Genomic DNA, 144,179 nt, shown 5'->3' with positions numbered 1-144,179 from the left:
TTTAAAAAAGGAAAAAAAAATAATTCCTTGATAAGTTTACTTTATTTTTTTAAACTATTTTGTTCGCATTTTTTTCTGCAATACATCTTGAATTAAAAGATGATATTGTCTTTGCAAAATTTCAAATATAGTTAAAGAATAAAACTAGAAATAATTATTAAAACCATTAGATAAACTCATTCAAGGTTTAATCCCTTTTGTTTATGCAAAATAAAAATGCATATTTTTCTAGCGTAGTAAGCAACTATGTAAGCTCAATCGTATTTTTACTAAATAGATTGTAGACCGGTAAATTGTTCTTCTTAGAAATCTGAGAATGTAAATCGGAGCATCCACAGGCTCTTCGCTCCAGCACAAACACTTATCAGATCTTCATAAATATTTGAAGTATAGCAACATAAATTGATTCTTCTTTTAACGCTGAAAATTAAACTACGTAACAGTGTTTTTTTTTTCATTAAAGTCTAATAACTTATAACAGAATGCTTTCTCTCTTTGTGTTAATTACGTAACTACGTGACTACTACGCAGCCAACTACGTAAATTTTAAAATTTTCTCTATTTGAAGTCTAATTACGTAAATATGAATATCTTCTTTCATGGAAATATAATTTCGCATCTGGAATACCTTAAATTTGACAAAATTAACCGCGATTTCTCCTCTCTTAGAAATGTGACTACTTGGACTCCAGACTACGTAACCTGGACGATTTTTCTCTCAGAAATTTTACTTCGAAAACAGAAAAATCTTATATCGTCGAAGTAATAACTGCATGAAGAAAAGCTTCTCTTTCTTGAAGTATTAAAATGTAAACCTTTGATTCTGAAGTCTAATTACGTAATTCTGAACATCCTCGCTCTTTTTGCAATTCTTTAAATACGAATTCTAGAAAAAAAATAGTTGCTCAAACCTGGCTTTCAAGCATCGGAAGAGTAGATTGCTTTCGATAAATGGAGCAGAATAAGGTTTTTTGGGGGGGCGGGAGGGCATGGATTACGAAACAAACTGTATTACATTCTTCTTCTTTAATATTTTTAATGAAACTTATCTGCAATGATTTTTTTTAAACTTATAGCTTTCTAAGTAGGCATTTTAGTTTTTGTTTCCAGCAGAATTTTATAGTATCCATTTTATAGAGGTACATGAGTGTCGGATTCCAAAAACTACCCAGATATTTCTTTAGAAATTTTCATATTACATTACAAAAAGTTCAAACATTTTCTTCAGTTTCAAAAGCATAAATAATGGTAAAAGAGTGATATGAAAGCTTTTTCAATGTTTTACATGATTCACTAATTTTGAAAAGTGTAGAATTTTTTTTTTTTTTTTAATTTAATTAAAATCAACATTTGTCTCAAACAGGAACTTAAATTCAATAATTTATTTCTGGGTCATTTTGCTTATCGATTATTATCGTAACATATATTCGTTATCATTAAACGAGCACTTCAAAAAATAGTTTTTACCCATAAGATTTATTTGAAATCAATATCATCGATTTCAAATATATCATAATTTGTTATGCCTAAATATATAACTATAGATATAGTAACTTTGTCGCTTAGTTAGTTTGTGATGTAAGAGGTTTGTTGTGATTATGTAAGTTAGAATCCCTACCTAAATTTTTGCTCATCTTCAACAATCTGAAAATGGCTGTTTGGTACAATCAAGATTGCAGTTGGTACTACCACGTAGCAATGGAAATATTGTCTTAAATTTAATGAGATAAGGTATTCTAATAAAAGTCAAAGTAATGTTTAAAAAATGTTATTAATCGGAATGGTTGATTTTTTTTATTTTAAAGGAAACGAGTAACTTTATAATTCTTTTAGCGATCATTCAAAATTTGATTTCTGAATTTAAAGAATGGTATCTTATGATGTATGAATGGTATCTTTTTTTTATATTGTGATAGTAAAAAAATATTAGAAATATGAACTTTGAATAAATGTATGTTTTAATAAATATTTCTTTTCTTAGAAAATGGAAAACCAAAGCAACTGATAAGATTTTCAGATTTTTGATCAAGACTGCATTTTACAGAAAAGTTTAATTTTTATAAGCATTTCAATTTAAAAAATGTCTTACTTTTTACTTATAAAATAAGCTTCCTTTTAACTCTGAATAGAGCTTTCTAAAAACATGAAAGCTATAAATATTTTTATTTCAATAAATTTATTAATTTAATTTCTTCGATTTCAATTAAGTCCATGAAAACTATTGATATAAATTATCACCAAGCCTATTACCAGAAATATCCTTAAATCACGAAACAAATATTTTAAAAATAAATTTCTGTTTTCATGGTTGTATGCCATTGTCATTGAGCTGTTTATTTGCTAAGAAAAATGGATTCCTAAATGTAATTTGTTTATATAAGCTTTATTTCTTAACTTTTTATTGATTTTTCATATATTTTATAAGGTTCTTTTTTCTCTTTCTTTTTCTTGCAGCACGTAAACAAGTTTACCGACAAAAATTTTCTTTTTCTTGTCGTTTATTTTCTTGTCGAATTTTATATAACATGTTGTGTACATATTTCAACCAAAGCAAATATTTGTCAGCAACTTATTAAAAAATATCCTAAGTATGATGATACAAATAAAATGTGTTTACAGATTTCTAGTTTTTTACGATTAGTTTTCAGAAAATTTTAAAAAGATTTCTTAAATAAGTAAGAAAGTAATCTTGAGATTAGCTTACTTTCATAAGTCAACATCTGTTCTTTAAATGGGAAATAAAATGTATTTTTAATATAAAAAATAATAATTTAACTTTCACAAAAAAATATTAAAAATAATTTTGACTAGAAATTAGTATCCATTGTTATTAAATTCAAACTTGACTTATGACCACATTAAAATATATAGGAAATGAAGAATAGTTTTCAGAGCCAAATTAAATTAAAATTACAAGGCAATCAACTTATAACTATTTCGATTTAAAAAAGAAAAAGGGATTCAAATCTTTTCACAATTTGCAATATTAATAAGAATAACAGTTTATTATGCACTGTAAAAAATACCGGATCAATTTATGGTAAAATGTATTGCCCATCAGGAAACTTACCGGAATATATTACGGAAAAAAAATCAGATGCACCATAATTTTTACCGTAAAGTCTCTCAACAATTAAATAAATATTACTGTAAAAACTACTGTATAATATTTTACGGGAAAATGGATTTCAGGGTGATATGGATTTTACTGGTCCTAAAAGGGTAGCATATTTTTTACCTTAATTTGATCCGGAACTTTTTACAGTGATGACCTTAAAATTTCCTGATAAAAATTAGCTTATATTGAAAATTATGAGAGTAATTCGTCGTTATGAAATTAAATTACATTAAAAGCAATGGTTTAAAACCACAAATAAAGAAAAATTTCGAAGTCGCATTGATTCACCTTCGTTACTAGGATAAAAGACAGGAATTTTTAAAACAGAAAGGATTAATAACCGACAGCGACTTTGTCGTCATGTGCAAATTGATAAATATTTCGTTAAAAGAAATAAATACGTAACGAAAAGAGCCACACAATAAAATAATAAAAATATTTCTTGTCCAAATATTACACAAAAATGGTACTGCAGTAAGGTTATTCACCAAAGAATTTTTGATGATGTAGTATCTCCCCCGAAAATACGGGTCAACTACAATCTATGAACGATAAAAGGTAAAGAAAAACCGAACCTATGGTTTTCTGTTCAGCAATGTATAACATACATACGTCCCGAAAACTCCAACATTTTTGGTCAACTGCGTGACAATAGTAGATTGTTTACAATCAAACACAAATTGGCCTTAGTTAATATCTTACAGGGTTTTATGCTTATTAAGAAACCAAAATCTGTTGTTGCAAAATGTATGCATGTTTTAGTTGTGCAATAATTTAAATTTATTTTTATTTGTCAATTGTATGCAAAAAAAAGTTTAAAGATAATAAATTGCATAATTAAATTAAATGATTAAAATTCCTCGCAATGTATTTACTCTCTACTCTGTAAAACTTTTCAGTGTACACTATTAGAAATTTTATTCTAAAATTATTGTAAAATAACTGGTAGCAGTCTGTCAGTATGATCAATCCTAAATATTGCAGTGAAAAATATTTTTTACTTTTGCGGGTTTGAAACCATTTACAGCTAGCATGGTTTTAAAACCATGAATACAAAAGTATATGATTTTCTTAACCATTTACATCAAGCATAGTTCCAAAGTCATAAAATGAGAAATTTAATTATACATAGGAGCTACTCTTAAGTGCGGTACACAAATTGGGGAGTGCAGTACGCTGGAAACTCTTCACGAGTTGAAGATAATGGAGGAAATATTGTGGCGTCAACGCTGATATTCAAACACCAGTTCTGTCGGTCAGGTGACGGACAGAATTTCTCTCTCGGCTACAATATGCTTCAATTACAAGGAAGGTTTATTTGCTTATCAATTGACAACATATATTTTGATGAGTATAAGAATACATTTATAGCTTCATTGCAAAAACATTTCGTTGAAAAAATAAGCACATTTTAGTTTTAAATTCGCAGTAATTCTTTCAAACAACTGAAATTGTTAATTTATCAATTTCATATTTTTTTTTGTACGATAGCTAAAGTTCTCTAATTGAAATATGTTTAGTTTAAGACAACATCAAAAATAGTGGCAACCCTACACCAATTTTTTTTAAAAATTAAGTGGGGAGATATTTAATTTGAAAACAAATTTTACTTTAATAACTAGCTCCTAAAATTAATTGTTCTTTATTAAAATTGTATCGTCAAAGTACTCTTACATATATCATACACTCACTGATATTATATATATTTTAGTGTTACTAAACACCAAAGATAGTTACAACTATCTTACAAAGAAAAAGGACATTCCTTGTGTTCCACTACATCAAGAACTATCCTTTGTATCCAATTACATCAAGATTCATAGCTTTTGTTTCTCTATAACACCATACATAACACGATAGTGTTACCCTTTGTGACGCTCACTAATATTAAAATTTTCATGGAGTAGAAACTCTTGGACAGGGCTCAAAAAGCAGCCCGTCCGCCCGTCCTCGACGGTCAAAAATTCTCCGCGGACAACGAATTTCTCGAATCCGACGTCCGCGCGGACGGCCATTTTCCCGTTAATGTTCGTGATACATTTTCAATTTTTGTTATCTTACAAGAGTCTTGTAAGTTACAAGGCCGCAAAATGACCCACAATACAGCAACATACTGCACATATATTGATGTTTTCTCTGTCTGGGAGTACTGCAGCGGTTGAAAGGGTCTTTGCAGCAATAAACTTACAAAAAAACACAATACGTACTGGTCTTAAACAAGAAGCTTTAAAAGCAATTATGAACATCTACCTAAATGGAAAACTCCTTTCAGATTTCTGTTCAGAAACCTCTGTAAATCATTGGCTTGATTGTGGAACTGGCAAACGTCATATTTGATTCATTTAAAAAACGCAGTAACCTCGGATAACTTGACATTCCAGATAACTTGACCCTTGTCATTTAAATTATTTCATAAAAGAAATAGTAGGTTACTACTAGTAACCTAGTATTTCATTTGTTACTGTATAATGTAATCCTAGTTACGAATAATTCATTGTGCATCTTATGTAACTGTTTGTAATAAATAGGAGAAAATTATATTTTTATTTATTTAAAAGCGACGGGTTAGTTTCAACGGAGGACGGGTGCATTGTTAGACAAGCCGTCCTCGGGGACGGGTAAAATTTCTGAGTTTTTTCGGGCCTTGCTCTTGGATGAAAAATATAGGCTTGAAACAGGGGTTTGCTTATAGAGTTATTGTTTTTAAATTCACAGTGCAGTTTTAAACAAAAATTGCTAACTCCAATCTAATTTAAAAATATTTCATATAAAATTTTATGAACTGTCTTCATCTAATTATGATTAGATCAAGAAAATTCATGCATCAAAATTTGTCAACAATTAAGAAATCAAGATAAACAATGATTTTAAATATTTAGATCGCAACGCTACCATGCAATTTTATATAAAACAACTGTTTTTTTAATATAAAGTAACTGATCCGGAGAATAGTTTAAAAAAATGCTTTGAAAATATTTTTCCTATTTAAGCAAGTTTCGATAAGCTTACAGATGCAAATTTTGTCAAAACTTATAACAATAGTTCTTCATGCTTCAATTACTACATTTAAAAAAAGTTGTTCATCTCATTGATTAATTTTTTCTTAAAAAAATAAAAATTTATTTAATATGAAATAAACATATAAAAATTTATTTAATATGATATATCACATGATCTTGATAAAATGTGATTTATTTTTTGAAGCTATTATTTTTTTAATATTTGTCAGCAGATTAAATAATCGTAAATTTATATAAAAAATTCTTGTTTTTAAACTTTCTCTGAGTGGGACTAAACACATTTATTATTTTCTATAAAGATATAATCATTATTTTGCATAAAGTTTAAAATCTATCAGAAGGATTTGCAAGTAATTTAACAAGATGGATAATGGAAGCTTATATTGGAGAACGTAAGCGATTTCGTAAACATTAAACTGATAATAAGCATTTCATGCATATTTATCAGTCTAATGCACAACTTAAGTCAATCGACATTCAACTTAAACACTATCAAATAACTACTGTATAATTTTGTGTCAAGATAATTCTAAACTTTGAAATAGCTTTATAAATGGAAGTGTAAGCTTATGAAATAAAATAGAGATTATATGAACTTTTATTTTTATATGTTTTATTAATTGTATTTAATGTTTATTCATTTCTATAGGGCTAAATTTTGAAAAAAAATTGGAAATGGAAAAAATTCTACCAAAAATTTAAGAAATGAAATTTCAATTACTTAAAATAATTTGACACTGTGAAAAAGTATGGTCAAAACTGTCAGAATATAACATTTACCGTATTTCGGGCTCTATGAGATCGTAAAAAAGTACGCTAATTTTTACCGAAGTGCTTTGACAATAATTTGAGAAAAATGGTTCAATAATATGTAAAATTTTGGCAAAATTTGTTTGGTTGATTTGGTAAAATTTGTAATTTTAGTATGATTCATATGATTCATTAATTTTTTCACGGCTACGGAACCCTAAATGATTGAACCCTAAGCAACCCTAAGCATATAACCCTAAGCGTGGAACCCTTAGCATATAAATAAAATTTGTTAGCAGCCGTGAACATATTTGAACTGTACTATCAAACGTGAACTATCAAAAATTTTTGTTATGTTTTATGTGAAGAAGGAATTTTTTTTTAAAAAAAATCGTTTTATCAATAAAGCATTTGAAGTAATTGGCTTTATGTCAATTAGGTGAATTCGCAGGCCTAGAATGGTATAGCCTAGCCCAGAACATTTTTTTGTCCACCCATTAGCATAAAAATAATAAATTACGCTGAATTATGATTTCCGAAAAATAACTCCCATGAACGTTGAGAATAGTTATCAGAGAAACAGAATTCGTTATTCTTAAATTCGGTCCTTTCATTTTGAATAGAAAATTTCGACAAGAAATATTGGTTCAATTATTTCATAAATTCATGCAAATATCTAAACTATCAAATAAATTATTGTTTATGATTTTGATATAAGCATAATTAAAAGTTCTAAAAATTATTACTAATTTAAAAAACTCTTGGAAACCCACGTGACCCTTCCACTAAAGTAAAACCGTGTGGGAACCACAGCCTTAGAGCATTACAGAAATGCCTCGTATTAATTAATTTCTCAGTTTTGTATTTTTGTCTAAATGTGTAGTAATTAGAGCTAGAATTTTGAAAAACAGAATTTCTGGCAAACTTATCATATTAAAGGAAAAATCCTCAAATAAACGAATACATAGAAAATATCTGATAAATAACATGTATTTTAGTTTTATAACTTGAATTACGGTTTCTTTAATCAGGTTATCCATATCATGCAGTAATTTCACCAGAATTTTTTTATGTCCATGTAATTCTCATCAGCATACATTTTTAAGAATCGTTATGAAATAAAAATAAAAAATCACATTATGAATAGACAATAAATATTCAAGCGATAAAAGAAACAGAATGTTATAAAAATCTATCAAATGTGGGATAAAAAAATAAAAACCAGTTTGATTATTTGAATATCGAGTTATTTCTAAATCATCGACTTTCAGCGTTTTGTTTGCTGTTTTTATAATTTTAAAATTTATCATATTATTTTTATTAAAACTGAAAATAAAGATATCAAATTACAAGTATTTCATTTTTCATTACTTATTTTTAGATTAAAAATAAATAATGAAAAATGAAATACTTGTAATTTGATATCTTTATATTTGAAAATAAGTTTTTAATATTTCTAATAGTTTTCAAAACAAATTTCAAATCTGTCAAAACACATTATTTACGTAATTTAATCAAGAGCCTTGAAGTAAAGTAAATACTTTCATAATATTTCATAAACAATCTGACAGTAACTTTTTGATAAATTAAAATATTCATATTGTTTTATTTTTTATCCTACTACTTAAAAAAAAACTAGTGTTTTTCTTTGTAGCTTGCAATGGTTAAATACTTAATGCAAAATGCAAATACTTGCAAAAACAAATATTTATTTATTGTTCCAGTGAAATTGAAAAGATACAGCTGGGAATTCAAAAACAAAACAAACATAAAAATTTGTGTTGTGAATTTTCTCTAATCCACTTTGAGGAAGACTTAAGTTTAAAATCTATCCCTGTTTTGCATATGTAAATTCTACCTCAGATTTAGCCTCTTTCGACTTTTTTTTCCTTGCATAGAGTCACTTTGTCTTTCTCTTTGAAGAAATCTAAACCAGTACAAACATCGGTATGGCTTTTAGTTAAATTTAAATATGAAATATATTTTAGAAAATAAACCAGATGTAAAATAAGGAAAGTATTTCTTTTTTACCCAAATAGAAATGTAAACTTTTGTGCAAAGCAGCGTTTATACATAATATATTACTAGCATTTTTGTAAACTACTTTACTCTTTTTACGCGGAGAAAATAATTCTGGCAAAATTAACGTGCTTTATGGTAATTGCGTTAATAGAAGGAAACATAATTTTGTTATTAAAAACCAAACTATACGATATTTAAACAATTAACTTGGTTATTTTTCCATTCATATGGTAATAGCCTACAGGGAATTCTGATTTTTAAATTGTAGTTCTTATTACCACATATTAAAAATACAAAACTGAAAACCATCCGAGTGTATAATTTTTATGCCATGAAGGTATCATGATAAAATTACCAAATTTTAACACAATTACCAGATATTATCACATATTATTAAACCATATTTTATTGGTAATTTTATTTATTAAAATAGCATTGAGGTAAAAATTTCAGAGGTTTCTGGTTTTCCCATAAAGCCAGAAAAGACAGAAATTTTATCGTATTCCGTTAGTTTTGTGCATACTTCTTTAGGAAAAATTACCATGTGAATATGTCCTATAATTTTTTTAATATTGCAAACAATTGCAAACAGTTAGTGAATATATTGAAATTTACATAGCATTTATGGGTAGTACGTTACTGGGAAACAATATAGATCCTTATTTTCCAATTAACTTTATAAATTATATGTAACAGACTCAAATGTGTGTACAGTATTACAATGGTAGATTGATATTTCAACGACATGGAAAAATTATGTTCTGAAAAAGTAGGTCAAGTAAAGTGAATACCAAACTTATATTTACTATTTGTAACATTGGTAAATAGTTGCATCAAAGTAAGCATCTGAATTTAAAATTAAAAAAAAGGATGCAACAGAAATTTGCTGACAAGAACATCACTCAGCAATTGGTTGTTGAATCGAAGTTCAGAGACTTTTTTAGGTTAGAAAAATATCGGAATTTTATCTTGGTGTTCCACAGCTTGCAAATTAGGAACTGGATTCTGTATTAATTTAGAGAAGTTACTAAAGTCAATAAAAGTTAGTTTTTTTTTAACATGTCTTTGTCTGGGTAGAAAAATTTCTATAGACAAGACTACAATAATTTGAAGCCCTAGATTTATTTGATCACACCAAAAACTAACGCATGAGTTTTATAAGAAAAGCACAATGCTTCATGTGCATGTATACGAAAAAAATGAATTAAGGAGAAAAAACTAAGAGTTTGACCAATACGTAAAAACATCACAAATTTGTAAATTTTTTTAAAATTTAAATGTGTATTATAATCTTGCAGATCTTATAGTGGAAGATTTTCTTGTTTTTCTTCTTCTAGTAACACAAATGAAAATTTGTTTCAAATAGGAAATAGTTATCCGTGGATATGAGTTTGGTAAATTTGTAAGGCACAAATTATTTCTAGTATGGATTGTTTACCGACTTTTATTGTGTAAAATAATTATAGTATTTTTTCAAGGAAAATCAATTTATTTTGTGATAAGAAAAGGGAATGGTGAGAAAAGCGAGCAGCGAGTTATTATAAAGCGAGCTACAGAAAAAGAAAACAAGATGAATTCTTTTCTGGTCAAACCATGGAACCTTTGGTGTAATCAACATACTAGGTTCAAGTACTAAAGTTAGTGATCTGCGAACCTGTAAACTTCTATGTATATTCAATGTATTCTCAGTAATTTTCTTCCTGTAGTATAACGAACTGAACTGATTTCAAGTGGATGAAATGTATATAAACCATAGTAACATTTTGTTCTCTCTCTCGGGGCCTCCCTGGCAGAGTGGTGTCGCCCGCCAAACTCTCTGTTAAGCGTTGAGGTGGCGGGTTCGATCCCGCCGTAACCCTGGATGTATTCTTCGTGATGTTCTTCTCTGTGTCGTGCTATCTGTCCTTCTGCTTGACAATGGCTTATAAGCCTTAATTGAGCACACAAGCCTGTAAATGTATGTTGTACCAGTAAACTAAACTTTCTTTCTCTCTTTCTGTGCAATAGTTTACAGTTTTTAATGTTCTACGTCTTTGATTATAATCTTGACGCTTTGAATTTAGTTGTTAAAACGTCATTAAATTAATGTTTAATTTTCGCATTTCTCGTTTATTATCTTTGACGATTGATCTATTTAAAATTCAGAATTTAATACACGCAACGTATTTCGCTAAAAAATAACAAAGTTTCTTTCAGTAATAGTTGCTTAAAATAAACATTTGCGTTGTCGTTAGGGCGATTTTGAGGGGTTTTCGCGGTCTTCCTCTCTACGTTATTAGTTTAAATGGTTGTATTATCGTTGGGAAATACTATTGTAAAACGAGTTTGTTTCTTTGTAAATACTTGTATGTTTCAAAATTGAATTGAAAATACTCAAATTAAGGAATTGCAATAAAAAATACGTAAATTGAAATAATTTAGTTTTTGAATCAAATTCTTACTCTACAAGAGAAACAAAAACAGTAGCAAAACAATCCTGAACACTGGGAGGAGACCTGTTTTGTAAAAGAAAAATAAATGGAAAAAATTTAAATAGTCATTTTTTTAAAATCTTGTTATAAAATTTAAAAAATTTATTATTTGTACATAATCAGTATTTTTTTCCTTCGTAAAAGATTTCTTACGTATTATTACTCAAGACACAGTTTATTGAAAATGAAAAATAGAGTATATTTAAATCATAGACAATTACAGAAAAATTTTATTTTGTCTTTCAGAAACTGCATAAATCACCAGCTCATATAAAAAGCATTATCTATAATGACAAAGATAATCAAATTGTCATTTTCTTAATATTAGGATCACACAATTTGTGATTGTTTTTCTTTTCTTTTCATTTCTTCAATTGTGAACACGTAATCTCAAAGGTTCTTTTACAGAAAGGCTCCAAGATATTCCAGTTAATGACAGTAAAAATGGAACTCTATATTACAGAATGCATCATAATTTATTTATTTGATTTGCGCAAAATTTTTATGACACAAAAAAGCTTCCTTTTATTCTTTCCCCTCAAATATTATACTAATTTCAAAAAAATTTATTTAGAATTTCTTTGATAGCTACATAATTCTTATCACTATTGATTTAATTTAGCATTTATAGTTTACGAAAGATGTGATTTTGTAGAATGATTTATTATGACTATGTTTTAGTAGAACACCTTATAATAAATATATTACAGTGCAATTACGTATTTAGTTTTCGTTCTTGTAAAGCAAATGACATTTTTAAAAATATTTTCAATAGAATAAATTATTAAGATTTAATAAAAAAAATTTGCGTACATTTTAGAAAAATAACTTATTAACATTTTAGAAAAATAACTTATAACATATTTAGAAAAATAACTAGAAAAATAACGTTGATTAGAAAGCTTATTTAAAGCGAAAAATATGAATTGTCAATTATATATAGGTTTTCATGTATTTTCTATCATAATTTAATGTATAAAATTCAACAATGACAAAGGTTCAGATTGATTTGAGCTAAAATATTAATATATATATCATAAGTCATAACATTTACAAAATTTACAAACAAAACAAAATTAACAAAATTTACATAAGGTATCTTTACATTTTGTTCTGCTTTCTAACAATCTGATATTTTTGTTCTCTATAATAGATACGCCATCATTATTCTTATTGCAGGAAACGAAAAAAAAATAATTTCAAACATAATTCGTTAGTTTGGGCAGAGTTATACTTCCATTGTCCAAACTATTCATAGTATAACTGTTCATACAGTATTTATAGTATAACTATTAATTTTATCTTCAATTATTTAATATTCTGACTAATTTACATATTATTTATTTTTTCATTTTATATATTAGCTGAATAACCGTTTTTTCTCGGGGTTAAAAAATAAACCATCCTTAAATCAGTATTTAATTCTTCTGCCCAACCATATGACTTTACATTATTAGACTAAGCAGAATATTTTTAGTATTTCCTCCCATAAAATTAAACATGTATTGGATTATTTCGCATGTTATTGTTTTTGGATGTGAATTGCTCATATTATTTCAAATGTTGTGCATGGGAGAGTCGGTAATACAACATATAACTGCGAAATATTACAGAAAAGGCGGTTTTTTTTACGGTTCTTCCGGACAAATTAGTTATATTTTCTCAATTAATTTACTTTTTTAGTACATTGTTAATTTTTTTACTTCAATAAATACCTATTTTTAAAATAAATTAAACATCATTGGTGCCAATAATATTATGGGGAACTTTAACGATTCTCTTAAACGAATAAGTTTTTTTTTTCCCTGTTAATTTTACTTTTTTTTATTTCAATTACTATTTTTTAAAATTATTTAGTTCTACAAAAACATGTTTAAGAAGCATAACTATAAGTAAAATATTATATTAAATTGGCGTCAATAATATGGCGATTTTTGATTTCATCCGAAAATAATAAGTACTTTTTTTCCATTATTTTTTTAGTATGTAATTTTTTTTTATGTCTCAATGGATAGAGTGTTCACCTTCCAATGAAATGAACCGGGTTTGAATCCTCTGTGGTGGCAGGTCGAAATGAATCCGCATCCAGCTTGGACCAACCACAGTGCTGACGTTAAGTATTCTCAGTGGTAGACGGATCCTGGGTAAGAGTTCTTTTGCCGTCAGGCTGACAGTGAGAAGTTCTCGTGGTCTTCCTCTCCATGTAACGCAAATGCGGGTTAATTCATCAAAAAGTCCTCCACGAAGGCAAATTTCTCCTAATACTTGATCCAGAAGTTCCCTTGTCTCCTGGATTGGGTTCAAAAATACAAGGCTACGGAGTTGAGCATTAGTTGTCGTAAACCCAAAAAATTGAGTCGACTGTTCAATAAAGGTTATAAAAGAAAAAAAAATATAATACTGTTGAATTTAAATTATTTAGTTTTAGGGTAAACTGATAAATATAAATATCAACTATACTGTTAACTGTAGAACCTTAGCATGTAACCCTTTAAGTGACAACTGTTTCTTAGAGTTCTTTTTACTCGTAAAGAACTCTAATGATCTTAAATTTATAAAATGATTTATATGTAATTTTATTACCTGTGAACCATTGTTGCGTTTAGTATTTGTTGAAAAATGAAGAACAAAGAATGCGTACCAGGAAAAGGAATGCCCAATTTTGCCAAAAGTCTTAAAGTTTAGATGCTTGAAAATGTTGAAAGCAAAATATTGAATTTACGCTCAGAATTTTGGAGAGACATTATTATTACCTAAACGTACAAAAAAAAAAAAGAAATAGTAAGAATACTTTTCTCATGCAGTATGCATTCATCAGTGATTTTACAATTTCTTCAACGAGCATCTTTTTTAAATCCATTCCCAATATAAAACTCTAACAATTCCAAAATCTAAGCATTTATCTAAGCATTTGCCTTAATCTTTATTGCCTCACGAACAAGTACTTTCAGTCGTACTAATCTTCGAAAGGCAGGATAAGGGTATTCGTTAACAATACTTATCCTCACATCATTGGACTGAAATGTAAAGCTATTTTGTCTTTGTTTGAGCTCATAAGAAAAGAGATTTAGGAATAAGTTGTTAGACAGCATTTACTATAGAACGTGTATAATCAGTGTCAGAGTAATCTATTTATTTTTTTTAAATACATTGTCTCCTTAGTATATTTATCTTATATCTTAGTATTAAAATCAGATTTTGGGAGTTCTGCTTAGTTCCCTTATATATATATATATATATATATATATATATATATATATATATATATATATATATATATATAGATAGATAGATAGATAGATAGATAGATAGATATAGATATATATATATATATATTCTTCTAATCTGTGGCAATTGCCCGATACATTTCGTTAAATTCAAGAACTTGCAAGAGCGCTAAATTATTTTTTTTTCAAATTATGCTAAAGGCATTGCAATACTTTTAAGTAAATCTACATTAAACTTTACTTTGTGTTTTTATAAACACCAGAAGGTGAGTTTAGTAATAAATTAATAGACATAATTAATTGAAGCTATGCTTCTTATTTTTCAAAATTAAAAAAAAAGAAAAAACTATTATTAACAGTATTTTTCGAAGCTCTGTCACCAACGAAAGGAAAGGCACAATTTACAGGGCTTAGAATTGAAGCAAAACTACAATTTGAAACTATCTATACCATCTTGCCGTGAAGAATGACATTGGGGAACAAATTCTAAAATGATTTTATAGAAATATTTGATCTTATTTACATCAGGTGTGGGTGTTTCAAATCAGAAATTAGTTTTGCCCTTAAAGTTGAAGATTTTATTAAAGGATGTTTCAGTTTATTTTTTTGCCGAAATTGTACAAGTTTAAAAACGTTGCATTTAAAAATGGGTCGCAAAGATGTTTCGACAAACTACGAGGGGTATTAAAGCACATGATCAGGAATAACACTTCATAGGAACCTATAACCGGAATTGTCATTGTACGCGGCTATGGGCGCTTCCTTATTATGACCTGATAATTACGCGAAGAAACAGTTTATATTAAAGAAGCGTATGATGACATTTCCTTGCAGAATTTCATGTGCAATTTTCATCTGATGATGTCCTTAATTGCCCTGGAAGTTTGTTGCAACATTTTTGCGACCTCCTTGTTATATATAACTTTTTTAAACTTATACATTTCAATAAAAATAGACTAAAAATGACATTTAAAAATAAATGAATAAAAATTTCTCCTCGAAAAATCATAAGTTTTCGAAATTTTTTGAGTTAAGATTTCGTAACGTATAAAAGCAACTATTTAAATTTTAGCAAATTTGTTCATACAAATTTCCATAAAACTGTGGCCATTTTTCATACTTCATTCATTTTCAGAATTATCACAGATGCCACTGGTGAAAGGTGTCAAAAATTGACCTAAAAATCTCAAATAACTGGAACAGTATTTATATAAATGGCATATCATTCAACAAGAAGAGTTTTTACAAGTGATGATAGAGCTTTAAAAAATTAACTATGCGGATGCTTCTTGCGTTGAAAAGTTTTTTTGGATATGAAAATCCGGTTCTACAAATCTTTGCATTTCCACTTTTATATTAAAAAATGCAATAATAATAGAATCTGTTCTGATGCTTACCAAAATAAAAAGGCGTTACCATAATAACGTGCTTATTTAAGTTCAGTCATTGTATGTGCAATAACATTTTCACAAGAATTTATTTTCACGTGACATCACCATGCAGGGTTTCAGTAAATGTGCGAACAAATCTAAAAATTCCAACATCGGAATATTAGAATAAAATAGCAGAAATTTTTTTACTAAGAATTTTATTGAAAATTTTTGATCTATAAAAAGATAAAATTATCAATATAATATAACGAAATCTTTCTAATTATCTTGCACTTTAGGATTCCAAATATGGTCTCAGAAACTTAGTTGCAATTTCGAGAAACGTTTGAATAGTTTATCTTATAATCACTAGTAATAGTGAGTTTTTGCAAAACAATATAATTTTTTCTCTTTTTTTCATTTAATACTAGCTGAATACCATTCTTCGATTCGGTTAAATAATCAGTAAAACGGTATTGATTATCCTTACGAGATCTTGCACCAAATTAAAAGACATGTATGGGCATAATTAATTTAGCTAAAATATTTATTTCATTTTTATTTATTATAGTGTGCTCCTCTTATTGGTATTAAATTAAGTAAAACACGTTATTTGAAATTCATCCCATCAAAATAAAATTAACTATATTCAGTATCATTTGGCATAATGCCATTACTCGATGTCAACCATAGTCCATAGTCAAAAAGTGCCATAATTAACAACTTCCTCGGGTAATATCTATCATTGCATCGTGAAAGCCTATATCTACAGTACCTATTGTAGGCATTTCTGTATCAACATAAGTATATTTAGTACAAATTAAGAAACATAAATTTACATCATAAAAGTTATACCTGTTCACAAAATTGATTGGATATCATAGGCATCAAAAACAGTATGGCAATCTTTTTCGGTTCTCATATGTATCTTTTTGCATTAATTTAGCTTTTTAGCACATCCTTAATTTTTTTAAATTTTAATTTGTACCTAGAGCCAAAATTAATGCATTGTAATTCTCGAAAATAATTAGCAAAGACACTAATATCTTTATAATATTTTTTAGGAGAACTAATATTGATACTTATTTCAAATGCTTTAAGAAATTGCCGAACTATTATTACCTCCAGTAATGATTAACTAAATGTGATATTAAATAATACTGGTATTGCCGTTATAGGTGCAGTAGTGATGTTACCGTATTATATAAATATAGGTACTGCGAGCCGTGGTAGCTCAGGGGATAGAGCGCTCGTCTCCAAATGAGGTGTTCCGAGTTCGAATCCCAGCGATAGCTGGTTGATACAAATTCCACCCCCGGCTCGCACTGATCGTGGTTTTGAAGTAAAAAATCTTCATCGGTAGGTGAATGATGGGTTAAAATATCCTTGCGTCAGGCTAACCGAGGGATATTTATCTGGTTTTCGTTTCCTTGTAGCGCCAAGTTCCATCAAAAGTCCTCCATGAAGCCAATTTTTTCCCAATACTTGATCAATGAGTTTCTTTGTCTTCTGAATAGGGCTCAAAATTACAAGGCTACGGAGTTGAGTATTAGTAGTAGTAAATTCAAGATTTTGTTTTCTGTTCAAAGAAGGTTATTGATATTGCTTGTTGGGATAAATGAACATAGATAAAATATAAGGGAAGCATGTGTGTTTACACATGATGTATCCAAGATACAAGAAACAAGCTGGGATTAACTCGAGAGAGTTAATAATTAAGTGATAAATAAATCACTATATTATAAATTACATATCTTACTTTCTTACCTAAATCAAGCAGGTAACTGAAAAGAAATAATTCAATCAAGAAAAAATGAATTAAGCTATAAAATAATTACTGCCGGCACAGTTATGAAACCTTCAGGTGTAACAGTTATGAAATATAAAATAAATTTTAGGTATTGGAGTATTAGGTTTCTTACTGTCCTCCACAACGGATAAGTAACCTAACGTCACCCAAATACACACACATACAGGGGATTGGAAATGCTTCCATACTAACTAATTTTTTCATATTTCTCAAGAAATACTTAGAGTATTGAGTATTGTAACAAAAATGTTTACATCATGCGATTTCTCATACATATTAATGAAGTTAAAAGATTACAGAAATTTGAAAGACAGGTAATAAATTACGAACGGAAAATAGTGTTTCTGTACACTCCTTTTAAGAAAACTATAGTAACGGGCTTATAACTTCTACAAATTACTTTGGTATATACTTATATGCAATAATATGCTTATAACTTATAACTTCTACAAATAACTATAACTTATAACTTCTTATATGCTTATAACTTCTACAAATTACTTTGGTATATACTTATATGCAATAATTTAAAAAATTACGTAAGTCTAGCTTTACTTATGGAAACATGAACATTTTTATAAAATAAAGTAAATTTTTAGCCTAACGTTAAGACAGGTAATAAATTACGAACGGAAAATAGTGTTTCTGTACACTCCTTGAAAGAAAACTATAGTAACGGGCTTATAACTTCTACAAATTACTTTGGTATATACTTATATGCAATAATATGCTTATAACTTATAACTTCTGCAAATAACTATAACTTATAACTTCTTATATGCTTATAACTTCTACAAATTACTTTGGTATATACTTATATGCAATAATTTAAAAAATTACGTAAGTCTAGCTTTACTTATGGAAACATGAACATTTTTATAAAATAAAGTAAATTTTTAGCCTAACGTTAAGACAGGTAATAAATTACGAACGGAAAATAGTGTTTCTGTACACTCCTTGAAAGAAAACTATAGTAACGGGCTTATAACTTCTACAAATTACTTTGGTATATACTTATATGCAATAATATGCTTATAACTTATAACTTCTGCAAATAACTATAACTTATAACTTCTTATATGCTTATAACTTCTACAAATTACTTTGGTATATACTTATATGCAATAATTTAAAAAATTACGTAAGTCTAGCTTTACTTATGGAAACATGAACATTTTTATAAAATAAAGTAAATTTTTAGCCTAACGTTTCTTTACTATAACCGCAGAAATATTCATAAAGATTAAACGAAATTTTATAATATTTTTCAATTAATAACAAAATTATCATTTTGAAACTTGAAAAAAAAATTACAAATTTTGCTTGATATAAGTATTTAAAGCACCTAATCATTTCATAATGTTAATGCGTAGAAAATAGAAATAAACATTTCATACTGTTTAATACTGTTAATTTCATTTTGTATTATACAACAAAATTTAAAAATAAATGATGATATGCTGCAAGGATGACCCAGACAACAAAATGTGACAGTATAAGGAATGAAAACATGCAAAATAAAACATAGTGGATGATTCCGCATAAGGTTGATGTCATTTTTAAAAAAAATTGTTTTATGCTACAAAGTTACATTTGAGGAAAACTCCTTACTATTTAAAGCTTTCTTTCTAAACTTACAAAAACTACTTGCAAAGTTGGAACTTGGGAAACGGAAACTTATCAGAAGCTTTTTAATTTTTTGAGATATTTGAAACGGATTTTTTTATATGGTACCAAATACGATTCAGAACAAAAACATGAATTAAAAATAAAATGCTTCCCTAACATGTGCAGTAAGATAGAGTTGATAGAGTAAAAATGATAATTTATTGCGCAATTTTTTACGATTTTTTTTCAAACTTTAAAATGATACTTTTGTTATTAACTAAGAATTAGTCTGAAAATTTTGTTTAATTTAATTAAATATTTTTGCAGTTATAATAAGAAATAACATTACGAAAAAACATTTTTTTATAAAAATGTCCATGAACTTTCAAACTATGTTTACGAAATTTTGAAAACAATTACTGAATATAAAATTATTGCAATTCGGTTACCAGTTACAATATTTTAAATAATTTATCAAAATAATTGTTACAAGTTGCAAGCTTATTGCTATATATTCTTTGGCATAGGGTAGTCAAAAACACGCTTTCTCCATTGTAATTTATTGTCTGTCCCTCAAATATCTAAAAGATCTAATTTCATTGACATGTAAGAGAAATCACATAACTTAAACACTTCTAAAATTATAAAATAACACTCTATGTATTTCATAAGAAATATAAAGAAAAATTAATTAGCATAGAAGTGTTTCCATTTTTTATAGATAATCTATATATTTTTTGTTATTTATTGAATAGTTCGCTGCGGCTTCGTACTATTAGGTTTACTATAACGTAAGTTAGAAATTCCTCTCACAAAAAGAAAAAAAAACTCTGATTAGTTATCATTTGCCTTAGTTTAAATAAGTGCAAATTTGCTTTATTAGTTCCTGTTGAGTTTATTTTCTACTAAAGTTCAAAGAAACACACTTCAAGCGGAAGCGTATTAATACAAGAAACACATGGTTCCATATATGATTTAAAATACGAATTCGGTGACGTCATCACTATACTTCGTGAAATTATTAACGTTGATTTTACTTGTGGTAACTTAAAAGAAATCGAAAATTTTATAATTCTTTAAAATATGCGAACTTTTTTTATTCATTAGATCTGCAAGATTTATTTAATTTTATTTAATTTTATTTTATTACCGTCGTTGAACAGCCAACTAAATTTTCAGTTTACGACAACTAATGTTCAACTCCATATCCATGTAATTTTAAACCCTATCCAGAAGACAAGGGAACTTCTGGATTAAGTATTGTGAGAAATTTGCCTTCGTTGAGGACCTTTTGATGGAACTAGCTCACATTTGCGTTACTCAGAGAGGAAAAACACGAAAACCTCCCACGGTTAGCCTGATGTCAAGGGGACTCTAACCCGTGATCCGTCCACTCCTGAGGATATTATGCATCAGGACCGTGGTCGGTCCGACACAGGTGCTGAATTTGAACCAACCTGCCATTCCCGGGATTCGAACATGGTTCACCTCATTGGGATGCGAGCGCTCTATCCTTTGAGCCACCACGGATCTATATTAAAATATTTTTCATATCCATGAAAAACTCTTTCTTCGGGAAATTGCGCGTGAACTGGTGTTTGGATGTTAAAGCAGATAGTTAGGTCCGAAGTGTATTCGAACGTCTGTGCACCAAATCAAGTATGGATCGGTTCAAAATTATGGATTTGTATATAGTACATACATATACACATAAACATTCTGCTTAATTTATTTAGATTTTTTTAGCTAGACATATTTTTAAAACAAAATAAAACTTTTTACTCATGGGATAATTAGAAATATTACAACATTGTGAAATATGTAGTAAGACAATTGACGCCCGGAGGCTGAGCGGTAACGCTTCGCGATCCCGTGCCACAGGTCCTGGGTTCGATCCTCGGGCCGGGCAAGGTGGACTGAGTCTTTCATTCCTTCAGTTGGTTGATAAATGAGTACCAAGCATGTTTGGGAACTAAAAGCTGGAGGTTCCGCGTTCGGCTCACCACCTGACAGGAATATCTGCTCCTGCACCCAGGAATCAAAGGTGAAGAAAAATGAGATGGACACAGTAGGCCTTGGCCCTCTATGGGTTGTCGCTCCACTGAGTTTAGTTTAGTAAGACAATTACATTTAATTGGGTTTAAGTGTTTTAACGTAGATTCGATTCAATGCGAAAGATCAGCACAAATATTTACTGAATAGCATTTTTAAAATTAATAGTAATTAATAGATAATTAAGTAACCTGAAACAATTTAAAAAAAACTACTTTGCAACTAAAGCAATAGTTCAAAATTACTTTTATTCCAATTACGTTTTACAATTTTTTCAAATAATATATTTGAAAAAAAAAGCAAGAAACATTTGTCTCCAATTATGAAATTTTAGGCTCGAATACAACAACAACAGGGATTTATTACTTACATTTACAAAGTCTTTAATATCCCTTGATAAATGAAATTAAAATCAATTAAATTAGTTTTATTTTTAGTACAGACAATTTGGAGTACTGTTTTAATGAAAAATTTCTCCGAAAATTTGAAGAGTTTCGCTCTAGAAAATAGATATTCATATTTATAAATGCGATGCACTGAAAAATTAAATCAACGATGCATATGTTTATCGTTGTTGGTCCCATAAATGAATAAACTTATAGAACAACACTAATGAAGATTGAACAATTGTTTGCTTAAAAAAAGAATAAATAAAGATTTAAATTGATGCTCAGATAAAAATTAATAAATGCGAAATGAACAACTCCGGAAAATTTATGAAAGCTTAGTTGATGAGATTTTAATTAAATGTCTAAAATTTATGAGAGACGCTTTCTAAAATGATTTTTTATTTATTTTTTATAATTGATGAATGTAAACTGTTTGCGTGGTGCTGAAAATTGTTTTTAAACATCCCATTTTTTATTTTTTTATTGTTTTTTACTCATATAAAGAGAAGTATGTTTCTTTCAGATTGAAAATGATTTTATTCAGTTTCGGTAAAAATATTTTAAATCTATTTAATTTTATAGCACACGATGTGAACTTCTTTGTATTGATAAAATCTAAAAACTACCGTAATATTTTTTAATCTCTTTCGCTAGTAACGTTTTCTTATAGAATAAAAATGGATGTCTTCTTTATATTTCTCATATATTTAACTGGTTCAAAAAAGAAAAACAATAGGTTTTTAGACAACAAACGAACTATAATTTAAAAAGTTTATTGATTTTTTTAAACTAAAACTAAAAATTCCTTTGTAATATATTTTGCATCAATGAGTATTTCACGTAAATTACAATGTTTCACACAAATTACTTTCTCTATTTTTCATCATTTGAAATTGGAACCATTTTTAGAATATTTCTAACAAAAGAAAATATTAACTACTTCGGAATTTTTACTGATAGTTTAAACTCAAAAACTATATATGGATAATATTTTGTGTATTTAAAATTATACATGTTCTAAAATATCTAACAATAATTAAAAGTCGTTTAAAATTCAAATTTTTAAAGTAACTTAAACATAATTATTTTTACTGTATTTGTTATCGAACAATATATGAAAAACTTCTATGATAGTTTAAAAGATTTAGTTTGCCAATGAGTTTGGTTAGTTTTAAACTGAAACGAAATGTTAAGCTTGACTTTAAAGCAATTCTGTGTTCACCTTTCCTGTTATAGTACTCGAATAATCAGTCAAGTAATTAGTCAAAATAAAATAAATCATGTCTTATTAATGTTATTTGTATTTAGAGCTGAAATCTTAACTATTAAAAATTAAGTCACTTAATCTCAACTTAGTAAGAAAACTAAACTGCAACTAATGCATTGATTTAAGTATATGGAATATGTTACTTTGTGATTGACTTTCACGCGTCTCTTTTGATTTCCTGCAACACAAAACTGGTATTTTTTGCTGAATAAAACTTAGCAATTTACTTTACTTTATTAAAAAATACTTTGAACCATCAAATGAAATTTCGTATTTATTAAAATTATACGAGTTATCATTAAGAAAGTAGTGTCAAAATCATTATCAAATTAATATTACCAAAAATGAACATCATTGATGTCTGTAATGATAAGGCGACTTCTCACGGTCCACTAATATGAGTTAGTGCATTTTCTCTATTAATTTTACCTTTTAGTACATAGCTTATATTTATTTCAATTAGTACCTATTACCAAAATTAGTTAAGCATCACTGACGTCAATGATAGTTTGACGACTTTTTACGCTCTCTTAAGTAAATTACCATTACCAAATTACCAATTTCACCATTAATTTAGCCTTTTTGTAAATAGAATATTATTCTACTCTATTAGTAACTATTACCAAAATTATCATTGGCGTCAATAATAATATCAACGAATTAGTATTCACTTTTCAGTACAGGATTTATTATTTTTTTTTTTATAAAAATTAACGGGCATAGAAATTATCGTTTTATAGTAACGTGTTTTAAAAACATAACTATAAGCGAAATAATCACGTGGTTTCAGATAACTTGACAAATGCTTCGTTGTTGTACTATTCAAAAAACCTGACACGATGAATAAAAACTAATTAAGTATTACAGAACACGTGTTAATCAAATTTTTTTATTAGAGCTATAAGCTAGCAAGCATTAATTATGTTATCTTTGAAATATTTGACAAAGCTGAATCGACTTTAATTTAATTCAAAACAATGGCTTCCTCTAAATCAATGAGAAAATTCATTTCTTTAATGTCTCTGAATTTAAAAATCTAATTAAAAATTAAAATTTATACTTCACATTTTTTACAATTGTACTCTATTAGCTTCAAGTTTAATTTCGAATTCTTATAGTTCACCATTTACCCACAAACCGGTATACAGGGACTCACACATTCTTCATTTTGATATATGTATAGATAGAAGATAGTAGATTTCTTAGTAAAATTTTATCACTTAGTGTCGCATCATCTCTTCTTCTATGAATTGTCCTTCAATATTTACTAGAGCTACATCAGGACATTTCTTACTCTTCTTCTTTACTTTCTTCAGCATCTGCATCCAATACTCTATCTAAAATTTCCTTACCTCTAAAATTTTCCATTCCCTGATCTTTTGCGTTCCAATTTAACCATTCTTCATCTACATTTTCTCCTCCCGAAACATTTTCTTACGAAATTTTCCATGACAAGAACAGGTCTTAATTCGTAAAGAAATTATTCCAAAGTGTTTTCCAAGCTAGGTGAAGTCCTTCTCCTGAATTTTGTTAACGTTAACTTTTTTAACTGCCTCCAAGGCAACGTTTATGTCCAGTTGAGAAGTGCATGATCTTTTCAGAAGCCCTTCGGATCATTTCTCTCTTCAATACCCTTTACTCTTTTGTTAATAAGTTAATTGGTACTTCTTTTTCTTCGACGCAATCACGCCTTGGTTTGAATTGGATTTGTGACATTTGCAGGTAAGCACTTTGGAAGAAAATTCCCATTTTCGGACAAACTGTTTTCCCTGGATGATGAGCAGGAGCGTTATCAATCAGCAGCATAGCTTTTTGGGAGAAGTATTTGACGTTTGAAACCTTCTCTAACTTGAGAGGTGAACTTTTTTGTCAAACCTTCCTTTAAAAATTTGTTTAACCATCCAGCCCTTATTTTGATAAACTAAGTGCACTGGGAGGTTGTCCACTTGAATGATCTCGCTTTCTTATCTCCCTATCACCTCCAGTTGCAGTGTTTAAGATCCTGCAACATTGATGTATGTCAGTATTGCTAACCTATCTTTACGGGACTTATACCCTGGAGTTTGACATCCGTTTTAAAATTTCAATGTCCATGTTGCCAAATATTTCCGAAACAGTCCAGATTCATCGTTGTCGTAAACTTGTTCACATAAAAGTCCTTCTGATTCCTGAAACTTTTCAAATTACATTTTAAAACTTTCCGCATCTTGAGCTTAGTTTCTCACCATGAATGCCGTAGCGATTTTTAAATCGTGTCAACCATCTTGACTAAGTATCGAATGTTCTTTCTGGACCTACAATTTCGAAAAACTGTTTTACATTCTGCAGACACGACTGGATCAGAAAAAGGAATTCCTTCTATTCTAGCTTGCATAAGAGAGAAGTATCTAGTTGTTCACATGTGCAAGTTTTCAGAGTCTGTTTTCATCGATGAAGAAATATCTGACATTGATGCAAATTGCTCCAATTTATCTTTTTGCTTGAGTATGTCTCGAAGAAAAGTTTCTCTCATTCCGCATTGATTGTATGATTATATGTGTTTTTGTGGTACCATCTTCAAATTGTTTAATCAACTGTAACTCATCTTGAATCAATAAAACCGTTTTTTTTCCGTCATTTTGTAAAATAAAGGCCGGAAGCGAAAATAAAACGAACACAAACTGACTTTTAATTCGGGAATTCATCGATTGAGGAAAGAAAGCACAAAATGATGTTCGAAGCACGTGAATTAGTTCTTAAAAAGATTTACTGTGCATATACGATTTTTAGAAACTCTTCTCAATTACAAAACTAAAAGTAAGCAACTGACAACAATTCTAAAATCAAGCTTATAGCCCATAAATTATTCAAAGCCCTGCTTCATTCTTTTTCCTTCATGGGTATCAGTGTTGAGTGGGGGCTACTCTCATTTGTTAGTTATCAATTTCATTAGCGATAAGATTTCCAAAAATGTGTTTCATGTTGACTAAATAAAAGACAAAAGATAATTCACTCCAATTTATTATATGATGGCAGAAAAAACTAAATTGCTTTACTTGTTATTGATATCATTGGTTTGAATAGTAATACTACAATCCAGGAGAAGAAACTGGAAAGAAATGGATGCCGCATTCATCAAAGGCACCCATCTTGCCGTGAAGGCTTTGTAAACAGCTGTGAGACAGAGCTCACGTTGTCTTGCTCTTTATGAATGCCCTTTGAATTCTTTATGAATGCCTTTATGAATGGACTCGATTCTCACCCTTTCAATGCTCGTATTTATTTAAGTCTGTTGTTGTTTCAAAAACTCTAGAAAAGCTGAAATATACATATATATGTACTCCAAAAAACAAGTGGAACTATGCCCTTTCAAAATTCCCCACCAGATCAGCAAGTTCAACTGCCTCACATAAAGCCACATTTTAAGACTATCATTATTGAAACGAGAGAAATTTATTTTATTTTTCTCGATTAAATATTTTCAAAATATTTAGTTGTCTTACGCTGAGTGTTATATTTGCAATGCTTAATGAACTTTATTTATGAAAGCGGAGTTCCTCTATAAGAAGGTTTATTATTTAGGGCTCCATAACCGAAAAAGTTTTAAGACATTGGTCAAGGACAAAAAAAAGTAATGTAATATGGTTTTAAGTGACAGAAAATAAGCACAAGTCGGACGTTATTGTCAAATGTTTTCTGTATAAGCCGGAATGAATGGAGCAAGGATGGATATTGAAATCAAATTTGTTATGACTCAGGCTAAGCAAATACGTGAACTCTTATGAATACATCGCTGCTGTTGATGAAATGTAGAAATCAAACTACAACTAGTTACATATGTGCAGTACTCAATCAAATTTAATGGACGTATCGATTACCTATTTCAGCTTAAAGTCACACTTTTTCTCGTTTTTATTTTTTAGACAAAACCAAACTTACAATGACTTTACTTTAACCTTAAATATTCTCACGTAAACTAGTCAATCAATTTTACGTAATCCGTGATTTGCTTCGTCTTATTCCTTTAGCCTGAATGGTAGCACTACTATCACTAATGTATATCTCTAACACTATCATTTAAGTTTGGTAAACCGTATGTAAACAGTTTTTAAAAACCTTTTGACTGATTTTTAACAGAACTTCAAATTTAACAGTTTTCTGCGGTAGATGTTATTTAAACTTAATTTTGCTTTTATTGTGAATGCAATTTTCATGCACTTTTTTATTTTAATTTTTTATTACTTCAATAGTTCTCTCATTAATCTAGTAATTAAACAAAATAAGGTAAAAACATGCAGCTATCTTTTTTAATTAGATTGCATAAAACACTTACTATTTGTTTTTAGTTTCAACATTAAAATTTTTTAACTAAAAACACATTCATTTATTTGAATCGAAATTTATTTGTCTGTCTCTAAATAGTATTATTTTCTGAATCATGATCTTTATGGATAAAAACCTGTCATACTTTTTATGCTACTTACTTTTGCAGTTTTTTTTCTCCATTCGAGCTCATTATTTGTCATCCTGTTCTCCAGCATCATTTTCACTAAAGGAAGAACCACTACAGATAACGAAGAGCGGCACTCCTTACGAGGGAGAACAGTTTACCCTTGCTTGTCTACTCTCTTCTCGAGGCGATGCTCCTACGCTTCTTTTCATCCCTGACAGATTATTTTTTTTTCTGATGTTTGAGCATCCTTTCTTATGTAGTTTACTTTGTCACACACTGCCACTTCTTATCTTTTACTTTATTTACTCAGGGAATTATATTTCATAGAATATGATTTTTTTTCATTATTTTATCAAATTATATTTGAAAAATTTATGAAGAGGCACAATCAGAATAATCTTATTACACAGGGTTAATGCAAATGTAAAATTGGATTTTAAATATTTCTATTTTTGAAATTATTACGCATATTAAGTTTCTTGCAGTATTTTTGACATCTTGAAGATCACAAACAGTGTGTTTCACGTAGTCTACACTGTAAAAAAATTTTTAAGTGTATATCAACGCCAAAAATGGAGGTAACTACTTTACACCAAAGTAGTGTAGAAAAATGTCATGAAAATTTATGTTTTATGGCACCATAAACACTTTTACGTTAATTGGTGTAAAGTAAAGCCCTGGATATTTAGATTAAAAGTAGCGACATGACAACATCTTAGTGACTGCAACTTTATTGTTACCGCCACTTTTAATGTATAAATACTGAGTTCCTATTATTAAATGCGACTTTTCATTGATACACACACACACATATATATATACATATACATATACATATATATATATATATATATATATATATAAGTTCAAAATGAAGAATAAAACAAAGAAAAATTATAGACATATGAAAAAAAAGGGGGGGGGGAAATAATAAGTAAAAAAACAACAAACAACATTTTATAAAAAAAAAAAAAAAAAAAAAGTGAAATGTTAATTAAAAAACCGGAAAAAAAGCCGGAAAAAAAAAGATATAATCTTTTCTTCAGCCCACACAATTATATCCGCTAAACAGAGTGCTTTCTGATATTGTATCAATAAAGCCAAAGCAAAATATATTAATACAATAGTGTGAGGAGCACTCAAAAAAATTTTTTTATAAAATAACTACATAAAAATAGATAATAAAAAGTAAATATAACATGTAAAAACAGATAATAAAATAAAATAAAAAGAAAAAATAAAATAAAAAGAAAAAACATTAAAAAGGGGGGACTATAAAGCGAGTAGCAAAATCATAACAACTTACATGGACAGTTATTTTTCAAGAATGATTTAAAAATGTTTTCGCAGAAAGATTGCCAGATTACAAAATATGAAAACAAAAGATGAAAACAAAAGCGCAAATTGAGTGTAACAAAAGGGTTCTAAAGTGTCATTCTTACTGCACTGCTGAAGTGATTTGTTATTCTGAGTTTTGATTTGTTAGTTACCAAGGATGGGCCCGAAATGGATGTGCACAAGGTAATATTATACTGGATAATTTTAAAAATTGATCATAAATAGTTTTAGAAGATAGATGTTTATTTAAGAAAAAATATAAAATAGAAAAGAGAAACATAAATTGCCTGCTTTGCAAATAATTTTAGCCGCGGATTTGCACGATATGGATTAGCACATAGAAAAATTATTTAAATTATCAAAGAAAAATTTTTTTTTTCAATAGATAATTTTTAACACGGATTTGCCCGAAATGGATTTGCACATGGAAAAATTAACAAAGAAAAAATTTTAGCAGATAATTTTAACCACGGATTTGCCCGAAATGGATTTGCACATGGAATTGTATAAATTAATAAAGAAATTTTTAGCAAACAAATTTATCCACGGATTTGCCCGAAATGGATTTGCTCATGGAAAAACTGTATAGATTAACAAGGGAAATTATTTAGCAAAGGAATTTTTCGTAAATAATTCTAACCACGGATTTGCCCGAAATGGATTTGCACATGGAAAGATTAACAAAGAAAAAATTTTAGTACATAATTATAGCCACGGATTTGCCCGAAATGGATTTGCACGGATTCCATGTGCAAATCCATTTCGGGCAAATCCGTGGTTAGAATTATTTACGAAAAATTCCTTTGCTAAATAATTTCCCTTGTTAATCTATACAGTTTTTCCATGAGCAAATCCATTTCGGGCAAATCCGTGGATAAATTTGTTTGCTAAAAATTTCTTTATTAATTCCCATGCAGCATGAAAGGGCAAATAAACGTTAAAAATCCGTTCGTCCGTTATAAGGTTTTGGGCTTACGTTAAAATTACGTTAATTTCACGTGATGATTTTCACCATTTCTTCATTCGTTAAAACGTATACGATAAAATTACGTTAATTTCACGTGATGATTTTCACCATTTCTTCATTCGTTAAAACGCATACGTTAAAATTACGTTAATTTCACGTAATGATTTTCACCATTTCTTCATTCGTTAAAACGTATACGTTAAAATTACGTCAATTTAACGTTATCAATTTTCCCTTTAAATAATTCGTTAAAAAACTTTAACGTCGTCGTACTTAAAATACGTTATTTTAACGTGTACATTTTATCCATTTTTTGACCGTTTTTTAAAAACGTGTTATTAACGAAAAATTGACGTTTTGTTGCATAGTTATATTTACGTAAATTGTTTGGGATTATAAACGTAAATTTAGTGGTAAAAATGTTTCAAGCAAAAAGGATGAACCTGTGAGAGCCCAAGAAAGATAATCTTTTACGTCTCACTTGAATTCGAATAAACTGAACATTGCAGATTTTCATTACAATTCATATTTAATTTTTAATACTTATAATTATTTTTGTTTTATTAAACTGGTTATAAATATTTGCTTGTTGATAATATTGAGTCGGCTCATTATCAGTAACTGACAAGGGAACTATGAGTTTTAATTCTTATATAACTAAACTATGATGAAAATTAAGAAATTTTCCAAAATACTGAATAAAGTAAAAATTTTCCACTACTTGACATGCAACGAACATAACGTAAAAACACATTATACTTAAATTTAAATTATCTCTATCCAGAACAAGAGTCGTGGTGTAGTGGTTACAGCGTTCGCCTCAAGGGTACGGCGTCCTAGGTTCGAGCCTACTCTAGAGTGGGATGTTAATATGCGAATACTAATAATTATTATTATTCAAAGATCTTAATTTAAAAAATTTATTTTTTGTTATTATGTAAAAATTGATTCACTATTTTTTTATATTGCAATTATCGCTCGCCATGCGAGTTTTTAAAAAATAATTTATAATATACAATATTCTAATTATTATTTTCTACTTCAATCAACATGAAATAGAAACGATTATTTTTGGTTAATTTTGTTAACATTTATTTATTAATTTCTTACTTTGCAATAATCGCTTACCGTATATAAGTTTTTTCAAAATAATTGCTAAGAAATGTGTCTACTTTTAAATTCCATGTTCTTACTGCATGAAAGAGACATTTACTTTATTTTAAAATACTGATTTAATTTTTTTTCCTTCCAAAAACTTCATAAATTGTAAAAATAGAATTAAAGTATTTTGAAAAATTTATCAATCTTGATTCTTTAATGTATATAATATTTATTAATGAAAAAAAAATACATATCAAATAACAGGTAAAAAGATAATTCTCATAATTAGTTTTCGTAATAAAATTTAGTGTGGGAAGTTTTAAAATATTGGTTGTTATTAAAAGACGTTTTTACACACAACAACGTTTTTACAAATTTATTAAATTTTGCTTTGAATCTTGAATTTTATAATCTGGAAATTGCTTAATTATAAAATCTTAATTGCAATAAGTAAATTATTTATGAAAATCATATATAGTAAAAAATAATATAAATTTATAAAATATAAAAAATAATATAAAATAGCATAAAATATAAATAATAATTGTAAGTTTTGTTGTAATGTCAGAAAAATAATTTTTTTTATAAGACCAAGTAATGATAATTCTTTATTTCTTTGCAAAATATTATTTATGAGTGAGTTTTTGTGTATGTGAAATTGAAGTACTTTTAAAAATAGTTAGAGCGTTAGTTCGGTTTATTTTTCCGAGCTGTCAGTTTTAGTCTTTCTTGCATTGAATAGTCTGTTTTTTTTTTTTTTTTTTATTTTTTTTTATCATATCGGGCAATAATGTTACATAACAGGGAATTTTAGTAAAATTTACCTAGGGACACAATGCTTGGAAGGTTTTAAATAGTTAATGAAGTTAAATAAATTGTTTTTAATTATTTAGATCATATAAATAAAAAAGAAAAGGAATTAAGTAAGGGAAAGAGAAAGTTCCTCAAAAATTGAAGTTAAGACCTAAATTTTGCAATGCTAATACATAGATCCTAAAAAAAAAAAAAAAAGAAAAGAAAAACCCACCTTTAAGAAGAAAAAAAGGTCCCGCAGTGGACTGATCGTTAAGACACGGTTCCCAACAGATCACCGAAGTCAAACATCACTGGCTGCGGTCAGTGTGTGGGTGCCACTTGGATCAGTCTGCGTAGGGACCGAGGGTGTGCGGTATTGGTCCTCGTTAAACTGTGCTACCGTAAAGTGCTCGACTTCGCGCGCACGTCGTCGGGCTACCGAAGCGGGGGTGCCATCCCCTCCGCAGAGGATCAAAATTGTGATGTCATGTCTTCGGATCATCCTCCGGGATGTTTCCCAGACCGTCGCCAATAGCCCATTGTGCAGCTCTAGTGCGACGTAAATTAACAACAACAGCAAGAAAAAAAAGAAGAGAGAAATTAAATATTTGTTTTTTTCATATTTTGACATCAGTGCGACAAATTTTTTTCTTTGTTTTTTGACCAAGATTTTTTCATTTAGGCTTAGTTCCCGGTTAATAGGGGTTTTAAGGGCCATTCTAGTCCTTGACGGGGGCGGTGCTCGATCCTCGACACCACCGAGTACATGCGATATATGTGCTATTAAAATCTGTGGAATCGAGAGGCCTGTGGTCCATCGCATTACTGTGCCAAATGTACAGGGATCTGGAGAAAATTTCCTACCCCTTCAGATTTAAGTCTAAATGGATGATAAGCCTAATGTACAGCTCTAGTGCGACGTAACTAAAACTCCTACCTTCATTAATTCGTTGACACATTATCTGTTTACACTGTGTTATCTGGGAATAAAATTTCAACAAAATCTTTTTAATGTATACATACATTGCTTTTAAAATGAAGACAAATATCAGCAAGCGAAAAAACAGATTCATAAGAATTTACTTTTTTTTTATTTTATCTAAATCACTGAAGAGGGAAACGGAACGTTTAACGAAAATGGATCCTTCCAGCTGAAATTAAATATAAAATATTTAATATATTATATGAAAATAACTTGATCCACTAGAAATGTTAACAACTTGACACCCTTTTTTACCCTTATTGTTATAATCAAGTTTTCAAATGCATGATATTACCTCTTTTTTTTTCTTTTCTCCAAATGAAATCGTGATTTAAAAGATGCTTTTTATATAAATGTGTATTTTTTTATGTAATAAATATTTTATGAATTTTTTCAAACTATTATTTTTAACACGGTCATCACCAACAACTAAAAATGATACCTAAATCGTGAGACCATGCCTTTATGCATGCCAATTAATGTATGTAAAATCTTCACCTACGCAGACGAGAAAAACAAAAAATAAGCACGAAATTTGAGAAATAACATGTAATCATGATATAATAATTAAAATTAACCAGAGATAAATAAATGTACATGTTGATCCCATATTATGTTAATCGATAAAACTTTTACATTGGTGGATGTAGTTAGATTAAATCTTTTTGATTTGATGGAAGACCTAACGTAGAATGTATTCTACAATATCTTTCTTACTCTCATTTCGGATTAAATGGAAATCCTACAATTTATGGTTCATTGATCAGCCTATATGATGTACAAAAAAATCAATGTATATTGTTAGTTTTACAGTTTTAAAATATAACATAATTAATGTCTCATTTAGTTAAATTACTATAGTACGATCCTCTAATTCCTAACGATTGGATATGAAGTTCCTGGTTAGAGGAAGCAAAAAAGTGTAAAGTTTTAAAATAAATAATCACGTATTTTAAATAATCTTGTATGTCTTACGAATCAGTGATCTTAATTTATAATATTTATCTTTTAATAATAAATTATTGTTATAATAATTTTACATTTCCAGAGCATAAAACAGCAATTTTTATGAATTCATGAAAATTATAAAAAGCATTAAAATCGAGTTTTTTTATGTACAAGCTATTCAAATAATATTATACTAGTAAAAATAAAATACTATTATATCTCTGTAATGAAAATAACATTACATAACAATATAATTCCATTTTTCTTTAAGTCATCAGGTAAAATAGTAATAATTTTTTAAAAAAAAGCTTGACAGTTTTATTTAACTTTTTTAAAAATATTATATGAAAGTTATTCTACAATGTAACATTTTATTCCAGGTTTAATTAGAATAATAATAAGAAAAATAAGAAGAAAAATCAAAAATAGAGAAAAAATTGATTAACAATATAGATTCAAAAGTACTCTCCATATTGCTTTCAGTTATTTGAGTTTTTGTTTTACAAGTGGATTAAACGATACTAAGTTTCAACTTTTCACTCCTTTTCCGTGGGAGCAAGTTCTACACAAGGATTGCTACCCCTACACTAGCTACCCCTACATTTATTTACATTGTTGCACGCGTGTGTTTACATACGCCGAATTCAATGGTAAGTTCTTTTATTCCTTACTTTAATTATTACTATTTTAGAATGTTAATTCATTATAATGCTTCACTGTCAAAAAAAGTAAATAATTATTGTAGTTAATTCTGCTTGAAATAAACACAAATATTCTAAGCCTATCATTTGCGAAGTTTAACAAACTATGACAAAACGTAACGATTTTGGAAGAAAGCAAGAGAATTTGTTGAATCTCATTTACTGTGCTTAATGTAAAGAGACGAAATACAGACCCGTTATATACGATTGTTATGCAGTTAAGATATTTTTAATAAAATCATGAATTTTTGGAAAGTTTTCTGATGGTACCTAAGCTTAATCAAGGAATATTAATCTGAAATACTGAGTTAAACTAGTTGCGATCTTATGTAAAAAAAAATTCTATTTTAAAGCTTTAATTATCAAAATTATTAAATTAATGCTGCATTATTTTATTCACCTGACAAATTTTGTTGCTATAATAAATAACAATTAACAAAAAGTAACAATTATAAGCATTATTCTGAAGATAATACTTAAATGTCATTAATCATGGTTGACTTTACACACCAAAATATGAGTAGAGGGGATATTTTCCTTCTGTGATTTGCTGCGCCTACTATTGTGGATTTCAAACTTGCATACATTTATAAAAGAAAACTTGTAGAGGTTTGCCAGGGGGTAGTGGCTACAAGATATACCCTGTTGAGTTTCTTCCCATGTTTTGTTTTCAGTGTGATGATAGCCACTGGAAGTTACCAAGACCTGTTGATTATTCTGCCACAGGTGATCATAAACTAATTTTCCGGAGTGGAAAAGAATTTTAGCTAGATTTATAATGTAAATTTTTCTGTTTCACTAATTTTAGGGGATATTTCCATATATTAACCTGTCACACTAACTACAATAGCCAAGCTACCAAATAGATATAAACTTGAAATTTTTTTTGAAAAAAACATGAATGTTTGCCAAATGGTTACGAGTTATATCTTTCGAGTTGGTCCCTTTCTGTGATTTTTTAACTTTCTTTCAGTTTCTCCGATACCAGAAGTTGCCAAGACGTGCTGATTATTCTGCCATTGTTCCTTTTATAGAGATCTCCCCTGATTTTATGAATCAAATAAAAGGGGATGTTTCCCTATTTGAACTAGATTGTGCCAACTAAATATGTTGAAACAAGAAAAAAAATATATATTTTGTACTTTGCAAAAATTTAAAAAGAAGTATGTAGAAGTTTTCCTGAGGGTTGCTTCAACTTATATTCTCTGAGTTACTCCCATTCTGAGATATTTTCTTAATTTTTCGTGAACCGCTGGAAGTTTATAAATATTTATCCATAGGTAACAACATAGAAATACTCATTAAACTTTTAATTCCCTATTAGGGTTACTTCTGTATTGTGAGCAGTTATGCCAACTGTTATCGTCCAGGCACCAAATAGATTTCTAACTGCTAACTTTTTAAAAGAATATGTAAAGGTGTGCGAAAGGTAGCTACGAGTTATACTCTTCAAGTTGATCTCCGTTCGTTAATTTTTTTTAGTTCCTCCTGGTTGCTGCGTGGAAGTTGCTTAGAAGATATAGTGATTATTCACCGGCAGATCATGATACGGGCATTTTTCTTACTGTTTTGCCTACTCAGTACGAGATGGCATTTTTATTAGCAAATGAGACGAGACAAGTGTTATGTGTGAAACAGTCCTATCATATTGTTATTAATTTGAGCTGTCTTATCTACTTACCTACTATTGTCTTATAAAGTATAAAAACTATTAGTTGTTGCATTTTTAAAAAAGTTGAGTAGTGGCATTTTCTTTTAACTTTACCTTTTTAAAGAACCAAGGGTTAAACACGCTTGATTGGTGTAAATTTTACAAGAGTCTATAGCAGATGGTTCTTCAACCAAAATGTCGTGAAAGTATCATCTTAACAAGCTATTGCAAGAGAAAATCTCACATGGACAAAATAGTTTTTTGACTATTTATTTTGCAACATGATATCTTTAAAAAGAAAAAAAAACACCCAGTTGAACATTTACTGGAAATTTTTCTTCTTATTTTTGAAACAGTTTTTGAAATTTATCAGCTAAAACGATATGGAAAATAATTGCAGTAATTTTCAATATTAAATTATCTTTAGAATTATTCTTATTCAAGCTTTTATTTAAATTTACATTGCTGTTTAAAACTTTTTTAATTCTTTTATAGTCACTGTATTCTAAAAATATGCCTAGGCAGAGGTCTGTCATGGCCAAATTTACTACCGTTTAGCAGTACCTTCACAAATTCAACTTTAGAAAAAACATTAGTTTCACAAAATACTTTTTCTTATAATTTTATTTTTGTATTCCTTAAGAAACGATAAATCCATATTTTTGTGTTGATTTTTTAATGTAGTTTTTAATTTTTCACAAATTATGTCTAAATTTTTATAAAATAGGTACCTATCAGAAAAACCTAGACAGACCCTTGCTAGGTGAAAAAGTTCAATTGAAATTTTTATTGCTAAATTTTTCTTTTAACAATTTTTGTCTTGGTTTTTACCTAGCTTTTTACATTTCTAAAAAACTTTGTTTTTATTAACTGTATGACACAGTAATTAAGAATGTTTCTATTGTCTTTATTCTTATCTGGAAAATATGATAATTGGAAAGACTGAGATGTAAAGCTTTAAAATTTCATTTTGAGAATTAAAATAGATTTTTCTGTTTTACATTTGTATATAATCTTTTGTTTTTTTTAGCATTTTTAAGATAACACAGCATTTTAATAACATATTTCTAATAGATTATATTTTAGTTAATGTTGCTTTATGGATACTGCTTTACAAAAAATATTATTCTTAGCATGGAAGTTTTGTTGTAACAATTATGATAATTTTTTTTTCTCTTTCTATTTTACTTCATAACTTTATTAAGTATTTCTGGTTTAGTTTTTTGTTTTCCCTTTAGCCCATTCCACTAATATAGATAAGCATGGAGTAATTTCCAATAATAAATAAACTTATTTATTCGTAAAAAATATTTATTAATGAATTTTTTTTTTTTAAAAATATTGCTATAAAAATATATTCTGCATTTCACCATTTTTTTTAGCTAACATTCTGCCAAACCATTACTCCTTACTTCTCTAGTTCTGAATAATAAATGTGCCCGTATAAACAAAACAAAATATGTTTGAATTATTTCTATGTTTTTAAATGTATTAACTGAATGAATTTTCTTTTTCATAATCTATTGATGTACTTCTGAGGAAGATCTTTGAAAAGGATCTAGCTTTGAGAATGAACCTCCATCAAGTCTCATTTGAAGGTACCTGAATTAAGTATGTCTAAAGAAATAACTGTATTTGAATTGTTTCCTTTTTTCTTGTGCTTAAAAATGGGTAAAAAAATTCGTGAAATTATAAACATGATCAAATCAATTGTTAAAAATTATTTCAGATTACTTTTGCTGATATTAAAAAAAGTAATTAAACATTGTTTACATAGGCTGCCCATGCTTCAATAACAACAAATAAAAGTACTCAAAAATTTGTCTCTTAAAATGAATTATCATATATTGTAAATATATTTTCCATGTACTGTAGAATCCTAATTATTTCATGCACAATCATCAGCCTTTGCACTATTCAACTAATTTATAATAGAAGTTTCTGGTGTAAGTTTCATCGTTAGTATCAAGTAGAATGGTAAACTGTTACTGTTTTTACCACCACTATTTTTGCTGTTCCAATGTTTTATTTCACTGACACTTAAAAAAAAAAAGTGTTTTATCTGCATTAAATTAGTCTTTTTATTCATAGTCCTCCATAAGTTCAAACAAATTCTGAAACTTCTATTTTGCTTTTGAGAATTCTTCAGCGATTATGCAGATTGATGAATCCCTCAAAGGCTAAGGCTACTCAAACCAAACATTTGGCAAACATTAAAATGAATAAACAACATCAATTAGAAATTCTCAGGGAATTAAGATTTATGCATATTGCTCAGTATTTCAAATCTCCGTGGCAGAATCGCAGCGAAACGGCGACATTGTTGCAAAATTTTACAGATCTCTTGCAGAAAGATTTTTCTCTTGAAAAGAAGAAAATATTACTTTTCTTTTTTACAGAAATATTTGAACATGCAATATTTGAATCATGCATTTAGATAATCAGTTTTTGACACGCTCAATTTTCACCGATAGTATCATAAATCGACGTAATGTTTTGATAGTATTTTCGGCAGTTATTGATATTCAGGGGTCTGTCCAGGTCGAATTTACTACCGTTTAGCGGTACCTTCACAAATTCAATTTGAGGTAAAACGGTAGTTTCACAAATTCAACTTTAGGAAAAACGGTAGTTTCACAAAATGCTTTTTCTTAAAATTTTACTTTTGTATCCCTTAAGAAACAATAAATCTATATTTTTACCATGTTTTTCTATTGATTTTTTAATATAATTTTTAATTTTTCACAAATTATGTCTAAATTTTCACAAAATAGGTACCTTTCAGAAAAACCTAGACAGACCCCTGATATTGATTTTCATTTGGTTCTTAACCATCTTGATATATTTAAACAATATGGAAAACTCGAATCGAGCATTTGAGTATCTATTTTTTAAGGCTATCTATTTTTTTTTTTTTTTTAAAAATTCTATTGAATTTTTAGAAGTTATAGATGTTGATTTCTCCTGAAATTTTAAATCAGATATTTTTTATACGATATTATTTATTACAACCTAATTTCAAAGTGTAACACGCTTTTGAGGAGTCCAATTTACGTAATTACATAATATATTTTTTTTTGGGGGGGGGGGCAATTGCTACTACGGATTTTATGATATTTAATATTTTTTATTGTGATTATTATTTACAAAATGCGAAGAAGCTAATAAAGTGTGTGTCTTCCCACCAACAAAATGTGAGAATATCACCCATAATATTAAAAAAAAATTATTTCGTGTTAAATTAAGAAAATCATTATTATTATTTTTTGTTAACACAGCATATTTGCCATTTTAAATTAGCAACATATATGTTTGTTTGTATTAAAAGTATTTTGCAATTAGATCTTAGTGCTGGAGAGTTTAGTCGCAGAATGCTCAAAAACATTCTGCCACAAGATTTCAAATTATCCTTGTTTTAATTAAAATAAGCCAATTGTATATATGTTTATATATATATATATATATATATATATATATATATTGTGTACATCTGCAGTTTTCTACAATTCCGCATATTAGAAATTGAACTTTCAATATTGTTAACTTTAATCAATGATTTTATATCTATGACTATACATATGATATTTTCTATTTATATGATATATCTGTTTATGATATTATCACTTTATTTTTATAAAGTTTTTTTTTTTTCAATAACTTCTGCACTATATTATTATGCTTACATTAAATTAAAAATTTTTTGATTTCATACTGTTTGAAAACATCTTTAATTTAAATATCTTATTTTTCCAAGTGAATGTTTTTGTGTTTATTATTTGGTGTTGAAGTATTAATGATTAAAATGCTTTGAAACATGATTCATTGTGTATATCAAGGTTGCAAAAAATGCTTACTTTTCTCTAAAAGAGTTAGACTGACTAGTTTTCATTAATTTATTATATTTTCTTGCATTTTACTGTATACATTTAGCATACTTATGTTCCAACTTTTTATTTTAACAAAAACTATTAAGTAAAATTTACGTTAAATGTCTAATATTGCAGAAAACTTGTAAGTTAAGTAGTTCATGCAATGGAAATTATCACTACTACAAACTATATGAATTACAGTTTGACAAAAAAATATATATTTGTTTTCACATCTGTAAATAAGTTTAAAAAAATTTTGATATATCTGCTCTATACTTGTTCAAAAAAATTTTTATTTTATTTTTTTGCAAGGGTGTGGAAAGTTGGTAATTTTGTTTTGCTCATATATATATATATGCAGCATTAAAAAAGATAATTTCTAATTAGTTCCAAGCATAAAATTATTATTTTTTGAAACAATTTTAAGTTTAAGGCTGTTCCTCCGAATTGTTTTTATAGTCCAAAATTGCTATACTGCATTACTCCAAACATTCTGTCATGTTGCTACAATTAACTAACACCATTGTGTTCCTTTCATTTAATCACATTTTTCGAAGAAATATTTATTAAAATATTTCTCCAAAAACTGTGTTTTGTGTGTGAAGTTTTTTTTTTTGAAATTTTTTTATCCAGTCCTTTTTAAGTGGTTTAAACAAATAAAGTTTTTACTGCCCCCAAGCAACCTGATTGTAACACACTAGGGTCAAGGAACACAGAACCTATTTTTCCCACCATTACTAAGAATTCCGTTGTGGAAATGAATTTCTATATCACCAAACAGCTTTCTAATGTATTTTGGAGTAAAGTGTTACGTTTTAGCAGCAATTTTACAGAAATTAAAGAATTTTCAAAATAACCATTTTTTGTTTAAAAAAGCTTTAACAGAGGCAATTGTAAAATGTAATTCTTCACTTGAACTAAATAATATATAGTTTAACAAATTACTGAATTTGTTAAAATTACTCCTTTTGTATATTAAAGATACTGTTAGTGTTAAAAGGCATAGTATTTTTACTGTTTTAATAAATGAGAAATTATAAATTACGTAACTGAAACTAATCGAATTGTGTTTCTGAACTACAAAGTTCTTGCAAAATATTCTGAAGAGGAATGAAAATTGCAGCCAAGGAGCAATAAAAAAATGAAAAGAATGAGAGAGGAAAATAAAATTCTGATGATAAGTAAGTAAACAGAAAGTATAGGGCAGCTTTTAGGAGTACTTTACCTGACAATGGGCACATGTCGTGGCAAGTACTGCGGTTATGAGAAAAAGTAATTTCAAATAGGAGTGTTTTGTGAATAGTTTTGTCTTGATTTTAGGTCAGCGTGGGTAAACCAATTGACACCTTTATTCCTTCATTGTTCCCCTATTAGAAATGTGCTCTTACTTGTTACCAAAGCAGCCAACAGCACCAGACTAAAACTCTGGAGGAGTTCTCCTCAAAGCCACACGAAAAATAATTTTATGTTTTGTTTATAACTTACTGCTGGCTTCAATGTAAGATTTAGTTAGGATAAAAAAAAAATTATGAAATATTCTAATTCAGATTTGTGCTGTATATGTATGTAATTTTGTTGTGTAATATGTGACTAAAATTTGTAAAATAGATTTTCTTATATCTAAGTATTTGGATGTACTCAATCGATATATACTTAGTAGAAATTCCATGAAAATAATAAACAGTTTTAATATTTTTTTAAAATTTTTTATTTAACTGTATTTTATCTAGTCAGTATTGCTTCGTTTTAGAAATCTACTGTTGGTTGTAACAATTTAATATTATTGTCCGGTATATTTTTTTTTCATATGCTAAAATATTTATTTGTTTTCCAGGAACATTGCAGTGAAGAGGTGATAGTAACAGCGGGATGGAAGAAGTTACGAATGTTTCAGATCTGTGGCGATGTGTTATAATTGTAAATCTATATATTGTAAATACATTGTATGATAGTTGTAAAATAAATAAAACTTAATAAATCTTATTTGATTTAATGTTTTTTTCTGTATTTAAAATTATTTAGTTAACTGCTCTTCTGGATTAAAAATTTTAGTTTTACGAACATAAGACTTAGAAAAATTGTAATTTTAGTAAGCAAACAAATCAAATGGTAAATTTGGTTAATATTTTTTTTTTTTTACTTCGTGTGTGTGTTAAAGTAAATTTTAGTCAAATTTTTCAAGCTAAAAATTAAAATATATGCATTTAAAAAAAAATAATGAACCCAAAAGCATTCTAGAAGAGTAGATAATTTCCAGCAAGCAATTTGGAAACATGGACTTCAGGACAGCAGTAGATTTCTTAATTATTAATTTAAACTAAAAAAAAAATATTTTTTTTCCATATGGGTTTGGAAAATCATGTAAGTATTGAGTAATTTTTTCTTCTACCAATTCTTTATATTACAAACTTTTAGGAATGAAAAATGTAAAAAATTCCTGAGGGACATGAAACTTCATAAATAAACTAGTATGTTGCTGTGAAGAGGTAGAAAGATTTGCATTCCATATTCGTTGAGTTATAATTTGAATTGTAAAAATTTACAGAAAGTGTGAGATTAAAAACAAAAGCTTTTTCTAGGATTCTAAAAGAAAAACATGAATATCGGCTATTTTCCGTTATTTTAGTTTTAGTTCGAAAAGAATTAAAAGTTTTTTTTTAAATAAAAAGTAAATGCTATATTTTTTAGTGTAATTAGTGCCGCGTAAACATTAAAATACGGAATGGTTTCTTTCCTTCTTAGTTAAAAAAAAAAAACTTAAAATATGCTATTGTTAACAATTCGGTTAAAATTACGATAAATTGAAATTAATTTAGTTAAATTTTCGCGAAAAATTTATCAATTCACCTAGCTCAAAATAAGCGTTAAAAATATTGATATATAAGCGTTAATAATGCGTAAATAAAGCTCAAAATAAGCGTTAATAATACGTAAATAGTATGGATAAAATACGTTTGTATTTTGGTTAAAATAACGTAAAATGTACGTTATTTTAATAAAAATAAGCGTTAAAAACACGTAAATATTCTTGGTGAAAATAACGAATTTATAGAACCAAAAATATACGTAAATAGTTTGGTGAAAAAAACGTAAAAAATACGTTAAAAATTGGTTACGAAATTCACCTTAGTCAAAATAACGGCAAAAATCCGTCATTTTTACGTTAAAAACAGCCCAAATATAAACGCTTTTTTACCTAATTCGAGACTACCACTCGAAACGGAAATAAAACGTTTTAAATAAACGTTTTTTTGCTCTAAACCTTGTGGCATTTTAACGTTATTTTCACGTAATTAATACTTATCTCTGCTGCATGGGTTTATACAATTCCATGTGCAAATCCATTTCGGGCAAATCCGTGGTTAAAATTATCTGCTAAAATTTTTTCTTTGTTAATTTTTCCATGTGCAAATCCATTTCGGGCAAATCCGTGTTAAAAATTATCTATTGAAAAAAAAATTTTTCTTTGATAATTTAAATAATTTTTCTATGTGCTAATCCATATCGTGCAAATCCGCGGCTAAAATTATTTGCAAAGCAGGCAATTTATGTTTCTCTTTTCTATTTTATATTTTTTCTTAAATAAACATCTATCTTCTAAAACTATTTATGATCAATTTTTAAAATTATCCAGTATAATATTACCTTGTGCACATCCATTTCGGGCCCATCCTTGGTAACTAACAAATCAAAACTCAGAATAACAAATCACTTCAGCAGTGCAGTAAGAATGACACTTTAGAACCCTTTTGTTACACTCAATTTGCGCTTTTGTTTTCATCTTTTGTTTTCATATTTTGTAATCTGGCAATCTTTCTGCGAAAACATTTTTAAATCATTCTTGAAAAATAACTGTCCATGTAAGTTGTTATGATTTTGCTACTCGCTTTATAGTCCCCCCTTTTTAATGTTTTTTCTTTTTATTTTATTTTTTCTTTTTATTTTATTTTATTATCTGTTTTTACATGTTATATTTACTTTTTATTATCTATTTTTATGTAGTTATTTTATAAAAAAATTTTTTTGAGTGCTCCTCACACTATTGTATTAATATATTTTGCTTTGGCTTTATTGATACAATATCAGAAAGCACTCTGTTTAGCGGATATAATTGTGTGGGCTGAAGAAAAGATTATATCTTTTTTTTTCCGGCTTTTTTTCCGGTTTTTTAATTAACATTTCACTTTTTTTTTTTTTTTTTTTATAAAATGTTGTTTGTTGTTTTTTTACTTATTATCTCCCCCCCCCCTTTTTTTCATATGTCTATAATTTTTCTTTGTTTTATTCTTCATTTTGAACTTATCTAATGAGTGCTGTTTACTTGCAGCTTAAGCGCAATAAATGTTACTTATTATTTTTCTTAACTTTCTTAGTGTTTTCTTGTATTTATTTATTTATTATATATATATATATATATATATATATATATATATATATATATATATATATATATATATATATATATATATATATATATATATATATATATATATATATATATATATATATAAGTATTTTCATATTCTTAAAGATAACTTAAATATTTACTTTTATTCCGATTAATTTTTCTCCCTGAAATCATTACTCTCATACGCTATTTGATTTAAAGTAAAGCCCTGAATACTTAGATAAAGTAGCGACACGTCATCATCTTAGTAACTGCAACTGTCCTGTGACCGCAACTTTCAATGCAGAAATATTGAGTTCTTATCCTTAAACACGACTTTTTATTGATTAATATTTTCATATTTTTAAAAATAACTTAATTATTTACTATTATTCCTTTTAATTTTTCTTTCTGAAATGAATTATTTTGATTTTATTCCATTCAGGGAAAATGATGCCGTATCTATAAGTTGAAACTTTCTCATTTCGTCATTCATAATATGCTATAAATTTTTGTTTTTCCAAAATATTTGAAATTTTTTGATATCGGTTTTTTTGATTTTCAAAGGGTTAAATATAGTTGCATATAACTAAAATAATATCAGTTTTTTTAGATACTTTAAAATTATGGCGTGTGATAAAACCGTCAATAATTAGTAAATAGGAGCTTTGTCACATTTAATAATAAAATGGAAAAGTTCTGAATTATTCAAGAATTAATAAATATTTCATTTAGAATTTTATTCGAATTCTGAATATTAAATTTTACAAATTTATTTTGCATCGTTGCAAAATTGCACTATAATCTATTAAATATTCCAAATAATAAAAAAATTAAGAACTGTGAGTTCAAATAGGAATTAGATCATCTTATTAAAACGTAGACATTTTAAATTTATTCATTTTAAGAGTATTTAATATGTTAGGATAGTTTATTTTTGTCTCTGGGAACAAAACACTCAAGTATTTAAATGCAACTAAAATTTATTTTTAAAGCCTTCTAGCGAACATAAATACTTAAGTTAAAGGCAATATTGGTAGTCTATTTTCATTTCTTTCAGGTGAATATATTTAATGAAATCGAATTTGTTAAGCCTCTAATTTTAAAAAAAAGTGAAATATATTTGCTCTACTTAGTTAATAACTAATATCATGTAAAATTAGTAGCATATGAATAAATAAATTAATTTAAAACTTACATTTTACAATCTGCTGTTATCGTTTGGATCCATTTATCTCTGCCAATTCTATGCAGCCATATTTTCCGTCCTTTTTTATACCGTTCTCCTACCGGTAAACGATATAATTTGAAGCCTGCATTTGCTTTATTTGAAAACTCAAATGTCCAACAACGAGTCATTATAAAATTTAAAGTATTAAACAATAAAAGTTAAAAAAAAAGCAAAAATATAAATAACAGATCGGTCGTAATCATACTTCGTCGTTTAAGCTAGTCAACAAAACTACAACAGCTAGTCAACATCATTTTTGCTGATTAATAACACTCCAATTTATAATGGCTTAGGGGATAGAGCATTCGCCTTCCAATGAGCTGAACTGGATTCGAATCCCGGAGATGACGGGTCGATATGAATCCATCTTCCGGCTTGCATCGACCACAATGCTGACGTGAAGTATCCTCAGTGGTAGATGGATCATAGGTTAGAGTCCCCATGCCGTCAGGCTAACAGTGAGTGGTTTTCGTGGTCTTGCTCTCTATGTAATGCAAATGCGGCTTAGTTTTATCAAAAAGTCCTCCACGAAGGCAAATTTCTACCAATACTTGATCCAGGAGTTCCCAGAGTACTGGATTGGGTTCAAAATTACAAGGCTACGGAGTTGAACATTAGTAGTCGTAAACCCGAAAATTGGATCGGAAGAGTCGATGAATTTTTTTTTAATAATATAATCTAAAGGAATAATCATTAATTTATAATTCATATACACACTAACTTTTAAAATAAAATAGTTAATTAATCAAATACATGCGTTACACAGAGAGAATCTTTAGACCAACTCGAACTAGGCTTAATAGAACGAAAACAGATAAAAATTATACAGTATGAAATCGTTATAATATTATGCATATTTAACGTCAATTTTTTTGTTTCATTTGATGAAAAATAGCATTGAAAATTGTTACCAACAGCTCATTCCAGATTGTAAGCAAAGTACTCTACTTCTTGTTTCTTATATTTTATTTTTCGTATTCAAAGTGCGCCAACATAGCTGTTTTCGGAAGTGAAAATAATTCTCGTACTGGTGGGAAAGTGCGAGATTTTGTTTTGTATGTTTTGTCTTGTCTATTTTAAGAGTTTAGATTTAAATTACTCTCTTTAAATTGTATATGGCCTCCCGATTTGGTGTTAACCCGGAATAAAGTGGTTCTTCATACGATTGTTTAGGTGATTAAACATCATACATATTTGAAGAGACATTACAGCACAGTTTTTACAGCGCATGGAAACAAGTACATGCCCGGAAATCTTGGTGGCCATGTAACTAAGGGCAAATCACTAGCTCATCACAGGCCTAAAAAATTGTTTAGGAAGAAACATTATTCGTTTAGCATTATTTGGTGTGAATTAGTAGTTGCAGCATTAATAATGCAAATCTACAAAACATGTTGAACTACCTAGATAATGGAGTAATTGGTTGTCGTCTGACATTACGGACCACAAATTTAGTGATGTAAAAAATTGCTGTAATCTTCTTTAATTTCATTTAATATGTAATGTAATGTATGCAGTACTAAAGAAAATGAAAAGATATTTAATCCAGTTAATATGTGTTAAAAATGTTTTTTTTTGCTTTATATATAGCTGAAAGAAATGTAAAATCATGACAAAATAAAATTTTCAAATAACGACTACGGCAAAACTAAAAATCATCGTCAAATTCACTTAAAAAATAAAGGAATGTAGCAGATGTTTCAGCGATAATGGACTTTGAAACTAATTATTCTTTTATTAATTTAAATTTTTAATGGAATGCCTGATCAAACGAAATGGACAATAGAAACATATTTTTTATCACTGAAATTTTATTTCTTGTACCCTCTCTAGATATACGTAACGTCATATGTAATACATCATTTTCTTTATTAAAATTCTAAACCAAAAAAAAAGAAATATTAAGAAAGCAAATTGTAATACTAAGGGTATACTTTTTTTTTTTTAAAAAAAAAAAGTGTTATAGAAAGCTTGTGTCGAATAATATATCCATACATTTTTTACAGCTTTCTGCACACAGCGTATCTTATTTATGTACGAGAAATGCTGTATTGCATCAACAATAAAAATGTTATGCTTACTTTTCAACTTTGTAACGTCTTGTGTGTTTAAAAAATACAATAATAGTTACTTTTTTGGCTTAACATAAAAATGACGTTTTTTTTTACTACGTACATGAAAAATGCTTATTTTTTATCATTGCCAAAAATGTGGCTTGAAATCATACTCAACTCCCAAAAAAACTTTCAATTACTCAATTACAATAATACTACATACAATAATAATATAAAAGAATTAAATTAGCATGGTGTTAATCACTGAGATTTTTCTCTCATTGTTTTGTACAAAATTCTTTTTACATTTGTAATTTTTGAATTTAGTAGTATAATGGAAGTATTATCAGTTATATTAGGATAGTATTGTCATTTTAAGAAAATCATATCTAAAATACATTTTTAAATTCAGTCGTTCAAGGGAAATATATTTAGTAAAAGTTCAAAAGCTAAAGTACATACACATAAAAGTTAACTAAAAGTTGAAGTATGTACATACAAAAGTTACGTAACAGTTAAGTACAAAAGTAAAGTAAGTTTATTTTAGTAAAAGCACAGTATGTAAAGAATAAACGAACCTCTCCAAATAATTTTATATAATAATCGGATCTTCACGTTCTAGGACTCAATCTTAATGATTTGAAAAGGTGATTTCAAATATGCAAATTAATTAGCGCAGACGATATTTAAATTTACGAAATCAGACATGAAAACGTTCAGACACAAAAAACGTTATTTATCCTATTTCACCATATCTCGAAACCATTCTTACCGAATAGAAAAATGTTTGCACACAATTACAATATTCGTTTATCCAAAGACAATTAAATGCAAAATGTAGCCTTTTGCAAACATTTACTATTTTTTTTTTATTATTTTATTTATTAATATTCGGACGACTGTTGAATCGTAGAGAACATAATTTTTTTCATAATTTTAAAATATGTAATTTTACTTGGCAAAATACAAAATTTGCGGGGAGATCGGTCGATAATTCCTGAGAAATCAAATTTTTAAAACGTCGAACTCTTAAAATTCGAATTCTACCTTCTTGAGCCATTAAGATTGAGTTCTAAAACGTGAAGATGAGATCATTAGATCAAAAAATTATTAATATTGGTCCGTTAATATTTTTGCGCACATTACGCATAATTACAAAATGTATGCATTTGATGATTAGAGATTATAAGTAAGGTGAATTTAGTTAATGTTATTTTAGTGTGTGGTAATAAATATGTGTGCCAAATGGATTCTAAATATTGAATTTCACGATTTTTAAGACAGAAATAAAATAAATTGTCTAATTTTTGTTTTGCAGCATTAATGGCTTACTTGCTTTTGTACTTGGATGAGTGTTTTTTGTGATTCTTCAATTTTTTTTTTTAGTATTTCGGGTCCTATTTTTGACCCAAGTCATCCTTTTCTGCTTTCTTTTCTTAATTCCGTTCATTTCTTCACCCAATAATTGAGTTTCTCACATACTTTTGTATTATAAAAATTCAAACATGCTAATTAAAATTTGATATGCATAAAATACAATGAATGAAACCTAACCGGTATTTTTTTCTCTCTCTAACCTATCAACTGTAATGCCAGTTGACTCTACGCCAAGCACTTGAGAGCTGTAATAAGTTTCCCTATTACTGTTCATAAGTAATATAATTATTAAATCTGAATTCGTCAAAAAATAAATAATCTTTATCTTATTAATAACTGAAATTTCGTCACATTAGCCCTTCGGGGTAGAGGGAATCCAGTTCAATGCCATGGTGGTGTCAAGTTGGTGAGCATTGTGAAACAACAATGTTCCCTCGTCATCTGGATTGAGTTAAAAGTTGCAAGGCAACGCAGTTGAGCAATAGTAGTCGTAAAACCAGAAATTGGGTCTGCTGTTCAACGACGGTTATGATTATAATATAATAATTAAAATTATACTATTATAATTATAATGCTAATGTTCAACTCCATAGCCTTGTAATTTTGAATCCAATCCAGAAGACAAAGAAACCCTAGATTAAATATTGGGAGAAATTTGCCTTCATGGAGGATTTCTGATGAAACTAACCCGCCCGCATTTGCGTTACACGGAGAGAAAAAGCATGAAAACCTCCCAGAGTAAGCCTGACTGAAAGGAGAATCTGTGGTCCCTCTACCACTGAGGATAATTTACGTCAGCACAGTGGTCAGGGGGAGACGAGTTTGGAATTCGTATATATATATATATATATATATATATATATATATATATATATATATATATATATATATATATATATATATATATATATTTCGCTGAGATTCGAACCAGTGTGAACTCATTGGTAGGCGAGAGCTCTATCCTCTGCTCCAGTACTATAATAATTATGAATAAACTCTTACAAAATTTTATTAAACCACATATTTCTTCAATGTAGAAGTATACCTACATTAGTAAAACTGATCGCCAGTAATAAAGCGGGTATCTTTGCCATTTTAGGAACAATTCTATCTTAACATTTTATTTGAAATAAAACTATTTGTTTACTAGCGTGTTATAAATTTTGATTGAAAATGTAAATCAATTTCTCATATTTATAAGGCTTTTAGTTAGAGAACAATCACTTTCGTTTGGCATTCATTCATAAGCTTGATATAAACTTCCAGTTGTTTGATTAAAGTACTGAATCTCTCTTCAATTTCAATGAGTTTACCGTCTTTGAAAAGTCCGCCTTTCACTATCTTCAATGGATTCTGAATATTTTAAATAAATTTGCATTGTTGTAAATAGCTCTCTTTATTTATAATTTAATATAAAATGTTTAAATAAAGATGCATCTCAGAGTTTATTTTAAATGTAAATATTTAATTAAAGGCACTCAAAGTGATTTCTTAATTACTTTAATAACGCTTATAAAGGTAATAGGCATAATAATTAAATCAAACGCACATTTTAGGAAATAGCAGTTTATTTTAAATATTAAAAGTATGTGTTCTGAATTAACAATTAATTTTTGCTGCTCACAATTTCATTCAATTTATAATTTACATTTTTCTGGCAATATCTTTATCTCTATACCGTACTTAAATTACTGAAATTATGATGATATTTTTTATTCTTCTATCCCTTTTCCAGAGTCTTTTTTGAGTATAGGATAAAGTAAATTTTCAAATTACTCTAAAAGAGCAAGCAAAGCTCGATTTCTTTCAATATTACATTCCTTCGTTTTTTTTTTGGTAGGTAGGTATGTTATTTACGTCACACTTGAGCTGCATGATGGGCAAATCTTTTCAGAAGGGGGAGATACTAGGAAGGAAGAGGAGGGAAAAGCTAAATATTGTTGGAAAATCCAAACTGTTGATGAGAATTATTTGCTTAACTCTTGATTCTTTTTTCCTGAAACTGTTTTCTTAAACCGACTGATACCAATATTTCTTGCAATAGGCATAAGTAGGCAATCGTGCACTCTAAAAAATTTCACCCGTAGTTCACGATCAATGATCGACCAAAAGTACCGTACCGACCCTAATAATGACCGTTAAGCTATCATAAACAAAATCGTTGCGTCTTTCAGTAAATTTTTCTCGTTCAATATATAACTATTGACCATAAATTAAAGTTTCTCTTAAAAGTTACATTTTGTTCGTACCTTGAAATTTTTTGAGACACAGGTGATTTGTTTATCGAATGTAGGTGATCGGTGGAATGATGTATCATAATGTAGCGCTGACTTCTGTTGACAAGTGAGAGTTGCTTGTTCATTGTCCATGGTCAACAAATAGGAGAAGGGCGAGAGAGTTGGTCTTTGGTGCCGGTGCCTTAAACTTTAACCGGTGTAAAAAAGGGTATTTACCCCCGAATTAAGGTTGAAAATTTCATATAATTACAAGTATGAATTTTTTCTGGTAAGATGGCCGCATAAATTAACGTTGAGCATTGCTAATTTTTCAGAACTTCGTTACAATTACGAGTACTGGGCTGTCTTATTTCTCAAAGAAATAATTTGGAAAGAAGCAAAAAATTAACGAATGACTAACTCTCCAAATGTTAATGAAATTTTTTAGAGAGTATTGAGTCCACATGATGCTGTATATGATTAAGATTATGAGTTATATTTAATTAGCGTGCTAAATGTTAAAAAGACGTTAAATTACTGTCATCAAAAAAAGGCTGGTCCGCCATTTGCATTATTACATTGTGGTTAGGGAAGTTTTTCACTTCTTTTGATTGACATGGATCACTATTTGATACATAACTTTTGATTTTTGTTATACCATTAATGATTTACACAATCTTTAGTTATTTATTGAAGCTGACGAGTTATTATCTTATCAAGTACAACTCTAAAATATAGTTTGTATGTCAAAAAATATGAGTACAACAATGTTTTTCAAAGCCGTATTTAAAAGTAAAGAAACTTTATTTAACTTCATTGAAATTTTCTTTTAAAATTTTAATCTTTCATATTATCTGGCAATTGCGAGATGACTCCCGTTACCTCACTAGACGAACCTGACAGAGAGACCATCTCGTGTTTGCAAAACAATACTTAATTTTTGTTATAAATAATGAAATTTGCAAACTGTGTTAATTAAGCTGGAAATTTATATCTGCACTGTTTAAACAGTTATTTTCAAATAATACAGTGATAGATTTCCTGAAGTTTCTAGCAGTCAATGGGACAGAAATTCATTTTCAGACAAATATTTTCAGAAATTATAATTTTGATATTTTAAAGTATGACATCAATAAATAGCATATATTCAGTTTTTTTATAGTTTTAAATTAGAAATGAAATAGTTTTGAAAGTATAAGTGCAAAAGGTTTTACGATTTCTATGATACAAGGAATACTATCCGCCAAATCTATCACAAGACAATACGTAGATTTTATGTTGCTCCCTTGCCACTGGTCCTGGGTTAGATCCTCGGGCCGGGCAAGGTTGACTCAGCCTTTCATCCCTTCAGTGGATCAATAAATGAGTACCAAGCATGCTTGGGAACTAAACACGGGGAGTTACGCGCTCGGCTAACCACCTGACCGGACCATCTGCTCCTGCATCCCAGAGCCCAAGGACAAGAAAACTGAGATTGGCACAGTAGGCCTTGGCCCTCTATGGGCTGTCGTGCCTCTGAGTTTAGAGATTACGTAAAGGTTAATGTCGCAAAAATTGCTAGATTAGTCATTTTTACAACCGAAATTGTACCTCAGATGGTTTTTTCCCTTATTTTGTAGCATTCAATACACAATGTTTAATGTGTTATGCCAGAGTTGCATAAAATTTAATCATTAAAAAGTAACTGCTGATCTGAAATCATTATTACAAGTAGTTATAATAAATAAAAATACCATAACTTTAATAGTAAAAGACAGTTGTAATCGTGTCATCTAGTACATATCTAGAAATACAACTGACAATTATCTACGATTACAAAGTAAATGTAAGCAAATCGAATTATAATTGCAATTCTATCAAATAGGCTGTAACTTTATAGAAAACTACTTTAAGTAGTTTGCTATAAAGTTAGGACAAGTAGTCATCATATGTATATGTATATAAGTAATCATAATATGACTACTTGTAATTTGGTTCACAATAAATCTTAGGCTAATGTATTTTTTACGAGAAATCATAATTTCTTTCCTGTAGTTTTGCTTTAAATTAATCATTACTGCTTCATGTTTTCCCATTTTTTTACAAGTAATTCTATATAAAAACAATCTTAATTGCAAAAGGTTTACTGTAACAGATATTACCTAGCTTTGGTTTACCCTCACATAACTCTTCTCTCTCTATATATATGTGAAACATGATGGTACAAAATTTACAGTTTCAACATGCAAAAGTTTTATCCGAAATAAATTTAGAAAAATTTTGCTTATTCTTAACTTAAAGAAAGTTTCATCATGTAACTTACAGGCCAGATTTGAAATGCTGTTTTTTTTAAATTCAATCTAAGCTTAAGTGAAGTAATTATTTTATATTCAGTTTTGTAGTAATTCCAGTAGTAGCACTTTAATGAGACTTTGATATGTTCCGTATTAAGTGCCAATTAGAGTCTCAATGCTAACCATGAGAATTAACGCGACGGAAATTTCTCGTTAATTCTGCTTATCGCATAGATACGGAATCCTCGAAGCAAAGCGGAAGAAACGATTATTCCGAATTCTAACGAGCCTTTCCTGAATTTATCACCCATGAACCTTGTTACACTATCTTTTATATAGTTTTTGCATCAGTTATCCTAAAAAGGATGAAAGTAATGATGTCGCAAAAAATGCAAGTAATATTTAAGTTGAAAATTAAAATTTCATTTAGAAAAGAAAAGCGGAAGAAGTAAACTATGTTTGTATAAAAAAATTATATATATATTTTTAAAAAGAGTTGAAAAAAAAGAAATTTCTTTTATAAAATTTTATTAAGATTAATGAGGTAGAATCATAAATGATTTCCAGATCATCCTCTAAATTTACTATATAACTTCTTTTATAATATTTGAAACGAAATTAACTACATGAAACTTTATTATCATTAATCGATTTATCTTTTTTAATATCTATGAAATAGATACCGTCATTCGGGGCTACTTTGTGCAGCGGGGGCTACTTTGTGCAAATTCGAATTTGGTATTTTTCAAGTGCTGCTATTCACTATTATGTTTATTTCACGTTAAAAATGTGTGGAATTTGAAGATAGAAGTCTCTTCTATTACTACAAAAAAAATTTCGAATTTTAAAACAATCTCAGAGTGTGTTTCGTTCATCCAATGTCAACAATTTTCCGAGGACGTCGGATGTCGAAAAGTGTGAGTGGAAACTTTAGCTGTGAAATGCAAAGACGTTGATAAAACAATTGTCGTAAGTGCAAAATTTTTTGTTTATACATTAATAAACAATTATATCATGTTAGCGTTAAAAATATTTTTAAATTAATGACAAATAAACGGAAAATGAAAAAAAAATGCACTGTGGGGCTACTTTGTGCAAAGTTTATTTCGTTTTTTTTCCGATAGAAAAATTGTCAGACGTTATAAAAAAAATACCTCGAACGAGAAATTACCTTGATTACACTTCAGAAAAGCTGCAACAATGTTTGCAAACAGTTGCTGGTGGTACGTTGATTGCAGAAGCTTCTCGGAAGTACAAAATCCACAGAAATACTATCTCTAATAAAATTCACAAGAAACACGTGAAACGTGCTGGTAAACTATTATTTTCCTTCTAATGAATTAATCAAACGATTTAACACATAAAAATATATTTTATAGGACATCAGATGATTTTGACAGAAACTGAAGAGCAAGTTCTGTCGTGTTCATTCAAGCATGTTATGTTCAAATTTATCAATATTATAAATGTTTATGAATATGTAATAATTATTATTTTTGAAATATCATCCATTTCAATGTTAAAAAAATGTATATGGTTTCCTTTTGTTTAAACTCAAATGTTTTGAAATAAACATTCTTTTTAAGAAAAAATTCTTCAAAAAAAATGTTTTTTTAACGCTGAAAATTATTTTCAAACTAATATCATTACATATCTTGATGTTTTTGTCTTTAAAAATGTCAACAATTAACTTTTTTAACAATTTTATATCAATATTTTGCTAAAAACATGATTATTAAACTAAATTGCTATCGCTGCACAAAGTAGCCCCATTTTGGGGCTACTTTGTGCAAGGTATGTTTTGACTTATTATTCGTAAATATTACATACAAATAATGCCAATATTGATCAAATTCACTCGTCTGAGTCCAGTTATGAATATAATATCGATAAATTTTTCTAAAGTTTGAATTAACATAGTTTTTTTACATGTCAAAGTTCAAAAACTGCGAAATCCTGCACAAAGTAGCCCCAAAATGGGGATTCTAAGTCTGGAAGATAAGACTTCCTAAAGACTTATTCACGTCTTCATTAAAAATTATTATTTTATTTTCGTTAATGTACTCTAAAACTACTCTTATTATAAAAAAGAAATTAAAATATTTTTTCAGTTTATTGACCAAGGGTGTTAGGGTGGTTAATGCTTTACAATATCAACAGTAAAAACATTCACGAAAATGAAGTCAGCATAGTGCACTAGCCCCCTTTACTTATCAGACAAGTTGCCATTCATTTGTCTGAAACTGGATGGGCTTAGAAAAGTCATCAGAATTGATTTTTTTACCAGGATAAGCTCAGGATGGGTGTAGTTACAGCTCCATGTGCATCGCGGATTAATCTGATTCTACTACATGCATTTGATTTATTAAAGTGTTATATATTAATTCCAGCGTTACTAAATGGTATATATAACAGTTTGTTTTTATAATTTTATATTATCAAACATTAAACTGTTTGTAAGGTTGCTCTGGAATTTATGTAGCACTTTGCATACACAAAATTATTTCGACTATAGAGAATGCACTTCTTAACGATTAATATTGATCTATCATCTTTCATCATTTTCTTCGAAGCAAATTAATTTACTACTAGTAACTGCATTATTTTTAGATATTATTTTCGACAAACTGGTTAATTTTTGAGCCAAAGAATAAAAGGGGCAATTGTCTTCTGACTGTGAAGACATATACTCTCTAAAAACCAACTAACAAAACGGATAAAAATGCTAATTGAACCAAACAATAATTAGATGTGTGTTTCTAGAATCTATTACGATTGTCTTCGAATCTGGAAGACAAATTTTTTCAAGAATGAAATGCGAATAAATACAGAATATTTCTCTGATTCAAGAGAAAAATATTTTCTCTAAAGCTTTGTCCTAAAATCTAAAAAAATTGACCTGATTGACCTCGTTATTGTGTGGTTTGAGAATCTAAAAATGGAAAACGAATAATTCTCATCGCTGTACATTTTGAGGATCTTATAAGATAAACGAAAATAGTCATAGGCTTCAAAACTAGTTATCCTCTCTATTGTAATGTTTTAAAATTTAAGGAATGGAGATTACATTTTAAATTGAATGGTTTAAGAATTAAATAAATGGATAACAAATTATCCTCTCTATTGTGTGGTTTGAGAACCAAATAAAAGAGAGTCTATTTATCTTTTTATTGTCGGATTTAAAAATCCTACAAATGGATCCCTGATCATTCTCTCTACTGTGTGGTTTAAGAATCTTATAAATGCAGATCCAACTGCTATCTCCTCTATTGTGTGATTTGATTTTCTGAAAATAGAGAAACAATTGTACTCTCTATTGCATGGTTTAAGGATCTAATTATAGAAGTTTCAATTATCTTCTATAAGTCTAAAGCATATATATATTCTGGGATGTTTTGTTTTGAAAGTGACGTTTGGATATATTGTGCCATTTGAGATAGAAAAAGTTATAAGTGTCCTATAATTACTGTGGTATCCTATATTCTCTCAGTTTTGGTTTAAGAATCTAATAATTGGGCAGACAATTGCTCCTTATATTGAGTATTGCAAGAATCTAATAATTGAAGATTTGTGTTTTCCTTTTCTGAAGTATATTTTTCTTTAATAATTTAATAATTTGTCCGGTAATTTTCTTTTAATTGTCGAAGCAAAAATTCGGACGGTCGCACTTTGAAAATTATAGTACTTATTTCTCTTGAGTAAATAGCTCAAAACTTAGAAAATGTTGAGAAGCTAAAGTCTAAGAAATTAAAGATAATTCATCCGTTTCAGAATATATTATTAAATCTAATGTCCAATTTAATGTTTGTTATTATTATATTTCTGCAGTTATTGTATTTTTTGCATTAAAGTGAGAATTAAGATTAAAAGCAATTTTCTCAGTTCAAACCTAATTTAAAATGAATATAATGCTATTAATCCCTTATTGGCTTAATATCCAACTCACACAATTATGCAACCTCGATCTTAAATGAATAATATATGGTTCAAGAATATTAGTGTAACTAAAAAAATTGTCCTTTTTGGAAGAGTTTGATTCTAGAGTTTAATAACTGAATAGAGAATCATCTCTTTTATTATTTTAATAATCTAATAGTTGAATGTACAATTATTCTCACTATTGTTCATTTTAAGAATTTGGAAGAAGACTATGAAAAGAATGAACAGTGCTGAAGATCATAAGTTTATTTTTAAATATGCATTTCTATATATTCAAAAAAAATCCTCCCCTACTATTTACTGGAAATAAAATTTATGAGTTAAAAAAAACTAAAAATTTAATATATACACAGAAAGCACCAGCTACCTAACCCAAATATTATTTTTCTTTCCTCTTCCTTAATATTTTAAACTTTCGTTCTAATGTTTTAAATTTTTTACCTTTTTCCATACGCTAATCAGATTTACTATCGTCCAAATATTCTATGTTTCAAAAATAGCATTTTAAAGACTAAATCCATAAGCAAAAAACGTAATTCTTTACTTGAAAATTTATGATCTAGTTGAAAGTAAGCGTTTTAGAATATAGGTTAAAACAATATTTAAAAGAGCAATAAAAGAGCATTACAACCCATTTTAAGTTAAATTAAACTGTAAAAAATTTTTTTTAATTAAAAATAAGTAAAAGCCCCATTTATTACACTATTCTTTCCAAAGCTAGCCTTTTCTACATAATAAGTGACTAAACAGAACAAGCAGTTAAAGGAATATTCTTTGTGCAAACTATAATTAACTTACTTTTTGTAAGAAATTTCGTTGTCATTCGAAGTCATTCCAGAAGTTTTGAAAATGTTTTTAGTATAAAAAAATTCATTCGGTAAGAAATAATTCCTTAAAACGTTTAGTGTTAGATATGTTTTTTTACCATCATTACGTTTAATATATACCATCTAAAAAAAGAAAGCAGTATTTGGGCTTAAAATTTTTATAACGTTTTCGTTTTACTCAAAATATATTCTTCTTCTTACAGCGATAAAATGCCTCGATAGTTTTAATAAATGTTAATAAAATAATTGAACGGGCAAAAATTGATTTTAATATTTAGATATGGAAGGGATTGAATCAGCAATCAAAATATAATGAGATTAGGTAAGTTTATCTCATATCAAAAGCTGAAATCCTGTAACTGTTTTCGTACTTTCTTTTATTTTGACAGTTTTAGTTGCCCCCAAGTTAAACTTACAAACAATGTTTTTTTTATTTATTTTTTATTTTAACGGAAGTGTGCTTGTAAGCACATCTTTCCTTTACTGTTTAAGCTTATAATGACGAAATTTGGTGTATATGGAGTTGTATGGAATAATAGACTATTTGTTGGTATATAGGTATTGTATATAGACTAATGGTATAATAGACTTATAAATAATTATGAAAATGACAGTTGAAGCTAAAAACTGAATCATAATTATAATACTAACTATTTAATAACATGATTATAACTTCTATTCAGTAGTATTTGTAGACCTCGAGATACAAAATTAAAATATATTTCATCCATAAGACATTCTAAGAGAAGAAATAAATTTTGCATAATAATATCAATAAGGACAGGCCATGGGAGATAAATCCCCATGACCAGCCTAATCAAAAGACAAATTGAAAAGTAATTGAATTGTTCCCAACAGATGGTTAGGAGCATGGTAAGAGATTGACGATAAAATAGCAAAAAACAAATCTAACCCCAGTAATCAGTCTTAAATTTAGAATAATTTGGTTAAAGCTAATAGCCAAAAAGGATAGTGATAATTAGTATAACCATGCAACTGAAATATTCTTGTGGTAAGAAATAAAGAATAAAGAGTTATAGATAGATTTTGCTTACGATTTAGTCGAGACAATGGATTAATGAGTTTTACATTTGCATTGAAAAAAAAAGTTAGCCACTACATTCATTCCACTACATATACACTCATACTAAGACAAGTACAAAATATTTACATTTGCTTTTTATAAAAAGTAATAAAATATAAATAATTGGTTTAATTTTGTTAAAGTTCGATTAGGAATGGTTAAAAAATTAATTTTATGAAAAATTTTTAAAGCTGGGAAATATGAAATGCTTATTGTGGCATCACACAGCTAGTTTTAAATTTTTCTTTCAAATATGCTAGTACTCTTAGCCCAAATTAGCAGCCAAATTACTATCGCTTTTGAATTATTATTTTTACGTTAAATTTAGTTTTTAACACTGTTTGATAGATTACATTAAAACGTAAAATTACACGTTCTCAGATATGCAGAAAAATTACAGCCCGAAGTGCATAAGCTATTTTTAATCTTTTTTTTCTATTTAAAAATAGTATATTGCTACCAAAATATACATTTTACATCACACCAAGTACATATCCTGAAAGAAATAAAAACGACTAAGTAAAAGTTTTCAGTATGTAGTTGCCTCCATTTTTGATATTAAAGTAAATTAAATGCATTTTTATGTACCAAACTGTGATTGAAGGGGGGAAAATTTTATAAAATGACAAATTAATGAACGCTTGAAAGAATTGGTGCGAATATATTGCTGAAATTATGCGTGTATATTAAACAAAATGTTTTCGAAATAAAACGATTAAAATTGATTCGAATACACCTAAAGAAACAAACGAACAAAAAAATTTTAAAAAAATAATAACTAAATAAATAAATAAAACTCTGACAGTTCAAAGGTACATTAAAATTGTGATTACATGCACTGCAAAAAATTACCTCAACATCAAAAATGGTGGCAACTATACACCAAAGTCTTTTGCAGTAACGACTAATGAAACAATAATCAAGAAATAATATTCTAAATTTTATATTTCGTTATCTGTGAGGTCAAAAATAGATTTGTGAGGTAAAAATAGATTCTGTAAAATTGGATCACGTACATTAAGGAAGGTTTTTTGATGAAAAAAGGAATAGATAAGTTTTCTTTTCGTAAATTAAATAGAAAATTTAATTTATGTCTACCTAGAACAGGGATGGCGAACCAATGGCACGCGTGCCATTTATGGCACGAAACACAATACTTTGGGCACGCCACCGATCACAATTGTTATTACACTATGAATTGTTATTGCACAAATGTTATTACACTATGAAGCATATGAAGCAATTAAATTAAAATTTACAAAAACAAACAAAATAGTAAACAATTATTAATAAAAAAATTAACAATTAATGCTAAAAAAACAATTAATAACCATAAAAAACGAGCTAAAAATAAATAACTAGCAAAAAAAAAAATAACAGTCCTGCTTAAACTAACATCTTACAACTTAATATAAGTTATTTGTCATCTAATCTGCAACAACAGAAGTCATACTGATGTAACTTTAAGTTGTTTCAAGACATGGCAAAATGTATTTTTTTTTTCAATGTAAATAAAGAGTTTTGAATTGATAGTATTTTGCATTATTATTTTCTCAATAATCACAAAGTCAAAATTATTTGAAGGCACGTCTATGACCTCATAAAACAATTTTTTAGAAAAATTGGCACGTTGGTGTATAAAGGTTCGCCACCCCTGACCTAGAACAATGATTTATAGAAAGATCCTTTCTTAATGCAAACGTTTCTACACTTACTATAGTGCACTGTTTCTGTATTATTAATACATCTCACACATCTATTTTAACATTTTTGTATAGTTTTCAATTCATCTGTCAAATTTTGTTATTCTCCCTAACATTTATTCTAATATCTTAATGCGGCAAAATTGTACCCTTTGTTTTTTCTCTTAAGTTATAGTGACGGTATTTTACGTACAATGAACTTCATCAATAGTTTACTTCAGTTCAAAAATTTTTTTTCGATGAAATTGAATTATTATATGTAACCTAAGAAAAGATGTATCATAGTTGCAGATGTGACAGTGCATGCTTACGATGCTTTTTTTTTCACTTTCTTTTGTGTTGATAACAATGAAATCTTGATATTGAAATTTTGTATCCTTTCTAAATAATTAGAATAATTCGCTACAGATGGCGTTGATTAAAAGTATCCCGATGAAAGAAAGTAGCATTTATCGTCATTTTATTACAAAACTGTGTTTATAATCTCTCAAAATTCCGACCAATTTAAGACTAGCTACAGAAATAAGAATACAATTAGAGCTGATTTTAATTATAACCTATGTTTTTTGTTATTTCTTTGACTGTTGCGAGTAGATTTTGTGACGATATACCATCGATAGGAATTTATCGCCAATAAACGCAACAAATGCCTAAAAATAAGCTAAAGCTCTGCAATTTTAATCGAATACTACAATTTTAATCGATTGGATGCCATAGAAAAGTTTCTATCTTTTGCAATCATTAAAACAGAATTTAGCGTCATATTATCGAATTTATCGTAGCGAGTAAACATTTATTTTCAATCGAAATTCCGAAAATCGTTTAGATTATCTAAAGTATTAAAACTGTAATAGCAACTCTGCGCTTGACAAAAATATAAGTTTTATTTATTTCTTGACATTAATAAGCAAAATGTATCGCCATATTATCGCATAATAGATACTGTCATCTATTGAAATTTCGACTATTTAAATTTCTATCAAATTTGAGCTGGGGTTCTATGTCTGTTGTTAATGTTAGTTTCAATGCGTTTATAACCGATACTATAATATTATATTGCTAAATAGAATATACAATTCCAATTTAAACAGCTTTTAGTACAACTGTTCAATTTTTTTAATTGATGCATCGTGCCTAGTATCAATGCAACTTATCAAAATCATGTTTAGTTTCCGACTAGTTAGATTATGCAGGTATGTAAACCTTATATATATATATATATATATATATATATATATATATATATACATACATATGTGTGTGTGTATGTGTTTGCGTGTTAAATTTTTCTAAGTAAGGAATTTAAAAATGAAGTAAATAAATACTTCATACATTCAATAATAATAAGTCAAACGATTTATATAAATATATCTTTACTCATTTTAGAAAACAAAACTATTTACAGTAAAAGTCCTGTTTCATTTTTAAATTCGAATCATTTGCATAGAATTGCATTTCATTAGCATTGCAATTTAGTTTTAAAGTTTCAAAACATTCACATCGGAATATATTCTGTTTCATAAAATAAAATTACTATGAAAAGTATATAATTATGTTTAAATTCCGAAATCTATAATTTATTAATATAGAGGTACATTATTTCATAATAGATGATCAAAACATTCAGATATTTTATGTTTTCGTTCCATTTTGAAGAATCAAATAATATGCATTAAATTGATTTATTTCATTTATTTACTAGCTTCCTCCAGAGACCACCTTTTTAAAAAGACAGAATTTCAATTATTTTTTAATTTAAAATTGGGAAGTCAAGAATCAAGACAATATGTCAGTATAATCTCATTAAGTAAGAGCGAAGATAATAAATTTCATTCATACGGGCATTTTCACCAAACCCCTATAAATTTAATTTAGTAGAATTTACAGATCTAAAATAGTAAAAAAATACATTTTACACAAAAAATAAACTTTTAATAACAGTTTATCTTAACGGCGCAGTTAAGCAACTAAATGACATAAAAAGCAAGAGATTTGCGTTAAAAAGTTCAAATCAGTCTTCATATCATGTATTTGACGCGTTTAATATGTAACTATAAAGGATTTATGCTTGCCAACCTGTTTTATTTAGGTTAATCTGTTTTATTAAGTTTATACCTAGGCCAACCTGTTTTAAACCAAAAAAGCTTGTCTGAATATTTAGATCCAGGAGTTGAGGCATAACTGATCTAAATCTTAAATGTGTGTACTCAAATATATAATTTATGTACGTTTTTGACTACAATCCGCTGTTGATACTCAATCTCTCATCTTCCACTTATATATTACAAGGATCATGTGATGGTTATTACTTATTGCAGTTGCCACCCACGCAAACAGTAAAACCCATTACTAATGAGTACAAATTTTAATATCGCAAAGTATATTCAATAATATACCCAATTAATTTAATTTCTTCATTGGTATCAATATGTTTGTTACCCAAGTAAAATTTAGCAACATTCACAATAATATCGTATTCGATAATATTCACAATATTATGTATATATGTGTATTAATGGTTGCCGGAGCCGGTTACCAGAACCTGACGTTATTTAACTTGTTGGCGATTTTGGCTTTGTGGATTGCCGATAAGTACTGATTTTCTTTATAAAGTTTAAGATTATATAATTATATAAGGTTTAAATAATTGAATAGATTTGATGATGATGTAATTTTAATGTAAAGGATAACAATATGCAGTTTGGGTAATATAAAATCCATGATCCAAAAATATACGAAAAATTAATTATTATTTTTAATAGTTTGCATTAAAATGTTTTTCTTAAATCAGAATTTAATGAATTTAAAAGCCTTGAAAATAAAATGCAGTTTGGACGAATTCGACTAAGTGTATTTATGTTTACACAGATATATTACACAGATATTTGAATATTGTATATCTCCTTCATATATGTTCATAACTGCATATTTGTTTCTAGCTCGTTTTAAGTCCGCAGTATAAGTTCAGCTTAATGAAAGGATTTTAATTTTTTCCACTGGTTTCGTCTGCTTATATTGTTCTTAAAAAAATTTTGTAAAACTCTGTTTCAAGATAACGCATGATTTTATCCATAACAATGGTTTTCATCAATGAATCCCGAATCACATGATGTGGAAGAATGGGGATTGTTTACAAACCACCCCTTGAAAATTTGCAAATTGCGTAAAAAAATAATAAATAAAAACGATTTAAATTGATGTTCTTATTTTCACGTAATTAGCGTTTCCTGACAAAATTGCGCTTTTATTTATAAAGAGAAGAGATAATGGTACATATTACTTATGGCTAACAATAATACAGAAATTTTAATACAAATATTGTCAAATCAGATAAAGTATTGCTGGTTATTTCCACAAAAAATCATGACATAAAGAAAAAGCGCATAAAAATTCTTCTGACCTTTGGATGGTGCTCATGTAGCGTGTCCAAGATCATTTAGTTCCATCGTTTTGCGGGGGTGGAAAAGAGAACCGAAAGTCTATATTTTACACGTGAATGCTGCATCATCAAGAACGGGAAGGTAGTTTCCAAGGAGTTTCCTGTGGCTATCTATAATAACCCTTCTTCCTTGTTTTGCGGAAAAGCTTACTTAACTCTAAAAGCATGCAATGAAAACCATTTTTCCGGAGATGTAAAAGCTTTTCTACATAAATTGTGGCAACAGTAATGGAATGTTTAAGGGTATTGCACTCATGTTTTTGTTTCAAGAATATTTTTATTAAGAATTTAGCTACTGAAATTAAATACTAGAGTTTTTCAAATGAAAAGAGCGAAAAAGTGTTTAAGTTTTTATATTTTATTTTTTAACAGGCTAACACAGACCAATAAACTTACGATGACATTAAAATGGAGATAAACAGCTTTAGAACATAAAAAATGCAGAAGTAGTTCTAATAAATTTTGGACTCTCTGTAAAATATTACCCCTTATACTGGAAATATTTTTATGACATAATTAAATTATTTACTTTCCATTAATTTGATTTTTTCAATTGTGTATATACTTCATTTAAGAAACCAGATTTTTGTATTATATATTTTTTATACATACATATTTTTATTTTAAATTCAAAGTTACGACGACAAAACCTGCAAATTGACATAAAAAGTTTGTTTGACAATTTTGAACTGAGAAATTCTGACTATGCAGAAAAATATTAAAGTTAAAAAAATCTGCTTGTTATAAGTTTGAAATTAAAAATTGATTTGAAGAAAAAAAATCATTTTGTCAAAGTGAACAATACAATGCAACACAATTAAAACAATATAGCATGAAGCATGTGAGTATGATAAATCCTTATATCCTCTTATATTATCAAACATTAAACTGTTTGTAAGGTTGCTCTGGAATTTATGTAGCACTTTGCATACATAAAATTATTTCGACTATAGAGAATGCACTTCTTAACGATTAATATTGATCTATCATCTTTCATCATTTTCTTCGAAGCAAATTAATTTACTACTAGTAACTGCATTATTTTTAGCTATTATTTTTGACAAACTGGTTAATTTTTGAGCCAAAGAATAAAAGTGGCAATTGTCTTCTAACTGTGAAGACATATACTCTCTAAAAACCAACTAACAAAACAGATAAAAATGCTAATTGAACCAAACATGACTCTGCAATAATTAGATGTGTGTTTCTAGAATCTATTACGATTGTCTTCGAATCTGGAAGACAAATAAATTTTTTCAAGAATGAAATGCGAATAAATACAGAATATTTCTCTGATTCAAGAGAAAAATATTTTCTCTAAAGCTTTGTCCTAAAATCTAAAAAATTTGACCTGATTGACCTCGTTATTGTGTGGTTTGAGAATCTAAAAATGGAAAACGAATAATTCTCATTGCTGTACATTTTGAGGATCTTATAAGATAAACGAAAATAGTCATAGGCTTCAAAACTAGTTATCCTCTCTATTGTAATGTTTTAAAATTTAAGGAATGGAGATTAAATTTTAAATTGAATGGTTTAAGAATTAAATAAATGGATAACAAATTATCCTCTCTATTGTGTGGTTTGAGAACCTAATAAAAGAGAGTCTATTTATCTTTTTATTGTCGGATTTAAAAATCCTACAAATGGATCCCTGATCATTCTCTCTACTGTGTGGTTTAAGAATCTCATAAATGCAGATCCAACTGCTATCCCCTCTATTGTGTGATTTGATTTTCTGAAAATAGAGAAACAATTGTACTCTCTATTGCATGGTTTAAGGATCTAATTATAGAAGTTTCAATTATCTTCTATAAGTCAAATTCAAAGTTACGACGACAAAACCTGCAAATTGACATAAAAAGTTTGTTTGACAATTTTGAACTGAGAAATTCTGACTATGCAGAAAAATATTAAAGTTAAAAAAATCTGCTTGTTATAAGTTTGAAATTAAAAATTGATTTGAAGAAAAAAAATCATTTTGTCAAAGTGAACAATACAATGCAACACAATTAAAACAATATAGCATGAAGCATGTGAGTATGATAAATCCTTCTTTCATGTATCAAAATCATACGCTACAAAATTACTGCAATTTAGATATTCGATAACTTTAAGCACATAAAAGTGTTAAACATTTTTAAAGTATTATCTGACACACCGTTTATTGAATTATATACGTATTTTCTTAATATTTAATGACGCTTAAATTGAAAGCTAATTAAATAAATACTTTTCCTGTATTTAATATTTCATTTCCACTTCAGAATTTTTAAAAAATAATTTTTTTTTCCCTTTATTTTGAACGTCGAAAAGTCAACATCATCAATACAAGATAAAATGTATCTCAAATAAATTTGTGTTTTTTTTTCTACAGAAAAATTAAACGAAATTTGTTGCAATTATCAATTTAGTTTCTTATGAAAAATATTACATCAGATGATGAATAAGGAAGTCAGAAAATATTAATTTTTTAATAAACTTTTCATTTGATTAAAATACGCTAATAACAGAATACTTTATGCTCAGTGTCATTGGTAGAATTTAAAATTAAGGAATATGAAGAATATGTAAGAAAGGAATACATCTAAATAAATATCCCGGTAGCTCATAATACACTTGACAAATGATCGTTATAGATGAACGTTAAGCTCCAATTGCATTAAATTATGAAATCGTAGTTTTGAATGTGATCTTTAGCACATTTAACATCCGTCGTTGAACAGCTGGCCCAATTTTGGGTTAACGACTACTGATGTTCATATCCGTAGCCTTGTAATTTTGAATCAATCTAGAAGACAAGGAAACTCCTAATTTTGAATATGATCTTTGGCACATTTTATTTCCGTTGAGGAACAGCTGATCCAATTTTAGGTTTACGACTACTAATGTTCCGTAGGCCTTAAAATTTTTAACCAATCCAGAAGACTAGGAAACTCCTAGAACAGTATCCCCAGAGGAATAGATTTGTTATGGGACCATGGAAAACTTTGCGACTCGACATCAGTCACCATATACTACAAGGGGAGTCCTCGGCCGACAGGGATCGAACCCACGAACTCTTGGACATGGGCCTAGAGCCCTACCGACCAGGCTATTTGAGCCTATCTTTAGCACGTTGTTTGAATCAACAGAATGTTTATGCTTTTTGAATATTATTTTTTGCTTCTAAACACGCATGCAAACTTCAAAACCTAACTTTACCTCCCATTTACAAGTTGTAAAAGTGAATGTTTTTATGAATTGATATTAATCTATGCTTCACATTATATTTCGTTTTAGTTTAATTAATACACTTAGATTTTGTTATTACTTTTCATTTTTAAACAAATACTGATTCTGAGCAATTTTTGGGGTTTATGAAATTTTATTGTCAGCTACTATAACTTTTTTTCCATTTTTTTTTAGTCTTAGCTTTTTTCTAGTTTTTTATTTTTTTAAACTTTTTTTTACGAAGTTCTTCTCCAGAAATGTCAGTAAATTAAGTTACGCACTATTGCTGACCATTTAAGTAAGATTTTCACTTCGAGTTTAATTTTATTTCTTTAATATATGTATATGTTTTTAATATATTCCTCCATAGTATAATTTCTTTAACAATGAAATGAAACAAAATATTTTTTTACTACTTTTTACAATTAATAACTTTATGATTATTGTATATATTTATTTTTTTATGTAAACTTTGATTTACAAAGCTACAAAAAATTGCATGCGCAAAATCGGTTTTATAACATCACTGAGGTCATTATTTTTATTTAAGAATCTGACTCAATTATATTCTGTAAGCGTGCTACTGAACATATTACTAATGGTGATTCGTGTCAACTTTGTGTAGCATAAATATCAATTACGCGGAATTAAATGATCACGCAAACTTGAAATAATTTTTCAAATATATGAAAGTCACGATATATTCGTGCTTAAGATTCTGAGTCATTCGCATTCTTCAAAGCATAAAGCACACAGAATGGGCATTTTTTAACCGGAAGTAATTTATTGCTTGTTTACCTGCGTAACTCAAATTAAAATTAAGTTTTCGACATTTTTATTTTGGTTGCAAGAAATCCCAATCACAATGATATACTTCTAGAAAAACTTTAACTTTTATATAAAGCAAAATAAGTGTTGCGAATGTATTGAAATGTTGAATATTGCGATTGTACAGAAATGTTTACATGCTATAGTATAATTTTAATTAAATATGGGATATGTATATATAACCCATATTCATTTTTCAAAATTATTCTATAACAGGTAAAATTTTAACATACACTACTAAAATTTTTTCGGAAAAAAAGGTTAAGTAACAATTTATTTAATTCTTATTTTACCATATTCAAATAAAACAGTCAAGCAATGAAAAATAAGATAGTATTCGCACATTTAACTGTTAGAAAAATCGTTTATTAACTGCTTTCACCCAATACGGTTAAACAACCAAAATTTTATAGCACCAACTAAGCCCACTTAATGAAGCTACTTAGTTCCGTGCGGCTGCGTACACATTATATTCAAGAGATATAATTCGTTCATCGCATGGCCCACATAACCGGGGTTGACACCACAATATTTGTCCTAATTTGAGTCCTGCACTCCTCGACTGGTCAATACTTAACAAAAAGCCTAGCTGCAATGTCCAGTTAAGCTCTTTTCTTACAGTTTTTTTTCATGCTAGTTATAAATAAATAAAAATATTATATAGTTGTGTATTTATGGTTTTATAAACATACTAGTTGTAAATGGTTTCAAAATCGTGAAAGTAAAAAAATGTTCCTTTGCCGTAAACTTGCCCAGACTGCTACCAGAAGGAAAATGGAAAATCTCCTCTCTCTCTCTCTTCTCTCTCTGTATATATATATATATATATATATATATATATATATATATATATATATATATATATATATATATATATATATATATATATATATATATATATATATATAAGTTCAAAATGAAGAATAGAACAAAGAAAAATTATAGACATATGAAAAAAAGGGTTGGGAAATAATAAGTAAAAAAACAACAAACAACATTTTATAAAAAAAAAGAAGAAAAAAAAAGTGAAATGTTAATTAAAAAACCGGAAAAAAAGCCGGAAAAAAAGATATAATCTTTTCTTCAGCCCACACAATTATATCCGCTAAACAGAGTGCTTTCTGATATTGTATCAATAAAGCCAAAGCAAAATATATTAATACAATAGTGTGAGGAGCACTCAAAAAAATTTTTTTTATAAAATAACTACATAAAAATAGATCATAAAAAGTAATATATATATATATATATATATATATATATATATATATATATATATATATATATATATATATATATATATATATATATATATATATAATATATATATATATATATATATATATATATATATATATATATATATATATATATAAAGTTAAGACATGCAATAAGTTTCTTTTATTGCGCTTAAGCTGCAAGTAAACAGAACCCATTAGATAAGTTCAAAATAAAGAATAAAACAAAGAAAAATTATATACATATGAAAAAAAAGGCGGGGGGGGGAAATAATAAGTAAAAAAAATAACAAACAACAGTTTAAAAAAATGGATGAAATTTTATTTAAAAAACCGGACAAAAAAGATATAATCCTTTCATCAGCCCACACGATTATATCCGTAAAACAGAGTGCTTTCTGTTATTGTATCAATAAAGCCAAAGCAAAATATATTAATACAATAGTTTGAGGAGAACTCAAGAAATTTTTTAAATTAAAATTACAACAAATAAAATAGAACACAAAAAGTAAAAATAAGTAAAAATAACATGTAAAAACAGAAAATAAAATAAAATAAAGAGAAAAAACTGTATAAAAATGGACTGTAAAGTGATTAGCGAAATCAGATCAACTTACATGGACGGAAATTTTTCAAGAATGATTTAAAAATGTTTTCGCAGAAAGATATAAATAAATATATATATATATATATATATATATATATATATATATATATATATATATATATATATATATATATATATATATTCTCAGGTTTCTTAATGGAAAAAATGAAAGTTTTCTGGGATTTTTCTTCATTCAATAAAATATTCACATGGCAATTTAAATTAAATTAAATATGTTTGAATCCAAATAATTACCCCTTCACACATTTTAAGAAATAAATAATTTTTTTTTACGTACATTTAAGCTCTTCTACATAATTTCCTTTAGAGAAATTTCCACACGGTTAAAATCTTTTTGTTACCAATTTAAAATTTATATATTTATGATAAAAAATATTTATTAGCCATTCCGTTTTATAGATTTTAAAGGAAGAAACAGCCAATAACAGGTAAAAAAGATGCTGTGACAAAAATGAAAGAAAAATCACTTATTGCTTTCTGATGTTGAATAAATGATAGACAAGCCGTTTTGTCCCACGTTTCTTATTTCTCCGAAATCATTTGACATCGATTTCCTTTCTTTATAGTTTAGGAAATAGATGTATTTATGCATGACTGAAAGCACGATAAATAAGAGACTGAATAAAAACGATTCGCAATCTCCGGGACTTCAATTTAACAAAAACCGGAGGCTTTCCTGAAGAGTTGAAATGGCTACGGTAGAGAGACAGGAAAAACGCTTTAAAGGATTATTGGGAGAAAAAAAATATTCCTTTAACGTTCCAGAACTTTAACATAAATCAAGGAAAATTCTTACCTACCCTGTAGCTAATATAATATATAAACTCTTGAAAAAGGGGAGTTTTTTTTAAAAAAAAAAGGAAATCAGAAGCCACCGAAATCAGGTTTTTTCCTGTTAGTGCTTGTTTTTTAAAGAAGAAAAGAGATGCATCTCGAAACAAAGTACTTTGAAATCGTTCGAATACTTGATCAAATAAATTTTTTAAATTAGGGAAGTTGTCTAGAATACGAATGTAAAACAAAATTTAGAATCGGAATACAGTAGGATTACAAATTTTACGAAAATGTATCTAAATTTGCATTTGCATCTTGTATAATGCCGCATCAAGCCACAAATATTGCGTTTAACAAAAGCCTCAATATCATATTATTGGAGTTTGAAAATAATGTCAATTCTTTTAAATTCAAATATAAAAATTTATATTATTTCTTGCTTTAATTTTCAGCAAATTTCAAAATCTATGTTAGCCAACAATTTTACTATTTAGTGTGTAAATCGCCAATGCCAGATCGATGAAAATTAATTGAATTTCAAGTTAAGTATTTGAAAATAAAAGTAAGGATATTTTCTGTTATAGTGATCGGAATAAATGGCGCAACGTATTGGGGGATGAGGCAATACCTTGCACTCCAATTTAAGACTTTTTCTAGGTACTGCATCAATTCTTGTTTGATGCAGGTCGGAAAGACCACCATTACTGGATTTAAACTTCAAAAACCTATTTGGCATTTACGAACGTCTAATGCACTTGCAGAAATATATATTAGGTAGCGACTGTTGCGTTACTACCCTTATAAAACTGAAAAAGCATTCAATGCTGGATAAGTACCTCTTCCTAAATTTTGTTATCCATTCCACAATAAGTTGCAAAATAATAATACGAAGAAAATGGAACGGATTAAATTATTTAAGAGAAACATTACACTCTAATTACGAAATTTGTAATGCACGACTTAAGTATTAAATGAGCTCATAAAAGACAAAAGAATATCAGAATGGGCAGAAATGACACTACTCTCTGGTTGTCTTGATAGTGTCGTTGAAAAGTACTTTTAATTTCAAAACTACAAATCAATGCTATTGTTTGAAAAGAAACCTATATCAGAATATTTTTGAAAGATATAGGCTACCGTTATTACTCCACCTTTTTTTTACATTTCTAGAATCTTTGTGCAAAATAAAGTATACACAAAAAATAAATTTATTATAAATATAATAATAATAAATTTTGATAAAAGAGTGCAGGCTAAAGATTGAAGATAAAAGATGAAAAATGTTAAAGAGTGTTGGGGAAAGTATTTGATTGCCGAACTTAATTAAAAGTGTTTTTTTAATTAAAAAAAGGTGTACATCAAAGTTAAAAGTTATAAAACACGGTTAAATGGTGTTTTTGTTAAGTAAAGGTGTAACGAACATCTTTTAATCGTTCTCTTGTAAAGTTTTCTCATTTTATCATGATATTAAATCTTCTACACCTATTCTGTAAAAAGTTCCACATCGAATTATGATTAAAAGCACTAGCACCCTGATTGCATTATCCACAAAATCCATTTTATCATAAAATTCATTGTATCGTGAAATCCATTTTACCGTAAAATCCATTTTTATTATAAAAGTTCATACTGTAAATTTTAAGCCAATATTTATTTGTAATTTTTACATCAATTTTAATTACAGTAATTCAGTGATTTTGCAAAGAAAAATTACTGTGAAAGTTATGGATTTCAAATATTTTGTTCCTTTACTTATACGGAACAAAATATCAGTACCCGGAGTACCGGTAATTCTTACTGTAATCTGATCCAAAATTTTTTACATTGCTTGGAGTCAAAATACGTGAAATAATTTATAGCGGTCAACTAATATTTCGTAAATTATTACGAATTTAGAAATAGCTCTTATTCAATATAATAACAGAAATAGAAAAAAAAGAGATGTTCTTACTTTCATAAATATTTCACAATCAGCATTTTTCTTTTTCTTAATACAACACATTACAAATAAAAAAAGAGATGAAGCATTTATGTATATGTTTTATGCTAATTTTGCGCATGAGCGTATATAAAAATATCACTATTGTTAAAAAAAACAGAATCAACAATGTCATTCTGAGATCAGCTAAAATGAATGTCCCTTCTTAGATTTTAGATCTGCAAAAATCTTAAAATATTGATCTAAACGAAATCCAAAAGAAAGACTTTCACATTTATTTAAACTGACAACATAAAAAAGCCAAAGTGTTAGAAGGAAGAAAGTAGAACATTTTGATTGAAACTGTCAAAAAAAGTCGATGCACTATTTCTTTATTTTAGATATATTTTTGCTGATGCATCTAACATTTGGTGTTAAGCATGAATTACTGTCTGGTATTTATTCAAAATTGCTTTCAATTCTCTTTTTCTTTTTTGTTTGCTCGTTTTTTATAAATTTTAATTGAAAAGAAATGCACTGTTAGAAATTTTTGGAAAAAAACTGTTAAATGACAATTTATTTAACTGTTATTTTACCATATGCAAATAAAACAGTCAAATAACCATAAATAAGATGGTATTCAAACTGTTAACGTTGAATTAAACTGTTTATTAACTACTTTCACCTAATACGGTCAAACAACCGAAATTTCACTGCAGAAACAGGGCCCACTTAATGAGACCACTTTCTTTTTTGCAGATTGGTACATATTATGGCCTAGAAGGCTCATCTGTCAATCTCAGGACCTACAGAACAGGAGTTCGAATCTCAGCATTGTCATCATAATATTTCCTCCTTTTCCCTCAACACATGAAGAGTTTCCAGTGCCCTGTAATCCCCAGATTTGTGACCATGGGCTATTAGAATACGATATTCTTATCTCATTCACGAAATACCATAAGGCTGATGAATAATCTCTAATGTCCAGTAAAAATTCTGTTTTACGGTTTTGAAACCATGCTGGTTGCAAATGGCTAAAAATCCGTAAAGGTAAAAAGATGTTCTTTACTTCAAAACTTACGATTAATTGGATGGACAAACTGCTGCTGGTTATTTTACCATTTTAGATTGGAAATTCTAACAGTGTGTGCTCTGATTTACGTATGTTTCTATATACTGTATTCTCTCATCTATTAGTGAACAACGGAATCCATTAACTTATTTTTGTGAATTACTTATCATCTCACTATTTAAAGTATTTCGTTTTTTTATAAAAATAGGAAACGAATATGTTTTGATTTATACTGGTTATAACTTATCTGTTTAATTTACAATTCCATTCTTTCCCAATCTACGAAAATAACTACTTAATTTAGAAGATTACTTTTAGTGTCCTTAATTTTGGTTTACGTTTTCTTTATTTTTTCTATAGTATATTATGAATTACATGGATATAATTTAGAACTATTCTTTGATTAATATATCTATCGTTGAAAATTTATCTACATACCTGCGCATAATTAAAACGTAAAAGTATTAACAATAAGCTTAAAAGTATTATTATATTATTTTTATTTTTTGTATTTATTGATGCTATGCAAAAATTTAATTCCCCGTACTTCTACAACATGTTTTGAATAATTTTTGGTTTTTAATTTTTTCTTCAAAAATAAGGCTTGAAACGAAAGTTGCATAAAATGAAATAAAGAGTTTATTATTTGTATATTAAAAGTAGTAATTATTATTGTATGTATTACTTTTATATTTGTTTATTAAGAGTTGAAAACTTGAAATTTATTTTTTTATCTGTATAAATAAATGTTCTGGAAATGATTTTAGTAAAATTTGTTCTAAAGATTTGTTTAACAAGATTGAGTCTTACCTAGGAGGTAAAAAAAATTTCTTGTTTTGATTTGTGCTTTTTATTAAAAATAATAAAGTATATTTTATCTATGTAAATTAATATTTCAGAAATCATTTGTTTGATTCAGAAATAACTTGATTGAACCATTTGTTATCAACCTTTCTAAAAATTATTTTTTTTACAAATTTGTGATGTAAAAGATTTTTTTATTTCTAGGTAATTAAAAATTTATTTTAATTTTTATCACTTTCATACTTTAACTTTCACCACCTTTTCGCAAAACTGTTACGTTAGGAATCTATCACATATGGAGCTGAAACACTAAAAATTTGTTTTTCTAAGAACGATTTTAAAATTTACTTGTTCCCTTACAATTATAAATTGCTTTAAAAATATATTAATTGCTCAAAATGAAAAATAAAAATTATTCTAAAGTAGAGATTAAGAAATACATTTTGTTGCTACTTTCATAATTATGTTTTTCGAAGTTGATATAGAACATGTAATATTATTTCTTCTGCATGGTTAGGAAATAGCAAAACTTTCAGAGATTATTCATAATCTTTCATTTTTAAGAAAGAATAAAAAAGAGATAGGAGCATATGTTTTGAAATATAATTATTCTTGTTTTTTGTCTTTGATTCATCTGTAAATATTGCGTAATATATTTATATATTTTACTCGAAGCATTTTATATTATACAGTGAAAGGAAAAACTGAAGACAATTTTAAATGTGGACATTTTTATTCATACCGAACCTAAAAACTATAATACTAAGCATATTATTTTCTAAAATAAAAATTAAAACTGTTTTTAAAAGTTTTTAAAATTACTGATAAATGTTTTATACACTTTTGTATCGTACAATAGTATTGAAAAATACGAATATTACAAGCATTATTAATAATGCTTTAAAAATGTGTTAGAATTTCAAATTATTTAGTTTAGAAATTCTATTTAATGGCCGACACGAACTATAAAAAATTACTCTAAAGTAGGGATTAACAAATAAATACATACATTACTTCTTTTATCCTAAGTAAATCTCTTTCGGAGTTAATGACGCGAAACATGCAATATTATTTCTTGTGAGTGGACAGGTATTCGGAAAGTTTTGCTGAGATTTTTCATCTTCTTTCATTTCAGGGAAAAGTTAATAGAGAAATAAAAGAAAGTAAAACATCTAAATCCTCATTAACTTTCAGATGATTCTACATAACTCGTGATTAGAAGAGAAAACGAGAACTATGAATAATCCCTCGGGATTCAGTTTTCTCTACTTTAAATCTTTAAAATGTGAAAAGTTTGGGAGAAAATTCACTAATAAAGTAAATTTATTTATGTTTTTATAGCATTTAAATGACATTTATATTTTATTCAAATAAAAAAAAAACCATTAATATATTTTAAAAATAAACATCTTGTAATAAAAATAGCAATTAACATACTCAATACATGTGTATTGTTTATACGTATGTGGTATTAAATGCACACAAATAAGTAAATATTTGCAAACAGCTTAAATGGAGGTAATTATAGACATTTTCACATGCGAAACTAGATTTAATGGCTAATATTTCTACATATTTTATATGTTTAATATTTCAATCAAATAAAAATTGAAAATAGTTCTTAATTTAAAAAATATCCCTCCTTCAAACACTGTATCCTCAATATGCGGTATTATAGCTGTGGGGATGGTAATTACCGACCATGTCAACCTTCATCTATGAAAAGGTACCCCACCGTAGAATCGAGTTAACATGTCTTATATTCTTGTGAATTGTAGTTGTAATTCTGTAGTGGTAGATAAGCTACGGTACTCCCCCACCAGAATTATATTTGTGATAGAATTCGATAAACGGATACCACTAGATGATCCATTGCTGTTTTTGTGAGAAGCCGGGAGAGCAGTATTAAGATCACCGTACTTTTTGCGTGCTGATTGTGAGAGCTGTATTAAGTTCACGGTCGTAGTTGCTCCTGTGTTGCCTTTATCAGTCGAGTGTATACGTTGCGTGTGATGGAGACTGAGATGCAACAGCGCGAGCAGGTGGATAATGTCGAAGTCACAAGTAGATATTCAATGTGGACCATCCATCGAAGTAGGCGTTACTGTCTAGGTAGGCGTGTTCATATCGAAGTGAGTGTTACTGCCAACGTAGGCGTGTTCACATCACGTCCGAAGGTTAACAATGTGGGGATGGTAGTTACAGACCATGTCATCCTTCATCTATGAAAAAGTACTATGAAAAGGTGAAATCAAGTAATCCAAGCTCTCTATGTCATTTTTGAAATTCGTTGAAGGTTCGTCGCGTTAAAAAAAGAATTTGAAACCGGATTTAAACATACATTTAGATTTTAATAATACATTTTCTTTTATTCTTCACAAGGAATTAAATAAATTAGCAAAAAGTTTGAATTTTCTGTGATTTCGTTTGCTACTGATGAGAAGTCATTTTTATACATTTTTCAGTTTAATCTTATATTCTTGAATTTTTTTTCCATATAATTTAACCAAACTAGCAACTAGCTGACGTCCGGTGGCTGAGCGGTAGCTCTTCGCGCTGTCGTGCCACAAGTCCCTAGTTCGAGCCTCGGGCCAGGCAAGGTTGACTCAGTCTTTCATCCCCTCAGTGGATCGATAAATGAGTAACAAGCATGCTTGGGAACTAAAAACTGGGGGTTTCGCGTTCGGCTGACCACCTACCGGAACATCTGCTCCTGCACCCCAGAGCCCAAAGGTCAAGAAAACTGAGATAGGTGCAGTAGGCCTTGGCCCTCTATGGGCTGTCGCGCCGCTGAGTTTAGTTTTAGGTTTTTAGCAACTAGCTATTTTTTTCTTATACGTTGAACTTCACGCTGATATGAAATAAGTTTAAAATATCGAGTACATTGTAAAAAGTTCATGTAAAAAATTACTGTATAAGTTACCGGCAATTTGGGTGCGTCATCCGTAAAATCCAGATTTTTCACAAAACATTAGACCATAATTCCACAAAACATTAGACCACAGAATTGCTTATTTAAGTGGAGTAATTTAGAGATTTTTTGGTATTTTTTTGCAGTAAAAAAATTGCGGAATATAAGTAATATTGTTATGCAGCATGTTCAGGTAAAAATGGATTTAATGCAAAAATTATCGGCCGGTGCCTTTCAACGTAATTTGATGCGCAAAATTATACAGTGTAATGATCCTCGTGATGAAACCTGAATCTACTTGCGAAGCATTTACGATGATCTGGAAAACATTATGCGTTTTGAGTTATCGGTGGAGGAAAATGGGTTTAAATATTTGAATTTTTATAATATGGAGGGAACTTATGAGATATTTGTAGTTGGGAAATTTAACACTTAAAAACGTCAAGATATTACATTTGAAATAAACCAGAAAAAATTAACTATTCTGGTGATAAATTGCATAAATTGCGAGAAAATTAAAGTTTCCAAGAAATTCAAAATTTTCGAAACTTTGTGATTACAAAGCACACATTTTTAAGCATGCATTATTCAGACTTAAGAAACTGGGCTTGCTCAGCATAAATGAACTTTTTTCTTTAGAATATTTGTACGCATAATATGCAGTTTCCATTTTCCAAATATAATATGATGGTAATAAACATCAGTTTTTTAAATATTGCGTTTGTAAATTCACTATTTAGTTGGTGAAACTCATTTTGCATCTAATTTCTTTAAGTGAAAAAATCGCCAAGTATTGATAACTGCATGATTTTCGGTAACCATTAACCTTATTTCAAATTTATTTTGGTCCTCTCTTAATGTAATTCTGCAGTTATTTTTCAGATATAGTTAATTTTGACATCTGTGAAATTTTTATAGAATTCCCTAAATTTAGGTTTTATAAGATTCCGTAAGAAACATTTCCTCAGTAGTCAACAAAATACTATGTTTTAAGTACGCAAGAAAATATAACAGATACATACTACGCATTTTAATAATTAAAATACTCGACTCATAATACTTCCAAAAAAGCTAGTATTTGGAATTATTTTTTTTTTCAAATTTATATTTTTTTTTTCAAATTATACTTTTATTTATATTATCCAAGAGAATTCGTAATTCGGAATGCTTTAAGATTAGTATCTGTGTTTTAAGTAATATATAGTTCATAAAATTATAAAATATTTACTATAGTTTATAAAATTGTAAAAGAATAGTTTATAAAATTGTTACTTTAACTTTTTAGACGCATAGATATTTTATAACAATAATTGAGTGGGCATATCGAATTTAAAAAAAATTATCTACAAAGTATGAATTCAGAAAAAAGGTTCTGCTAAAAAGACATGAAATATTCTAAATAAAAATATACTTCCATGTTCCATTATTGACGAGAACAGGAAGGAAGAGAAAAAGAAAACAATTTTCAGCATTAAATTGTCTACCCACATAAGCAGTCATAAGAAAATAAAGTAACACGAAATAACATGCCAGTAAAATAAGATTTCGTATCCTTCTCGTATTTGTGTACTCATCCGCAAACAGGAGCAAAAAAAAATAGATCTTTGAGAAGAGAAAATGTTGCAGCTAGATCAGAAAAGGAAAAAAAAAATAGTTGGATTATTTCGAGATTTGTCTCCTATATTTTGGAGTTTGAAAGTTAGATGCTGTTTGAACGGCTCTTGCTAATATTCTTAAATTTCGAGAATTTACTTCCAATAAAAATTATTTATTTATTTACTTATTTTTAGAATTAGTGTTTGCTTCTCAAAAGATTTGAAGCTTATCTTTGAAAGATCGTTATAAAAAAGATATTTGCAAATAAAATATACAAATTGATTTTACAAAATGCTAAACTATAATTTTAACAGAAACTCATGCATTTTTTACAATTCTAAAATAAAAAGCATTTTATAGAAATGTTTAAGTTATGACTTTTTAAATTGGAAATTAATGTTTTCCAAAGATATAAAGACGTAATTAAAGTTAAAAATGGAAAATAAGGAAGAAGGGTTTCATTGCGGTTATTATTTTTTTATTTAATTTTTAATTCATAAAATCATCTTAAAACCATTTTTTTTCGATAAATTCAACTCTACCCATGTATACATAGATTTATATTTTTAATAAATTCAATCAGTTTTAAAAATATAGCAAAGTTTGAATTGAATAGAAAAATCCCGTATTATCTTAGATTGAATCAGAAAAATAAATTCACGCTGATTTGCACATTATATTTTGAAACTCTTCAGGTTATTATTATCAATTATATCAAATGCTAGTTTTTTCCCTTGAAATGCTTTGAAAATAATTAATGGAAATGCACGAGGTAGAAAGGAAATAACCACAAATTAAAAGACAAAAATCTTTAGTTATAATTATTATAATTTTTTGTTATAAATATTAATGAATATCCCAATATCAAGGCTAATATTTTCAAACTGTTTGTCTTATACTTAAGTTTGAAGTTATTTGAAAAAATTCAAAGTAAATTTTAATTTTTTCAATAAATAGGCTATAAAATGATTCCAATTTATATATATTTTATGTTCATTTAATGAAACATTTACAAAGTGTTTTTATTCCAAAATATACTGAAATCACTTGAGAGCATTTTTTGGAATTTATACCTAACATAAAACCATAAATTTCTCTACGTACTAACATCGCTTTTAAAGCTTTAAAAAATTCTTATTCCCCATTTTTGATGCATCTTTTTTAAATAAAGAGCTCATTATTTTACAATCAAACTGTTTTCGAAGGATTGAAAAAGAAGAAAAATATAGAAATAATTTAACGAATGAAATCTTTACTATTAGGCTTTCTTTCTGTAATTTATATAATCAATCTTTTCGAAGAACAAAATGATTCTAGTTTTAGACGACAGACATTTGTTTAGTAATTTTATAAGACCTTAAAGCAGAGTCTCAAAAATCATCAGGTGCCATAAAATCTGAAATATGTTTACTTTTTTAATTTTGTTTTTCTCTTCATAGTATTACGTTAGAGCAAACGTGAAAAATGAGATAAATGATTTTTCCCAAACTTGCAAATCTTGTCCGATTAAACAAGATATATTTTCCTACCCCGATTCATACTAGTTTGAAACAAATTTTCTGTCTAAAATGTAGAATCTGTGAAAAATTTAAAGAAAGAACTTATTGCTGGTAAATAACTTTTAGTTGTAAATCATGTAAATTAAAGTCATAATTACAGAATAAATCAAAAATAAACACGCTTTTCTAGTTTAGACACTTAATTATCGCTATATACACTAGATATCTGAAGTTATTTATTTTCTAATTAACATTTTTCGTTCGAGGAAATTTTATCTTCCCCTCATTTTCCTTAAAATAGGTACCATTTTTTATTCTCTTTAGACAAATAAAGCTAAGTGATTTGCAAACCTATCTTTGCGTACAATATTTATGTACAAAAATCTAAGTATTTATAATATATTTAGATTTTTCGTTCGGAGGAATTTTATCTTCACCTTATTTTCTTTAAAATAGGTACCATTTATTATTCTTTTTAAACAGATCACGCTAAGTGATTTACAAACCTATCGTTGCGTACTATATTTAGATCGAAAAATGTAAAAATTTACAATATTTAGATTTTTTTTCAGGGAAATTTAATCTTCACCTCATTTTCTTTAAAATAGGTACTATTTATTCTTCTTTTTCGCTACATCAAGCTAAGCAATTTACAAACATATCTTTGTGTACAATATTTAGATAATTTCTTTATATAATTCATTTTTAATATATTTTTCACCATCATGCTGTGGTATATTAAAGTTATCTTCAAATTACACGAAAATATCTTTCACTATATCCCAAATGTATATGAGCTATTTTTATTGTCCATTTCTACAGGAATAAATCAGGTGAATATCTAAATATTTGATTCATATTTCTTTTAATGAAAAAAGATCTTTAATTTATTTGTTTTACTATTATTTATTTTTTGACACGATGAAATTTAAAATTCATTTTGGGGGAAAATGTTCGAAATTAAAAAAAAGTAATAAAAAAGTCAACTGCAAAGTTCATTAAATATTGGAAAAAAATTAATTAAATTGTAAACGATTCAAGTAAATTTATTTTTTAACCCCTTAGTTGCACATCAAATAAATTCGAATAATAGAACGTTTTTTTGAAATTGTCATAAAACCAAACACAAAAACTTATCTAAATAAGTAATTTAATAATTAAAATATATTATTGCATTCTGTTTTGGTTATATTTTCCGTACAATTATGCAGGTTGTTAGATATACATTTTTTCATAGTTCCTTGGTTTTTTTTGTAGCACAAATAACAATATTTTTCTTTAAATAATATGCTTTTTGAAAATTTTATATGTAATATAACGTATTTAGTTTTAAAAAAATTTTATTTTCAATGATTTTTGAAAAGAATAAAAATGTATTTTACATTCATTTTTAAATTACTTTTAATAGAAAAAAATAAAGTACAAAATATTATATATTCTTCTAGTTGGTGGTATTTTTATTTTTGCGTATTGTATTTATGTGGTGATAGGTTCGACGCTCATCGTAAAATCAAGTTTATTTCATATTGTTATCTGTTTGTCTTTAATCAATTGTGTTTTTACTTATTTTTGAAGTGAACTGAAATAAGAGTTCTGACGTCATCATATTAGAATTGTATAAATACCAGCACGCACATGACAGCCTGTCAGTATTTCTCTCATCACCTGCTGTGATGATACTTCTTGTAAATCAAACCAACTTGTATATAAATGTAAATATGTTTAATAAAATATTAGTATCTCAAAGGAGCTATCTTCGCTTACTTCAATGGTGACCCGGATGTCTGACGATACAAGCAACTTTTATTTTTCATCATCGAATTAATAGGAAACTGCAACTATGGCGGAATCGTCTGCAGTAAAAATTCCCATCTTCAATATCTCTGATCCACACCTGTGGTTCCATATGGTCGAAGCAACTTTCCAGCTTGCGACACCGAAGCCGATTACGGAAAGCAAAACAAAGTTTAACTACTGCCTCGCCCATCTACCTCCTGAAGTAGCCGCAGTTGTAAGGGACGTCATTATTACTCCTGACGTAGACGATCCTTTCAAAAAGCTGAAAGAAGAAATTATTGCACGCTGCGGGGAAACAAAGTCTCAGGAAATTCGACGTTTACTCTCCGGAGAGCAGCTAGGTGACAGAAAGCCCAGTGAACTCTTGCGCACTATGCAGAGAAGAGCTGAATCCCACGAAATCTCAGATTCTCTACTTTTGGAACTATTTCTAAATCAGCTACCGCAGCATGTTCAGTCGATATTGGCCGCAATCCCTTCACTAAGTTCAACTAGAGCAGCAGAAATCGCTGAAAAAGTAATGGAAGTGTCAACTTCAAGTGAAGTTAGCGAAGTTTCTTCAAACCAACAATGCACCTTTGAACTTTTAGAAGAAGTTAAAGCACTACGAAAAGAAGTAGCTGCATTGCGGACACGCAGCAGGTCTCGCAACCGGAATTATGAACAGTTTCGTAATCGTCAAAGCCAATCCTCATCTCCACATCGAAACTCCAAAATGTGCTTCTATCATCGGAAATTTAAATCTGATGCTAGAAAGTGTGTCAAACCCTGCATCTACCAGAAAAACCAAGAAAGGCAAGAGTGAATGCGACTAACATCTTGCCTCCAACAAATTGTCGCCTTTTTGTTAGAGATAGACAAACTAACAAACAATTTCTAGTGGATACCGGAAGTGACTGCTCAATTATTCCAGCAAATAAAAAAGAAAAAACTCTTTCTCCGATTCAGACTTTTAAAGCTGCGAACAATACCATCATAAAAGTATACGGTAAGAAATTGTTAACTTTAGACTTCGGTCTTAGACGAAAGTTTAATTTTCCATTTTATATTTGTGATATAACTAATCATATTATAGGTGCAGATTTTTTATACTATTTTAATCTTAAACCTAACATTAGAAAACGTTGCTTAAATGATATTACTACTAATTTAAATTCTCATTGTATTTTTAAAAATTCTGACATTATTTCAATTAAAACTGTTCTTGGTGAAAATTTTTATGAAAAATTGTTAAACGAATATCCTGAAATAACGAAACCTATTTGCTCAGACCAAATTGTTAAGCATAATGTTGTACATCATATAGAAACTTTTGGTTCACCAGTTTTTGCTAAACCTCGGCGTCTAGCGCCTGATAGGCTAAAAATAGCGAAAATGGAATTTCAACATATGTTAGATTTAGGCCACATGCGCCCATCCAAAAGTAATTTTTCATCACCTTTACATCTAGTTCCCAAGAAAAATAGTTTGGACTGGCGTCCAGTAGGTGATTATCGAGCTTTAAACGCTCAAACTGTTAAAGATAAATATCCAATTCCTAATATTATGGATTTTACTAGTGAACTACATGGAACTAAAATATTTTCTCACATTGATTTAATTCGAGCTTTCCATCAAATACCTATAGCCCATGAAGATGTACATAAAACTGCAATAATAACTCCTTTCGGATTATTCGAAAGTACTCGTATGCAATTCGGACTTTGCAATGCAGCCAGTACTTTCCAACGCTTTATTGACGAAGTAACTAGAGGCTTGGAAGGCGTTTACGCTTTCATAGATGATATATTAATAGCTTCTGAATCTCCCGAAGAGCATATAAAATATTTAAAATCACTTTTTGATAGACTGCAGTATTTTGGTTTAACAATAAATCCCTCTAAATGCTTATTTGGTCAGAATAGTTTACAATTTTTAGGTTTCAAAATTTCCGAAAAAGGTATTGAACCTTTAAGTGATCGCGTTAATGCAATTCTAAATTTTCCAAAACCAAATACGATTACTCAATTACGTAGATTTCTAGGATTATTTAATTTTTATAGACGCTTTATTCCTAATGCAGCTCATATTTTATCACCTTTAACCAAGTTTTTAGAAGGACAACGAAATATTAAGAAATCTAACAAATCATCAAAAAAATCTGATTTACCGTTAATTTGGACCGATACTTCAAACAAATCTTTTTCTGATGCAAAACAAGCAATAGCCGATGCAACTCTATTAAAGTATCCTAAACCTGGTGCTAATTTAAGTCTGTGGACTGACGCGTCTGATTTTGCAATCGGCAGTTCTTTAATGCAATATCAAAATAATGAGTGGGAACCAATTGCATTTTTCTCAACAAAATTAAATAAAAGTCAGCAAAATTGGTCAACATACGATCGCGAATTATTGGCAATATACGCGTCAATAAAAAAATTTCGTCACATGCTTGAAGGTAGAAGTTTTACTATTTTTACTGACCAAAAACCTCTAATTTATGCGTTTAAACAAAAACCTGAAAAATGTTCCCCACGCCAATTCAGATATCTTGATTATATTTCTCAATTTTCAACTGATATTAAACATGTAAAAGGAAAATCTAATTCAGTTGCTGATACTCTATCGCGAATAGAAATAAATGCAATTTCAAAACCTCCAATTCTAGACTTTAAAAAACTAGAACAAGAACAAAATAAAGATTCAGAATTAAAAGAAATATTAAATTCAAATAATTCATCTTTAAAATTAGAAAAACATTACTTTTCTTTGGAAGATGTTAATTTAATATGTGATTTTTCAACTAAGTATCCTAGACCTTTTATTCCAAAATCATACAGGCAAATTATTTTTGATAATTTACATTATTTTTCTCATCCTGGAATATATTCAACTACAAATTTAATTTCTAAACGATTTGTGTGGCCCAACATGAAAGTGGATATTAAAAATAAAGTTCGTTCTTGTGAGAAATGTCAGCGAGCTAAGGTTTTTCAACACACTAAAGCTCCTTTTAGTACATTTGCTCAACCCGACGCAAGATTTTCCCATATCCATCTGGATTTTATTGGCCCACTTCCTATTTCTGAAGGTAAGCAATACTGCCTTACAATAATAGATAGATTCACGAGATGGCCAGAAGTTATCCCTACTACGGATATGACTGCCGAGACCACCGCAAAAGCACTTATTCACGGTTGGATCTCTAGATTTGGCACACCCGTTACTATAACTACCGATCAAGGCCGAAATTTTGAATCAACTCTTTTTCGAAATCTCACTAATATCTTAGGCAGTAACCACATCCATACTACTTCATATCACGCGCAAAGTAATGGAATGATAGAACGATTTCATAGACAACTCAAAAGTTCTATAATAGCACAGGAAAATAATAAATGGACCGAAATTTTACCAATTGTCTTATTAGGTATTCGCACAGCTTTAAAAGCGGATATTAATGCAACTTGTGCACAACTTGTTTATGGTACTTCCTTACGTCTACCTTCGGATCTTTTAAACTCAAATTCTTTATCTCCACCAGTAACAGAAAATTATGTCACAAAATTAATGGCCGCAATGAGAAAATTAAGTCCTGTACCAGCATCAGCACACAGTAAAAATAAGTTCTATATTAATCCTAATTTAAAATCTTGTTCTCATATATTTTTAAAAGTAGATAAAATTCGTCCTCCACTATCACCTGCATACACCGGACCACACCGGGTAATTGAACGTTCTGATAAAACATTTATTATTGATTTTCATGGTAAGAAAATAACTGTCTCAATAGATAGAATTAAACCAGCTTTTCAAATTTCTGAGAAATTAAAAATAAATAAAATTCCAATGGTCGAAAAACAATTATCTCCAACAAAGGAAGAAAAGCAAATTGTTACAAAATCTGGTCGCCGTGTGCATTTCCCAAAATATTTTGTTAAAGAATATGGAATATAAAAGCATCTAAATATTTTGTATCTATTAATTGTATTCCAATTTCCAAGTTAAAATTTTTTTTCTTCGTAATTAAGACGTATATTTGAATTTACTACTTTGTATTTTATGATTGTTTTTAAACAATCATTATTGGTATCGTGACTTTGTCACTGGGGGGATACTGTGTGGTGATAGGTTCGACGCTCATCGTAAAATCAAGTTTATTTCATATTGTTATCTGTTTGTCTTTAATCAATTGTGTTTTTACTTATTTTTGAAGTGAACTGAAATAAGAGTTCTGACGTCATCATATTAGAATTGTATAAATACCAGCACGCACATGACAGCCTGTCAGTATTTCTCTCATCACCTGCTGTGATGATACTTCTTGTAAATCAAACCAACTTGTATATAAATGTAAATATGTTTAATAAAATATTAGTATCTCAAAGGAGCTATCTTCGCTTACTTCATTTACTTAGTTTAATTTAATATAAAATGCTTTTTCATAAAATGAGTTTATAATTTTCAAAATTTTGCAATTTTTAATTCCATACAATTCTATTTTATAAGGGGTTACTCTTTTTATATCTAAAAATTACATCTTCCCATTTCCGTGTAACATACAGGGCATTATATAGAAAATACACAATTTAGGTAAAAAGAAACAATATATTTCTAATCTGTGATACTTTTCTGATCACAAGAAATCTTTTAAATTTGATTTTTTCCATGAAATGAAATAAAATTGCGTCAAATATATATATTCATTATGAAAGAATTATTTACATGTCCACAAAATACATTTCCTTATTTTGATACAACGTATAATGTGTTTTTGTAGAAAACGTATTATTATGGTTTCAAAAAGTTTACATGATTCATTTAGGTGATATTTATATCTCCACAAAGGACGTTTTCGTAATTGCATTTAAAATATTTTTATATGCAAAAGGAATCAAAAAAGTATTTCAAAAGACTATACTCTTTATATAGGTGATGCTTTTGTGTCCACGAAATAAATTTGATTTTTTTCCATTCGAAATATTATTACTTTTTCTAAGGAATAAAACACATAGCTGCCTCTTATATCTTTCTCATTATTTATTCACTTCGGCTATCTTTCTTTTCTCCATAAGCGGCTTATGATACTTTATTGAAACGCATCATTAGCGAAAACTTTTCTTGTCAACTTCTCTAAGTAAAAAACTAGAATGTTCGAGATAGATTAAGTGTTCCATAATTTCTATGTTCTGAGAAAAATCTGTAAGATAAAATTGTATTAAAGTTAGAAAATTAAAAAAATGTCTTTGTTTTGAAGGCAGATAGTTTCGAGAATCATTTATACTTGTGTGAAATGATTGAAAATAAAAGTTTGTTAGACTCATTTTCTTTTTTTTTAAATGTTGAAATGCATTATTGTGTAAATAGTATTATGACGTATAGTATTGTGAAAAAAAAATAATTTGTTTCATGCAGCTTAAATATTATAAATTTGTGGCAGACATACAGTTTTATTTATCCAGTAACACTTAGTTTTGGTTATAAATCCGCAAATTTAGATCTTCTGGCTGTATTTTTTCATCATAACGAATTAAGAATGTGTGTAATCTGGCAGCACTATTGAGATAGAGTAAATATGGGAAAGATATATTGAAATATGAAAAAGTATTTAATACTGTGTAATACTGAATTTGTTTCTAATATTTAAAACAGTTTCTTTTATTCTGTACGATACCTTTGCTCACTATATAAGAGTTGTTGAATAACGCCTTTTGCTAATAATCACTCTCGACTTCCATGGTTTCCATGTAAATAAAATTTTAAACATGTAGTCTTCGGCTTTTGGGGGATTTTCAAGTATTGCCTAATAATCACTCTCGACTTCCACGGTTTCCATGTAAATAAAATTTTAAACATGTAGTCTTCGGCTTTTGGGGGATTTTCAAGTATTGTATTTTCAAGCATTACCTACTTGTACGTTATTTCAAAAATCTATTATTTATTTCTTAAACTTCGTAGTTCACACATTCAGTTCGTTTGCCCAAGGGCATTATCTTATTTGAATTGCATATATTTAAAAAGTGCATTCAAACGGGATAATTTTTCTAATTTATTTTCGTTCTGTTTTCTAATATAGTAATTAAATTGCATAACAAAAAGGATTTTTTTTAAAAAAATATACTCTATTTTTTATTTAATCCTTTAATTTTTTTATTTCTTATGCATGTTTTGATGCTACTTTGACTTGAATTTATCCAGTATTTTAAAAAAAGTCATTTACACTGTGGAGTTTTAATATGAAGATGACTTAATGTTTTAAAGGAAACCAAACCTATCGTACTAAAATATCTTTATAAACGTTGAATTTCAAACTGATTCTAAGCTTTTGGCAAGCTCAATTTATTTCTAAACTGAATACCTCTATGCTAATGACGAGGAATTCTGAGAACATGGGATATTAGGTACATTAACTAAGTCACCACACGTTTAAGATCGTCCGAGTTTAAACTAATCACTTCAGTTTAATTGCAAAATGTCTATAGAAGAAGTCTTAAACCTATAACCGTTTTAAAAAAGTATTGAAAATACATTATTTGTAAGAATAAATGGAATGAAATACTCTCGCTTATTTTTAGCGTTGGGATTTTTAATAAAAAGGGGAACTTTTTATATTTTGTAGGAGACTATTTTCAGATTCTTAGGAGAAACTCATAAATCCATTATTTAATGCTATTATTTTTCTTAAAATAAATATTTTATTCAGAATATAAAGATTTCCCGATTTATATAATATTTAATTTATAACTATATGTTTAATTCTATTCGTTTACTCGTAGATCGTAAATGTATGTTCGTAAATGTATACCATTTTTATAAAATCTTTAATTTTTTTATGTACTTTTTAGCAGAATTATCAAACTAATTTAATTTGAGTTTTTACTTTTAATGCATAAAATTAATAAAATCAACAAAGTCTCAGCTTTTCTTATTAACTAAGTTAAGTTAAAAAAATCATACTCAAAAACCTAATTTATCTGAATTTAACAAACTTTTTTGAAACTAGATTTAAATCCGTCTCAACGATAATAACCTAATAGTTCAGTCAGGTGAGTAGTCGATAGTTTCACCCCTTTCAGTTAACTTTTGTGTGTGATTTGTCATGTGTAGGAAAATATTTAAATGAATTGAACAACTTTTGCTAATAAATCAATTAGATAAATCATTGTAAAAAACAATCACTGATCCTATTTTTATTATAGTTGTTAATAGTCGAAAAGGTATGCAATATGTACAATTTTTTACATCCTTATAGCCAATGTAATTTTTAGTAATTAAATCCAAATTTTAAACTAAATCGGTTAAATAGTTTTTAGTAACAAAATTAATTATGAATAATATTAGCTAATTAATAATTAATAATTAATTAATTATAATTATTTATTAATTATATTAATTATTAATTATATAGTATATTATTAATTATATAATTATTAATTAATTATAATAATTAATTAATTATTAATATTATTAATATTAGTAACAAAATTAATTATTTCTAAATTTTTATTTCTCAAGAACTCTTCAACCGATTGCGTTCCAGCAATGCATTTGCAATTCAAGAAAATTAAAAATAATGTAAGCATTTTCTTAATTTCAAATCTTAAATTTCATCAATATTTTTAAAAAAATATTTTTTATTAAAAGCTACTTCGCACATGAGAGAATATCTGGAAAAATGAATAATGTAATAGTGAGAAAAAAGTTAGAGAGATTCGGTCAGCAAAGAAGTACAAAGTACTGAAAAAGTAAAATGAGCATTAGGTAGTAGAACTAATGACCGTTCTCCTGCCTGAACTATTTGTACCATACTGTTAAAACTACTTCTCCCTCCCCATATTGTGTATTCTAACGGTGAAAAATTTAAATTTATAAATAAAACTGCTTGTTATAGTAACAAATATACTTATTATCATTTATTAATAAGCATATTTGAGGTGAAAACTTTAAGCCACTTAGAGTTTATGATTTAGTAAGTAAATATCTATCCATTATATCAAAAGTTATTCAGGGCTTACTGTCATTTATATTTTTACTTTTTAAATAGTATAATTTAATTTTGAAATATCCAGTATGTATAAAAATATTTTTTCGTTTTAAAAAAAAGCAAAATTGCTTCAGCTTTCAGTTTCTTATAACTAACCATTTATTCTTACTATACAAAATTCTCTACCATAAAAAAATCGAGAGAAATGTTTGTTTAAGATATTTTTTGTTCCAAAAAATTCATTAAACTTGTTTTTCCTGATTCAATATAAAATTCAAATGGCTATATTTTGATAGAAAAACATAAATTTCTAATACTTTAATTTGCATCAACCTTCCCTTACAAATTTTTAAACTTTTGATGCAAGAATCGCTTTAAAAAAATTACACTAGCCATTGAGTTTGAAACGCATCATCTGACAGCTAATTGCCGTAAGAAAAATGACCTGTCACTGGAGTATAAACTAAAAATTACTCCTTATCTTTATGAGATATGATGTTATGAATTATGCATTTTTTTCCCTCCTAATTAACTTTCGCTAACTTTCTACATGTTTAAAGGTTGTTTTTATTGATTACAATACTTATCTTTTAATTTAAAAAAGGATATTCAAACTCTTTTTCAACAATGTAAAATTACTTATAGTTATCCTACTTTATTACAATTTGCTTTACTTTATTACATGCGTTTTACTACTCACAAATGAAGAAAATTGTAAGGCATTTACTGTTTTAAAGGAGAAATACACTAAATTAATGATAAATTAATTTTATTGCTTATAATCATACTTATTAATAGTTTTACTGTACTTGTGCACATAATAACTCTTAAGTAAATTTTACTAGCGTTTTACATGTTTAAAGGTTGTTTTAATTGATTACAATACTTATCCTTTAATAAAAATGAATATTCAAACTCTCTTTTTTATAACAATATAAAATTAATTATTGTTATCCAATTTTTTCTTATTTGCTGTACCCAAATAGTTACGTTTCACGTTGCACAAATGAATAGAATTATAAGACATTTATGGTTTTAAAGGAGAAATGATTAAATTTATGATAAATTTATTTTATGCTTATAATCATACTTATTAATTGTTTTACCGATAAGCAATACTATCTTTCTCTACTGTGTCTACACAAAATTACTCGTAATACAGTGATATTTAGCACTTTTGTACCATAGGACAACTTGATGCATTTCTAAATTAATGACGGATCACATGCAATAAATTAAATGAAACCCTGATTGGCTTTACTCTACATAATATACTAATTATGTAGGATACGCATATTTATTCTTTAATTTAAGAAGGCAAGGTGCAATAATAAGTCAAATGAAGTATGGAATTTAAAATATTGCTGAAGCATTTCTTTTTAAACTCAATTAGAAAAAAAACGGTTTTATTAAAGTTCCTGAAAGGATACACCTTGAAGTGATTCAATCATTTTTCAAAATTTTGAAAAAGAATAATTATATTAAAATACTTAATCTGTCAAAGACAACAATGTTAAAAGATACATTAGAAAGATATGTTCAAAAAATATGTCAAAAATAAAGATTTGTAGTGTAAAATCTTATATCGTTAAAATACTACAAATAGAAAGGAAAAAATGTGAGTTAGAAAAATCTTTATCTGACGTAGAATCGTTTTGACTAAAAATTAAAAACTTAAAAGCTAAAAACTTAAAAAAACTTCAATGGAAAAATTGCATCGACGAAACATTTTAAATGAGAAGGAAAAGTGGTGTGCAAGATTAGGCAAAATCACATTGGACAAAATATTACATCACATTTTTTCAAGGATTTTTTTGTAAAATATGTATTTAGTATTTTGTCGCTATGAGCTTTTGAGCACATAATATTGAAACTATGTTAAAAATATACACTCTTAGAAATCTAGAGAATATTGCAATTCTTAACTTTTTAGCACTATATTATAGTTCTACTTGAAATCAAGTTTCTACTTCATGTCGAAATTAAGGGTGTAGTAAAATTGCCATAGTTTTTTTTTGAATGACGATATTATTATTTAACGACAGACCCATATTTCTAAGAACGTATTTTTAAACCCTCTTTGCTATACTATATTGACTGTAAAGTGAATAAGAATGATATGATCCACATTAATAATGGAGTATATTCAGAAAAAGCATATATATTTTTGTTTCAAAATGTAAGTATTATACTCAGTGCCATTTGGTATATAATTTAGAGTGTCAATTAAAACTCAAAATCAAATTTTAAATATTATAAAATTGTCTTATATAACATTATTGCAATTTTTCAACCAAATTTATCATTTTTAATTTTTTATGAAAAACAAAATTTTGTGAGGATTGTTTTAGCTAAAAAGATATTTAGTTACAGTTATTTAGATATATGGTTAAAGTTATATAATTTTTCTTTCAGATTATATAGTTATAATTAAGTAGTAACTTAAGCGGCATAGACTCGATTTTTTACTTATTTAAGTGTTAAACAATGATGACGAGTGCTTAGAGTATAAAGGTAGCTGTTTTTCAAATATTGCTGGAATATTATCAAAAATGTATTTCAGATAGTTATCAGCTGTATTTCGAGACAATATCTTTGAATAAATTGCACATATTACTGAGGTTGGGATAATCAACGTTAGATTTCTGAGCATTTCCTTAAAAAATATAATATTAAGAGCAGAATATACCTATTGCTTTCCTCATAATCTTTAACTCAAAATATGCTTGTCTTAGCACTATAGCTATATACGCAATTATCATTAAAAAAATATGAATACTATGCTTAATAAGGCGTGAAATGTAAAATCTTTGATTTTTTAGGAAGCACAAGTTAAATAAATATTAGTAATTAAATAATAATAAGAATTTTATATAAATTAAATAGTTATTGATAATTAAATAATAATCTTATATATATAACATTGAAACGATTACAAAAGTTTATTTCAGAGCCCTTTTTATGAGGGTTTAAAAAATAATTTCGATTTTTTAAGCTCTCATAGCAAATTTAAAATTGAAAAAAAAATCCTTTTACCATCCCTTTAGGTCATACAAAAGTTAAATAATAATAATAATTTTATATTAATTAAATAATAATTGATAATTAAATAATAATCTTATAAAAATGAGATTGAAACATTTACAAAAATTTCTTTACAGAATCCTTTTTATAAGGGTTTAAAAAGCAATCTTGATTTTTATGCTCTCATTGCTGATTTAAAACTAAAAAGAATAGCAAAAAAAAAAAAACATCGTATTGTCCCTTTAGATCATGTGAAAATTAGTTTTAAAAATGATCAGGGTGGTATAAATTTGAAATATAAGAATCTTAAGTGATTTATAATTAAAAAAAAAACATACAAGCCTTCCATTTCTTTAATGTCATTCTTATGGCTGGATGCCCAAGTATGATGATATATGATACTAATGTTTCTACTTCGACATAAGTAATAACGTTGACAATGCCTGCTGCTGTCCAGATTTTATGGGCACTTTACCACAAAAACAAGAATGTATCGTAAAAAGTTCTACTACCCTTTATTTATGTTTACGCAAGATTTCATAAAAGCAGACATAAATATAAATTATCAAACATAAAGGGAAAAAGTATATAGTTAGGTACAATATGTCACATAAATTTTGACCTTCTTAGAAATATTTATTTTAATACAAAGCTTTCTTTTAACTAATGTGTTACTTTTAAAACATTATTTTTTTAACCTCGAGACTAAAACAATGTCGGAAAATGTTGCCTAAGCTATTGAAGAGCATTAAATTGTTTTAAATTTGGCTGAAGATATAGATATCGTTTTTAATCAAATACTCTTAATTAGAGTAAATTATTACAAACTCTTTGCACATGTAAATGTTAGAAATTTGTTTTTGTATCATTAAGTATAATTGTTATAGTTCTGCAAATATTTAACTATGTATTAATTTTAGCAACAACAATATTAATTACCACGTTTTATCGCATATGATCTAGTGTAATAATTTAAATAAAAATAAACGAAACATCAAGGTATACGAAATAATTTTTTAAATCTATGTATGCCACAAAGATTGTTTTAAAATTCAAAGTTGTGCTTTCTTAAAATATGACAAAAAGTAAGGTTAAACGCTTATCATCCCCATTACATATTAAAATACGAGATAATTTAGTTCATGAATAGTAATTAATTGTTTTAAAATTAGCTAAAAAATTGTTTAAAATTAGTTTTTAACCAACTACTTTTAACCAGTATCATTTATTACGAACTCTTTACAAATTTAAATGTTAGAGGCAGTTTGTTTTTCAATCATTAAGCATAATTATTATATTTTTGAGAAAAATTTATTATATTTCTAAATGTGTTTAATATTCATTGTATCTTTTGAAAGGTATTGAAATATAGTATTTAAAAGAACTGGAGCTGCATTTAGAACTAATTTTCTAATAACAGAGTATTAGTTAGTGATTATTTTCGAACCTGTTTTTCTGCGTAACAAATAGTTTTTCTTTTACATAACCTATTGCAAAAAATAGTGCGTAAAAGTTAAACCAACAAATTTAACCTGACACTTCGCATTAAATGCAATGGTAATGATTAATAGAAAGAGATGGAAAATGAAATAACTTTTTTTCTTCTTTTGAATGAAAGGAATTTTTGAGTATTTATACACCAAATGTACAATTTTCGCCAAACCAAAAGAACTTAATTAACTGTCAACTAGTTTGATGAATAGCCACACGTTGTTAAAAATTCATAAACATAAATAAACGGAGGCAATTAATGAACTATCCCGTCTCCTGTTTCAGCATTCAAAATACTCTGACATAGGTAATTTATAGTAGAAACTCTAGATCTGAAATTAATGTAGGTAATTTACAGTTCAAATAAATCAACTGAAATAACTTTTTTAACTAACGACTTGTTGAGCTTTTATCACTGTTATAATAAATTAATTAGTCAAATAAATCGATAAAAGAGTTCCAGGTGCATTGCTGACTTTGAACACCATAAATTAATGTTTGTTAGCCAATCTGAAAAATATCCATCTGAAAAATGCCCACTGGTGGCTATTGATGTTGTTTTCATATAAAGTCACATTATTATTTTAAATGCAAGATAAGACATCTTGCATTTAAAATAATAATGTGACAGAATTGTTGGATATTTTTTTCAGAGTTCAGTTAATTGAACTCTCTGTTAAAAAGCACTGTTAATAATTTCAAAACAGTGTAGGAATGCTGTAGTTTATACATTTTTGTCTTTTTTAAATGATTTTCAAACCTTCAGTGATTTTTGAGTTACAGTATATCAATAATAAAATCATGGAGAACTTTTAATAGGTCAACAATCAAAAGTGCACCGTGACTGTACAGACGCCATATGTAACTGATCCCCTTCCATAAATGTAATCCAAAACACAGTATTAATGTAAATATGTAGTTAATTGCTCAATTACTGGGCTTATTCTGGGAAAAAGCATGCTACAGTTTGAAGAGAATTAAGAAACTGACAAATATGCAGATTTTATGTCAGTTTAAAAAATTGCAAGTATTATTTAATATAGTACATTGAAAGTTAAAAATACGCTTACACTTTTCTTAAATAACGTCTTTAAATACTGTGCATAACCATCAGTCAGTCATTCAATGCTTTTTTTTAAGATTTTGAAATTTCGCTTCACAAGAACCATGTCATGATATTGGAAAACTTTGTTCTTCTTACTAACCCTTTCAAAAAGAAAAATGATTATATTAAATGAGTATTTAATATGATTGATGAATACATTGAACACTTTGAAGATAAATTTTGAAAAGATATGATGATATAAGAAACTCTGATTTTTAAATGACAGTGCAATGCACTTCGAATTCTTAGTAGTGGTGAGTAATTCATATTTCTCAATTCTTTTGATCATAGATTACGTCTAATAGGAGTGTAATACGTCTAACGAATAGGTGGTCCTGTCTCTATTGTTTAAATCATAGAGAATTCAAGTTTTTTCATGTTTATTGAGCGGTAACATAAAAAAAAGTTGTTTGAATAGTTTTATTGAGACTTTTGAAACTGATTAACCCATTGTTGACAGAAAATGTTAGTTTTCAAAGCATATGAATGCTAATAACTGTTTTGGGAGAGATTTTCTGGGAATTTAAAAAAATGGCTCTGTTCGACTGCTATATTGGAATGAACGGTTCTGTACGAATGTTCTAATTGGCGTTAAAATAACATTGCGGTTATTGAACTGCAAACGATTCTTCGGTCGATATACTGGAAGAATCACACTAATGGAGGTCGTTTTAAAGAGCATAGACTGCATTTGGTTTTCTTTCATATTGAACTGGTATATAACAGTATTAAAATTAGTGAAAAAATAATTTATACAAACTTATTATTGATGTTAAATAAAATGTTATATCATATACGAAATTAAATATAACATTTAAATATTAATGATCCTTTAAATAAATCAATAACATGCAATGTATGGCTAAAATTTCTATTTTAATACTCCTATTCAAAACCTCTTTATGATTCGTGACCTTAATTGCTTTTTAATTAACTACTCATTTCCTACAGTAAAACATTAAATTTGGAAACAACAAACAACTTAAAAAGTACAAAAGTTAGTTTTGTTTTATTTCGAAACCTGCTGCATAAATGTTTTCCTAAAAAGAAATAAAGAAATTGATTTACAAAAACAGTAGGAAATGTAAGAGCTCTAAAACAAAAGATACCTTAATTAATATATGCACGTATAATACATTTAAGTTAGCTTAGCTTATTTGATTAGACTTAATACAACGTATATAAAAACTAAGTTCTGCTGTAATGAAAAGTTTGAAAGTAAAGGTTTTAGTTTGATTAAAACAACTTGATCTTTTTTTATAGATGTGCTTTGTTTTATAATTACTTTGTTTGAATTTTTCGACTTATTTCTTTAAGAACTCTTACGGTTTCTTTAAGTACCTTAAAAATCTCAAACATGCAATTTCTGTTTTATTTTATAAATTGAATCTAGAAGTAGTTTTTTCTGTAATTAAACATCCAGTACTTTAACAATTTAGTTCTTTTAATTAATTCTCTTCTGCGAAAAGTTTTCTGTATCTATTTTTCCGAGTTATTTTATTCTAATTCAACAATTATTAGTTTTTCATGAAACTCCTACAGTAATTATTTATACTATCCGTAATCCATACTGTATATAATTCTTACTGTTTTATAAATACCCGTTGTGATTTTAAAGCTTCATAATTTGTTTCACACCAAAACTGTATGTTGCCCTTAAGTAAATAAAAAACACGTCCACACTGGTTACTTTTTAATTCAATGTTCAATTTATAGCGTACCAAAATGACATCTTAATTTTCATATTTTCAGTTATAAATATGCTAATAAATTATTGTGAAAAAAATAATCTCAAATCATTCTATATGTTTACATGTATAATGATAGCTATAAAATCTCTTTTGAACAAATATATATATAAATAGAAGTGTATAATATTTCTGAAGATAGCATTTTCAAGTTACTAAAATATTTTAAATATCTTCAATGTCTATCTTTTCTCAGTAAGCTCTTAACTTATAATTATTTTTTTAGAAATAAATTTTTCTCCATCAGTATGAAAAAATGAAACCAACGTATGATTTAACTATTTTATGTGTGATGTAAAATATTTGCCACACACAAGACTAATAAATTTCCACTCGTAAAATCTCTTAAACTAATAATTTTGCGCGTTTTACTGCAGAATAATTTATATTTCACTTACATCAGCCAACCTGTCGTAAAATTAACAAAATCTTGTGCGAGTCATTTTATGAGAATTTTCTGTATTTACATTCTGAGGTAATTTTTCCCAAGAGATTAATAATTTGTAGTTTAACGACGGTAAACCAGAGATGATACAAAATGATATTTTTCTTTGAGCCTTAAGGAGCATTTTAAACAAACTTTACGGAAAATATTATACTGCAAATGTATCTTTCAATTTCAATTGTGAAATCAGTTCAAATATTATTATTACATCACTTTATACAGAAATAATTGTATGTATTTGAAATTTGCATAAACTCTCTGACTTCATTTTTTATTATAATTGTTAATAGTATGATAGTTAATTTATATAGAAAAATAGATTTTTGAAGAAAAAAAATTGGAAACAACTAAAAAAATTCTTTTATGCATGTCAAAGTATCTCATAATTGTTTCCAATTGAATATTTGAATGGTCCATGCTGTTTCTTATGCAAAATTTATGGTTCAAGTTTTAAAATATTTCTATTCGGATTTTTGAACTTTCTATCTTTAGAGAGAAAAGTATTGTACATGATAGTATTTAGAAAACAGTTTTATTAAAATATCTGGAGTAACGTTCATTCAAGGTATACGTGATAAGTATAGATATACTGTCTACTTTCTAAGCTAAAGTATTATTAACTGAAAACCTAACAATAAATTTAAAAAAGGAAATGAATATATTGAACAACAGTAACTGTTTTAAACGGAAACGAGCTGTTTTGAAGCATAAAATTACGTTAATGAAATGGATGGGATACATCAGCTTTTATAGAAAAGCAATTTATTTATCCCTCCCAACAATATTTGAAAGGCCAATCCTAAGAAATTTGAAAAAAAAGAATAAAAAATGAAAATTTCCTTGCCGTAGAAATGTAGTCTTAGCACCATCTAGATACAATATTGGTAATGATGTAATTGCGTGAAAACGAAGACTTATGTCATTAACTTTACAGATTTTTTCTTCCATTATTAAAGTCACATGATGCTAATAATCACGAAAATTTTCTGTTCACTTTTTATTACATATATGCATTATTTCTAAACGTCTTTTGTTAAAATCATAAACATGTTTTATAATATTTTAAAATGTCAATATTTCTTAAAAAAGTATGATACTGTTAAATTGAAATTTTATAAAGGCTTTAATAAATAAATAAAAAACTTTTTTAAGCAATAAATTTCTTAACTTAATGTTTGTATGTATGTTTGTTGCTTTAATCAATTTTCTTTACAATCATTAAGATTTTTTCTTCGTGTTTAACTGTTAATGAAACCTAATTTAAAAATAATTTTTGATGAATTATTGGTTAATTAATTACTTTATTTTAACGAAATATAAAAACAAATTTTTCAAATTACTCAAAGGGATGGATATATAGAGGTTTCTAATGCACAGCAGAAACATATATTGTTTCAATAGATTTTTATATTAAAACGACGTTTTCCTTCCAATTTCAGAAACTTTTAAGCTTTAATTTGAATAGTTCAAATTGTATTCAGATTTAAGTATACTTTTAGATCGATTTGTAAATATTTTAATCAATGGTTGCGAATAAGTTACGTCATACATTTTGGGTTACAAAAATATGTATGATACTGTTAATTACAAAAGCATCATTTGTCAAATGCACTGATAGAAATGGCAATAAAAGCATTTAAGGAATTTTGAAATGCACACTAGGGTTGTAAATTTGCATTTTCTAATCAAAATTATTTAAATTTTTTATAATAAAAAACTAATACTAAAATATTTAACTTTCTTTAAAGTTTACTGTGACTTTGAATGAGTTGTAGGATAATAAGATTAAATAATATTATAAGATAGGAAGGAGAATTTCCAAAAACCAGAGAGTCTAATGATTTTTATTTTTAGACACTTTCATCAATGAGTTGCAAATTTTAAAATTTTCTTTCCCCAAAGACAACGAAAACACTCTTATCTGCAATATTTGCAGCTTAAATTATATTTGCTATGTATTTTAATATTAAATTATATTATAATTTCTTAATACATAATATATTTTGAATAAATTATAAAATATATAATATATATTATAATTATTCAAAAAGAAAATTTAAAAGTCCGGCACATGACAAGATAACTTCTAAAAGTTACAGAATTATTATTTAGCCAATCATTTTCCTCGTAAAATTGAAATTTGTCAAATTTTCTATCAATGAAGACTTTAAGAATTGTTGAGGTTTGAGTTCGAGATTAGTTAGATAGTTTGAGTTTCCTGTGCTGGCAACATCTTATTGTTTTTATATTCTTTTTTATGTAAATAAAGGTTAAGTTTTCAGTTTGTTCTACGTGACTTTCAGTCTGATTTGCTCTCAACAAAATCCAACATTTGGTGCCGAAATAACTCGGTAAGTCATACTGAACCTTTTATAATTACTTTCGTCAAAAATCTGAATTGGAATGGCTACCGGTAGTGAAAAACTTGTAATATTTAAACGCAAACGAACAACGCTACGTACCGCCATTACGAAACTAACGACGAAATTGAACGATGCTGCTAGTACACAAACTGAAAAAGAATACAACATTGAACGTTTACAAGATAAAATTAAAGAATTAACCTTGGCAGACGATGAAATACATAATTTTTTAAATGATGAAGAATATCAGGAAGACATAATAGAATGCGAAAGATACACAGAAAATGCTCATTTGGCGTTATTTAATTTCAAAAAAAACAGCAAATCGAAACACGAATTCAATTTCTGAAACATCGCCAACAGCTGCCAATATAAATAATTTTTCAGCTTCGCCTTCAAATGTTACAGTAAAGTTGCCTACAATAAAAATAAATACGTTTTACGGCGAAATTGAAGAATTCCATAGTTTTTGGGAGCGTTTTGAAAACTGTATCGACAAAAACGAAAGTTTATCGCTGATTGACAAGCATGTTTTTTTGCGGGGATATTTAGATGGAGAAGCAAAACGAATAGTTGATGGAATTAATATAACTGCAGAAACATATGCAACAACAAAGAATATTTTGAAATCGAAATATGGCGATAAAGATAAAATAATACAGGCTCATCTCGATTATTTAGAAAACTTAAAACCTGTCAAAAATCACTCTCCAGCAGCAATAAATGAGTTATATATTGATTGTAATCGAATAATACAGGCTTTAGATGCTTTAGGAGAAAAAACTCAATCATACGGAAGAATTTTGTCTCCTAAAATACTTCGTGCTTTTCCTCATGAAATCTGTCGTAACTGGATTGTACATGCCAAACGTGAAAATTTTGGTGAAAGCGATATTTCAAAATTAATGAAATTTTTATCAGAAGAGGTCGAGGGATCAATTACTGCAAGTAATATTAAAGGTTCACTTGCTCCAGACTATCCTATTAAATCCTCCTTAGAAAATTTTAATGTGAATTCTAAATCAGCTACCAAAAGTAAAATAATGTCACCCTTTTGTCCTTTCTGTGAAACTGTCGGACATTGGCCTCAACAGTGCAATGTTGTAACGGACATAGACGTGAGCATACAGAAATTGAAGACTAGTAATAGATGTTTTTTGTGCACTAACCGAGGACATACCAACAAAAATTGTCCTCGTAGAGAAAAATTTGTCTGTTCCAAATGCAAGAGAAAACACCATACATCAATATGCAAACCTCTAACCAATGAGCAGCCTGTGGCTACATCTACAAACAAAATTGATGTATCGCCTTCCAGTTTCGTTCATTTGCAAACTGCACGAGTTTTCATAACTGGGCCCACTGGGATTACAAAATTGACACGTTGTCTTTTGGATGGTGGAAGTCAATCTAGTTTCGTTTCTTCTAATCTTGTGAATACTTTAAAACTCCCAGTCATTTCAACCAGACATTTGGACATTCAAGCCTTCGAATCCCCAGCTAATGTCGGCTACATGCGAAGACAAGTCAAATTTCAGTTATCAAGTATCTGGGACAAATCTAAAGTTAATGTTACTGCATTTGAAAGCTCCAACAAATATGCATCACACCTACCTTCATCAACGGATCTTTCACTCTTTGCTAAAAACAAGCGAATGAAACTTGCTGATCCAGATGATTTATTGTCGAACTTACCAATTGAGATTTTAATCGGTGCAGATTACTACTGGATTGTTATGAATTCTGAAGCTCCAGCCAGATTGTCGGATTCTCTGGCCTTGGTCTCATCAAGATTTGGTTGGGTACTTAGTGGAACTCGATCACACGCAACAGTTTCCTTCATTTCAACGGTTCATAATGTTGATGTGGATACTTCAACTCAGGAATTAGACAATGTGGTACGAAATTTCTGGAACTTAGAGAGCATTGGCATACAACCAACACAAGAAAAAATAAGTCCTCACAACTCTGAACTCTTAACGAACTTTCATCAATCTTTTGAAATCATCGATGGTAGAAGAGTTGTAAAATTGCCTTGGAAACCAGAAGTTCAACTTTCGTCGAACAATTATGAAGTTGCAATTCAACGATTTAAATCTTTAACAAGGAAAATGCATGCAAATTCAGAATTCAAAGTAAAATATATTGAGCACATACAAGATTACATTGATAAAAAACACGTTGAAGTTGTCTCAGAAACACATAATGAGGAACGTTTATATTACTTGCCCCATCACGCTGTAAAGAAAATCACAAATGGAGAAACTAAGTGGCGTATAGTTTTTGATGCATCTTCACATTCTCCAGGTCACCCATCTTTGAACGACGCTCTTGAAGTAGGACCAAATCTTCTTCCCGATATCTTAGCCACATTGTTGAGATTTCGACTTTCTAAAATAGCAATCACTAGTGATGGGCGACAAGCATTTCTGCAGCTGATTCTAGCAGAAGAAGACAGAGATGCAACACGATTTATTTGGTACAATACTACATATACTCCTGATGGGAAACTCTGCACTGAAGATAAAATTGTAACCTATCGATTCATACGTCTTCCATTTGGACTCGTCTCTAGTCCATTTTTATTAGCAGCTTCTCTTCGTGAATTGGCTACAAAACACAAACAAGCATATCCTACAGCAACTAGACACATTGAGAATAACACCTATATGGATGATTTTGATACGGGAACGTCTACGGATACTGAAGCTCTGATTCTTTACCAAGAACTGCAACAACTTACATCACTTATTAGCCTACCATTAGACAAATGGAGTACAAATTCTAAGACTTTGAAAGATATGTGGAAACAAGAAAACGTCTCGTTTAAGGATATCACGCAAGTCTTGGGTGTTAAATGGGATACTAACAGTGATGTTTTTCAAATTGATGTGCAGACAAAAATTGTTCAAGCATGTAAAGAACCAGTAACAAAACGCTTACTACTGAAGTTGATGTCAAAGTTTTACGATCCTCTAGGCTTGTTTGCTCCAGTTACAGTAGTTGTAAAGATATTATTTCAAGATACATGGCTTAGTGGTATTCAGTGGGATGAACTCTTACCTCCATCTGTAGCACAGCAGTGGCACAAGTGGATAAATGAATTACACTATCTGAATGAAATATGCATCCCAAGATGGATTGGCTTTTCCGAAAATTCCGACGTTACCATACATGTGTTTTGCGAAGCTTCGGAACGTGCATATGGTGCTTGCTTGTACGCGCGTCACGCAGATGATATTTCTACAGAGATCCATCTCATTTGCAGTCGAAATAAACTAGCCCCAATCAAAAGGGTCACCCTTCCGAGACTTGAATTGTTAGCTGCACTACTAGGAGCTCGCCTACTCCGATATTTTTGCAAGGAAACGAACATGAATTCCCACACTGCCATACAATGGAGCGATTCTACTGTAGCTTTAAGTTGGATAAAGGGAAATCCTAATCGGTGGAAAACATTTGTCTGCAACAGAACAACAGAAATTCTTCAAAACACTACTTCAGCACAATGGCGCCACTGTCCCGGTACAGATAACCCAGCGGATCATCTTACTCGTGGTACCTTTCCATCACAGTTATCAATTTTAGAATCTTGGTGGCACGGTCCGAAATGGTTAAAACATGATCCAGAAACTTGGTCTATCAAAGTTTTATCTACACGTACACAACCTTTAGTTGAAGCTGAATCACGAAAAACCAAATTTCAATCCTCCTACGTTGCAACTACAGAACCCATCATAGACATATCTCGTTATAGTTCTTACACGAAACTTCTTCGTGTGACTGCCTGGATTCTACGTTTTGTACACAACTGTAAGACTCAGCAACGCATAACTCATGAACTGAATTGTAATGAAATAGAGAAAGCTAAAAACTATTGGATACAGATTGTACAGAATCAATGTTTCTCAGCTGAAATAAATGCCTTAAAAGCTGAACGTCCCCTGCCGAAAAAATCCAAAATTTCCTGTTTCAATCCCTTTCTCGAAGATAATTATTTACGCCTTGGGGGAAGGTTGCAATTTTCAAACATTTCTTCTGACACTCGACACCCTTTATTGCTCGATGGTAAACACTATTTTGTCCACCTTTTGATCCAGCATACTCACATACGACTTCATCATTTAGGCGTGCGTATAATCCTGTCCGAGTTACGTTCAACCTTCTGGATTTTAGGAGGACGCCAAGCTATAAAGCAAGTTATTCGCAAATGCCTACCTTGCAAGCTGTTCAAAGCGAAATGCGGAAAACAAATCGAAGCTCCTTTACCTCCTGAAAGAGTTGTACCTTCTGCTCCATTTACTACCACAGGAATTGATTTTGCTGGACCCGTGAATATTCGATGTTTGAAATCAAGAGATACAGCCTACATAACACTATTTACTTGTGCAACAGCACGTGCATTACACATCGAACTTGTGTCGGATCTTACCACAGACAAATTTCTTTTGGCACTACAACGTTTTGTTGGCCGCAGAGGACTCCCACACACAATCTATACCGACAATGCTACCACTTTTCATGCAGCAAATAAGGACTTGATTCTGCTATGGCAAGTTCTGTCATCAGCTAAAACTCAGCAATATTATGCCCAAAATGGCATAACTAGGAAATTTATCGCCCCACGAGCGGCTTGGTGGGGAGGCTGGTGGGAACGCCTAATAGGAGTTGTCAAGCGCAATCAGGACAATATCATTAACGTTCGAATTGGCGATATTGTACTTCTACAAGAAGATGTCCGACCACGTCACATGTGGAAGAAAGCTAGAGTGGTGAACTTGCATGAAGGACGAGATGGAAAAATAAGATCCTGTGAGCTGAGAGTTAATGGTCACAATATAACCCGTCCGGTAGCTCTGGTCATCCCCCTCGAGGTCGACCAGGGTGGGGAGGATGTTGAGGTTTGAGTTCGAGATTAGTTAGATAGTTTGAGTTTCCTGTGCTGGCAACATCTTATTGTTTTTATATTCTTTTTTATGTAAATAAAGGTTAAGTTTTCAGTTTGTTCTACGTGACTTTCAGTCTGATTTGCTCTCAACAAAATCCAACAAGAATCTTGTAAACACTGTAAGTTTTATCCATCGCATTTACATAGCAAAGTTATTTAAATTTCCACTAACAAAAACCTTTAATAAATCATGCAACACTTCATGACTGTTTCTTTGAGCTTGAAGGAGAATAGCAGATGATATAACATAACTTCAATCAGAAGATCTAAGGACGTGAGAAAGTTGACACGATAACTCTGGAGGATTTAATGAATTATGTATTACTTTTCAACTTCAAAAATTTTCATCATAGAAACAAACTTTCTAACAACAAATATAACGAAAACACTGGAAAAATCATGAACTATTAACAATGGTTGTAAGTTTTATAAACTTTATTTTCTTAATTTCTTATTTATTTAAACTTACTTAGTATATTTTTTTAATTTCTTATTTATGTACGCTTATTTACTTTATTTACTATTATTAGTTTATTTACTTAAACGTTTGATGAAAAAACGTTCATGAAATGCTTCATGATGGTTTTAGTGAAAGGGTTATAAGTAGATATTGTTAGATAACTTCAACTTAAGTGAGGTAATTACAAGAGAACTTTTGAGGTCTAATAAATTATTATTCTTTGGCATTGTTCATTACAGAACAACAATTTGTCTAAGGTTTAACAATCAAGACTGAGAAAAAGTCTGAGATTTGTAAATTTCATTCATTCGAAACAAAATTAATCTTAAATGCGTACTAAAAGGATATCATTATGTAAATTCTATTACATTATGCAAAAACCTATAAATAAGAAACCCTATATAACTTAGGTAAAAGTTACATCATCAAACTGCAATTTAACAAATAGTCTAACAACAAAGATAATGAAAACACTGCAGGAATTTGAAGTATAAATTATTACATGTTTTATCCATTGTTTTTGCAAATTAAAAATATTTATAGTTCTGTTAACAAAACACGATATTGAAATGTGTAGATTTTACAGCATTTCCCGTGATCTTGAAAGGGCAATAAGTGAATATTATTATATAAATTCAATACGAATATTTATTGAAGTGTGTTAGTTGATAAGAAAACTCTAATTGGTCAGATATATTATTATTCTTTGACACTGCTTACTACAAAACAACAATTTATCTAATGTCTTAACAGTGAATACAACAAAAAAACTTGAGGCTTTCCAGAGTGCTGAAAGTTTCATTCAACGAAATTTACAATCAAACTTAATCTTGAATGAGTAACAAGACGATAGTATAATGTGATTTTTATTGCATTATGTGAATATAAATAAGAAAACCTATTGAAGTGAGATAAATGTTTCAACTGGATTTTTGAAAAAGTCAAACAACAAAGATAAAAAAAACTCTGCCAGAGTCTACACAATGATTGCATGTTTTTTCTGTTGTATTTGAAAACCGAATTTAATTCCCGTTAAAAAAACTAGTATTAAAAAACGGTAATTCTAAATAACGTTTCCCATGACCTTGAATGGGGTAATAAGTGGGTATTATGAAATAGCTTCGATAAGAAAACTTATTGAAGTGTGGAAGTTGACAAGAGAACTTTCAAGGGTCTAATAAATGATTATTCTTCGACACTACTCATCACAGAATAACAATTTGTCAAATGTTCTGACAATAAAGACAGTAAAAACACTTCAAGAATCTTGTAGTCTACACGAGGAAAAGAAACCCAAGAGGCATATCAAGCTCTTGACAACAAAATCGATATTATGTGCCTGCAATACACAATTTCCTTCTCTTTAGCAATGTGTGAGGCCTTTGAAACAATAATAATATTAAAAGAAGAGAGACAGCAATCGATTCATTTCCATAAATTTTAGATTTATTGAATTTAGATATTTAATTACGTATATGTAAGTGTTGTTAGAGAAAGCCCTCTTTCAAGTTTTTTTTATGTAAATTAAAGATATATAATTGAAGAAATGGCTATAATATACAATATAATTCAATTTCATTTCAATTCATTACATTTAGACTAAACAGAGATTAATCATAGATTAAGTTGTTTTTCGAAATCTGTTGGTTAGTTTAATCATTCGTAGTGTTTTAATGCAACAAAATCAATTAGAAAAAACTAATTTTTAATGGTTATATTACATATATGTTGAAATTCTGTAATATGTTTTATGTTAAAAGTCTGTGAGTCATACAAATAAGATCGTAATTAAAATTATATATCAAGTTAGAACTTGAATTCTATTTCATTATTTATTGGTACATAAGTTTCCTTTCCAAAAATTGTATAAAAAGTGACACATTTTTCAAAACTAAATTTATTCATTATTCATATCTTATGCATTTTAATTTTTTTTTAAAACTTTTTTCTGTTTATTAATATTTTTTATGAAATTATTGAATTAAAAATACTGGAGTTGCAATGGAACTGAAAAAAATGCTCTTAAAATACAATAAAAAAGGTAATTTCGTTTAAATCGTCTCGGTAGAGAATCCAAGATTTTATGTCATTATCAGTTTTTGACGAAAATTTAGTTTAAAGATATAATAAATAGCTTATGTGAGTATAAGAATTTTATAGAATATTATTTATGAGATTAGTTAAGGACTAATTAAATGTAGAATGTAATTTCTTAATGATGGTTTAAATACGAAATATATGTTTATAATGCGAAAAAAAATTCATTTGCTTCTCACTTAAAAGCGAAGAAAGGTAGACAAGTTTCGAGCGTCATTACCTGTGCTATTACCTCTGAAATATGCATTTAGTCTTTGGATATTTTTGTTATCAACTGCGGTTTTAATTTTTTAATATGATGTGTTTCTTATCGTCCACATGACGACGTCTTGACAAAGAGTATTGCGTTCCAGCGCTCGAAATTTGTCAGTCATTCCTTCCTTATTATTATGAAGCAAATACATATGAATAAGAATGATGAAATCATGCTAGGCTAGAAATGAAAAAAAAACTAACAAAATATTTCCTGCAATCCCTGCCTCTTTTTTTCTTTTCATTAACTGTCGTATCATTTTTTTAATTTTATCTTTAAATTTTTTTTTGTCTTTTTTTGGTTTTATTTTTTTTATATCTTTTTTTTCTAATAATGTGTTTCATTTAATCATTCGCGTGCTGTTGTTTAGATAAGAGTTGCTGTGCTTGAGTATTTCTCAATTTTATTTATTTATTTATTTATTTATTTTTTTTTTTTTTGCAATTATGAAGCAAATGCAGATGAATACGATCGCATGTATACATTATAACAGAACTGGTTAAAAATAAGAAAGATTATCAAAATACAGAAAAAATTTACTCTTAATTTTTAATAATTGTCTTTTTGTTTGAAACTGCACATCCTTTTACTTCTAATATGTTCATATCCTTCATCTATTTGTTGCCGTCTTTATAAAGGGTGTCGTGCCAGCATATGAAATTCTTCAACCTTCTTTCTTCACAACAACAAAGCAAATACGGTATGTAAGATAAGTTTTTCCCTTCTCTTCCTTTGTGATTAACCGTTTCAAATAAATATGTTTATTTGTTTAAACTAGGGGTCGCCAACTTATGCCCCTCGGGATACCAAATGACCAATTGGGTAAATAACTCTTAATTACGACGAATGATAAGAATTTTTGCCAATGATTTAAACTGGTTACTTTTGATTTTGCGTAACAGACACGGTAGATATACTTATCCTGTCAATTGGAATAAATGAAAAAAAATATGCGTAGTTTTATCACATTGGACTTCAATACGTGACATTATTAAAACATCGCGTAAGGTTTTTTCATTTCATTCATCAACATCAGTGACGTGCTCAAATTAAAAACATATCTGATTTTATTGAAAAATTTCAATACAAGCAATATAAGCACGCACCGAGCAAGCACATTGCAAAGCACCGAGTTGCATTATGTACACTTATAAAACATGAGCTAAACATATCGCATCACATATTTGGTGTTCGTTGTCTCCTTAGTTTAGCTTGAGGTATCAGCCAATTAGGCTGATTGATTGCTACAATTACTAAAAGAAAATGGTAAGTTTAATATAGTTTTTATAATTCTGCTGTATACTTTGTTGTATTATATATTTTATTATATATTTAATAAGATACTGTTGCTGTATTATATATTTTATTGGTACATGGATATTTTCAAAGATATTCTAAGATGACGCATAATAGAAGTGATGGGGCTCATCTGTAAAAGTTTCGTAAAAAAAATGAAAAAAGGGCAAAGAAAAAATATAAAGATTGCTGGTTTGTCGACCTTTTGCTTAAAGTTAATACTGATCTCCATTCAACGAAAAAGCAAGGAATTTATGTCTAGTGTGCTTAATAAAAACTAAATATGAAATGCAAAATTAATAAAAAACTTAAATAAAAAAATGAGGTGAAAAATCTTTTGAAATCAGGAATTTGCGCAACAAAACAAGAATAAACATTTAAATAATGCATGCTGTACGTAAATAATACCGTTCAAAGAGAATAAATGTTTACATCAAACTATTTATTTCATGAATGCCAACCGAGATTCTAAGCCAATGAATTACCCATCTTAATAAATTGCAGGATTCATTGACTTAATAATCGAATTGCCTCACTGGGAATTAAGTCTTTATTAGATGCGATTAATTGAACTGAGACTTGTAATTTACGCCGTCTTTAGGGATATTTATTTAAATATAAATGAGAGCCTATTTAAATAACTAAAACTAATAAGTACGTTTTCAAATGCATTTATTTATGTTTTTCGCATGTTTGAATTGAGCCTACTCGTTGGAAATTCGAATGGGCAATTGTTAGGAATTCCTATTATGACAAGGCAGTGGATGAAAACAGTTTGTTTTTATAACTAAAAGTGAGCAAAAATGCATAATTTCTCACGGATGTGAACTATTTCAATCACTTTATTTAAACTGATCCCCTCTGATATCGATTCAAAACTCTACTGAATTAGAATTTAGAATTTATTTAATTTGCTTTTTTCTTCCTAATCTTGCACTAGAAAGCAAAGTAATCTAACGTGTTCTCACGAAAGGAAAATTGAAGTAAACGATTATCTCTTTATAAAATTATCACTTAATTAATCTCCTGAGATTCACGTTTTAGTATTTTTCAAGTTTACCAACAAATATGTACCTTTAACTAATTTAAACTCAAAAATGAGATAAAATATCTTTTTATTAATGGATTAAAGTGTTTTTCGACTCTTTTAAAAAAAATAATCATTAAACTAATTCAATTTAATTAATTTTTCATTAATTAAACTTAATTGATATTTATTAATTAAATGTAATTAATTTAATAAATTATATTTATCTAAATTTAATTACTTTTACATTATTTAAATGTAATTATTTTAACTAATATTTAATTAGTATAAATTTAATTAATTTAGTTTTTTTTTTATATATAATAGTTAATTTTTAAAAAAAAATTCAAAAAGGTTACTTGAGTCTAATTTCTTACCTCCTTTATTGTAATTTTTCATTACCATTAAGCCAAAGAAGGTCTGTTCAATAATAATTTTACACAAACAATTGCTTCGTTATGGCATATAAGCAAAAAATTTTCAAATATTTTCTAAACGATAACATTGTATCGTTGTCTAATACAATGATCGTAAGAGATTAATCTCACTCTGAATTTTCATAGATAAAAATGATATTTCTTATTAAAAAGCTGGAAAATCTGAAATTCAAAAAGGTTCCTTAAGTCTAATTTTTTACCTTTTTTATTGTAATTTTTCATTACAATTAAGCCAATGAAGGTGTGTTCAATAATAATTTTACTCAAACAATTGCCTCTTTACGACATATAAGAAGAAGAAATTTCAAATATTTTCTAAACAATAGCTTTGCGCCGTTATCGAATACAATGGTCGTAAGAGGTTAATCTCACTCTGCATTTTCATAGATAACAATTATATTTTTTAATTAAAAACTGGAAAATCCAAAATCAGATGTTAATTATTCGTAAAGCACAAAATCTCAAAATCTTTCGTTAATTAAATGACTTAAATTGAATTGATAACTCTCGAGCTAACCCGTTTGAAATATGAAAAGAATTTCTAAAGACATAAATATTCAAACTCATTAGCAACAAACAATTTCCTTTTCTTCCTTACAAGCCATTTGGAATTTCCTATTTCCGATTATAGTTAATGACTACCAACATTTTTCAGACACACTTGATGGTTTCGAGAATTATGCTTTGTTCAAATGAAATCTATCAGCGTGTAGTTTCAAATGGAAGTTATTCTGAATGCTTGGTTGAGAACAAATAAGCGAAATGTTTGAAATTCGCTTGGATGGAATAGAACATTACATGTATTAAAATATAAATACTTACACAAATATGTTTTAAGATTATGTCAAGACCGTAAGATATTCATTTTGCTTTGACTGTATAGACTCTGAACATTAAATGTTTTGTAAAAAATAAATGAATTGTGTAGTTAAAAAGTATATGCAGTTAAAAGTAAATTCAAAAACAAATAAGTTGCCTAAAACCTTTGCAGTCTCCGATTACCACATTTAAGTTTCCGAAACTGAGTCAGTTGTTTTGAATAAGTTAAATACATTGAAATCAGAATGCAATTCTATGTTTTTTTAATACAAAAGCATATTTGTCTAGTGTGCGCATAATTTTGGGTACTTTTCTGTTATCCGGATACAAGTAAAATCAACTATTTTTATTATTTTTTTTAACGTGACACAAAATGGATTTTCTAGAACAAAATGAAAGAAAGAAATGTTGATTTTACTTCAATAAAGTTTGTACTCTTAAAGTTTGATTAAATCATCTCTGCTGTCAGAAATTTAAGATTTTTTTTTAGTTAATCTTAAATTTTCTCAGAATTTGTTTTATATCAGATGCATATGAAAATCAAGAAATATTTGGAAAAATCTTTTGTTTATTTATTTATTTTTGTCCAAAAAACCGCAAAAGTAAAAATTGCTTCAATATCAGGTTTAAAAAATGTCTGAAGCTGGATTGGACTCTGTGACCGCACCTTTTTTAGAGCTTTAGTTTGTATACACTTAATGCATTGTTTTTCTGAATTTGTTACATTTTGTTGAAAAAAAATAATTGGCTCCTGTGTTTAATGCAAAAATATAGGATGTAAGAGCGTTGGTTTTCTTTCTTTCATTCATTTAATTTAAACAGTAATCAAATTTCTACTAGTACCTTTACAGTATATTTCATTAGTATTTTCGAAAAATAATTTTTCGAGACCCCATTGATCACAAGGTAGTCACGTGAACACAAGAGGCTTCCCAGCATTCAAAGCAAACGCTTTGATGGGTACACCCTTTCATGATTAGACACGCTAAGTCTTCTCCTGTAAACAAAATGTCAGCTCGTAAGTACAAATTTTGCGGACTACTTTTGTGTTTGCTGACATATTTATTAAGCCCGCTCATAAAAGGAAACCCGAATTGGAAGTAAAAGCGGATGCGTGTGGGAAAGTGGGCTTGCTTCACCAATTTTACTGATATATGTAGAACACAAACAAAGCAGCGTAGTTTAATCTTTGCTTTTCTCAATATTTTCCTTCATAATCTTTGGGAGGAATTGTGGTGAATTAATGGAAAACTTGAAATGGAGCTCTAACTAAGAGCCATAACAAGTTTTACTTTCCATATTAGCTTGCTTGATTTAAATTTTATATAAATAAAATGCAAGTAATTAGGAATGTACTGTAATAACATTAGTTGCAATTAGGCTTATTTCAAAACACCATTTAATCTGAATTAAATATTATCGATAAAGAAATCGATTTCATGAAATGTGATTTATACATTTGATAAATATCAGAGCATTTATGGATTTGCAATATGTAAATAAACTTACGTTCAAATGAATTTAAATTTAAATATTTGAATGTGGAGGAATACCATTTATATCCTCAGTCTTAGTTCAAAAATACAACTAAATATGCATAGAATCTAATTAATTGTATAAAATCATTGCGTTTAAAAAATATTAATGCATTTTTAGGTTTGAATTTGGCTTGTAAATGTTTGATCAATAGAGTGAATTGTTATGTTTGATCAATATTTCTATAAATGTATGATCTATAAATGTTTATCTATAAATGTTTGATCTATAGTGTGAGTTGTTTGTAAAAATCTCTTATATTCGGATTAACTTGTTTGCTTATTTTTCATTTATTGTTCCTTCCTCTCTGCAAATTTATGTCTTTTTTGTGGAGGATGTTCTTAAACCAAATAAATAAATAGTGACTATATTTTAATAGTGGCCAATTCCATCTTTGTTCATTGTGAAGAATAAGGTTTAAAGTGAAATCGTTTATCTATTTTGTTTGATTTCTGATGCTGTTCGGTTTTTGCACTGAAAAAAGCTGCTGATGTAATAAATTCAAAAAGAAAAAAGTGAGTGTATTAACATGAAAGGGAGGCTGACTTGAATGTTGAATGAGTGAAGATAACCAATTACTACAATATTGCTTTCAAATAAGAAATTTAAAAAAAAGCAATATTAGCTTGAAGAAAGAAGAAAAAAGCTGAAAAAAACTTATGCTCAGAATGAATTACTTAATTGTAACAGTAATAATAATGTTAATATTTTTCAAATGGTTAAAATTAAGCATTTTTTTTCTATTTTAAAGCTTTTAAAATAAGTTCATAATTTAGAAATTTTTTTTCTGTTTTTATTTTTTTCCGGGTTTTTATTGGAATATGCTTTTTTTTATATTTTACTTTCATTTGCCATTTTAGGAACATGTACTTACTGGTTATGTGGTTATTCCAGCATTAAAATCATTGTTAAAGTATTTTAATATGTTTAAAATCAAATTCAATTAGGCATTTGAATTTTTTACCTTTTTTAAATTGCTGATTCAAATGTTTTTACTAAAAGGTTTATATTTTGAATTATTTTGCACTACGAAAATTATTTTAACGTAATACGAAAATAATAAAGAATGGTTAAAAACGGTCTATAACTGTTTAAGTACACTTTTTTGTTATTTTAAAGTATTTTAGTTAATATTTTTCAACTATTAAACTGGAAACTATACTTCGAAATTTTATTAAGTTTTTTAAACTGAAGCTTATTTTTAGAATTTAAATAAAATAAAAAAAAATTGTTCTGCGTTCTCAAAGTGTAATTGAATATGTAAGCTTTAAAAATATGTGGCGGCGTTTAGGGAATTTAAACTTTATTTAGTATAAAGAGCTTAAATATTTTTAAACATAAAATAGTTTTCTTTTAGTGCGAAGAATATGAATTTTCGTAACAATAGCTTACTTAGTATGCATGGTACAAGCTATTTCGCAACACAACAATGAGTTTAAAAGATATAAAAGAAATTGCTTTCGCAAAATATATTTAAAAATATTACAAAACATTTAAAAACTTTACTAAATATATTTCGTGCAGTATTGTTTAAATAAGCCGATTAGATTTCTTTCAGAATAGAAATATTATTAAAGCTCTTTATAAATTGAAAAGTTATAAATTTTTCCTAAATTTACGAAAATAATAAGATCAGGGTTAATAAATGTATATTTATTTTAAATAATAATATCGAAAATAAGTTTTTTTTACAATAATGATTTCCATAAATCTACTCAGAGTTTAATAAATTATTGCTTAGTTAAACCTGAATGGGTAGTTAAATTGTTGTTATCATTATTAACAGGAAGATTAAAGCAGAATTGACAATACTCAAAGGCTCTTAGTTTCTGATTTATTGAACGAAGCGAAAAAAACATTAAAAAAAAGCTATTTGGATCATGGAGCCAAAGCTTCAATCAAATAAACAATTCAGCATTTCGCTATCAGGTGGCGCTGTAAAGAAATAAAAATAAAAGTAAAGGTTCCAAATTTAAGCAGGGAACAGAATATTTCATTTATTGACACCACTAAATGCCCTATGAGCATAACTTGCTGATCTACGATATGCATATATTTGCATTATTCGTATTTGGTTTTAACGGCACATCTATTGGTAAAGTTTTAACCCACCGTTTTCTGAAATCTTGGTCACATTATTTAAATAGCAAGTATTTGGAATTCCTTTCAGTATAAGTTACAGAATAAGTTATAATAAGTTACTTTCGACTAAGTTACAATAGAAAAAACAGTCGAAAAATAATTATAGCTTAACAAAATTTCTGTAGTTTTTCAAGCACTCAACTGCAACCAGTTAGAATAGAACTTTCAATAAATTAGACATTCTCGAACTAAAATGAATAAATTAAACTGCTTGCTAAGGTAATTTCCATAAAAATGTCCATGAATTAATGATTTAATGCCTAATTAAAGCCCAAATGCATATTTCAAATTGCTTTCCTAATATATCAGATGATCAATCGCATATGAATCAATTAATATTTGCTCAGCTAGAATGAGCAAAAGGATAACATAGAATATCTTTCCATTAGAGAATCAGTCTCCAAAGAGCAGTTATATGTAATTAGCCTTATCATCTCAAGAGAGAGATATCTCTACTGCAACTCGTTGATCAAATCTTATAAATTTCCTTTAGAGGAAAAACTAACTGGTTAGAGGAACTAACTGCTTTCTTTGCCTTGGTGAAAAAATATTTCGAATGAATTTCCCCCGTAAAGTATTATTATTGCTTCATTAATATATTAACAGTTATCTTACAATATGATTATTTAATCATTAGTTCATTTAAATAATTTAGTCTCAGATATATTTTCATTGCTTTTAAATACTTTAATTTCAAAATACAACTCTTTTTATAATTATAATTCTTACAAAAAATATTTTTACAAATTAATCTCCTGTATTTAAATTTTTTCTTTAATATTTGATTATGTTAATATTATGTAGATAGATTATGATTTGTATTCCTTCTTTGTGCAATTGGAATAAATTTTCAATAATTTAAATGTCGACGATTTAGATGAGGTCCATGACGAAAATAATTGAGGATAATTACCATTGTAAATATATAGTTAAAATGTTATATAAAATGTTGAATAAAAAAGATGAATAATAAATTTAATTGTAATTATAAATAACTTTTCAAACAGTAACATTTCCTATAATGTTCATTTCGTCATTCAGCAATTAAATTTAGATTAGCTGGAACTACTGATTCAAATTTAATTATCACTAAATATTATCAGAAACCTGCGTGCTTTTTTTCTTCATAACTCTCTTCTACAGTTACATACCAGGTTTTGAATTACTTATGCTTAATGCATAGCTAAACATATCATTCTTGTAACCAATGTAACCAATAGTGCTGAAAGGGCGGGGATGGAAAGCCTTTTATAAATAAATTTCTATTCTACCAACTGTACTAACTCCGATTAATTTAATAATTTGCCTACCCAAGTCATAATTTTTGATGGTTTTCCATTGATGGACCAACATAATCTTGATGGTAACCATCAATAATTCCATCATGAACTACTATATTTTTTGATGTTAACCAACATAAGTAACGATCATCCCAATGTAGGAATACGGGCTGATTTATGATGGTCCAACATAAGATTAGCAAATTGTTTTGATGATTTGTTCAAGTTGAACCATCCTGAATTTCCGTCATAGTACCTTAGAAATCAAATGCTGAAACGATCATGAACAACCATCATCCCAATGTGGGAATTAGGAATGATTTATGATGGTCCAACATAAAAAAAAACCAAATTGTTTTGATGGTATATTACTGAGAACCAAGAAGAATTCCGAATCAACCATCATGGAAATGTATAGTTGGAACCATCATGAACCTTCATGGATTATTCCTCCATGAGTGTCAAACTTCTCTTGATAGTTAATCATCAGAGTATTAAAGAAGCATTTTCCATCATGGAATGATGGTACTTTGTTGGCACATCGAAAACCATGAACACGTAATGGAAAACGTTGTATGATGACCATCATGAATCACACTGAAGCCAACATAAACCATCAAACCTTTTTAATGGGACCATCAAGAATTGTGACTTGGGTAGGGTTTCGAAAATGAAAAGCTTTCGCGTGGTTGTGGTGCAAGTATGGAGACTCAATCATTTACTTCGATTATGCTTCCGAATTAAAGGGCTGAAGAACTTTGTTATCATTAAAATTTTTAACAGCAATCAATTTTTTAATACGCAAACTTCTGGGGTTGTTAGATATATAAATTAACCCAGAGATAAGCAATATACCCTATATAGCACACACAACTTGATGAGATTAATCTTAGTGAGACGTAGTACCGTGGTGTGAAAACAAAGATATGAAATATGCTCATCATAATATATGGAAAAAAATTCTCTAAACACTATAGAGTATTCTATTGTTAGATTTACTTTCTTAGACTTACTTAAAGACTATGATAAAATTTTCTTTCCAGTTAGACACACCGATGCTTGCTCTGATATCAATTTTCATTAACTTCCGCACATTATTATTACCTGCAGATTTTTAACTCAAGATACATTTTGCGTACATATCTATGCATGAACACGTTGAATGATCATTGATACCATATGGAAATTAAATTATAAGTATTTTTAATGTTAGTGTATTTTGCTCTAAGTCTACAAAATTTTTATTTAATAAGATAGTAAAAAGAGAAAACAATTTTGGAATCTTTTCCTAAACAATTAGTTGTGAAATACTTTATGTAAGTTGAATTCTATCTTCCTTCCAAAATTGCTTAAATATTTTTAATATCTAAAGAAATAACTAAGTGAATTTTTTCTAGCAAAAGTATTTTTTAAATAAAATAATTTTCCCCGCATTAATGATAATTTCTGTAAATTCGCGTCCAACCGTTTAAATTAACTGTTATGATAAGTTGCTGGTAGTCTTCAGTGCAAATAATATTTTTAGTGGGAATCAAATTGAAAACAAATTATTTTGAAGTAGGAGTCATCAAAAATTAAGGTTGCTTACTTCAAATCAAATTTAATATCATTCTGTTTCCACTTGTAAGAACAAGCAGCTAAAGTCATTAGAGATTGTACCTATTACAAAAATATTTCGATCCACTCCAAGTATAAAGTATACAGATCTGGAAGATACTTAAGTTTTTCGAGGATCAACATCAGCGAAACAGCAAATTTAAAGTCGAATTTCGGGCTCACGAACGTGCTGAAGTACGTTTAATAATTTCACTATTTGAGAAATGAGTGAAATACTCAAAATGAACAAAATGGGAAAAATTTCTTCATGCTATCCCTGCATCCATAATCACTGTTTAGCTTAAGATTTGTTTCATTGTAATTATGGAGTTTATTTCAACATTATGGCATTACATAATTGACTAAACATTCATAAAATAAAGTAAATATACTTTTGCTTTATTCGATTTCTGTTTATGCTTGGGGAATCAATTTTAATCATTTTCTAAGAAAAGACATCAGTTAAACGTGTACCCGCTCATCACAAAATACGGACAATAACTCAAGTATACTTTGTGCACTTGGAAATTGATGAAGAGGAAATATTAAATGTGTAGAGACATTAATTAATAACTTTAATTTAACTTTAATTTATATTTACATAGTTCTTGTCAAAAATAACGACATAAATGTTACATATTGGGTACGCGAATAAGTATTTAAGTGAGAAAATAACAAAAACAAATTACGCAGGTTTTGTTCATATATATATATATGTTTCCGTGAATGACCGAAATCGAATGTCGTGAATGTCGACTTTCACTGGTCCACAATGTCCACAATCACATAGTCTCTTTGGTGAATGTCCGAAATATTTGTTATGTCCGATTAGATAATATTTCTGCTGATATTTATTTGATATTTTAATATCTGCTTTCTTCTCGTATTCTAAGATATAATTTATGCTAATATTTCCAATTAATTAGAAATGTTTTGGTTGTTCTTTTCTCCCTGAAGAAATCCCAGCTTCTAAGTGGACTGGCTGATTCCCCCCACCAACCATTGGTACAAAGGAAATAATCCTGGAGTTTCTTTGACTCTTCCCTTTGAAAGGAGAGTCTGCACCACCCTCTCCTACCTAGCTACCGGTCATCTACAAAGTTTACGATTTTCTGAAAGAACTAAAACCTACTCCCTCTGCCCTAAATGCCATCTACACAGGGCTTCTGAAGATCATATCCTGGACTGTCTTGGCCTTCTCTGGCAAGACATCTTCTCTACTCCTCTTTTGGTCTTCGATTTCATTCAGGTCAACGGGTTCCTAGATCTAGTCTGACTTCGTCAGGCCAGAAGAGGATAAGCAACAAAAACAACATCAGAATAATATAGTTTGTAGGGATGTTGGGATCACAGAATGTAGAAAATCAATCGCAATATAACACTGATACTTTTCATTTCAATCTTTTTTCTTTTTTTTTTTATCACATAAGAGTAAAAGTCATATTGACCCACATTTGTAACCTTTGAAAATTTCATAAGCAACAGTTTAAAAAAATCATCATCAATGAGCTTTTTACAGATATATCAGTTACAGTTTCATTCGAAGATAACTGGTACATCTAAGGGGTAATCGATTTTCGTAACTATCTCTATATATCAAAGATGAATCAATCTTCTATTTATAGACAAACTAAAGAAATTTCTGGTGAGAATTTATTGGAAATTTGTTTATAACAGACATTTCCATTCGTAGACAAGCCAAATATTCTGGAAACACTCAATGCATAAAACAGAAAGATATCAAGGTTAAATAATTAGCTTATAGCTTACATAAAGAGATAAGCTTAGTGGAGAAAAATGGCAAATGCTAATGTGAGTAATTGGCGAAACGAAAGAGGTAGAGGAAGAGAATGTGTGATGAACAAAATAACATAGTTGATTATAAGTTGTGATATAAATATATTTAAATATCTATATTGTAAGTATAAGTGTTTGATAGATCAACCACATCTATGATGTTAATCATTTACCTTAATAAAATGTATTGTCACATATCATAAAATACTTTGAATGCAGAAGTTAATTATTATACAATTAAATATAATTCCTTCTTATTATTAATAATAATAAATTAAAAATAGTTAATTAATAAATTATAATTAATAAATTATAATTAATAATTCATAAGTTATAAAATTGTAAGTTAGGACTAGGACTGGGCTATAAATCGATATATCGCGACATATCGATTTAACGCCTGTATCGGCAGGCCGATACAGCGACTTTCGTTCCAGGCGATGCATCAGAAATCTGATTTAAGCCGTCGAGTAAAGAAGACGAACGATATAGCGATATACAATATAGCGATACAAGACACGCAAGTATCTCTTACGTTCCGATGCCAACTCGCGCTGGGAAAGACGATGTTCGTATCGTTATATTGAAACGGCCTTGATTGATGAGCTGTAGAATCAGAATCAGCTTTGAGAACATATATCGTGATCTCGCGTGTTCGTTTCCGCATATCTTATTTGCTTTGTCGCGACTTGATATCGTTTCTTGTAGATTATTTTCAGTGGGACTGACTTTGTGATCGCCGTCGTTACCTCGTTCTGAACGTAATCTATTATTGAAAAGAATATATAAAGAAGTGTTTCTTAATTAATTAGGGTTTTTCTTGAGACAAAACTTTCTCTTTTATTTTTAAATGTGAAAATTGATTTTGACATTACATGTTTAAGTATTATTTTACATTATTGAATTTATTGCAAACGGAAATCTAATTTAAGGAGTCCATAAGGAATTAAATTAAAAAGTAATTAAATTTGTTAGGCTATTTTTTACTTTATTTTAATTTATTAAAAACTTTTTAGATGAAATAATAATTTAATGGGTTTTTATTACTGATTTTAAATTTATAAATCTTTTGTTGTTTTCATTTTTATAAATAAAATTATAACAAAATTTATTTTTCCTCTTTTGGATTTGGACATAAGTCAATCAAATTTGTTTATTCAAAAAAATTAGTAATGTTTGCGATTGCGACTTCTTTTTTTAAAATCATTTAGCACTTCGTTTTATTAAAGAGAATAATCGTGTTTTTTAATTTTCTTTCAATATTGTCAGTTGAATATATTATCGAATATCATAATTCTTTTGTTTTAATTTTTAAGAAATTAAACCTTACTTTGTTTTTTCGTTCAGAATTCGGTAATTATTCAATTTAACTTTATTATTTATGTGAAATAATAATGATAAAAAATAGTGTTGTTTTAAAAGTGTTTTTTTTTTGTTTAATTTATTTAGCACTTTGTTTTAAGCATACAAATAATTTTAACGAACTTATTTTTTAAATTGTCTTTCTATATTGTTAGGTAAATATATTGATAAATTTCAATTTTATAAATTTTTTTGTTATTTATTTTTAAACTAAGAAATCTTATTACGTTATTTGCTCGATCATATTTAGAAAATATAACATTAATATCTTTCTTAAGCAAAACTTATACATCAAATTCATAAGTTGATTTAAATCAATCTGAGTATGAAATTTTGATAGAAATCCGACTTTCTGTGCCTTACAAGTAAATGAATTTCAAAAATACTATATCGCGATACATCGCTATATCGCGATGCAAAACTGACGATGCATCTCGATATAAAATTTCTTATATCACCCAGTCCTAGTTAGGACATAAGTACATTAAAATATTCGTATCTGAAAATGAGCCAAAGACAAAATTTGTTACTTATTATGTTATTAATTAGCATAATTATCACGTTTTGCACACATCTTTTACCATAATTTCGAAACGGAAGTTATGTATGATTCGATTTGATATAATCCTTTGTCATAAATAAAATTAATTAATGATATAAAATTGTAATCAGAATAATGTAATACAGTTTAAATACATTTAAATACCAGCATTACATATAGACCCTCTCGATGGATCAACCCGTCTGTAATAAATATTTAAAGTTTTTGTTTATCTATGTATGTTATTGGTTCAACTGTTTAAACATCAGCAGTTAACTCTCAAACTGTTACAGTCTCAAGTAAGGACTTAAACCAGCTATCCAATTTTCCCCTCGTCATTAGTACTGAGTTGTCCAATCGCGAAATAACTCTTACATGATTGAGAGGGGCGTTGAAATTTACTTTGGAGAGCAGTGCTTTGTATAATATATTAAGTTAGATGGAGTGTGACTCTTCGTTACAAATAACCTATATACATTATTAGTTTCAAGCTTCGTTATAGTAAATTAATCGTGATTCAGGTATAAAATATTAAAACTGTTCAGAAAACCATAGCTTAAGGCAAAGATCGTGTTCAGAAAAATAAAATTATAAAAGCAAGTATTGATATTAAAATATCCAGAAACACATTAAAAAGTATTTAAAGTAAACACACTCAGTTATTGAAAAACTTTTAGGAAATGTATTTTCGTGAAACTATATCACTTATTGAAAAACGTAATAAATTACTATGTAAAAAATTCTGGATCAAATTATGGTAGAAAGTACAGGCAATTTATATGCATTTCCCGTAATGTCCATTTTACCGTAAAATCCATTTTTACCATCAAACCCATTTTTCCGTAAAATATTATACCGTAATTTGTATAGTAATATTAATTTAAATAGAGTGATTCAGCGACTTTACGGAAATTACTTCCGTAAAAATTATGGTATTTCAGATTTTTTGTTTCGTAATAAGTTCCGGCAAAATGTATTTTACGGTAGAAAGTACCTGTACTTAGAGTGCCAGTACTTTTAACTGTAGTTTGATCCACATTTTCTTACAGTGTTTATTATAGTGAAACTCGATCAGTTACCTAAAACTGGTTTGAAGCAAAAATATTGAAATGAGATTAATCATATAATTATTGAAACACACGTTAAAAAATAGTATTGGAGTCGGATTTAAACAGGTATGGAAAAACAGATTAAATAGGTTTAAAGCAAAACTTTATCAGATATTGAAAAAGCCTATTCTGAAAATAGCTTTATTGTAAAACTTAAAAAAATGCAAAGCTATCCTCAGCAGAATTGTATATACCAAAATGTATCAGTTTCAATCAGTAACAGTCATCATTGAAACCTCGGATAATATTGCTAATATTCCTCAGGGTTTAAACCTCATACATTTTACGTAACATATAAATGTGACGGATATATTACCTATAGCCAGAAATGGCATTAATTTGATGGGACACATCTTGACGCATTCGATATTTTATCCTGTCCAGGTGGAGGGAAAAAAAATAACAGAGAAATTATTCTCTGTAAATGTGAGTTTAGATATAAATTTTCTTAATTTATATGTTTGCTAATTAATAGTTTTTTTTGCGTCCAGTTATAATACGAAATCAAGGTAGCTTTAGTGAAAAGGGGCACGCCGTAATTTTGCTTCAGTCGTCATATTAATATAGTGTTGGGAATAATATCGTGTTATACATATAATATAGTGTTTGCGAATGTATATATATATATATATATATATATATATACTAATTTTTCAGTATCCTTTTCATTCTATGATTTTAATGTCAAGTGAAAATAAAACTTTCATGTAGAGAACGCATTAACGATTTGACCGCATTGTAGAGATTTCTGCAAATGACATTTCTATCTAAAGGCTCTTGACAAATCGACTAGTTTTAAAGATTTTAAAAGAAAAAAACAAGGTTTCTTGGTTTCTTGTTCGTGACCCTTCTTTTGGTTTCTTTTCAAAACCTTTTAAATGCGATATCTTGAAGAAAGTTTAGAGCATTATCACAATAAAGATCGAATAGATGCGCAATTTACTAATTCTATTTTTAAATGTAAAAACTGTAAATTTTTGAAATAAAAAGATAAATAATTATGCCATTTTTTATAATATTCCTTATTTTCAGGATAATGCTATTGTATCGTTATTTTCAAAAAGTGAATTTGAAAATAAATACTTATTTCCTTAAATATTCTTTCGAAAAAGACTTTTGTATTAAAAGTATACCTCTCCATTGATTTTATTTATACATTATTTGCCATTTTAAATAGCATTGCCTAAATATACTTTTACAGTAACAATTCAAAAACAAAAATTTTTTCTAATTTAAAAGTAAAAATTAATACTTATAAAGCATGTATACGATGAAGATGAATTTAAAACTATAGTTCTTCATTAGATGCTCATTGATTTGCACTGGAGAAATAAATTAAGAGGATTTGCATATTTTATCGAATTTCATGAAAAGAACTGAACTGAATGATGTAAAACAACTGACTCTAAACAAAAATGCAAATCTGGTACATCAAATACGTAAGTGTACACGTGTATGTAGGTGGAGCCAGTAGAGAAACAAGTTTAACAAGTTAAGACGCATTTCGTTCTCTTACACACTTTGACAAATTTCTTGGTGTTATTTTGCAGGATATAATTCAAATGGTAACAGTAAAAATGCGTATCCACCACGTTTAGTTGATAGAATGAGGGGGCTAATTGTAGGGAGGCCAGAAACAAGCCAATCTCAGATCCAGATTTGCAGAGGGTTCAATTTAGTGCTCAGGTTACCCGGATCTTTCGAGAGACAGTCTGGGCAAGGTCGTCCAAGAGCCATGACGGCCAGAGGAGATATACATATGACAATTATAGCTAGACGAAACAGTGGGGATACAACTTCCCAGATCTCTCGTGGCTTGTATGCAGCCACATGAACCCGTGTATCAAGGGTGCCTGTTTCCAAACGACTTTATGAGATAGGGTTGTTTGCAAGAAGACTTGCTGTTTGCTTCTCTCTCACTTCTACGGACAGGAGAGTCCATTCAACATGGTGCAGAGAGCAGAGATATTTTAATGTGGATCAATAGGTGACCGTTCTCTTCACCAATGAGCCCCGGTTCTTCCTAAGCACCGATTCTCTCCTTACGTTCATATGGAGAGAACCAGGGACCCGCTACCTACACTCCAATGTCCGTGAAATCGACCATTATGGCGGAGCAGGTTAAATGATCTGAGCAGGCATCATATTGGATGGCCGTACACCTCTCCATGTCTTTGAAAGAGGCTCTGTGACTGGTGTGAGGTATAGGGATGAGATCTTGGAGCCCTATGTTCGCTATTTCTGGGGGGCAGTTAGTCCTGAGTTCATTTTAATGGGTGATAACGCTAGACCACATTGAGCTCTTCTGGTCGACGAATTTCTAGAGAGTGAGGATATTCGCCGGATGGATTGGCCAGCCAGATATCCAGGCCTCAACCTTATAGAACATGTCTGAGAGGCTCTGGGGAGGGCAATTGTGACTGCCTAACCTCTTTGAGAACCATCCAGAGAATGAAAATAGTGTTGCTGAAAGAGTGGGACCAATTGCCACAGGAACTGCCTTATTTCAAATATGAAATCTCACTGCCTGTAAGGCCTGCATATCTGTGAGAGGGAACCATACCCCCTCTAACCCATTGTGTTTGTTTATTCTGCAACCGCTGTTTTCTATCCTTCGACTCCAACGAGTGTTACGCACGATCATGCGTGTGCATTACAATAGTTGAATAATTATTTATTTCGTATTGTATCAACGTATGTACGTATAAAATTTAATTAAAATCGTTCCTTTAGATCTAGAGATAATGGACAAAGCCAGCGAATTCTCTTAATTTCTTACACCAGTATATTATAATATCATTGGAAGCTATGCATCATGTTTATTAGAACAACAATGAACTGTAATCGCATTGTATTGCTTTACTAGTATAATTGTATAATCAGCTGAATTCATTAATAAATGAATGTACATTGTTTAAATCGTTGCATTATACTCGTATTGTGACTTAATATTAAGCAATTATTCTAAACTGTAAAAGCCGATGATTTCCTCAATTTTCACCAATTTAATGAAATAATTGCTTGAGAATACCGAATTCTATAATATATTATTTCAAATCTAAATATTGACAAAGTAACAGCTTGAGTTTATCTTAATCTAGCAAGGAATTTTCACAATAAAAAAGTATACAAAAATATCAATCTGAAAAATTTAGTGCTTAAATTGTATTAATTTTATAACTTAATTATAGTTAATTTATATCTTTAGTTGTATTAATATTGACGTCGTATACAAGACTGTATTTAAATAGCTTTTACTTTGACGAAAAAAAATGTGCCTTGTATTTATGTTTTCTTGAAATTTCACTTCCAACTCAAATAATTTGCTTTTTTTTCTTCTTTTATACGGTGTGCATTTTTGTTGTGATGGATAAACACTGGCGGTGAAAAGGAAAACATTTTTTGTTTTATTCTACAGGGAAATTGAAAATACAGCGAATGAAAACTCTGAAACAAACTAGAAATGAGCTTCCGCGGTGTATTTAATTTTGTAAGGCGGTTTGTTTGCGAACTGAATACAAATGCTCTGACTTTTGCATAAATACAAAGTAGGTGTCAGAGTATATTGCTTTCGTTTATTGAAAGATTCAAACTTTTCTTATGCGCTGATTTAAAAATATTATTTATATTAAAGAAAATAACATTTATAAGTTTTATCAACCACATCAATGTTCTCGAACATGTATTGAAACAAAAAATGGTTTTATGTGTAAATGTCTAAATACAACTGTATACAATTACAATTCGGAAATTTTAACATGTCGTGCGCAATTTAATGTATAAATTGCATACAGTGTAAAATATAAAACGTATTAGTAAGTAAATAATAATTAAATTGTTATAGTAAACTTTTTTTAAACTTTAAAAAAAATGAAAATTAATCTAAAACATAAATATGCAATCAATTGCTTCGCAGGATTTTTCGAAGTAAAAAATATTTGATTTAATTAATCAAGTAAATAATTTGCTATGTTCATTAACTACGGAATTTTGTGTTAATCGACTGAATTTATGCATTTGTGATTGACTGAATTACGTGTAACTCACTGATTTCGTGTATTTTATGACCAGTGACGTTATGCATTTATCGATTGATTTTGCGTGTTTATAATCAACAGAATGATGTAATTACTCACTGATTTTGTCTACTTATAACCTGCCTATATCTTTAAATCTATAGAATTCCCATGTTTATAACAAACAGAATAATGCAAAGGTGGTTTCGAAGCACATTCGAAACTGATTCCTTATAATGAATTCCCTGATTTCGAAAATTTTACCATTTGAAGCTGAGGGATATTGAGATGACTTATTTTTCCATTCCCCAATTTAAAACGAACTTTTTTTCCTTATTATACAATTTGATAGTGCGTCATTGGAATAATGTATCTAACATACGGCGTTATAAAAATTGTCCTCTTTCGGCGTCTTCATATCAATCACGTTCAATTTATTCATAAAACATCACTTAGCCCAACATCATCATCTTAATAGCTGTTTTAATTGTGCTTATTTTATTACATGTTCTTCGCATAAAACTAAGTCTTCTGATAGAAAAATCTTGCAATTATTGTAGCTATACCTTAAAGTTTCGAGTGCGGCGTCCCAGGTCTGTGGAAATTTTGGCGTGTAGAAGTCTAGATTGTCGTGATCTAGGCGAAGGTGGAAGATTTGTCGTGCGACTCCAACCTCGTAACAGCATGAGCACCAAGCAATGGCGGACAAAGGGCACGACACCGTGTCACACAATTGCGCCAGTAAGAAAGGGAGGCAAGTAAGTCACTAACTCCGTACCCAGCCCACAGGACGGCAGTGCCAATCCGCCTGAAGGCCTGTATACTGTCTTACCTTAACCTGTCATAACGGCTCTAACCTGTCTATACCTTAAACTAAACTTTTAGAAAACGTAAGTTAAATGTTAATTTTTATTTATTTAACCACATCATGGTGAAATAAGATATTGAATTGATTTTACAAAATATTTTTAATTGTCATAATAATTCGATTAAATATTTCATTCCCTTTTTCTTTTGTGTAGAAAGAAAATAAAGATACTTGAAAGCATTTAATTAAAATTGTACCTAATCCCTTCAAAAGTAGTATTCAAGAAACCAAAAAATAAGAATGAGATTATCTTATTGCACAGTTTACAAAAACATAAGCAATGAAATTTTATAATTTGCCTTTAATCGTTTTACTTAAATAATTATTAAATAATAAATAATAATCTTAATTATTAAATAATAATCTTAATTTTTTATTAATTTATTTTCTGGTTTCGTAACAATGTATAAAGGAGGGGACAATTTTATATTTGCAATTTTATATTTATGCAAATTAAGAGAGCAATTATTTCAATAATTGGCAAATTAGCGCTTCGCAATTAAAATTTTTAATTTTCTTTTGTTTAAAAATAATCAAACACAAAACTGCAAAGATCATATACAATCATATGTCATCATTCTTATTTTTTTTCAAATGTAAAATTAATTTGTGTATTTAACTTGTATGGATAAATTGTGTATAAATTGTGTGTATAAATTGTATGTATAATGTATAAATACGCAGAATTCTTTCCTTTGCAACATACTTAACGCAAGTCAAACAAATAACTAAGTTAATACTTGCCAAAATGATTTCTTATTTACATATATTTCATTTCTAAACTTTAAAAATTCAAATCTTATATTTAAATAGGAAAAAAATGCATTATGGTAGTTAAAATAATTTTAATATAATTTTTAAATCCTTATAAGAAAAGTAGCAAATAAAAGAACAAAGATGCAACGAATATTTTAAGAGATGTTTTTATGCCTTGTATATAAATTTTGGTGACTTTCTAATATTTAATAAATGTAAGAAAAATAGGTTGAGTGTTTTCCTTGTTGATTTCCTGAGTAAGTAATTAGCTTAATTTTTCAAAAAATTATTTTTCTATTTAGATTAATTCCATTTCCAAAGCTTTAAAATTAAAATCCTTCAAAAATCGAATAATATCTCGTTAGAAAAAAATATACATATATATATTAATTACCAGATTATTATAACATTTAAAATAGGATACCAATGATTTGCCATCGAAGTGGTAAATAAGGAAAACAAAACATAAAGACAGCCAATGGTTTACGAGGTGTTTTTATAATACATACGTGAATTTAAGCAACGTAACATTTAATACTATTGTAGATACTTAAGGAAACGCAGGGAGAAAAAAAATGACTGTCTATGTTTATTTATTGTGCTCCCCATCTTTTTCCTGGGCAAGAATCAAGCCAAATATTTGACGCAATAGTTAGCCTATTTAGATTTATCTTGTGGTAAATAAGGAAAACAAAACATAAAGACAGCCAATGGTTTACGAGGTGTTTTTATAATACATACGTGAATTTAAGCAACGTAACATTTAATACTATTGTAGATACTTAAGGAAACGCAGGGAGAAAAAAAATGACTGTCTATGTTTATTTATTGTGCTCCCCATCTTTTTCCTGGGCAAGAAGCAAGCCAAATATTTGACGCAATAGTTAGCCTATTTAGATTTATCTCATTTTTAAAGCCTAAATGTTAAAATCACACAACTACTAATAGAAGTGAAAAATATTTAAAAAAAACTACAACTAGCTAGATAGATCCATCCAACTAGATATCCATCCAGCTAAATAGATCCAATTGGAAAGGATCCATTATGGTTTTTTAAAAAAAATAACTACTATTCAAAATGGGCATTAAAACATTACCAAAGAAGTGGCAATTAAGAAAAACAAAACAAATAAGCCATCAATGGCTTAAGAGGGGTCTTTTTGGTTTACGAGTGAATCTAGAAGAATTCAAAATTCTTTAAGGAAATATAAAAGAGAAAAATTGTCTACGTTCATTATTAGTTTCCAAGGAAAGTAACAAAACAAATGTTTGACAAAACAGTTATTTTCATTTAGATTTATACCTTTAAATCTCAAATATCAAAATTGTTCAAATACCAATAAATGGATGGGAAAAAAAGATCTATTATGGTTGTTACAAAAATCGCTGCGTTTCAAAATGAACGTTAAAGGTTTACAAGAAAGTTTCAAATAAGAAAAACAAAACATAAAAGCAACTAAGGGATTACGAGGTGACTTTATGTTTTGCTCGTGAATTTAGACTTTAAAATAGATGATGGTATTAATGGAAACAAAAAACTTTCCGCGTTCTGTATTAATTTTTTGAGTACATAACAAGACAAATAATTGAATAAATAATTTTTCTATTCAGATTTATCTCATTTCAAAGATTTAATTTTTTTTTTTTTTGTTTAATGGCGGGCACTTGGAGCTATTGTCCATTGGCCACAGAAAATGCCAGAACTGCTAATTCTCTTTTCGTTACCCAGTGGGCACCTGTGGCGAAGCCACGGCGGTGGAACAGCGTCGCCCACGTCACACTACCACAACCCGTTTATAGGGCGGGTCACATTCACACATTCACACACAAAGGAGAAAGGACATAGAACACAGGAGGGAAAGAAACATCCATGCCTTGTCCGGAATTCGAACAGATTTAAAAATTTAAAATCACACAACTACCAATAACTAGATGTAAACTAAAGATTCATTATGGATATCAAAAAAATCACTACGATACAAAAGGAACTTAAAACTTTTACCAGGAAAATGCCAAAAAAGAAACACCAAATAGATATACAACAAAAGGATTAGAAGATGCTTTTTTCTATTTTTTTTGGTACGTTAATGTTGACTTCAAAATAAAAATTTATTGCGTTCTGTATTAGTTAATTAGGCATGAAGCAAACCGAATATTTGACAAAATATTTGGTTTTCCATCAATATTTCCCCTTTTTTACTGTTTCCCATTTAGATTTATCTTTATTTAAAAATTAAATCTTTATTTAAAATTAAAATTAATCAACTACCAGTAACTAGACCTAAACAAAAGCCCTATTATGGGCATTAAACAATCACTGCGCTTCAAAATAAACATGAAAAATTTACCAGGAAAGTGGCAAATAAGAAAAACAAAACAGAAAGGCAACCCAAGGTTTACGAGGTGTTTTTATGTCTTGCATGTGAATTTAGACGACTTCGGAATACTTAATGAAAAGCTGGATAAAAAAAGCTGACTGCGTTCCCTATTGGTTACTTGTGCTTTGATGAACTAAAGTTAGACTGAACTTGTTCACGTAAATGTTCCATTTCATTTCCTGAACGTCAAATGAAGTTATTCTGAGAAACATTTCTAGCGCTGGAATGATTACGTGAAAGAATTTGGAAGGCACCGCTGATTGAATGTAATAGAAATCTTTATTCCAAAAGCATTTGAAAAGAGAACTACTTGTCAGAACCATTATTTTAAATAAAGCTTTTAACAGCTCAGGAAAAAGAATTTTGACAAGTCTTTTCTTAAAATAAATGTTTAATTTTCAATAAGAAAATTTAAATTTTACTCAGCAATTATAACATGCTCTTGGAATTATTATTTTAAGCCTACGGAGAATTACGAAAAAAAAAACGTTTATGTTTGATGCGTTTAAAAACCAGTGAATACACAGTTTTAAGATTTTGTCACTATTTACATCTAGCACAGTTTCGCAACCGTAAAATTGAACTTTAACGGGATATTGATGTTAGATTATGTTAGGCAAATCACTGGGAACTCCTCATGCGTTTAAGGAATGGTGGCAATATTGTGATGTCAAAGCTGGAATACGAATCACCTTTCAGGCGGTCATGAGATTGGCAAATTAGCCCTCTCCAGTAGGGGATGTACCCAGCTGCATGGAACTAAATGGCCTCATAAGGTGTTCATCACACACCTATTGTTATAAATATATTTTATATTTGATGATGAGAAATAAAAATAGGATTTTGTAACCTTTATCACATGACTTCCTGCTGTTCAAAAACTTGTACTCGAATCTCAATGGCTGTGGATCTAGTTCACCTGGATAAAATTCTAAACACTTAACCATATTAAGTTAAAACAGTCAATAAACGTTTTTTCTCACAATAAGCATTTCGAATATCATCCTTTTTTATGGTTATTTGGCTGTATTCTTACAATGCTGCAGCAATTTTGTACAATGTAAAAAATTGCTATTTAGCCATTTTTTCAGAGAAATATTTAACAGTGCACTGCTAAAAACTTTTAATATTTGTGTAAAATTGTTAAATTTTTTGCACTAATTTGCTAAAATTTCAATGCAGTCTAATGTTGAACCACAATAATTTGCAGATTAATTCTTCTTGAGCTTAATTGCACCAAAATATGGGTCTAGATTTATGAAACAAGTTTCTAATTAACACCTTATTTAAATTACGGCAAACTTGAAGAACAGTATTGTTCTATGTACCCACACTATAACTCAAAACGGAATCAGTCTTTCATGCAGAATCAGTAACTACCTTTCAAATATATCAGTATTATCAAATGTATAAGTACCATCAAATATTTCAATATATCAGTATAATTTAAAACATCATTTCAAAATAATTTATTCTGTATTTCTTAAAAAAAAATTCTGCCAAATGATTGAATAATGTCTTTAGTAGAAATGCAGTTTCTTTTCTTAAAAAATCGAATATCCATATTTATAATTTTATATTAATAACGTTTTTGAAAAACGGAAAGCTTTATTCTACGTCAATAATATTATAATACAATACTAACCATTCAATAATAATAATTCAATACTAATAATAAAATTTATCACATAAATATTTTTAGATAATTTTAATGTACTTTTTTTAATAAAATACCTAATACATTTTGAATCAGTAAGGTTTTTAACTCAAAAAGTCATAGTTTTGTTTCGGATAGGAAAACTATTTACTTTAAACTGATATATTTAATATTAAGATAAAACATTTTTAAACCTTCATAACTACGAGTATTTAAACCAATCTTCTAAGTCAGTGTTTGCATAGCTGAAATATAAAATTTACTCTTGCAATTTCAAATAAAAAATTTCCTTTTACACTTTATTAATCTGTAGTTTCAATATACTAAAGTTTTACGAAAATATTAATCACAAACAAGAATGAGTCATTGTCAACAATACATATTTTCACCTCATTGAAATGAAATAGAGCTATTTTTCGTTGCAATAAAGCATTTTGCAGCTCTGTCTCTTAGACAGACTATACTTATCTGGAATTTTAAAAGTAGTACATATTTGCATAGCTGAAGCATTAGCGCAATATTTCGAAACTATTTTTTCCAAAATAAGGTATAATCTTCTTTACAAACATGTAATTTAAAATAGTCAAACAAATTATATTTAAGTATTTAAAACTTTATCTTAGTATAAAGTAATTTTCAATGTTTACTAGCTATTTGATTATGCATAAAATATTTTTTACTATAAGTTTTTTTTGGCTTAATATTTAAACTTATAAGCAACTTACTTAATAAGTTATTTCAATTTTATTTTGTAAAACATCAAAGGTAGACTTTGATGTTTTACAAAATATCAAAGGTAGACTCAATAATTTTAAATTATAACTACTTTAATAAAAAAGAAGTATTAGGGAAATATATGAAATAGTAAAAATATATAAAGATGCTTAAAATGGTCTTCGAATATAAGTGAACAAAGAATGTATCACAAATTTACTACAAAATTAATGTTACGAAGTATTAGTATGCATTTTAAAATTCATCATAAATTTAATAAAGGTATTTAATTACCATAAATCTGTTCTTGAACTTGATTGCAAAATCCTGTTGTCCAACTATAACTAAAATATAATTTAATTAAATAGCATTGTGACTGCTGCGTCTTTGAAAAAAATTATCCTTGCCAAATCATTGCAATGTAATAATTCCAGATAACAAAATTATATTGCATGTTTAACCGTTACATTACAATCGATATATACAACACTGTACATATATCAAAGATAATGTTTCAAAATGTAATTAATGTAGCTGCATTTTGCTACATTTTTGTATTTTAATACTCAAGATACCAATGTTATCAAACTTTATTAAGGTTTATGCTTCACTTCCTCGTGACCCATCTTTGCAACGTTTAATGATGTGGTAACCAGTTAAGATACCATTATAGTTGTTCAGCTTTGCTCCACTTTTGGCAAAAAATACCCGTTGTTTTTGTGGAACTTTCCGTATATTTAACGGTTTAAAGCCTTTTTAATTGCAAAACGGTTTTTCACCCAAATCACAAACGGAATAAAATCTTTAGTTGGAATTTTAGTTTCTGCTATTCGTAATATAACTTTTAGTTTTCTCCAATCATTTTACGATTACTACCTGTTCTTTTTCTTACTTTTTTTAAATTCCTTTATGATTTTGAATATCATATAAATAAAATTAAATTCGACTTTACTGCCTTATTGATACAATATTGAAAGGAAATTATATTCAAGTATATCACTATTTCTTCAAACTAGAACGCTTGAACTGCAGTGGCTCAGTAGTGGCGCTTCTCCTTATGAAGTAACTTAGATTCGAATCTCAGCAGTCACTGATAGATAAAAATTCTGCCTACTTGAAATATTCATATATGGCTCTCGTTAAATTTATTTCATTATATTCAGAGGGAAAACTTTTTCTCATATGGTAAAAATCTGTTACAAGAGATTTATTTTTATTTGCAATTTTTGTTGCAAAACCGTGTTTTGTTTTGGCGAAATGCCTGTCTGATTACGAATTTATTTTCATAATTATTGCGGAAAAAACGTGTTATTGTATGTTCAAAAACAATTGATTCAAAATCGTAAATTTGACGGGATTTTTTTTAAATGTATGCACCATGCATTATATTGTTTTTACAGTTTCACTATATGCAGATTTACTTCATTTATATTATTTCAAGTTAGTAAAGTTACATATATTTTCTGTGAAAAATATTTTTCGCAGATCTATAGTTTAAATTATATAAGTATAAGACAAATTTGTTGTGTACTTAAATCTTGAAGTAAAACAAATACTGAGTCTAAACTTGAAGAAATTGAGGTTAAATATATTCATGCAAGACATTATGCCAGGGTATCCAAAAAATTCATTTTATTTTCAACCGAAAGAGAAAAGTCTTTCTATTTAAATGTAAATTCTTTCTTCAATTTCTGGATGTGCAAATCCTTGCGAGACTCTATTCAATCAGGTTCTCTCGCATTCAACTAGTATACGAAATAAAATTCACATAAGTATATCACTCCAATAACGTTGTTCAAAATGGTTTTGCACGGCCGTTGAATCGCTGTCTCGGGAAATTGATTTCTTTTTTTTATTTTAGTATGTGGTAAAATTGCAGACTTTTAGATTAAGATACTTTTATGGAAATTATTACAATACTTGAAGATTCTATTACTAGGAAAGGGAACGCTTAGGAAGAAAAATTTATTGTTTTTAGGTTCATATGTAATGTTAATTTTGGAATATATTTTATAATTTTTTGTGAAATTTTTAATACCAACTATAGATTTTTAGAATAAATTTCCCGCTTTGATAATAATTATTTAAAGTAAGAATAATGGATAAATCATGAAATAAAAGTCATTAACCGAGTTATTTTCTTCTCAGACTTCATAGTTTAATATAATTTCCCTCTAATTATCTAATATCTAAGTAGGTTTAGTTTGTATGTGCAGAGAACGTTTAAGAAATTAAATTATTTGATTTTATTATTTTACTGAGCTGGCCTCATAATATAAATCAAATAACAAATTAAATTTTACGAAAGGTAAGATTCTTTCTCCTCAAACTACCATTATGTTATAACTGTATAACAGTTGGCTTCCAAAACAGTTTATTTTTTCTAAAGCACGTATTTAAAATAATGAATATGTCGCTGAAATTTATGTGATTATTTTAAAGTACATTATTTTAAAATACGATGTCCCTTTTGTTTACTGATTTATTCCCTTAAAAAAAGTAGCTAAATATTATTATTTATATTTAACAAAATTTTTCCCTTTCATCGCTAAAAACTGAAACTGAAGATTATTCAAAACTAATCTAACTTAGTTTTATCATTCTTTAGATTTAGATACTCAATTCATAAGCACTGAAAAATGAATTCTGTGTTTGCAAATTTATGTTTGAATTTAGTTTCTAAACTTCCCTTTAACACAAAATTAATTTAGAATATAAGATAAAATACGGCAAACGATGAACTGGCATCATAATAATGGCAGTAAGGTAATATAATTACGATTGAAAAGTTAAGATTCCATTCACTTACATAAATAAAAGTAAGTTTAAACCTGAAAAAATTTATACCCTAAATTTATTTGAAATTATTATTTGTCTCTTTTACTATTTCAAGTAATTCTTATTTTTAGTTTAGACCTTTCATCACTTATAAATTATTATAAATAACACGTGTTATAATGACGCTAGTTTAATAGCACTAATTATAACAGTTTTTCATCTTAAATCAGCTCCTTTGATTTAAAAAACATTTGATCCAGTGCTTATTTTGTACTACATCTTAGAATTAATTAACCATTGCTACTGCATGTAAAAATGTTGTTTCACTAATACATGAAAATATAAAATCTTCATTATAATTTGAACGGCCATTAAATTACAGAGAAAAAGATTCGAAAGACTTCTGCAAAAGGTAAGACTTTTTCTACCCAAACTAAAAAAGACCTATAAAGAAAGCAAAAAAACAAATAAAAAATAATCTGATATCACTAAAATGTATTTTAATCCTAATAAAAGGAGCGTAAATTAATACATTTATTTGGCTTTTTTTACGTCTTATGTCACTTTTCAGAGTTAGTAACTAAATATCGCAGTTTTTCACGTTAAATTAAATCTGTCCCCCTAATTTCTGAAAATGAATAACTTGAAATTGAACAAGTTCAAAATTCATCTAACTTAGGATTAGCCTCCCGTTCACTCAGTAGATAATCAAATCATACATCTTGAATAATTTATATGTCTGTGAGATTTATGCATGAACTAAGTTTCTAAACTCTCCCTTAACACGAAATCCATTTAGGATCGAAGCCTGCGAAAACCTAAACCATCTTTGAAATTCCAACCATGCCTTTGCTCTTCCACTCTAATGGCGAAATTAAGAGTTTTCCGATATTTAGACTTAACAGTGCAGAGCACAGCTCAGTGTGCAGTACAGCTCAGAATTCATTAGCCCCGCTGTAAACAAATCGATTGACGAATCTCCTTATCTATCATATGTATTTCTCCTTCCATATCTTCTCGATTTCCTCGTTAAAAATAGGAATTTCAAACAAGTCAACAAATAAAACAAATGTGTGATGAATAGGAATTTATGACCATATGCATACATTTTAGCGTGTTTAAAGCTACTCTTTTCTGATAGACAGGCTAGTAGAGCTTTTATTTATTGTAGTCTTTTTCATGCACGCGATTGCTACATCAAATATTAGGTTTACTTTCAAGGATATTTGAATTTCTTTACAGTAGAAAAATAATGTCTATTGAATTGTTTATTTGTATCCACACAAACATCAGTTATTAAGCAATATTTATTGACGATACAGTTAATACTGTCTGTAATAGTTAAAAATGCATTCTTAATATAAATAAGCACAGAAATCATTTTTTATTTGATTTAATGATTATAATATCCTTTTAATTATTTAATTTTGAAACTGCACTTCAAGGAAAACACTGGTAAACAAATTTTTATTGTATTTATACAGATACTTGATCAAGTCTAATTCGTATTTCAAATTTGAAATTAGTTTTCCACCTAAGCCTACAAATTCCTTTTAAAATGACATTTTTAGCTTTTTTTTTTCTCGAAATGTATCAGTTTGAAAGCTTCATATATAACAAGGCTTCTCGTAAACGTTGCGACAAACTGCTAGAAGAATTAGGGTGAATCATCAGGATTGAAATTGCCTATGAGACCGTGCCCGGAAATGTCGTCGTACGTGGCTAGGAGTGTTTCCTTATTACGACTTGTTCAGGATCACACGATGAAGCAGTTCATAGCAGGGAAACGGCCCTTGCAGCGTATGACCGCTTTTCCGGGAATGGATTCCGATGCAATTTTAATCCTGATGATATGCCTTAATTCCCCTAGAAGGTTGTCGCAACATTTGCGCGAATCTCCATAACGTATAACATTTCTAAGCTTGTACATTTCGATAAAAATGAACTAAAAATGTCATTTAAAAATATTTAGCGTGAAGATCGAACTGAGTGAAGATTTTAAATCAGCGGCACGAAAATATCTAAGATGTGTTAAAAAAAAATCTCTTGCAACAGAAAAAAACAAGTTCCCCAACACAATTACATTTTTATCAAGTGCATGAAGGAACTTTGCTAAAGTTTATTATTCGATTGCCCAAAATTTATTTCTTAGAGTGATGAAGAAAAACAAATATATTCAAAATCATTAACTACTTTACTGAAGAATCATATCGCATAAATAATAATATGCCTTTTTTCAAAATCTTCATAACTGGACCCACATTAGAGACGATACGAGTATCTCCACCATGCGTTAATTAAAGCGCATTTCCCTTCATCATAATATACATATCCAATGACTTCCTTCCCACTTGAATTTCCTAAATAACTCGGCAGATCTTTAAAAAGCAGTCTCTCGTCCGCTGCTTCTACAAAACTATCATATCTTTTCTCAAAGAAACAGCCTCAAATTAAGAAGGATTGGTTGATGCCTGCTACTCACCACTGGTACGTGGCAGTAGGGACTAACCATAAGCCTCTTTTTTTCTAAGGGAAATCTTCAACAGATTTTGGACTGTTTGGAACTTATATTGACGGAAATTCATGCATTTCATCTTCTTGTTTATGATCTTTTTAATGTCAGCGTATTCTTAAATCTGGTCTGAATCCGTCAGACCTGGCGAGAGATGAGCAACAACAACAAATCTTCGTTTCTTGGCTGCATAGAGCTCCATCACGAAATTTATTTTCCATTTTTAATTTACATCTATAGAATTTCAAAATTATGAACATAAGTAATATTCCTAATTTCTAAGCATAAATTTCGAAAAGGGTCCGAAGAATGTGGCTATAAAATATTTATAAAAACAAAACATTAACAAACATGTAACGGTTTTAGAATTTTACTCTAATATAATAGCTTAGATAGATGTTGAGGAAATCTCTAAAGATAGATTTTTTTCTATACCCATGTCTAGGTTGGGGATTAAAAAGAGGATTTGATACAATAATAATAATTTTTTTTTTATTGAAAAAGGATTATATGAAACCGAAGAAGTTTTGTTTTTAAATGATAAGAAATGTGTTATGCATATTTTGCATGACAAGGTGATGAAATGTGATACATTTTCTTTAAAAGTAAGATAAAGAAATATCCTAAATTATTACATGACTAAATGTAACACAAAGGCAACAAAGCAAGCATAGCATAATATAATCAAATGTAAGCAATAAAGTAACATAATAAACCATAATGCAATTTAAAGAATTTCAACGCACAATAAAACGACATAAAATGTAGGGGAACTCCGTTTTCCTTCTCATTGTTGTTGAGATTTCACTTGCATTGAGTTATTTATTTAAATCATTAGGGTACTAAAAGTAATGAATAAGATATTTTGGTTACTAAATATGTTAATAGTGAAAAAAAGCAATATTTTGTAGCTGTTGTTAGTTGTACAAGGTTATTGTGTTGCTTTTTATCGTCACAATAGCACAGGACACTAAAAGGAATAATTGAAAACATAACTTGAGATTTCTGATTTATCTCAATAGCTGTTGTCAAGAGGCATTTAAAATAAAATCTCTATTTACGAACCTTGAAGGAAAATATGTATTAAGATATAAAATTTAGATGTTAAAACTTTTAAATTATTCTATCTATTTTTTACATTCTTATTTTTTCTTACATTTTCAATCCACTGTTCTGATTTATTATTTTCTTTTACAACTCATTTTTAAGTTGAAAAGAGTCGTTTTAAAACAGTGCAAACGTAAAAAAGTTAGTAAAGGTAAATGTTCATTTTAAAAAAAGCTAGTTTTTTTATTAAATACCACTTTTATAACATTTTCTTTATCCTGCTTTAAAAGAGCGGAAAAATTCATCGAACAAAGAGCATTTTTGATTTTAGTTCAAACATTAGCCGATATTGTATAGTAATCAAAGTTTGCCCCCGTTTATTTGTAATTTTATCATTGAATTCTCTTTTATGATAGCCGAAAACTGTAATAAAACAGGAACGTGCCGCTATTAAATAGGAGGATGCATCTGCTATCTAATAATGATGATGAACAGAATACGGTAAGGGAGCATTAATTTAGGAAATTTTATTGACAGATCTTTTCAACTGCACCTCATATAAATATGTTCACTCTATGTTTTTAAAGAAGCTATAAATTTTTAAGACAAGGATTGAATTCATTTTATACTAGCTGAAATATTAAATTGCTTATTACAGGTACGTGAAACATAACATTTCCCTCGAACTACATAATATTAAAAGAAGAAAATTTTAGTGGGTATAAATTAAGAGTTAATTTATTAACTGAATAAAATATGTTGAGGAAATCTATTGAACTTAAAAAATCTGCTTCAGAAGGCAAAATAATGTTAATATTTTTTATTGGATGTTTTCTTATTTGAAAAAATGGATAATAAAGAATATTAATAATATTTTTTTATTAAACTAATCTAATTTGCTTTTTCCAAAATATTAAGATGTAAAGAATATCAAAAGAATGTTTAATTGTTTTTATTTGCAATCTCTTTTCTATAATATTTATTGAAATTTAAATGCAAGTACGAGCAAGAAAAATATTTGACTACAGTGTGAAAAATCCCGTACAAAATTACGGGAAAAAGTAACGACACTCAGTGCGCCGGTACTTTATATAGTAAATCATTTTTTGCCAGAATATGTTACGAAAATATATCCGCAACATGTTACGAAAACATATCTGATATACCACAATTTTTACAATGATATTTAGCATAAAATTACTGAATCTCTAATTAAATAAAATTTACTGCAAAAATTACATTAAAATATTTTACGGATGATCCACCCAAAGTACCGGTACTTTAAACCGTGTTTTTATCCGGAATTTTCCACAGTGTACTTTAATCCTTTAAATGACGAATTAATAAAGGAATTCCAAATAACTTGAAATCATATACTGATAAGGAGTATCTAAAGGTAATAATAGGAATATATCAATTTGGAAGTGTGCTTTTAAAGATGTTCCATTTATGAAACGTTATTGTTTATTTCTTCTATTCAGAAAGGTTACAATCATTTCTGAAGTAATTGTTTTCCATTGGAACAGAACGGTATCCACATAGAAGTCCGATAGATATCATTTTCGGAAATACATTAATAATTTCAACTATTTCTTGTGACCATAGATGACAATATATTGAGTAGAAATTCAACATATTCTCCAAAAATAGTTTATAAAATATGTCAATAGCAGCACAATTCACGATATTTTTTTACAATTGTTTTCCGCTTATCAAATTCTGTTAACTTATCGAATTTCACTATACTTTATAATCGGGAATTCACTTTTTCGTGCTTAAAATTGCGATTGATCCTGGGATTGCTGATACATTGTTGATACCACATTAGAAACCTCTTTTGATATTAATTTTTATCTCTATCATTGTCAAGCAACATAAAAGTCAAAACACTCTCTGATAACTTTCACCTTTTCAGAAATGATTTATATTTCAATGGTCAAAATTTCAACAAAAGAGAAAAATGCTGAGTATGAATGAGTTCATATCTTGCATTGACTTGCATTGAAGTATAACTTCTGTCGCTAAACTCTTATCAGCCAACTGCTAATTCATGTTATTTTCTTATCTACATCGTCTAATCACATGTGATGATGAATCTGAATTATTAATGATGAATCTAATCACAGTCATAACCCTTTCTCTATTTGAACATCACTATTTGTATTGATTGAATTTCATTGTGCCAATTGAATAAAATGTCGACAGCTTATTCAGTCAATTACGTAAGATTGAAAAAAAAAGAAACAGAACCGGTGAAAAGCTAATGTTTAAAAAAATGGAACAATTGGTATTTGAATATTACTCTGATTTTAAAATTTTAAATAAAATTTCGTCATTTGTTTCCTAATAAAGGGCTATAACATCCTTTCAAAAGCTTGTAAGTATCGTAGTCGTATTATAAAAATTACAGTTTTAGTAAATTATATTACGAGCGAAGGAAAAACTAAAAATTAAATTGAATTTTTGAAATTCATAAAAAAAATCAAATAATTATGGAAATGGAACCATAGCAAAATAAAAAAAAAATAGTTCATAAAGCAAATTTTAAATGTTTGATAGAGATAGTATTCGAACTTAAATTGATCATTAAATTCAAAATACATGTTTCATTTTTGAAACATTAGCAGGAAAATGGGTTATGGATCTCTTATTCGAAATCAAGAAGAAGAAAAACGTAAAATAAATTATAGAAAGCAGTTTACAAGGATTTTTTGTTAGATTTTTCATTATTTTTTTTTCAAAAAATGAAATGAAAGGAAATGTCAGAAAGCTGTTTATAAACTTATTTTGTTATTAATCGTCTTAACCATTTTTTGGAAAACTTAATGAATGAAAAAAGTAATGTTGCAATTATATTAAAAAAGCATAAACAAAACATTTTAAAAAAATTTTTTTTAATAATTTAACATGTGCTCATTTGAAAATGTACTTGTGATGCCACAATTGACATTGCTTATTTCCTACCATTCAAAATATCTTCAATTACTTAAACTTATTTAATTAATCGAATTATATTTAACTCAAATCAAAGAGTTAATCATTTAAAGCGAACATAAAATATTTTATTCTTTTCTTATTGCTCAATCTAACCGCTAACTTTCTATTTCAATGTTAATGTAGACTCATTAATTCACTGCCGTACAAAAAAAAAATCTATTCAGAACTCTTTATTATTAATTTCTTGCCTCAAATATGTTTCAGTTACACGGTTCTTTTAATTTCCACAGTTTTGTTGGCGACTCGTGATCGCCAAAGTATTTTCAAACCCAACATTGATTATGCGGGGTTCACTTTGCTTTGGCTATGTTATATTTTCATAATTCGCCAATTTTGGATCTCCTATCCATGCTTCTCCTGTGTCGGTTGGGAGCAAATACATTTACTTTCAATTTCAAAATTTGTGGCGACTGGGGGGGAACTTGCGGGCCCTCCCAGTACCGATCGTTGAATATCTTTATTTATTCCTCCTAGCAAAAACTTCTCGAATGTGATATCTTGATCCCTTTAAGGAATTTCTTTTTTATGATTTGTATTTTATATATGGCCATTTTTATTGTTACATTTTTATTGTCTTGCCTAATAAATCAAATTTTAACTTTAACGATTCTTATTAATTCCTGGCGACAATCATTTTACTATATTCATAATTAAGATGTGTTGGTAACGGTCAAAAAATCCATGATGAATATATGCCACTACCACTATATGCTAGTAAAGGCGATCACCGACGCTTTAGTACTGTACTGAAGCAGCATTAGAAAACCAAAAGAAATAAAATAAAAAACTAACAATAAATTAGATTATGTTTTTTTTTTTTTTTTTTTTTTTTTTTTTTTTTTTTACAAAAGTTATTGAAGTAAGAAAAAATGATACACAGTTCGAAACATTTAACTCTTATTTCAAATATTTTTATTGGAA

General features: G+C 28.3%; 2 protein-coding genes and 1 long non-coding RNA gene across 3 annotated transcripts; all 3 read left to right on the top strand.

Annotated features, from left to right (window-relative positions):
* The first annotated feature begins 34,045 nt into the window (after positions 1-34,045).
* On the top strand, positions 34,046-41,871 carry LOC147814125 (uncharacterized). The gene is made up of 2 exons (XR_015432675.1): positions 34,046-37,630; positions 41,723-41,871. It is a non-coding gene; the product is annotated as an uncharacterized LOC147814125 (long non-coding RNA).
* Positions 41,872-82,384: 40,513 nt separating this feature from the next.
* On the top strand, positions 82,385-87,062 carry LOC139427218 (uncharacterized). The gene has a single exon (XM_087159859.1). It carries the CDS (start codon positions 82,740-82,742, stop codon positions 83,499-83,501), a length of 762 nt encoding a protein of 253 aa, XP_087015985.1. The 5' UTR covers positions 82,385-82,739; the 3' UTR covers positions 83,502-87,062.
* LOC147814124 (uncharacterized) lies at positions 84,071-125,369 on the top strand. Its single transcript, XM_087160214.1, has 6 exons — positions 84,071-84,658; positions 85,484-86,401; positions 101,594-102,848; positions 103,023-105,736; positions 124,568-124,598; positions 125,086-125,369. The coding sequence occupies exons 1-6, from the start codon at positions 84,071-84,073 to the stop codon at positions 125,367-125,369; spliced, it is 5,790 nt and encodes a 1,929-aa protein (XP_087016340.1).
* The last annotated feature ends 18,810 nt before the right edge of the window (positions 125,370-144,179 follow it).

Source organism: Parasteatoda tepidariorum, chromosome 3, assembly GCF_982258835.1.
Source record: "Parasteatoda tepidariorum strain Cologne lab strain chromosome 3, Ptep-v5.0, whole genome shotgun sequence".
NCBI lineage: Eukaryota > Metazoa > Arthropoda > Arachnida > Araneae > Theridiidae > Parasteatoda > Parasteatoda tepidariorum.
The sequence above is the reverse complement of the archived record's forward strand: the minus strand, read 5'-3'. Positions and strand labels throughout refer to the sequence as shown.

What these genes read in the sequence shown, in the direction of transcription:
- LOC139427218 (XM_087159859.1), top strand. Translation starts at nt 82,740, where the DNA reads ATGGCGGAATCGTCTGCAGTAAAAATTCCCATCTTCAATATCTCTGAT.
- LOC147814124 (XM_087160214.1), top strand. Translation starts at nt 84,071, where the DNA reads ATGGAATTTCAACATATGTTAGATTTAGGCCACATGCGCCCATCCAAA. An exon ending in CATACACCGGACCACACCGG is followed by an intron (nt 86,402 to 101,593) that starts GTAATTGAACGT and finishes CGAATAATACAG; the next exon opens with GCTTTAGATGCTTTAGGAGA. An exon ending in AGGGTGGGGAGGATGTTGAG is followed by an intron (nt 105,737 to 124,567) that starts GTTTGAGTTCGA and finishes CCTTATTTTCAG; the next exon opens with GATAATGCTATTGTATCGTT.